The sequence below is a fragment of the Eubalaena glacialis genome, chromosome 18 (assembly GCF_028564815.1).
Source record: "Eubalaena glacialis isolate mEubGla1 chromosome 18, mEubGla1.1.hap2.+ XY, whole genome shotgun sequence".
NCBI classification, from domain to species: Eukaryota; Metazoa; Chordata; class Mammalia; order Artiodactyla; family Balaenidae; genus Eubalaena; species Eubalaena glacialis.
This window is the reverse complement of record NC_083733.1, coordinates 69,590,644-69,721,112: the sequence shown is the minus strand read 5'-3', so window position 1 is coordinate 69,721,112 and position 130,469 is coordinate 69,590,644. Positions and strand designations below refer to the sequence as shown.

Here is a 130,469-nt window from a genome sequence, read left to right as displayed (position 1 = left end):
TTCAGTTTTTTAAGTTTCAGTTTGTTTGGTCAGGAAGAAGAAAAAAGACTCCATACAGGTCCGTGACAGAAAAGCAAGTAGTGCGATGTTCGGCTGCCCTGAAGCAGATGGACAAGCAGGAGCTCTGCCTCTGGTTCCCACAGAAAACGGTTCCCCTGCCTATGTTATCAGTCATTTTGAGGAGTAGAAGCAAAAATCAACAGGATCATCAGAAGTGGAAGAAAAATAGGAACTGCCAAACTAAATGCCCTAAATTGTATAAAAGCTAATTTTTAATTTTGTGGCCTTTTTAGAATTGTTACAATTGTGTCCCCCCTCTCTCTCTCTCTCTATATATATTTTTGTTACACAAATCAACCCATTTATTAAAGGTTAGCAAGGTTTCAAATGGTGGTGCTTCTACTGGTCCTTCAATTCCTTCAGTTGTCTGATGGCAGACTTTACTGTGACAGCAGAAGTGGTGTTGTAGGCCTAACTATATTTCTTGGGTGTTGAGCTCATTTATTTTGTGATGAGAAAATATTAAATGAGAATTGTGTTAGTCTGTTAGGGCTGCCATAACATTTGAATACTATTGAAACCTAGGGTAGTCATAAGTTATAAACTGTAACCTGCTTTCACTGATAAAGCTCACTTTGCTTTTACAAAAACTTGCAGGTACTCCCAAGCGGCAAATAGCCTAAACAATAGGATCTTTGCCCAAGTTGTGTTTTAGGAAATTGGGAGTCAGCTGTGTCCAGTTTGAGCTCGAGCTGGTTAAAACTGGTTAAGACCACCGACCCTCCATCTGGGCATGCGCAAATGTCGGCTCAGTGACCTTTTGATGTCAGAGGGCCAACAGCCCACCCTCAGAACATGCTAACGCTGCCATTTTCTGAACAGGTGTCTCATGAAAATGTCTGTAGCTTACTTTTACCTGTGCAGAACAACAATCACCTTTTCTTATCTTCAATTCCCATCCCCCCCACCCAGCTTTATCCCATAAACATTCCTAGCCCCTCCCCTTTAGGGAGGTGAATCTGAGATTTGTCTTTGCTTCTCCTCGCTTGGCTGCCTTATGAATAAACAGTTTCTCTGCTGCAAACCTCAGCGTCTCAGCGTTTGGCTTGCTGTGCATCGGGCAAATGAAACTGGTTTAGTAAGAGTATAGACTGGGTGGCTTAAATAACAGAAATTTATTTTCTTGCAGTTTTGGATGCTAAAAGTCTAACAGGAAGGTGTCAAAAAGTATAGTTTTTCCTGAGGCTTCTGTTTTGGCTTTTGGGTAGCCAACTTCTTGCTCTGTCCTCACATGGCCTTTTCTCCCCGTGCATACTCCTGGTGTCTATCCCTCATCTTATGAGTGATGCAATGAAATTTATATTTCAAGGCAGGACAAGAAAATTTAAACATAAAATTTTCTGCTTTGGCCTCTCTACTTCCTTAATGTGCAGTGTGCATCTGCATTACACACTAACTAGTCTTCCTCAAAGATGGGAATGCTTTCTTGACTGTAAAGATCAATTTTTTCCCCCTTTCTTCTGATGCTAGCAATGTAACTTCTTAAAAGATTAGCATTCTTTCCCAACTCTATTGGGGGTTATGGTGACTCACTGACTGCTTTGTACATGCTTACTTGGCCTATGAACTTTGTATAAAATGTCAGCATGTCATTTTGTTGTATGATCCTTGTCTCATAAATGTATATCATTGTGCCTTCAACTTCTAACAGGCAGAACAGATCTCAGATATTCTGAGACTCTGTCTCCCGGGTTATAAACCTCAGTTTAATTGAATAAAATTCACTTTTTTCTTCTTGATTGTTAATTGAGTTTTTGTCAACAGAAGGAAACCAGTCTTAATGGAATACAGCCACACTCTTATAACCTCACTTATCCTTATTTACCTCTATAAATGCCCTATGTCCAAATACAGTCCCTTTGTGAGTTAGTGCTTCAACATTTGACAGGTATTATGTTAATAAATGTTAGTGGTAATAAAAGGCAAATAACTTACTACAGTTGGGTAATAAAGAGGAAAAGAGCATTCAACTTTTAAAAGTATCCTTCAATTGCCAATAGATCACAATTTCTAAAATTCACTTTCATAAAAGCATAATTTCCAAAATATGCCTATTAAATACTGTAAATGCATCACTTCTAAGAACTACTTCAAACAAACACAAAGTTTTCAATTAAAACAAATATTAAATGATGCTAAAATGTAGAGTTTAATAAAGTAAATTTATTTGAATTGAATACTTACACTTGTTATCATATACAACACTGATTATTATCCCACCTGACTAATCCCCCACAAACTCATCATCTTCCCTACAGAAAGTCTGGATCATTCTCATCACTGAGATATCCTCTGATACCTGGCAAAAAAAGCGTTCACCTGCTTCCTCTGCTTCTTTTCTCATCACTCTTCCCATCGCACACTATACCACAAACACATCGATCTTCCTTCAGTCTTTGAATTCCATATATGACTTTACAGCTCAAAAGTATTCCCAGGTCTTTTGCTCTCCAAATGAAACATCTATTTTCCCCACTGTGCTTTGTAAATTCAAATAAATCTTTTAAGTGTCAACATAAAGTTTAACGTTTAAATTAAAGTGCTGTTATAACCTACACTCCTAAATCTTGAACATTCTCTATATTATCATAAAATTCCCTGAACCTGTAGTGAATAACATTATATAATTTTGGAAAATTATTTTTGAATAATTATGAGTAGCTTTCGTGTTTTTATACTCTACATGTAATATGAAGCAGAGTTATTATCACTGTTATCAATTTTGAGTCAAAATCTTCTGGAAGATGAAATGACATAAAACGTGAGCCTACAAATATATAAAGTTGATTAAATAAACGGCAGGGTGTTCTAGAGAGAACTTATAGCCCAGGAGCTACACTCAGAATATTTGTTTTCCTTGCCCAACAGGAAAGCTAAACTGAGAGAGCTGAGTGTCACTGCCAAAGAGCACTAAGGGATGAATGTCGGGAAACCTGAAAATACCTTTTCAGAGGCGTTCATTAGACTATGGTGTGGGTTCATAATCAGGGTTATCCAAAAAGATAAAATAAAAAGAGAGGGTAAAAGCAGACAACATATTCACCAGAATGAGAATGGTGAACGTGGCTTTTTTCCTCAGCACGATAAGAATGGTGCTTTGGTCTCATGGGAAAGTCTAGGGGAGAGGCTGCTGCTGTGAACGCATTGGATTCTCTGCTTGTGTCTGTGTGGGAAAAGACCCATGGAGCCGCTGGTAGACCATGAGCCCGTAACACATCAGGTCAATGAAGAACAACATGAATGCATGTAGTGAGGTAATACACCTTTCTGAAATGACTGAAAAACAGTATCTATGAATTTTTTCTGTAGTTGTTTTTCCTCTTTCTTGGTCCAGTTTACTCACAGCAACTAAAGGTATTTATCAGGTGCTACAGTATCCAGCAGAGGAAAGAGCAGAATCCAATGCACTTGGGGGATGTCACTCTGAATTCCACCCACCTTGAAATATTGGGGCAAAGCTTAATGGCTAAGACGACTCCTCCTGCCCACTCTGTGAAGACAAAGGACAAGTTTATATCCAATATCATCTAGAAAATACTTCCTTCCAAAACTGCCACTGTCTTCAAAGACCCTTTACAGAGACACCCTAAGGAGAAGATCTTGGCCAAGACAAGCTGTTTTATCAAATCTCTTGAAAGATAATCCCATCAATGCGCTTCAGTCTCTTTGAATCTCTTAAAAATAACTTGATAAATATTGGATACCTTGAAACAATTACACTTCACTCTTTTATCCAGTACATTTTCTGATTCTACCATTTCTCACACCCTTTGCAACTCCACTGTTTTTTTTAAATTTATTTTTTGGCTGCGTTAGGTCTTCGTTGCCGTGCACAGGCTTTCTCTCTAGTTGTGGCGAGTGGGGTCTGCTCTTCATTGCAGTGCACTGGCTTCTCATTGCTGTGGCTTCTCTTGTTTTGGAGCATGGGCTCTAGGCAGGCAGGCTCAGTAGTTTCGGCACGCGGGCCCTAGTGTGCGGACTTCAGTAGTTGCAGCACGTGGGCTCAGTAGTTGTGGCTCACAGGGTCTAGAGCACAGGCTCAGTAGTTGTGGTGCATGGGCTTAGTTATTCCGCAGCACCTGGGATCTTCCCAGACCAGGGATTGAACCCGTGTCCCCTGCATTGGCAGGCGGATTCTAAACCACTGCACCACTAGGGAAGTCCTTACAACTCCACTTGTTTAGAGCGTTTTCCCTCTCTTATTCTATTATCTCAACTCTTAGGTAATTCTTCACTCATTCTATGTGCAGTTTTATCCTCACAAAACCAATGTCATGAGCAAACTCCTAAACATAACAGTGATACGTAAGATTTTGGTTAAACTTCCTCTCAGTAGCTCTTGACATCATTGATAATTTTTGCATTTTTAACTTAAATTTGCTGATTCTTCATTTTCTCTCATCCACTTAGTAATGGAATTCCTGAGAGTTTAATCAATAGTCATCTCTCCTCACAATCTGCACATATTTTATTAGTGATCTCATTCAATGTCATGGCATAAATACCACTGTAAGCCAAAATTTTCCAAATTCCTATCTTTGCACATATACACAGGGGTCATTTTACCCGGTAGATAAAGGTTTGGGACAATATCACGTCATGTACTTGCTGGGAAGGAATTTTTATTTCACACGTAAATGCAGTGGCAGTGTGAGCATGGGGACTTGAGATGATCTTAGAGAAACATTTTTAAATGATCAAATTATTGAGAACTATTAGTAGTGATTAAGTAATTTATTGAGGAGGGGGAGAAGCCAGGAACCCAGGCCATAACATATCTGAAATGGCTGGAAAAGATGAGGTAAAATTGATAGGCAAGACACAGTCTAAAAAGTGACAGAAGACAGCTAAGACAAAGGATGGGCTTCATGGGCTGTGTTTCTCGCCAACCCAAGTGTTTTACCTAGAAAATATTATTATTTTTCATTTGTGATTTCTGAGCACTATTACAGCCTGGAAGAAGAAGAAAAGAGAGAAGTAGGAAGAACTTACAGAATCTTAAAAAGGAACATGAACGAAATGGGTATACTTTTATTCACTGCTTCAATAGGCATGTGTTAAGCATCTGTTGTTTGTCAAACATTATTCGTGTCTATAAGAGGTATCAGGAAGAAAAATATCTGGTAAAGGACCTGCCTCTATTAAGCCAATACTAGCAACAAAAAAGATACACATCAGACAAAACAAATAATAAATAAAATATGCAATATGTTGTAAGATGACAAGGGTACAGACAAGGATAGAAGGAATTGTGCCTCCACACTGTGTACACACACACAAACACACACACACACACACCCAACTGATTCTGTTTCTCTGAAGAACACCGACTAGTACAGACTTTGGCACCAGGAAGAGGGGTGCTACTATGACAAATACCTACACCTATTCAAGTGGCTTTGGAACTGGGTAATGAGCAGAGCTGAAGGAGTTTTGAAGAACATGTTAGAAAAGGCCTAGACTGCCCTGAAGAGACTGTTGATTGAAATATGAAAGTTAAAGGTGATTCTGAAGAGGGCTCAGAGAGAAAAAAAGGAGAGCTGTAGAAAAAGCTCCTATCATCTTAAAGATATACATACATCATCATAAACAGAAGAGTGCTAGAAATATAAATATTAAAGCTGCTTTTGATGAGGCCTGAAACAGAAATGTGGGAACATGTTATTTGAAACGGAAGGAAATGCAATCATTGTTATAGTGGCAAAGAACTTGGCCAAACTGCATTTTCATGTTTTGTGGAAAGTAGAACCTGTCAGTGATGAACCTGGATACTGACATGAGATTTTTAAGCAAGCTCTTGAAGGCATGGCCTGGTTTCTCCTTGCTGTTCACGGTACATGCAAGAGGGGAGAGAGAAACTGAAGCAGGAATTGTTAAGCAAAAAAGAACAGGAACTTGAAGACTAGGGGAATTCTAAGCCTATCTCTCTTGTAAAAACTGGGGAAGCCTGCTCCTGAGAGAACAGCAAGGCTGTGGCTGGATGATTATTTGTTGAAGATATGATGGGCATGTAATGCATGATCCAAGGGGTTAAGACTTTGCGGGCAAGTGGGTTGGAGTCAATGTATTTTTTATGTGAGAAGGACATGAATTCAGTGATGCCAGAGTATGAAGTATTATGGGCTGAGTTGTGTCCTCCCATGCCCCCCACCAAATTCATATGTTTAAATCCTAACCCCCAGGACCTATGAATAAGCCTGTATTTGGAGACAGGGTCTTTAAAGAGGTAATTCAGTTACTGTGAGTTCATTAGGGTGAGCCCTAACCCAATATGACTGGTGTCCCTATAATAGGAGGAGATTAGAACACAGACACTTACAGACGGAACTCTGCCTATAAGCTGTCTTCAGACTGCAACATCTGCTATTCCCGGGGTCTCCAGCCTGCCAGCCTTCCCTGCAGGTTTTGGACTTGCCATCCACCACAATTTTGTGAGCCAGTTCCTTAAAATGTCTCTCTCTCACCACTGTTATTGCTGAGAAAAGATAAATAGATAAATAAATAATAAATTAAGTCTCTCACTCTCCCTGCCTATACATCGGTTCTGTTACTACAGAGAACTCTGAATAGTCTCTGTAAACTTTCTGTGATTAGTATAGAACTGAACACCTCCATCTTCTTTCTTACTGGTTCTGGGGAACAGGATGCACTTTATCAGTAATTTTATGTCTAAAGCAAATTACTGGGATCAGTACAAAGAAGGTACCTCTCATTCGAAATAATAAACACTTCATTTGATAAAAGAATGAATGAAAGATTGCCAAGCTTAGAGGGAAGGAATAATGAAGGTGCATAATGGTGTTAAGGTCTAAGCGTTTCCCTGAAAGTCACCACTGGCTCCAGATCTGTGAGGATTTCTAACGATTTTGCCCCACTCATTCTTTGAGCAGTGATAACTTGGTCTGATCTGACCTCCAAAATTCAAGCCACAGAGCTGGGTGGGGGTGGGGGTATTTTCCTGTCACACCCCCTGAAAATAAGATGTGTTTGATTCAGTCCCTAAGTGTCCTTCCACAGAAATCACTCTGAAAAAGACAGGACACAGACTAGATTTTTTTCATGAATGACTGCAGTTTTTAATGGGGATGAGACATGTGACCACAACTGGTCCAGGATTCAAAGATATTTTGTGATCTCTTGTAATTACCCAAACTTTGTGGTGCTCATTCCCATTTAAATGATGTATCTGGTTATTATTTAAATTCATTTATGTAATTTCTCTTTATTATAATTCCCAATATCTTTCTATAATTTGCATGTATTGATTAATTTCATACATATCCCCACACACATTTTTTGTTTTGGTTTACCAGTGTTTTCCTGATTATTTTTTCAATGTGTACTACAAAACCTAGACTTTCCGTTTAGAAAATTTTTAGATTTAAGTGCATATACATAAAATGCTATTTCCTCATTCTTCTGTTTACTCCCCCATCCTCTATAATACAGGAGTTAAGTTCTGTTATCAACGACTGTGTATCCTGCCAGAAATATTTTATTTGTTAGCATATAATCATGATAAGTAGTCTGTACTTCATCAAAAGTTATATGTCCCCTCAACTCTAGTTCGAATTAACCATTTGTTATTTAATAATTTATTGACTGGGACTTCCCTGGTGGTCCAGTGGTTAAGAATCAGTCTTGAAATGCAGGCGACGCCAGTTCAATCCCTGGTCAGGGAGCTAAGATCCCACATGCCATGGGGCAACTAAGCCCACATGCCACAACTACTGACCCCATGCTGCAACTACTGAGCCTGCGCACCAAAACTAGAGAGCCTGCATGCTTCAACTACAGACCCTATGCACTCTGGAACCCTCGTGCCACAACTACAGAGGCCGTGCACTCTGGAGCCCATGCACCAAAACTAGAGAAAAGACCATGCACCGCAATGGAAGATCCCATGTGCTGCAACTAAGACCTGATGCAGCCAAAAATTAAAATAAGTAAATATAAAAACAGTTTAATAATTTATTGACCATTAACATAAACAAGTAAAATACGAATCTGAAGGATGTGATGCTATGATGAATCCTAATTTGAATTCTTTGGAAGCATCTAAATTTTAGGTGGTTTAAAAAAATTGCTGTTGGGACTTCCCTGGCGGTCCAGTGCTTAAGACGCCGTGCTTCCACTGCAGAGGAACGGGTTCCATCCCTGGTCGGGGAACTAAGATCCTGCATGCGGTGCAGCACAGCCAAACAATAAGACAAAAAATTGTTGTTCACGTAAATGTGGTTAATAAACTTGTTTTGCTTTTGTTTTTCTTTATATAACAATAAACAGACACTTCACAAAAAGGTATACAGATGGCAAACAGCATATGAAAAGATGCTCAATATCATTTGTTATTAGGAATTTCAAATTAAAACAACGAGGTATCACAACATATCTTTTAGAAATAGCCAAAATCCAGAACTCTGACAATACCAAATGCTGATGAGGACATGGAGCAACAGAAACTCTCATTCAATGCTGGTGGGAATGCAAAATGGTACAGCCACTTTGGAAGAGTTTGGCAGTTTCCTATAAAACTCATCATACTCTTATCATATAGTTTGGCATGGAGCTCCTTGGTATTTACCCAAAGCAGCTGAAAACTTATGTCCACACAAAATCCTCAGATGAATGTTTACAGCAGCTTTTTTTCTCCAAGGTGGGTCTTCATTGCTGCGTGCGGGCTTTCTGTAGTTGTGGCGAGCAGGGGCTACTCGTTGTTGCAGTGCACAGGCTTCTCATTGCGGTGGCTTCTCTTGTTGCAGAGCACGGGCTCTAGACTCACAGGCTTCAGTAGTTGGGATGCGCAGGCTCAGTAGTTGTGGCACACGGGCTTAGCTGCTCCATGGCATGTGGGATCTTCCCAGACCAGGGCTCAAACCCGTGTCCCCTGCACTGGCAGGCAGATTCTTAATCATTGCACCACCAGGGAAGTTCCTATAGCAGCTTTATTCTTAATTGCCCAAAAGTAATCAAGATGTCCTTCAATAGGTGAATGGATAAATAAACTGTGGTCCATACAAAGAAACACTATTCAGCACTAAAAAGAAATGAGTTACCAAGTCATGAAAGGACATGGAGGAAACCTGAATGTGACACTCACAGAAAGATACACAAAATGAAAAGGCAGAGCACTATGTACTAGATGAAAAAACAAGATAAAACCCCAGAAAAACAATTAAATGAAGTGGAGATAGGCAACCTTCCAGAAAAAGAATTCTGAATAATGATAGTGAAAATGATCCAGGACCTTGGAATAAAAATGGAGGCAAAGATTGAGAAGATGCAAGAAATGTTTAACAAAGACCTAGAAGAATTAAAGAACAAACAAACAGAGATTAACAATACAATAACTGAAATGAAAAATAAACGAGAAGGAATCAATAGCAGAATAACTGAGGCAGAAGAACGGATAAAGTGACCTGGAAGACAGAATGGTGGAATTCACGGCCGCGGAACAGAATAAAGAAAAAAGAATGAAGAGAAATGAAGACAGCCTAAGAGACCTCTGGGACAACATTAAACGCAACAACATTTGCATTATAGGGGTCCCAGAAGGGGAAGAGAGAGAGAAAGGAGCCGAGAAAATATATGAAGAGATTATAGTCAAAAACTTCCCTAACGTGGGAAAGGAAGCAGCCACCCAACTCCAGGAAGCGCAGAGTCCCAGGCAGGATAAACCCAAGGAGAAACACGCCAAGACACACAGTAATCAAATTGACAAAAATTAAAGACAAAGAAAAATTATTGAAAGCAACAAGGGAAAAATGATACATAACATACAAGGGAACTCCTATAAGGTTATCAGCTGATTTCTCAGCAGAAACTCTACAAGCCAGAAGGGAGTGGCATGATATATTTAAAGTGATGAAAGGGAAGAACCTACAACCAAGATTGCTCTGCTCGGCAAGGATCTCATTCAGATTCGACGGAGAAATCAAAAATTTTACAGACAAGCAAAAGCTAAGAGAATTCAGCACCATCAAACCAGCTCTACCAAAAATGCTAAAGGAACTTCTGTAAGTGGGAAACACAAGAGAAGAAAAGGATTTACAAAAACAAACCCATAACAATTAAGAAAATGGTAATAGGGGGCTTCCCTGGTGGCACAGAGGTTAAGAATCCGCCTGTCAATGCAGAGGACATGGGTTCAAGCCCTGGCCCGGGAAGATCCCACATGCTGCGGAGCAACTAAGCCTGTGCACCACAACTACTGAGCCTGCGCTCTAGAGCCCACAAGCCACAACTACTGAAGCCCACGTGCCACAACTACTGAAGCCCGTGCACCTAGAGCCCGTGCTCCACAAAAAGAGAAGCCACCGCAATGAAAAGCCCGCGCACCACAATGAAGAGTAGCCCCCGCTCACCACAACTAGAGAAAGCCCGTGGCAGCAACGAAGACCCAACTCAACCAATAAATAAATAATAAAAATTAAAAAAGAAAATGGTAATAGGAACAAACATATGGATAATTGCCTTAAACGTGAATGGATTAAATGCTCCAACCAAAAGACACAGGCTTGCTGAATGGATACAAAAACAATACCTATATATATGCTGTCTACAAAAGACCCACTTCAGACCTAGGGACACATACAGACTGAAAGTGAGGGGATGGAAAAAGATATTCCATGCAAATGGAAATTAAAAGAAAGCTGGAGTAGCAATACTCATATCAGATATAATAGACTTTAAAATGAAGAATGTTACAAGAGACAAGGAAGGACACTACATAATGATCAAGGAATCAATCCAAGAAGAGGATATAACAATTATAAATATATATGCATCCAACATAGGAGCACCTCAATACATAAGGTAACTGCTAACAGCTATAAAAGAGTAAATCAACAGAAACACAGTAATAGTGGGGGACTTTAACACCTCACGTACACCAATGGACAGATCATCCAAACAGAAAATTAATAAGGAAACAGAAGCTTTAAATGACACAATAGACCAGATAGATTTAATTGATATTTATAGGACATTCCATCCAAGAACAGCAGATTACAGTTTCTTCTCAAGTGCACATGGAACATTCTCCAGGATAGAGCACATCTTGGGTCACAAATCAAGCCTCAGTAAATTTAAGAAAATTGAAATCATATCAAGCATCTTTTCCAACCACAACGCTATGAGATTAGAAATGAATTACAGGGAAAAAAACGTAAAAACCACAAACACATGGAGGCTACACAATACGTTACTAAATAACCAAGGGATCACTGAGGAAATCAAAGAGGAAATCAAAAAATACCTAGAGACAAATTAAAACAAAAACACGATGATCCAAAACCTATGGGATGCAGCAAAAGCATTTCTAAGAGGGAAGTTTATAGCAATACAAGCCTACCTCAAGAAACAAGAAAAATCTCAAATAAACAATCTAACCTTACACCTAAAGGAACTAGAGAAAGAAGAACAAACAAAACCCAAAGTTAGTAGAAGGAAAGAAATAAAGATGAGAGCAGAAATAAATGAAATAGAAACAAAGAAAACAATAGCAAAGATCAATAAAACTAAAAGCTGGTTCTTTGAGAAGGTAAACAAAACTGATAAACCTTTAGCCAGACTCATCAAGAAAAAGAGAGAGAGGACTCAAATCAATTAAATTAGAGGGACTTCCCTGGTGGTGCAGTGGTTAGGAATCCGCCTGCCAATGAAAAGGACATGGGGTCGAGCCCTGGTCTGGGAAGATCCCACATGCCGCGGAGCAACTAAGCCCGTGTGCCACAACTACTGAGCCTGCACTCTAGAGCCCACAAGCCACAACTATGGAAGCCTGAGTGCCTAGAGGCCATGCTCCGCATCAAGAGAAGCCACTGCAATGAGAAGCCTGCACACCACAACGAAGAGTAGCCCCCACTCGGCATAACTAGAGAAAGCCCGCAGGCAGCAGTGAAGACCCAATGCAGCCAAAAAGAAATAAATAAAATAAATAAATTTGTTAAATAAATAAATAAAATTAGAAATGAAAAGGGAGAAGTTACAATGGAAACGGCAGAAATACAAAGCATCATAAGGGACAACTTACAAGCAACTCTATGCCAATGAAATGGACAACCTGGAAGAAATGGACAAATTCTTAGAAAGGTATAAAACCTTCCAAGACTGAACCAGGAAGAAATAGAAAATATGAACAGACCAATCACAAGTTATGAAATTGAAACTGTATTAAAAATCTTCCAGCAGTTGGGTTTCCCTGGTGGTGCAGTGGTTGAGAATCTGCCTGCTAATGCAGGGGACACGGGTTCGAGCCCTGGTCTGGGAAGATCTCACATGCCGTGGAGCAACTAGGCCCGTGAGCCACAACTACTGAGCCTGCGCGTCTGGAGCCCGTGCTCCACAACAAGAGAGGCCATGATAGTGAGAGGCCCACGCACCACGATGAAGAGTGGCCCCCGCTTGCCGCAACTAGAGAAAGCCCTTGCACAGAAACGAGGACCCAACACAGCCAAATAAATAAATAAATAATAATTAAAAAAAAAAAAATCTTCCAGCAAACAAAAGTCCAGGACCACATGGCTTCACAGGTGAATTCTATCAAACATTTAGAGAAGAGGTAACACCCATCCTTTTCAAACTCTTCCAAAAAATTGCAGAGGAAGGAACACTCCCAAACTCATTCTGTGAGGCCACCATCACCCTGATACCAAATCCAGACAAAGATACTACAAAAAGAGAAAATTACAGACCAATATCACTGATGAATATAGATGCAAAAATCCTCAACAAAATAGTAGCAAACAGAATCCAACAACACATTGAAAGGATCACACACCATGATCAAGTGGGATTTATCCCAGGGAAGCAAGGATTCTTCAATATACACAAATCAATCAATGTGATACACCATATTAACAAACTGAAGAACAAAAACCATATGATCATCTCAATAGATGCAGAAAAAGCTTTTGACAAAATTCAACACCATTTTATGGTAAAATCTCTCCAGAAAGTGGGCATAGAGGGAATCTACCTCAACATAATAAAGGCCATATACGACAAACCCACAGCAAACATCATTCTCAATGGTGAAAAACTGGAAGCATTTCCTCTAAGATCAGGAACAAGACAAGATTGCCCACTCTCGCCACTATTATTCAACGTCCTAGCCGCGGCAATCAGAGAAGAAAAAGAAATAAAAGGAATACAAATCGGAAAGGAAGAAGTAAAACTGTCACTGTTTGCAGATGACATGATACTGTACATAGAGAATCCTAAAGATGCCACCAGAAAACTACCAGAGCTAATTAATGAATTTGGTAAAGTTGCAGGATACAAAATTAATGCACAGAAATCTCTTGCATTCCTATACACTAACAACAAAAGATCAGAAAGAGAAATTAAGGAAACAATCCCATTCACCACTGCAACAAAAAGAATAAAATACCTAGGAATAAACCTACCTAAAGAGACAAAAGACCTGTACTCAGAAAACTATAAGACACTGATGAGAGAAATCAAAGATGACACAAACAGATGGAGAGATATACCATGTTCTTGGATTGAAAGAATCAATATTGTGAAAATGACTATACTACCCAAAGCAATCTACAGATTCAATGCAATCCCTATGAAATTACCAGTGGCATTTCTTACAGAACTAGAACACAAATTCTTAAAATTTGTATGAAGACACAAAAGACCCCGAATAGCCAAAGCAGTCTTGAGGGAAAAAAACGGATCTGGAGGAATCAGACTCCCTGACTTCAGACTATACTACAAAGCTATAGTAATCAAGACAGTATGGTACTGGCACAAAAACAGAAATAGAGATCAATGGAACAGGATAGAAAGCCCAGAGATAAACCCACGCACCTATGGTCAACTAATCTATGACAAAGGAGGCAAGGATATACAATGGAGAAAAGACAGTCTCTTCAATAAGTGGTGCTGGGAAAACTGGACAGCTACATGTGAAAGAATGAAATTAGAACACTCCCTAACACCATACACAAAAATAAACTCAAAATGGATTAGAGACCTAAATGTTAAGACTGGACACTATAAAACTCTTAGACGAAAACATAGGAAGAACACTCTTTGACATAAATCACAGCAAGATCTTTTTTGATCCACCTCCTAGAGTAATGGACATAAAAACAAAAATAAACAAATGGGACCTAATGAAACTTAAAAGCTTTTGCAAAGCACAGGAGGCTACAAACAAGATGAAAAGACAACCCTCAGAATGGGAGAAAATGTTTGCAAACAAATCAACGGACAAAGGATTTATCTCCAAAATATATAAACAGCTCATGCAGCTCGATATTAAAAAACAAACAACCCAATCAAAAAATGGGCAGAAGACCTAAACAGACATTTCTCCAAAAAAGACATACAGATGGTCAAGAAGCACATGAAAATCTGCTCAACATCACTAATTATTAGAGAAATGCAAGGGCTTCCCTTGTGGTGCAGTGGTGAAGAATCTGCCTGCCAATGCAGGGAACATGGGTTCGATCCCTGGTCGGGGAAGATCCCACATGTCACAAAGCAACTAAGCCCATGTGCCAGAACTACTGAGCCTGCGCACTGGAGCCCGCAAGCCACAACTACTGAGCCCACGTGCCACAACTACTGAAGCCTGCACGCCTAGAGCCCACGCTCCACAACAACAGAAGCCACCACAATGAGAAGCCCACGTGCCACAACGAAGAGTAGCCCCCGCTTGCCACAACTAGAGAAAGCCCTCGTGCAGCAACGAAGACCCAATGCAGCCAAAAATAAATAAATAAAATTAAAAAAAAAAAAGAAATGCAAATCAAAACTACAATGAGGTATCACCTCACACCAGTTAGAATGGGCATCATCAGAAAGTCTACAAACAACAAATGCTGGAGAGGATGTGGAAAAAAGGGAGAGGCCACTGCAATGAGAAGCCCGCGCACAACAACGAAGACCTAATGCAGCCAAAAATAAAATAAATTAATTAAAAACAAAACAAAACAAAAAGACACATGCACACCAATGTTCACTGCAGGACTATTTACAATAGCCAGGTTATGGAAGCAACCTAAATGCCTATCGACACATGAATGGATAAAGAAGATGTGGTACATATATACAATGGAATATTAGCCATAAAAAGGAACAAAATTGGGTCATTTGTAGAGACGTGGATGGATCTAGAGACTGTCATACAGAGTGAAGTAAGTCAGAAAAACAAATATCGTATATTAACACATATATGTGGAATCTAGAAAAATGGTACAGATGAACCGGTTTGCAGGGCAGACATAGAGACACAGATGTAGAGAACAAACCTATGGACACCAAGGGGGGAAAGTGGTGGTGGTGGTGGTGGTGGTGGTGGTGGTGGTGGTATGAATTGGGAGATTGGGGTTGACATATACACACTAATATGCATAAAATAGATAACCAGGGCTTCCCTGGTGGCGCAATGGTTGAGAGTCTGCCTGCCAATGCAGGGGACACGGGTTCGAGCCCTGGTTTGGGAGGATCCCACATGCCGCGGAGCAACTAGGCCCGTGAGCCACAATTACTGAGCCTGCGCGTCTGGAGCCTGTGCTCCGCAACAAGAGAGGCTGCGATAGTGAGAGGCCCGCGCACCGCGATGAAGAGCGGCCCCCACTTGCTGCAACTAGAGAAAGCCCTCGCACAGAAACGAAGACCCAACACAGCAAAAATAAATAAATAAATAAAATAGATGACTAATAAGAACCTGCTGTATAAAAAAATAAATTATATAAAATTCAAACCTTCAAAAATAAAACAGAAGAAAAACCTGAATGCATATGAGAAAGTGAAAGAAGCCAACCTGAAAAGGGTACATACTGTATGACTGCAAATATGACATTCTAGAAAAGACCAAACTGTGGAGAGAGTAAAAAGATCAGGGCTTGCCACAGGTTAAGTGGGAAGGAGACATGAATAGGCAGAGCACAGATTTTTAGGGCAGAAACTACTCTGTATGATACTGTAAAGGTGGATACATGTCATTATACATTTGTCAAAACCCACAGAATTCACAACACCAGGAGTGAACCCTAATGTCAACTGTGGATTTTGGGTGATAATGATGTGTCAGTACAGATTCATTGATTGTAACAAATGTCCCACTCTGGTGTGGGATGCTGACAGTCAGGGAGGCTCTGCTTATGTGGGGGAAGGGGGTACATGGGAACTCTCTTGTACCTTCCACTCGGATTTGCTGGGAACCTAAAACTGTTCTTTTCTTTTTTTTTTAATATTTATTTATTTATGGCTGCGCAGGGTCTTAGTTGCAGCACACGAGCTCCTTAGTTGCGGCCTGCATGCAGGATCTAGTGCCTCGACCAGGGATTGAACCCGGGTCCCCTGCATTGGGAGCGTGGAGTCTTAACCACTGGACCACCAACGAAGTCCCTTGAAACTGTTCTTAAAAATAAAGTCCAATTTAAAAAAAATCTGGATTTGATGACCTGCTTAACAGAGTGAAAAATTAATCAGAGGTGCAAAACAACAGTACACTTAGTTGTATCTTGTCTTCTCCAGTTTGCAACTCTACCCCCATGGTTAACTGTACTCCTTTGACTTACATCTCTTGAAGTTGTTGACCATGGTTTGGGTAAAATGATGAGAAACGGAGTCAAAGAGACTTCAATGTAATACTCTCTGAAATTTGAAGGCTAAGCAGTGCAATATAAGGAAGAGTGGTGCCCTAAAAAATAAAAGGATAAAGTTTTAGCAAATAGAGGGAAAATATTTGTTTTTCAGTATTTGTTCATTATGGAAATAATGACATTTTAAATATTAACTTTAAATTTTCAGACATCTATGAAAGAGAAAGGGTTAATATTGATAAAATAAACCAAGTGAACCCATCACAGTTTCACAGGACCCACCCATAGCCAAATTTACTTCATGTATAAACCCACCCAATTTCCCTCCAAATCATGTTAAAGAAAATTCAAGAAGCTATATGATTGTGCCTCTAAACACTTCAATGAATATTCATAAAAGAGAAGGATGGGAGTTGCCTGGCAGTCCAGGGGTTAGGACTCTACGTTGCCACTGCAGGGGGCACAGGTGCGATCCCGGGTCAAGGAATTAAGATCCTGCAAGTCACATGGTGCGGCTAAAAAAAAAGAAAAAGAGAGAGAAGGATATTTTACTTAACATATAGTATCTTAATCACACGTAAGTTAAATGGTAATTGCTTAAAATCATCAAATGCCACGTCAGTATTCAAATTCTGATGTGCTGATTAAATATTCAGAGTAGTTTGTTGGAATCAGCATTGATTTTTCTGACCATTGTTTCACACTTAATATATTGTCTAGGTTTTATTATATTCCATAGATATCCTGCCTCCTTTATCTTAACATACTTTATTTCATGAAAGTGTTCATTATATCTTACAGAATTTAACATGGACTAATTAAGCTTACTGCCTCATGATGTATTGTAATAAACAGGTACTTAATGGGTGGGTTAGAATTAGATTTGCTATTTGGGTAGAATTATTAATATGGGGTCATTGCTACTTTTTTCTAAATATGGTATTCCAAAAACAAGATATCTCCTTACCTCTATTTTTGTCGTTAATATCAATATATTCAGCAGGTCCTTGTACTATCAGCCAATCCACCCATAATGACACTCAACTGAAACATAAATTAATTTTCCTTCCATTCTTAGAAAAATAAAGCTATCTGCCCAAAATATTGTAACATTTTCTTCTTCCCCTTCTTCCTGTTCTCCATCTTCTTCTTTTTCACCTAACAGTATTTCCTGGAGCTGCAGCAGTCAAGAGAACTTCCTCTTCACCTCCACAGCAGTCTAATGCTCCATCTTGGGATGCACTATGACTTATTCAATCTTCCATGGACAGACATCAGATTAGTTCCAATCTTTGTTATTATAAAAACACTTCACAAAAAATAAATTCATATGTATGAAGGTCCTGATGTTGGAAAAGCAGGTTATGTGAAAAATCACTTATGAGTGTAATGATAATCAGCCAATTTTATTTTAAAGTTTCCTTATTTATGTGATTCAAGAAAAATCAAGCCCCCCAAATCCTCTAAAAGGATAAAAATGGATCTGGGAGTTTTAATACTAGGCTGAATAGGAGTGACAAGGGTGGACATCCTTGTCTTGGTCCTGTCGTAATTAAAGGGGTAGTTTTCAGTGTATCACCATTGAATATGATGTTAACTGTGAGCTTGTCATATATGACCTTTAATATGTTGAGGTATGTTCCCTATAACCCACTTTGTTGTATGTTTTTACCATGAATGTGCGTCGAATAGCGTTGAATGCTTTTTCTGCATCTATTGAGATGATCAGATGGTTATCCTTCATTTTGTTGATGTTGAACCATTCTTCTGTCCTTGGAATAAAACCCACTTAATCATGGTGTATGATCCTTTTGATGAACTGTTGAATTGAGTTTGCTAAAATTTTGTTCAGGATTTTTCCATGTATGTTCATCACAGATATTGGCCTGTAATTTTCTTTTTCGGTGTGTTGTCTTTGGTTTTGGTATCAGGGTGATGTTGGCTTCATAAAATTAGTTCAGAGGTATTTCCTGGAATTCCCTGGCAATCCAGTGGTTAGGACTCCTCACTTTCACTGCCGAGGACTTGGGTTCAATCCCCGGTTGGGGCACTGGGATCCTGCAAGCCGCATGGAGTGGCAAAAAAAAAAAAAAAAAAAAAAAAGTTTATCCTTCTCAATTTTTTGGAGTAGTTTGGGAAGGATAAATATTAAATCTTCTTTGAACATTTGGTAGAATTCACCTGTGAAGCTGTCTGGTCCTGGATTGGCTTTGGGAGCTTTTTGATTACTGTTTCATTCTCTGTACTAAAGACTGCTTTATTTAGATTTTGTTTCCTCCTGATTCAGTCTTGGAAGGTTGTATGATTTCAAGAATTTATCCATTTTTTCTAGGTTGTCCAATTTGTTGGTGTATAGATATTCATAATAGTCTCTTATAATCCTTTGTATTTCTGTAGTATCTGTTATTTTCCCTCTTTTGTTTCTGGTTTTATCAGGGCCTTCCCTCTTTTTTGTGTGTGTGAGTCTAGCTAACAGTTCGTCAATTTTGTTTATCTTTTCAAAGAACCAGCTCTTAGTTTCTTTGATTTTTTCTATTGTCTTTACAGTCTCTATTTTATCTATTTCTGCTATGATCTTTATAACTTCTTCCTTCTACTAACTTCGGGTTTCATTTATTTTTTTATTGTCCCTTTAGGTGTAAGGTTAGATTGTTTATTTGGGATTTTTCTTGTTTCTTGAGGTAGGCTGTACCGCCTCACTAGTTGAGGTCAGGTTTGGCTGTCGTGCCCAGTACAGAGTTGGGGGGGGGGGTGCGGGTGGGAGGGGGCACTTCCTGCTGGCTGCATCTTGCCCTGCAGATCTGTTCCTGAAAACGTCCTTACACGCTTGGGAGCTAACATGTGGGCATCAGCCTCTGGAGGGAGAAGTAGGGGCTCAGCCTATGAAGCACCTATGTGCACCTGACCACTGATGTGAGATGGAGGGTCTCCATCTCTGTGGGGAGTGGGACTGACAAAGCCTGGCCTAAAGCTTCAGATTCCCTCCCACCCACCATTGCCCATCCAAGGAGGGATCTCCCTGAGAGGACTCCGCCACAGGATTTCCTGCTGACTGCCTAGCCCTGAGCTCTGTTGTCTCCACCTTCTGCTCTCTGGGCTCTGCTTCCCTGTGCAGGTCTGGAAAATGTCTTGGTGGGAGGATAGGAGGATGTGATCTGACCTGGAGTGCTATCCTGTTCCTTCAGGGTTATAGCCCCGCACTGTTTCTCCAATGCCTGCAGGGAGCCACTCCTCTTATTTTGTAGTTTTACAGTTGATGACAAGAGGAGGGTAAGTCAGACCCTGTTACTCCATGACAGCTGTAACCCACAACACACTGTAGGAAATAAGAATGATTCTGAGTTTAAAAGCCTGACTTTCTCTACTGGGCTTCTTTTCGGACTTTGCAAATTGGAGCTAAGTTCTGGTTTCCAACAGTAGTGGAAACAAAATAGGAAACTCCATATTAAATTCCCTTCCCCTCAAAGCTAATTTATAGTTTTCCACCATTTTTCAAATTATACCAATTGTCTCTCCTGTCTCTTTGAATGTTGAGCCTCATTATTTATTTGGTAAAGAGAACACATTAATGATGTTTGTGTTAATCTGCTAGAACTGCCATAACAAAGTACCATAGATAGGCTGGCTTAAACCATAGAAACTTATTTTCTCACCCTTCTGGAGGCTGGAAGTCTGAGAGGAAGGTGTCAACAGGTTTGGTATCTCCTGTGGCCTCTCTCCTTGGCTTGGGATGGCCATCTTCTCACCGTGTCTTCAAATGACCTTTTGTCCCTGTGGACATACATCTAGTGTCTACTTCTCCCCCTATGAGGAAACCAGTCCTAATGAATTAGGGCCCCACCCTTATGACCTCATTTAACCTTAATTACCTCTCTAAAGGCCCTGTCTCCAAATACAGTCAGTAAGGCGTTAGGACTTCAACATACGAAAATCATTATCTTAATAAATGTTAGTGGTAATAAAATGCAATGAAGTTATGAAAAGCTGTGGGATAAACAGGCAAAGAGAATTCAACTATTTGAAAGTATCCTGCAGGTGCAAATGGCTCAAAATAATTTCTAAAAGTGACATTTGTAAAAACATAACTTCCAAAAGCTGCCCAGTGAATACTCTAAATTCTGTAAATACGTTACTACTAAGAACTTTTAAAAAAAACAGAAAGCTTCCAATTGAAATAAACATTAAAAGGTGTTAAAGTATAGTTTAATAAATGTATTTCAATTCAATACTTAGTACTTTTTACCATACGCAAGTATGATTATTTGATCTACCTGATTAATCCCTCACAGAGTCATCATCTCCCTGACAAACTGGGATCATTTTGATCCTCGAGATAACCTCAGATACCTACTTTCTCTGCTTCTTTGCTACCTGCTGTCCCCATCACACAATATCCTCAAAAGACAGTGATCTTCCTTCAGTTCTTTGAATTCCACATGTACCCTTCCAACTCAGAGTATTCCCAAGACTTTTTCTCTCCAATGAAACATATTTTTTCGCAGATATGGAACTGTATCTATATATCCTGCTTCTGTTTTTACAGAGAACGCTAACACAGATAATACAAATTCCCAACTATGTAAGTCCCTGCAATCACAAAATAATCACTTCCCAACATTTGAAAGTGGTTCTTTTGCCCCTTTCCTATTTGCCCATTTCTGTCCCCCCTCACCTTGAAAGAACCTAATTATAGGAATGAGATCACTAAACAATTTAAACTAACTCCTGACTTATACTCTCCTGAATGCACACCACACCTTGTCTAACCTGTTCATTCTTTTCCTAGATTAAAATAAGTAAGAATTGAGACTTCCCTGGCGGTCCAGTGGATAAGACTTCGCCTTCCAATGCCGGGGGTGTGGGTTCAATCCCTGGTCAGGTAGCTAATATCCCACATGCCTTGCGGCCAAGAAACCAAAACATAAAACAGAAGCAATACTGTAACAAATTCAATAAGGACTTTCAAAAATGGTCAACATCAAAAAATCTTTAAAAAAACACAAAGAAGAATGAAGAATAACCCCAACAGCTCCCTACGCAATCCTGCAGGCAGACCCCACAGGCAAGACATCCGAAGAGTCAGCCAGTTTGAATGCAATGGAGAATGATGCAGAAACCAACTTCCTGCCTTTACGATTTACTGAGATTCTTCCCCACTTTTTCCCTTTAAAAACTGTCATGGCTGGGAATTCCCTGGTGGTCCCGTGATCGAGACTCCCCACTTCCACTGCAGGGGGCACGGGTTCGATCCCTGGTTAGGGAACTAAAATCCCACATACCGTGTGGCCAAAAAAAAAAAAAAACTGTCATGGCTGAATGGCTGACCAGAATTTTCAGAGTTGGTCTCGGGACATGAGTCCACCTTCTCTCCAGATTGCCGGCTTTTCTGATTAAAACATCTTTCGTTTCTACTGACACTTCCTTCTCCATTATTGGTTTTCAGCTGTGAGCAGCCAAACCTGAGTTTGGTAACCCAATGAGATAGTTCAAGACTCAGAAGACCATTCTCATACATGCTCCATCTTTAAACAATGCAGCGTTTGTACTATACCAAATTAGCATGTTTCCTTGTTCCCTTTTGAGACTGATGGTGTCAAAGATAAACACAGCCAGATGTTAGTTGAAACAATAAAAACAAAAATGGAAAAAAACATATTTTATTCAATAAATATTGACAGCAGGAAAAAGAGTTGAACTCAATCGTAATTTCTGCAGAGGTGATCAGGTGTTTTAAAGGGAGAATGAGGGGAATTCCCTGGCGGCCCAGTGGTTAGTACTCCACACGTCCACTGCAGGGGGCACAGGTTCAGTCCCTGATCGGGGAACTAAGATCCCACAAGCCACGTGGCGCAGCCAAAAAAAAACCACCTTCAAGATTAAAAAAAATATGTTAAGATAGTTTTTTTAAAATAAAGGGAGACTAAGGAAACAGGGAGGATGGGAACTCAGTATTCATAGAACTGAAACACTACAAAGGAATGGGAAATATAAACGAGATTAGTGCAGCCGTGTTTGATAGCTGGTAATTACGAAAACTAGGATTCTATCGTTCCAAAGAGACTGAGAAACAGAGGCCTAATTGATCCTGATGCTTACATTTCAAAGGATTAGCTCTCAGGTCTTTGAGAAACATATATACAATTATAAGCTCTTCTTAATAAATGCTTCAAAAAAGAGGCTGGGGGCGGGGTGTCATTCATCAAGTTTACTTAGAAGTAATAGTAAATTCTCCTGGCATATTAATCTTAGAGTGTATGGTACATGTGTGCATTACATTGTGTGTAACAAAAACACTGAAAAAACTCAAGACATGTTCTTCAAGTACTAAAACCAATTATTCCATAAAGCAGTCACTTAAGAATGAGTAAAATGGGTATCTGTTGTTTCACTGTCCTAGTCGTTAAAGAAAAGGAAAATAGCCAAAACTAATCAAAGTATAGGCTTAAGAGGGAATTCCCTGGCAGTCCAGTGGTTAGGACTCGGAGCTTTCACCGCAAGGGCCCAGGTTCAATCCTTGTTTGATGAACTAAGATCTTGCAAGCTGTGCAGCACAGCCAAAGGAAAAAAAAAAAAGAATAGGCAGAAGATAAAAGGAGACATTTTACCAAAGATAGCAAATATAAATCTGTAAGGACGCTAATCATGAGTTCTGAGGAAAATTCAATTCAAACTGTGAGAAAGCACGGCAACCTCATTAAGAGTTAGAATAAAAAACCACTGACCGGGGCTTCCCTGGTGGCGCAGTGGTTGAGTCTGCCTGCCAATGCAGGGGACGCGGGTTCGAGCCCTGGTCTGGGAGGATCCCACGTGCCGTGGAGCCCGTGAGCCACAACTACTGAGCCTGCGCGTCTGGAGCCTGTGCTCCGCAACGGGAGAGGCCGCGATAATGAGAGGCCCGCGCACCGCGATGAAGAGTGGCCCCCACTTGCCACAACTAGAGAAAGCCCTCGCACAGAAACGAGGACCCAACACAGCCATAATAAATAAATAAATAAATAAATAAATAAATAAATAAATAAAATAAAACACAAAGTTTAAAAAAAAAAAAAAACCACTGACCAACTAAGTATTCACTAGGATGTAGAAGAAATGGAACCTTCATACAAGTACTGTTACAAATACAAAAAAAAAAAAAAAAAAAAGCCAACATGGTAAATCAACTATACTCCAATAAAAATAAAAAAAAAAAGAAAAAGTACAATGTTTAGATAGCAATTTGTTAGTTTGTTCAAAAGCTAAACGTTCACCTACTTTGTGACTCAAACACTGCAATCTAATTTTTGGACCAAAAGATAAAGGAAACAAATATCCATATTAAGAACTGTACATGGGGTCATGAGGATTAAATGAATCCACCACATAAAAAAAAAAAAAAAAAGAACTGTACACAAACGCTTGTACTAGTTTATTTTCAACAGTCAAAACTTGGAATTACCCAAATAGCTATAAACAGGTGAATGGATAAATACTGTTATATCTAATGGTAAGAATATTACTCAAAAAAACAGAAAAAAAAAGAGCTCCTCATTTAACATCATTGATGAATCTCAAAATAATTACAAAACACAAAAACCAGGAGAAAACAAAAGTAAATATTTTAGGATTCCATCATGTAAATTATAGAAATCGTAAAGATATTACAAGGGAAAATAAATCAATGGTTGCTTGGAGGGCTGTGAAGGGCAGGGACAGACAGATTATAAAAGGAAATCAGGCAAATACATGGTGACACATATGGTCATTACCATGACTCTGATGATGTTTTCACAGGTATCATGTGTATCTCAAAACTTATCAAATACTTCACTTTAAAAATGTACAGTTCTCGGGGCTTCCCTGGTGGCGCAGTGGTTGGGAATCTGCCTGCCAATGCAGGGGACACGGGTTCGAGCCCTGGTCTGGGAAGATCCCACATGCCGCGGAGCGATTAAGCCCGTGAGCCACAACTACTGAGCCTGCGTGTCTGGAGCCTGTGCTCCGCAACGGGAGAGGCCGCGATGGTGAGAGGCCCGTGCACCGCGATGAAGAGTGGCCCCCGCTTGCCACAACTAGAGAAGGCCCTCGCACAGAAACAAAGACCCAACACAGTCAAAAATAAATAAATAAATAAATTAATTAAAAAAAAAAAAGAACCTCTGCTTTGCTGCAGCTGTGAGGAAGAGGGAATATTAAAAAAAAAAAAAAAAGTACAGTTCTCTACACGTATATTACACCTAAATAAAGCTTTAAAAAACACTTCAAGCTAAGAAAATCTGTACGTCCCACTTTTTTGGAAAACAGATTTGGCAACCCTATACTTGCTCCACCACCTTTCTAGTCATGCCCTCTGGGGGTCAGTCTTGCCTCGGTGGCAGCAAATACTGGCGAGTAATAAAGGACATTTCCACTTCAGTCAACAGGAATGCTGGCTGGCTCACAACAGCCACATCCCTGGACTACTTTTCTCTACCTTTTCCTGCCTGTGCAACAATGGCTTTGAGGCGAACACTTCAGGGCAGCTACAAAAATCCACAGAACGTTCCAATTATCTCTTCTGACAATGACCTCAGCTACACAACATAAACATGCCTGGAGGTCCTGAGATTTGTGTACACGCTGATCCTGCACATCGGTCATTATCACAAAGACATCTGTGGATGCACTTTTAGAAGAGGCACATTCCAATGAGCTGGCTGCTGTTTCCTCTGCTCCCTACTAACCCAGTTTCTGTAGCAGTTTCAGTTTCCCCTGGCCCCTATAGTCTTACAACCAGTGACTGTCACGCATGGAATTATGGACATCAGGGCACATACTCTTTGCAAAACCAAGGAGGAGGTTCCTCTCAACAGTGCTGACATCTCTTGTGAAACCCCCTGTGAACAGGGGAAAAAATTCATGCTGCTCCAAGAACTTGAGATTGTCACATCTCACTCCTCTTCACGGTGATGTCTGAGTCTCCTAAAACTCATAGCATCCAGGCTTCAAATGAGGACCAAAAAGCCCTGCCCTCGCTCCTACGACTTCACTGGCACCAATGCAAATTTGGCCAAAAACGGCAAGCCACTTTTTGCCCTCGTACTATCCTCCCTGAGGCCCATGCCTGTGGAGCCCAAATCTCCTTATAAAAAACCTCCTGCAGTACACAGAACTCCCAAAACAAAACAGGCCTTAAACAGTAAGGCACCCGTATTATACAAACCAAAACAATGCGTGGCACACAGTTTGGGTTGGTGACTTGCTAGCTGGAAAAACTGATCAAGTGAGAACACGTCCCTGAAAAGTGTTGTCCTTCTCTGCACATGGTCAGCTGAATTCTTATGATATTCTCTGGGCCAACATTCCTTCAGGCTTTTGTACACGTAGTCAGAGAGAGGGGAACACCAACCCCGAAGGGACTGACCTACTCCTAGTTTGCTCCAACACTTGGAAGAACAGAGGTCAGTTTCCCTGAGCACACTGGGCTGGTGACTGATGCACACTGTGTGGACCTGCCAGGCGATACAGGTAAAATAGCCACAGAAACGGACAGTGACATAAATCTGGGAAAAGCCCTGGACAGGTTACAAAGTGCAGTATAGCCACAAATGCTTCCCACATAACTGAAACTTAAGGGGTATCTCCCCCTGTGGACAACTGGATGTATGAGATTGAATTCAGATGGGTGGCTCCTCAGTTTCTTCCAGGGTTGTTACCCTGAACAAGAAAATTACACATTTCCTTGCACATTCAAGGCCTTTCTCCAGTGCAAATTCTACCATGTATAATAAGGTGAATTATTTAGGAAAGAGTTTCTCAAATTCCCTGCACGAATAAGGCTTTGCTTGTGAACTCTTTGATGATAACAAAGGGTGGAACTAGTGGTAAAGGATTTCCCACATTCACCACACATTTAAGGCCTTTCACCTCTGTGAACACGGATGTTGAAGGAGTGCAGAGCTCCGGGGAAAAGATTTCCCACATTCACTACCCTCATATGGCCCCGATCCTGTGTGAACTCTCTGATGATAACGGAAACCAGACCTAGATGAAAAAGATTTCCCACATTCACTGCACTCAGTATGAACTCCCTGATGATAACGAAGGTTCCTCCTACTGGTAAAAGATTTCCCACACTCTCTACACTTATAAGGCCTTTCTCCTGTGTGATCTCTCTAATGATAATAAAGGCCAGGGTGAGAAGTATAAGATTTCCCACATTCACTGCATTCATAAGGCCTTTTTCCACTATGAACCTTCCAGTGTTGAGTGAGGTAAGATTGATGACTAAAGGATTTCCAACACTCACTGCACTCAAAAGGTCTTTCTCCTGTGTGAACTCTCCAGTGTACAATGAGGTAAAATTTTCGTCAAAAAGATATCCCACATTGAGTACACTCATAACGCCTTTCTCCAGTGTGAACTGTCCGTTCTCGAACTATGATGGATCTACAGCTAGGAAACTGCACACACTCACTAGTAAGTGAGCACACACAAGTAAGCACACACAAGTAACAATTTTCTCCAATGTGTCTTCTCCAGGGATAAATAAGGACAAAGTTTTGGTTAAAGGATTTTCCACATTTGCTGCACTTGTACTGCCTTGATCCAGTATGAATTCTTCAATGCAGATAGAGGGTTGAGGTTCGCCTGAAAGATTTGCCAGACTCACCACACACATGAAGCGTTTCTCCAGTATGCACTCTCTGCTGCACAACAAATGAGGATTTGTACCTGAATGTCTTCCCACATTCACTGCACACAAAACAGTGTCTTCCAGGGTGGACACCCTGGTCCTGAACAATTGCATGTTTCGGGCTGAAGGCTTTCTTGCATTCTCCCCGGCTGTAATGACTTTCTCTGCTTTGTAAAGTTGCCTCACACTGGGCAATCTTGTTTGGCTTCCCCTGGTGTGAGGGGTCTGTGGCTGGAGATGTCCCAAGGTGGCCAGAAAGTCTTTCCCAACTTCCTCACAGGTAAAGGGCTTCCTTGACACATGGCATTTGCAGCTCTTCACAAACAAGGCCCTGAATGCAGTGTTACTGAAGGATTTCTCTTCCATGTGCTGCTTCTGGTGTTTTTGGAGGTTTGCACTAAAATGAAATCGTTTCAAACATATTCTACACCCGAACACTTTCTGGCTGTGTTGTGTTTCTTCACACTCAGCCAAGTGAAAAATACTTCTCAAGACTAGACTACACATCTCACTGGAGTGGTTCTTCTGGGAAAACGAAGGTGCCTTAGGAGTCCTGGCCTGTGACATGCTTATAGAAACGCTTCGTTGAAAGGGTGCCTCTGCTCCACATTAGCAACCTGAATGCAAATAAGTGGTGGTGAAATACATGCAAATAAACATGTTGACTTTATAAAGAGGGAACAACATCATCATAAAGGTAATGTGTCATATCTAGGAATGAGTCTACAGGATGCTTTTCCAGAAAGGAGATTTGTAATTCCACTGGGGAAGCAGCTACTGGGCATGACTGTGCCTCTAAGGCAAAAGAATGGTACACTTCACTAGGGGAAGGACATTAGGATAGGGTACAGCACCAAGTAGAGAGGCATATTCTAGAACTTGTTCATATGCCAGAGGATTCCTGCAGGACCTATTCTGCTGGTGATGTGACACTGTGTAGAAGCATATGTCCAAACCCAGGAGAAACCAACTGCAGTAGAATAGCTGCTGTTCAAGGCCAATTTAAGGATGTATGGACACCTCATAGCACATGCGGACCAAAGTTGCAGAGCAAGAGAGGAGGAGGTATGAGAGAATGGCTGAGATTTGAAGTCCAGAAACATGGGGCTTGTCCCTGGGCTGGAAGTCAGAGTAGATATCACAGTGGAGTAAAACTGACTAGTCAGCACAGGCTTAACAGTGGGGAAGGGAGGTACACATAGGCTGTGGTGCGGGCAACAACCAAAAAAATACTGGGTAAATGAGAAACATTCCTGGTATGATCTGAACACAGTACTGATGTCACACCCTCCAGGTTCACCAGGGCAAGGTACCTGTGAGTTCACCTTGCAGCCTTGGCTATTGAGAATCCCTATAATTTTTGGTGTCCCTGACCTCAGCTGACAGCTGCAGAACCATTACATGGCTGGTCCCTTCTGAGAGCCCAAACTGCCACACCCCACCTAGCCAGTGACCTTGTAACCAACCCAACTTAAGGTCTTTCCCTACCAAAACCAGTCTGAAAATCCGGATGATGTGACTGATCCATCAAATGCAGAAACATGAACAAAAGGCTCTAAGAAACATGGAATATCAAGGAAACAAGACATCACCAAAGGAGCATAAGTTTCCAGCAAGTGAACCCAAAGAAATGCATATCTATAAACAACAGGACAAAGATTTCAAAATAAATGTTTTAAGGAAGCTCAGCCAGCTCCAGGAGAACACAAACAGAAACTCAATCAAAGTAGGAAAAAAATACACAAACAAATCAACAGGTTCCAAGAATGGGAGTTCCCTGGCAGTCCAGCGGTTAGGGCTTCACACTCCCACTGCAGGGGGCACAGGTTCCATCCCCAGTCAAGGAACTAAGATGCTGCGTGCCACATGGTGTGGCCAAAAAACAAAAAACAAGAAGTTCCAAGATACAAAAAAAAAAAAAAAAAAAAAAAAAAGGAATTAAATTTTGGAGCTGAAGAACACAATGAATGAAATGAAAAATACAACAGAGACCAGCCAACTTGATCAAGCAGGAGAAAAATCTGTGACCTTGAATCAGGTGATTTCAAATCATCCAGCTAGAGGGATAAAAGACTGAAGAAAGCCTATGTAAATTATGGGATGCCATCAATGGAAATAATATTCACATTGTAGAAGTGCCACAAGGAGAAATAATGGAGAAAGGAGCAAAAAGCTTATTTAAATAAAAAATGGTGGAAACAATCAACCAAATCAGGAGAGAGAGGTGAGGATATGCAGGTACATGATGCGCATAGGTCCCCATCCAGATTCAATCCAACAAGATCTTCACTGAGACAGTGAAATGAAAGTCTGAAAAGTCAAAGACAAAGAATTTTGAAAGCAGCAAAAGAAAAGAAACTCATCACATACAAGAGAACCCCTGTAAGGCTATAAGCACATTTCTCAGCAGAACCCATGCAGACCAGGAGAGAGTGGGACATTAAATTCAAAATGCAGAAGGAAAAAAAACTACCAACTAAGGAATACTTTATCTGGCAAAGCTGTCCTTCAGAAATGAAGGAGTGATAAAAACTCTCCTACATAAACAAAAGCTGGGAGAGTTCATCACCATTCAACCTGCCTTACCAGAAATGGTAAATGGAGCTTTTCAACCTGAAAGGAAAATACACTAATTAGCAACAGGAAAATATATGAAAATGCGAAACACAGTGGTAAAGGTAAGTATATACTCAAATTCAGAATATGCTAACACTGTAATATGGTGGTGTGGTAATCATTTAATTCTAGTATAAGGGATAAAAGACAAAAGTATTAAAAATTACTACACCAACAATTACTTCTTAATGACTACAAGTATAAAAACATATAAACTGTCACATCAAAAATATAAATGCAACAGGGGTGAGATACTAAAATGGGACTTTTTTCCCTTCTTTTTTTAATCTTTATTGAAGTATAGTTGATTTACAATGTTGTGTTAATTATTGTTGTACAGCAAAGTGATTCAGTTATACATATATATACATTCTTTTTTAAAAATATTCTTTATCATTCTGGTTTATCATAGGATACTGAATATAACTCTCTGTGCTATACAGTAAGACCTTGTTTATCCATCCTATATATAAAAGCTTATACCCACTAACCTCCCACTCCATTCCTTCCCCAAACCATCCCTCTTAGCAACCACTAGTCTGTTCTCTATGTCTGTAATTCTGTTGCTGTTTCATAGATAGGCTCATTTGTGTCATATTCTAGATTCCACATATAAGTGATATCATATGGTATTTGTCTTTCTCTTTCTGATGTATTTCACTTAGTATGATAATTTCTAGATGCATCCATGTTGCTGCAAATGGCATTATTTCATTCTTTTTTATGGCTGAATAGTATTCCATTGTATATATGGACCACACATCTTCTCTATCCATTCATCTGTCGATGGACATTTTGGTTGTTCCCATGTCTTGGCTATTGTGAATAGTGCTGCTACGAAGATTTGGGTGCGTGTATCTTTTTGAATTATAGTTTTGTCTGGACATATGCCCAGGAGTGGGATTGCTTGATCAAATGGTAATTCTAGTTTTAGTTTTCTGAGGAACCTCCATACTATTTTCCAGAGTGGCTATACCAACTTACATTCCCACCAACAGTGTAGGAGGATTCTAAAAGGGGACTTTTTGTATAGAACTGACATTGTTATCAGCTTAAAATACTGTTATGTTTTATGCAAACCAGACAGTAAACGCAAAGCAATAACCTACAGTAGATACACAAAGATGAAAAGAAAGGAATCAAAGCATACCACTACCGAAAACCATCAAATCACAAAGGAAGAAAGTGAGAAAGAAAAAAAGGAACAAAGGAACTACAAATCAGCCATACAAAAATTAACAAGATGGCAATTACGAAGTCCTTACAAAATTCTCTCCATTCAAAAGACACACAGTGGCTGAGGATAAAGCCTTCAAGAGACTTGCTTCAGCTTTAAGTACACAAATAGGCTGAAAGAGAAGGAACTGAAAAAAACTCAATACAAATGGAAACGAAAAAACAGTAGCTTATACTTATAAATAGCCTACATTTAGGCCAGAAAAATAAACTTTAACTCAAAACCTATCACAAGAGACAAAGAAAGTCATTAAATAATGATAAAGGTGTTGACTCATCAAGAGGACAGAACATAAACAATATGAATCTAACATCAGAGCACTTAAATGTGTTAAGGCAAATATTAAGAAACTGGAAGGTGGACTTCCCTGGTGCTCCACTGGGTAAGACTCTACACTCCCAATGCAGGAGGCCTTGGTTCCACCCCTGGTTGGGGACCTAGATCCTGCATGCATGCCGCAACTAAGAGCCCGCATGCTGCAACTAGGAAGTCCGCATGCAGCAACTAAAAGATCCCGCGTGCTGCAATGAAGGTCCTGTGTGCCGCAACGAAGACCCGGCACAGCCAAAAGTAAATAAATAAATAAATATTAAGGAAAAAAGAAAAGAAATTGGTAGGTAGAAAAGACAACAATGAAATAATGTTAGCAGACTCCAATACCCATCTTTTGAGAATGGGTAGATTAACCAAATAGAAAATCAATACGGAAATATTTAATGACACTTTAGCTCAAACATTGACCAAATATTGAATGGAACTTTAGACCACCTCAACCTAACAAACATACACAGAACATTCCATTCAACTACAGCACAATACATTCTTCTCAAGTGGACACAGAACACTCTCTAAGAGAGATCACATGTTAGGTCACAAAACAAGTCTTCACACCTTTAGGAAGACTGAAATCATATCAAGACTCTTATTCAGCCATAAGAGTTGGAAACTAAAAATCAATAACATAATAATATATTTGTGAACGCTGGAAAGTTCAAAAATATATGGACATTAAGTAACACATTCCTGAACAACAAATGTGTTCAAGAAAAAAATCAGAAGGAAAAATAAAATTATCTTGAGATGAAGTAAAATGGAATCAAAACATGCCATGAGATGTAGCAAAAGAATTTCTAAAAGTAAAGCTGATAGCAATAAATGCCTACATTAAGGAAAAAGACTCAAATAAACAACCTAACTTTACACCACAAGGAACTAGGAAAAAAACAACTAAGCTCAAATCTAGAAGGAAGGAAATAACAAAGATCAGACCAGAAATAAATAAAATACAGACTAAAAACAACAATAGGAACATCAACAAAGCTAAGAGCTGGTTTTTGAAAAGAACCAAAATTGACAAAACTTTAGCTACACTAAATTAGAAAAGAGAAGATTCAAATAAATGAAATCAAAAATGAAGGAGGAGTTAGTACAACTGATACTACAGATACACAAATATCATAAACAATGAACAATTAAATGCCAACAAACTGGATAAACAAGAAGAAATGGATAAATTCTTTGAAACAGACAAATTATCAACATTAAATCATGAAGAAAAAAAATATGAGTAGGTCAGTAACAATTAAGGAAACTGAATCATTAATTAAAAATCTCCCAAAAAGCTAAGCAACAAGGATATATTTTACAGCACAGGCAAATACAGCCACTGTTTTATAATAACTTAAAATTGAGTATAATTTATAAAAAAGAATTTTTTTTGGTTGTGCTGCACAGCACATGTGATCTTGGTTTGCAGACCAGGGATCGAACCCGTCTCCCTGCAGTGGAAGCACAGAGTTCTAACCACTGGACCATCAGGGAATTCCCCAATTTATAAAAATACTGAATCACTATGTCTTACCATGACACGAATATAATACTGTAAATCAACTATACTTCAATTTTTAAAAATTAATTAATTAATAATAATAATAAACTGTCCCAACAAAGAAAAGCACAGGACCAGACAGATTCACTGGTGATTTCTTCCAGTGATTTTAAGAATTAATGTCAGTCCTTCCTCAACTCTTCCAAAACGCTGAAAGAACATTTCCAAACTCATTTTCTCAGGCTAAGGCTAGAAATATACCTTGATACCAAACCATGTTATGGAAACTATAAGAAAAAAAAAATTACAGGCCAACACCCTTGATGAACATAGAAGGAAAAAATTCCCAACAGAAAACTAGCAAACTAAACTCAACATCATATTCAAGAATCTTACATTATCATCAAGTGTGGCTTATCCACAGGAAACAAGGATAGTTCCTCATATGCAAATCAATAAACATGACACACCATATTAAGAGAATGAAGGATAAAAATCATACGATCATCTCAATAAATGAAGAAAAACCACTTAACAAAATTGAGCATACTTTCCTATTAAAAATTCTGAACAAATTAAGTGTACAAGGAATATAACTCAATATGATAAACCCATAAACAATAAGCCCATGCTAACATCATACTCAGAATTTAAAACCTAAAAGCTTTTCCTCTAAAACCAGGAACAAGACAAAGATGCCCACTGTCCTCATTTCTATTCAATATTATTCTGGAAGGCTTACCCAGAACACTTGGTCAAGAGAAAAAAGTATTAATAATAAAATCATAAAAGAAGTAAAACTGCTGCAGAAGGCATGATCTTATATATAGAGGATCCTAAAGACTCCCCCTGAAAACTGTTACAACTATTAAACAAATTCAGTAAAGTTGCAGGATACAAAATCAATATGCAAAAATCAGTTGCATTTCTGTAAATAATGAAATATCAGAATAAGAAATTAGGAAAGCAATCATATTTACAAAATCAAAAACAATAAAATACATATGAATAAATTTAACCAAGGAAGTAAAAGCTCTGGACTCTGAAAACTATAAGACACTGATAAAACAAACTGACACAAATAAATGAAAAGATATCTCATATCCTTGTATTGGAAGAATTAATAATGTTACAATGTCCACACCACCAAATGCAATATACAGATTCAATGCAATTCCTATCAAAGTTACAATGAGATTTTTCACAGAAATAGAAAATGAATTCTAAAGTTCATATGGAGCCACAAATGACCTCAAAGAGCCAAAGCAATCTTTTTTTTTTTTTAATGTATTTATTTTATTTATTTTTTGGACTGTGTTGGGTCTTTGTTGCTGCGTGCGGGCTTTCTCTAGTTGCAGTGCACGGGGCTTCTCATTGTCATGGCTTCTCTTGTTGCGAAGCACGGGCTCTAGGTGCATGGGATTCAGAGTTGTGGCACGTGGGCTCAGTAGTTGTGGCTTGCGGCCTCTAGAGTGTAGGCTCAGTAGTTGTGGGGCACGGGCTTAGTTGCTTTGCGGCATGTGGGATCTTCCCGGACCAGGGATCGAACCCGTGTCCCTTGCATTGGCAGGCAGATTCTTAACCACTGCGCCACCAGGGAAGACCCCAGGGATGATATTTTAAACACATAACATACTCATAGAAATCAGCAGAAACAGAATAATCTGATTAAAATATGGGCAGAGGATCTGATTAGACATTATTCCAAAGATGATATACAAATGGCTAACAAGTATATGAAAAATTGTTCTTCCTCACTAATCATCACGGAAATGTAAATCCAAACCACAATGAGATATTACTACATAACTGTTAGGATGGCTATCATCAAGAAGACGAGACAAGTGTTGGCAAAGGTACAGAAATAAAGGAACCCTTGTACACTTGTTGGCAAGATAATCTGGTACAGGCATTATGAATAAACAGTATGGAAGTTCCTCAAAAATTCAAAACAGAACTATCATACAATCCAGCAATCCCACTGCTTGGAATATAGCCAAGAAATGAAATCCAATGGGGAAAAGATAACCTGCACTCTCATGTTCGCAGCAGCATTATGAATAATACACAAGACGTGGAAACAACCTAAGTGTCCATCCACGTAGGAATGGATAAACAAGGTGTGATATACTCACACATACACATGCACGCCTTGAATGTTATTTAGCCTTAAAAACAAACGAAGTCCTGCCATATGGGACAACATGGATGAACCAGACGGACATTATGCCAAATAATGTATGATATCACTTACATGTAGAGCTTAAAACAAACAAAAAACGTTGAATTCATAGAAACAGAGAGTAGAAGGCCAGGGGCTGTGGGATGGGAGAAATGGGAAGTTGTTGCTCGAAATGCACAAACCTTCGGTTACAAGATGGTACAGATCATTAAACACACTGCAGGACTACAGACCTCAAATTCTTCCCAGTGAGGATCCGGTACAGCAAATATTGGGGTTGCAGGGGAGAGAAGAATGGAGTGCGAACAACCCAGGCATACCTACCACAGCAACTACCCAGAAAGCTGTGGAAACAAGCAGTGCCTGAGGTCCACATGTCACAAGGACAGAGCACCCCCACAGAAAAGGGGTTGAGCCAGAATACAGAGCTCACTCCAGGTCACTGGGAACGCTGTGAGAGTCTTACCCAGTGAGGATATGAGTGCAAAGTTTTCCAGCATCACATCGTGGTACAAGTGCCCTGAATCTCATCAAGGAGCCTCCATTCCTCCCACGAGAGGTACAGGGCAATGTCCTCAAAGGTCATACTGTCCTGTCAACATGGGGACAGATGAAAAAATGAACACTCTGAGAACCCACAGTCCATCACCACACAATCTACCCCACTATCATCCTCTTCCCAAGCTCCCCACCACAGAGGAGATACCAGGACCTGGTGCCACTCCGCTCACTCTCTCCTCAGGTCCCATTAATCACTGTGTTCAGCCCTCAGCAATAACAGACAGGGGGACATACAGATGCCACGTAAGCTCTGGGCCTGGCGAGCAGAGCCCCATCTCTCCTGCCAATCAATTCCCCTGAGGTCTCCCAGACTGTACGTACAAGACACAGTCAAACCTGGGCTCATGCTTCACCATTAAGTCCCCAATACCAGGGCTGTGGGGCCATAAGCTCACATTACCTATGTATGTGCACATTATTCTGTAGACTCTCACTCTCTAACATCATCATTCTCCAGGTTGACACTCCCACAGTTCTGCCTACCTTCCTGCTCTACAATACAGGTATCTCCCTGGACTTAACCATATACCTGGCCCATAGTTTCCTTCCAGAGACTGCTTGACACTCAAAAACTATTCAGTACAATCCCAGACCTCTGATGAAGCCCAATACCAGGGAAAGCCCCTCATGGTGCTTTGAAGGGCTCTCCACCTGCTTCTGATCTTTGCTTCAATATTAGCCACTCAGAACCACATGTGAATTACAGACACCCATGACATTCTTCTACTTCTGTGATGCACTGTCTGATTGCCTGTCCCCTCAACAGTCACAACCCTCCTCTCTCTACTCAAACTTCCTCACAACCCCAGCCCTTACAATCGCCCTGCCAGGCATAACGACTTTCACAAATGACTCCATTTACCCTGGATCTTATCCACCAGCAAGACTAAAACACTCTAGACCCCAACAAGGCTTACTACACAATTCTGGAGAATCTGGACAGTAGTGAATTAGCAGGAGCCCTGGCCTCAGTGTCAAATTGTCTCAATTATTTCTCTGCCTCCCAAACCGCGTATTTTGCACCCATTCATCCCATGGAAGCCTTGGCCACCTGCCAGATCATCTTCTCTCCCAGACCATCCAGAGCCATTCTCTCTCTCACCTGTGTTTGTTATACTCAGGAACCTCAACCAGGTGCTAAGCAAGAGAACCACTCCTCGGCATGCACCCTAGTCCTTCTGACCCGCTGATAGCATTACCACTCTAACCTGCATTCCACTTTCGAAATGTCATCCACACCCTCACTCTGGTCCTTACAATAGCCACCACTTTTGAAAGTCTCCATCCTGATCCCCTCCCCAAATTTCAGAAATGTGCGTCCAGCTGCCCATTTGATGCCTCCACTCACTGTTCTCTGAAACATCTCAGACCCTTATCAGGACCAAAACAAAACTTCTGATATTCCCAAGAAAAATAAACCTACTGACAACTGTCACATCCGATTTGATGAAGGATCCATCCCTTCAGCTGCTAGGACTAAAACTCTTGGAGTCATCTCTAACCACTACCTTACCTAACAACATCTAAAAATCTACTTGGCTCTTCTTTAAAAATGTACCTAGAGGGGTTTCCCTGGTGGCGCAGTGGTTAAGAATCTGCCTGCCAATGCAGGGGACATGGATTTGACCCCAGGTCGGGGAAGAGCAACTAAGCCCATGTGCCACAAAGACGGAATCTGCACTCTAAAGCCCGCGAGCCACGTCTATTGATCCCGTGCACCAAAACTACTGAGCCCGCGCTTTGCAACTACTGAAGCCCGAGCGCCTAGAGCCCGTTCTCCGCAACAAGAGAAGCCACTGCAATGAGAAGCCCATGCACCTCAAAGAAGAGTAGTCCCCGCTTGCCACAACTAGAGAAAGCCCGCGTGCAACAATGAAGACCCAAACCAGCCAAAAATAAATAAATGAATGTACCTAGAATCCAAACTTGTCTCCCACCTTCATGGCCAAAACTCTGGGGCTTCACCACTGGTCTGGATTACAGCAGTAACCTCTTCCTGGGCTCCCTGCCGCCCTCCTTAACTCCACAGTCTTTTCTCTTCAGCCAGATGGAACCTATTAAAACCTGGTTAATACCACTTACTTCCTCTTATCCAAACCTCTCATTACCTCCATAAATGATGTCGAAGTTCTTAGCCAGATCACAGGCCTGATTATTGATCCCCTGATCTTTGTTCTTTTTTTTTTTTTTAATAAATTTATTTATTTATTTATTTTTGGCTGCGTTGGGTCTTTGTTGCTGGGCTTGGGCTTTCTCTCGTTGCAGCGAGTGGAGGCTACTCTCCGTTGTGGTGACTGGGCTTCTCATTGCAGTGGCTTCCCTTGTTGCAGAGCACGGGCTCTAGGCGCGCAGGCTTCAGTAGTTGTGGCACGCAGGCTGTAGAGTGCAGGCTCAGTAGTTTTGTCACATGGGCTTAGTTGGGCATGTGGGATCTTCCCGGACCAGGGCTCGAACCCACGTCCCCTGCACTGGCAGGCGGATCCTTAACCACTGCGCCACCAGGGAAGCCCCTGCTCTCTGTTCTTAACTAAAAGAATGAAGACCTGCTGTACCCCGTTTCCAGCTCAGTCACATCTCCAAGTACTTGCACATGCTGGTATCTGTTCCTGGGATAACCTTCCATACCATTTTATACTGGTTGTCAGGAATGGGAACTCTTGTATGTTATCCTTGTCCTGCACTCAGGACCCAGGGCTTGGGGATATCCTCTGGGTCCCCATATCCAAGAGCTGAGACTGTATCTAGGGAAGAGTCTCAAGACACAATACCCAGATAACCTATGGGTGGTGTCAATACCAGTGAGGAACTGGGACACCCTCTCCTGCCTTGTGTAGGATCCCTAAGTGCTTTTTTAAAAAAACATCTTTATTGGAGTATAATTGCTTTACAGTGGTGTTAGTTTCTGCTTTATAACAAAGTGAATCACCTATACATATACATATAACCCCGTATCTCCTTCCTCTTGTGTCTCCCTCCCACCGTCCCCCTAAGTGCTTTTTTAACCTTTGGAACCTGTGGGAAGAGGAAAGCAACCATGGCTGGGCTCCATGTGAGCAGGACTCCCCTGTATCCACACCTGGCCCTGGAACCTGGACCTGGGGTTAACTTACTAACGCTTGTGTTTCAATCTTAGAGCTGACTCTTACCAGATCTCTGACCTTGGACAAAGGCTCTACTTCTCTTTGCCTCAGTGTCTTCATCAACCACATTCCAGTCTGTTCCCCCTCTGGGCAGCCTCTTGATAACATTTTTTTTCATTTTATTTATTTATTTTTCCTTTTTTTTGGCCTTGCCCCACAGCATGTGGGATCTTCGTGCCCCGACCAGGAATCAAACCAACGCCCCTGCATTGGAAGCGCAGTCTTAACCACTGGACCACCAGGTAAGTCCGTGATAACTTTTAAAACCCTAACACATAATATGTCCCTCTTCTATCCACTACCCTCCGTGGCCTCCAGGTCCCTCAGAAAAAGGAACAACCTCTCCGCCGAACCAGGCGTCACTCTACCACACGCTCTGTTCCCTGCAAGCGGAAGGCTCATCCTAGGTTTCCCGAATCCTCCCGCCTCAGTCCGACCTCCAAGCCTTTGCACCTGCCGGTCCCTCCGCCTGGCGGCACCCTCTCCAACGCGGCATCACACTGTCGGAAACAGAGCCCCAACCACGACCGCCTCACCGTCCTGGACACCGGGGCCTGGCCTGCAGGCACGTGAGCAAGCGCCCCGCACTCGGGGCTTTAGTGTCTGATGGGGTGAGGGCGGTGAGGGCCCGGAGGACGAGCGTTTACCTGAGGCGGGTCCCTCAGCGCCGGCGCCACCATCGGACTCTGTGGACGGAGCGGGGCGGGGACAGGCGGGAGGCGGGCACGTCGGACCCCCTCCCGGGCCTGCGCGGGGCACCCCGGGCGGCGTCCCCGAACTTCAGACCCGCCTCTGTGCCGCGGGGACAGCGCCTCCTGTCGCGTTTTCTCACCCCGTCACCCTGGTCCCGACCCAGCGCCCCACAGCCAAAACAGACCCGGACAATTAAAATGGCTGTCACTAGGAAGAGGCCGGAAGTCCCGCCCCGAGCCAAGGAATTTTCCCGGAAATGCTATTATCCTGAACTATCACTGGCTCAACCTGCCGCAATTTCTTCTGGGTAATATAGTTACTAGAGCCCTAGAGGCCACAGCGAAGGGTATTCTCATTCCTGACCAACTAGAACCTGTCCCACGCGGATCCAGGAAGGATGCTGTGAGCTGGTCATCCCGCCTCAAGAAAGGCAGGGCTTTGCTCGTTAACTGCAGCAAAAAGACATAATTTTAGACTTCGTGAATCTCAGCTGCCAAAGGATTAAAATATCATTTAATGGAATTCCCTGGTACTCCAGTGGTTAGGACTCAGCGCTAACTGCAGCGGGCGCGGGTTTGAGCCCTGATCGGGATATTAAGATTCCGCAAGGCGCGCAACGTGGCAAAAAAAAAAAAAAATCATTTGAGATGCTCTCAGATCTACTGTTCTAAATGGCCATTTTACTATAGAGTCATTCAGACATAAAATGATTCAGTGCATAGCTGGATATATTATATACTTGTCATTCAAATGCATGTAGCGTGAAGCTATCCATTGGAAGTGTGTGTGTGCATTTAGTTGTATTATGATTGGCTATGAGCAAAACAGTCCGTACAGAACCATGACTGGGAAGAAAGAAGACGGATATTCTGAGGGTAGTCACATTCCACTACCCTCCCCAGCTCTGACAACCACTCAATTTGATCTTTTAGTTTATCTGACAGAGTCAGACATTTTATGCAGCTGCTTTATATTTTATCTCAATAAACCCTCAGATTGATTTCCACTCCTTGAGAATGTACAACATTATAGTCATTTGCATGCCAAAATGATGAGACGTAAAAGCTTATTTAACTCCCAACTCTCATATTATTCTTGGAATATGACTTCATATTTATACAATTTCATACACTCTGTAACTATTTATTGGGAATAAGTTCATGCAATAAGCTGTAATAAGGCTGTGTCCTTCCCATGCCTCCATTTACAGAATCTTTATTATCAGGTCAAGGGTGTGTTTCGGTAAACCACAAAGACTTGAATACTTTCCCATTAGCTAAATGGATCACCAACTAACATTTGCCCCCAGTAGTCTAACTCAGTCACACCTGAATAATTTTATGATGAAACATCAATATAAAATTATACCTTTGCCCAATGACAGCTAATGAATACTGTTAAACAATGAAGCCACAACAGATAAAACAGTTTAGTTTAACCACACTGATGCCACCACCTCACACACACACAACCTTCACAAAGTAAGCACTCCCCAACTTGCTCTAACTTTGTCTTTCTCAGTTATTTCATTTCTTCACATGCCTATCCCTCTATTCAGTTCTTATTGCCCCTGCAACAAATTACTACAAATGTAGAACCTGAAAACAGTACAGATATATTATTGCAGTTTCTGTAGACAACATATAGTTTGGGCTTGCTTTTTGATCCACCCTGAAAATCTTTTAATTAGTGCATTTAGACCATTCCCATCAAAGTGATTATTGATGCAGTTGGATTAATATTTACCATATTTGTTATTTCTTTAAAAAAATTCTTATTTATTTATTTATTTTTAGCTGCGTTGGGTCTTCGTTGCTGTGCACGGGCTTAGTTGCTCCACAGCATGTGGGATCTTACTGGACCAGGAATCAAACCCATGTCCCCTGTATTAGCAGGCGGATTCTTAACCACTGTGCCACCAGGGAAGTCCCTTGTTATAAACTTCTATTTGTTACCCTCGTTCTTTGTTCCAAATTTTGTACTCCACTCTCTTCCTGCTTTTTGTGGTTTAAATTGAGCTTTTTATAAGATTATATTTTCTCTTGTTTCTTACCGTATCAGTTACACTTCTTTTTCAACATTTTTTAGTGCTTGCTCTAGTTTCCAATCAACATTGACAACTAATCCAAGTCTACTTACAAGTAACACTGCATCACTTCACAGATAGTACTTTACAATAATAAAATATTCCGAATTCTTCCAATACTTCGTATAATTGATGTCATTCATTTCACATATAAATACACACACACACACACACACACACACACACACACAGGATGTGCATCAATTAAGATGGGGATCAATTAAGAAAAGTAACATTTGGGGTTTCCCTGGTGGCGCAGTGGTTAGGAATCCGCGTGCCAATGCAGGGGACACGGGTTAGATCCGTGGTCTGGAAAGATCCCACTTGCCACGGAGCAACTAAGCCCATGCACCACAACTACTGAGCCTGCGCTCTGGAGCCTGCAGGCCACAACTACTGAAGCCCGCGCACCCTGGAGCCCGTGCTCCGCAACGAGAAAAGCCACCACAATGAGATGCCTGTGCACCGCAACAAAAAGTAGCCCCCGCTCACCACAACTAGAGAAAGCCCACGCGCAGCAATGAAGACCCAATGCAGGCAAAAATAAATAAATAAATTAATTATTTAAAAATTCCTTCTGCTTAAAAAAAAAAGTAAACTTTTATTTTACCTTATTACTTCTTTGATGTTCTTCTTTTATGTAGGTCTAATTTTCTGACCTCTACAATTCTCCTTGTCTCTAAAGTTCTTTTAACATTTCCTACAAGGCAAGTGATATGGTCTAAATATTTATGTCTCCTAAACTTCCTATGTTGAAATTCTAACCACCAAAGATGATAGTATTAGCAGTTAGAGACTTTGAGGGACTTCCCTGGTGGTCCAGTGGTAAAGAATCTGCCTTCCAATGCAGCGGATGCGGGTTCCATCCCTGGTCGGGGAACTAAGATCCCACATGCCGCGAGGCAACTAAGCCCACGCGTCACAACTACTGAGCTCGGGTGCCTCAACGAGAGAGCCCGCGTGCCACAAACTACAGAGCCCATGAGCTCTGGAGCATGCTGTGCCACAACTAGAGAGACGCCCACTGCAATGAAGAGCCTCTGCGCCGCAACGAAAGATCCTGCTTGTCTCAACGAGGATCCCACGTGCCGCAAATAAGACCCGACGCAGCCAAATAAATAAATAAATAAGGAGTTAGGGACTTTAAGAGGCGTTTCCATCCTCATGAATGGTGCCTTTATAAAAGAGGCTACAGAGAGATCCCTAGCTCCTGCTACCATGTGCGCACACAGCAAGGAAGTGCCAGCTATGAACCAGGAAGCAGGACCTCAGCACAGAATCGCCCATGCTGTCACCTTGATCTTGGACTTCCCAAGCCTCCAAAAGTGTGAGAAATAAATGTTTATTTATTTATTTATTTAATAAACTACCCAGTTTGTGGTATTTCATTATAACAACCAGCAACAAATTCTGGCATAATACTGGCAACAAATTCCCTATTTTTGTTTGAGAAAGGCTTTGTTTACCCTGCACTATCAAAGGATAATTTTGCCAGGAACAAAACTCTAGCTTGATGTTTTTTTTCTTTTTCAATACTTCAATTATTTCACTTCAACCTCTTCTTGCCTGCACAGTTTTCTAAGAAGATGAATCTAATTCTTATCTTTGTTCTGCTATAGGTAAGGGATCTCCCTCCTCCCCCTGCCCTGACTTCTTTCAGGATTTATCTTTGATTTTCTATAATTTGAAAACGATATCACACGTAGAATTTTGGCATTTATCCTCCTTAGTGTTCTCTGAACTTCCTGGTTCTGTGGTTCCTTGTCTGACATTAATTTCTCCCCTAACAATATATCTTGGATAATCCAATCAAGTGTGAGTGTGAGTCCCTAGTTGGCTCCAGAGACCAAATATGAGATTTTTAAATAAATAAATTTATTTATTTATTTACGGCTGCGTTGAGTCTTCATTGCTGCATACAGGCTTTCTCTAGTTGCGGCGAGCGGGGGCTACTCTTCGTTGTGGTGCCCAGGCTTCTCATTGCGGTGGCTTCTCACGGAGCATGGGCTCTAGGCGTGCAGGCTTCAGTAGTTGTGGCACGCAGGCTCAGTAGTTGTGGCTTGCAGGCTCTAGAGCGCAGGCTCCATAGGGCTTAGTTTCTCAACGGGCTTAATTGCTCCGTGGCTGTGGTATTTTCCCAGACTAGGGCTCAAACCCGTGTCCCCTGCGTTGGCAGGTGGATTCTTAACCAGTGCACCATCAGGGAAGTCCCCAAATATGAGATTTTTTGACTCCAAGACTGAGTCCTGCTTTTCCACCCCAGAGTCAGAATCCTAACTTTTGCGTGCTGTCACCAGGGTGCGCCCAAGCTGTGGACATGGACGGCTGAGTGTCCCTACCAGATGCACGAGCAGTGGACGGTGGGGTGCTCCTGGGCAGGGTGGGGAGCCTGTGGATCCCCATGAACTGTGCTGCATCCCTCAGGGGACTCCAGGGGCAGATCTACCAGAACTCTGGGCAGGACACAGCCTTAGGCGATTAGCTTCTAGAGGGAGAAGCAGGGATTCAGCCCAGTGGGTCCTTCCTGAGTCTCCACATGGGGCAGACAAATGCTAGGTGCCTCCTTCGGTCCCTGCACTGTCCCAGCCTTCCCACCCAGCATTGTGGGTCTGGCTCTCCCTGCTGTGGTACTCCATCACCACCACACCTGTACTCCTCCTCCCTGTTAGAGATGCAACCTCAGATCATAGGTGTCTCCGCTGAATTGACACATGTGCATCTTGGAGGAAAAGATGTAACCAGGTCCTTCTTAAGGTGTAGAGCAGAGAAAGTGTGCCCCAGACCCCTGCCCTGCACACTCCCAGCCCCAGTACTTATGATACACTGCCTCAACCATGAACGTAGGCAGTGGCCCTGCATCTAGAATGCGGTCCTGGGGTGCAGGTGTCTGAAATAGTATCCAAGTAGGTGGTGAGACCCATAGAAGGTAAACACAGTTGGAAATAAACAGTCAACAATTACAGAAAGGTAGAGATGAAAAGAACTTTGGAGAGTTCAGAGGGTGAGAATCCCTTGCAAGGTAACCGGTGGGGTCAGAGGAGGCAACTCAGGATAGTGTGACTGCTCTGATACCTTGTCACTAACAAGGTGAGGCCAACTAGGGTTTCCACTGACCCCCCAGGGTGTTCAGGGACATACCTCCCCACTGGCCAGTCAGAATTATGTCTCTGAGGCGTCTGAGCCTCCAACCAGCCCGCAGCCCCTGCAGCTGTTGTCTGCCTGGCCTTGTAAAGTCTCCTCCTGCACATGCTAAGTTTAGTTTTCCATCAAAAAACCCGGGGGACCTCGAGTAGAATTTTTCAGTTCCTTCTCTGATCACATTCCAAATGAGTGGTGGGAGAATTTACGCTTCAGAAATTGGGAAACACTACAAAGCAGGACTACATTTAATGTATTACTGAATGCCTGGACTTAAGTGATGGAGATTATGTTAATAATACATACTGATCTTAAACATGTGTGGGATTTGTGGTCATGACATTTTGCACGACATAGAAAATTTGAGGAAAAATCCTACCTTAATACAGGTATATCCTACCTGTATTAAAAACAATTATTCTGTATGGCAAATGTTGCTCACTTCATTTAAGAATGAGTAAAATTCCACATATGTCTTTGTTGTTTTGATGTCTTATTTGTAAATGAAACGGGAAACAGCCATAATGCATATTAAAAAAAAAAAGCAAATAACAAGAACAGCACACAACACACACACACACACACACACAAATATATACATACATATATATTTGTAAATATATATATACACATACATACATACAGGTGGCAAACAAAGACCTGCAAAATGCTCAAAATCATGAATCATTAGAAAAATGAAATTAAAACCACACTGAGATAGCACTATACACTTATGAAAAGGGCTGACATAAAAGATTAACCATATCAAGCACTGGCAGGGATGTGAAAGAAATGGAACTCTCTAACATACTGCTGGTTAATATGCAAAAAAAAGTACAGTCATTTTAGATCTACCCTGTGACTCAGACACTCCACTTTAAGTTACTCACACAAGATCAAAGAAACATACATCCATATAAACTGACACAAATGTTTGTAACAGGTTTATTTCCAATAGTCACAACCTAGAAATAACCTAAAGACCCATAAAGAGATGGATAAGTAAATCAACAGTGGTATATCCAAGGATAAGAATATTGCTCAGAAAAAAAAAAGAGAGAGATGAGCTATCCATATCTCAAAGTAATTACAAAACATGAAGGAAATCAGAAAAAAATAAACAGCTTATTATTCCAAGCACATAAATACAAAAAGATGCAAAGGTTATCTATTGCAAGGGAAAGTAAACCAATGGTTACCTGGAGAAGCGGGAAAGGTAAGAAGAGATTATAAAAAGACATGAAGTTAATGACAGATATGGTCATTATCAGGACTAGGATGATGTTTTCAGAGGTTCATACCTATGTCAAAACTTATCAAACTGTACATTTTAAACATAAGCTGTTGAGTACATGTAAATTATATCTTTATAAAGCTTTAAAAATTAGCTCAAGATAAAAAAGAAGAAAAAAAACTATGTCCCACTCTTTATGGAAAATAGGTTGGGCAACCCTGTATTGACTCCAGCATCTCTCTCCTCACGCCCTCTGGAAGGTCAGTCTTGTCTCAGTAGCAGCAAATATAGGGAGCAATGAACGTCTCCACCCAAGTCAAGAGGAGTGCTGCACGGGTCAAGAGAGCCACATCCTCAGAATATGAATCCCCTTTTCTCTTTTTTCCTCCCTGCACAGTAAGGGCCTTCAGGCGAACATCACTGAGAGGCTACAGCAATCCACAAAACCTGATGAATTTCTCTGACAATGTCCTCAGCTACACAAGATAAGCATGCCTAGAGGTCCTGAGATTTGTGTACACACAGACCCTGCAGAGTCACAGAAACATTTCTGGCTACACTTTTAGAAGAGGAACATTTCATCTAGCTGGCTGCAGTCTCCTCCACTACCTACTAGAGTTTCCGTACCTATTACAGTTTCCCTTGGAACCAACAGTCTTATAACCAGTGAGACTAGCCCAGTGACTTGTGGCCATCAGGGAATGTGGATCTTTGTAGACCTGGGGAAAATATCCCCTCAACAGTGCTGGGATACCCTGTGATATCTACCTTGAGTAAGAGAAAAAAATCATGCGGCTCTCAGAAGCACTCTTAAGATTCTCACACGTCCCCCCCCTTAGAGTCATCCAAGACTCATAAAAAACATAGGATACAGGTCTCAAATGAGGAAGAGAAAGCCCTGCAGTCTTTCCTAGGAGGCTCTATGCAGCAATTCAAATTTGGTCAAAATTGTCAAGTTGTTTTCTGCCATCATGCTGTCCCTCCTCGGGCACAGCGTGTGAGACCCATAAAAACTTCTTCTCCCCTTCATGCCTGTAGAGCACAAATTTGTACTAGTTTATAAACTACCCTACACAGGAATAGAACTCCCCAAATTAATGAGGACTTAAAAGGCCTTAGTTATTATTCAAGCCAAGGCAATGTGTGGCCGAGAGTTCTAGAGTCTGTGACGTGCAAGCTGGAAAGACACAAGTATCACGTGACACCAACATGTCCCTGAAAATTGTAGTCTTTGTTGGAATGCTGCCAGAAAACTCAAATGATGTTCTATGGAACAACATTGGGTCAGGTCCATGCCCAAGGTAATCAAAGAGGAGGGAAATATCCCCTAGCGCTTAGGCGACTCCTAATTGGGCCAACACAGGGGGGGACAGAGTCAGCTTCCCTGAGCACACTGGGTTGGTGACTGATGCACACTGTGTGGGCCTGCCGGCCGGTGGCCTTCCCACATAACTGGGGATTCTCCCCGCTGTGCATGCTCAGATGTATGGGAGTCAATTCAGACACATGGCTCCTCAGATAGTTTCCTCAAGTGCCCTTATACTGAACACCAAAACTGCACATTTCCTGCACATCTATGCCATTGTGTAGTGTGAACTCTCTGATGTTGAAAGAGGTTACATTTTCCTATACAGTAAGTCCCCTACATACGAACCTTCAAGTTGTGAGCTTTCAAAATGCGAACATGCGTTCGCATGTCCAATCACGAGTTAGTTCATGTGTCTGGCGTGCATTTTAACATGTGTGTATCCTCTACAAGTGCTTGTGCTTTTGTGTACTTACTGTACAGTACTGTATATAGTAGTACAGTATCTTTATTTCAAGCCCAGGATGTCCAGAAACAAGCATAAAAGCAGGGGTGATGTGAAAGATTTTGGACGATGTGGACCAGCAACAAACTATGAACACTGTAGAAGAGTCCCTGGATCTCATCAGGCTCAGCCTGGATGAGTGAAAATGAGAAACAACACAGAGCTTCGAGGCAGGTTACATTTAAATATGATATTGGGAGATGTGGAAGAAACTGTGACAACTATAGAAATTGATGAAGAAACATATGAAGAAATATATAAATCAACAAAATGGAATATTCCAATGCTCTTTTTCCGGGGAGATGTTGTCGTCCTAGTTGCCCCGCCATTGAGAGTTGGCTGAAACAAAGAATTTATCCTGTGTGGAAAATGAGATTTTGTATGATTGCCTCTTTAAATGTAGAAGATATTCAAAAGAGAAACTGGCGTACAATTTGATATTAAGAAATAACCAAGAATTCTTCCACTCCTGAAATAAGTTGATTTGCAGATAACTCACAAATTCTTAGGCTAAATGGCAGTTTAATTTTCTCCAACCCTTCCAATAAATGTGATCACGAAGATGCAGAACTTTTTCAGGAGTTCATTTGCCCCAATGTTTTTTCAGACAATTTCTGGGTTTCTTTCTTTAAATTGAATTGTTTCCTTTTTTGATTAAAAAAAAAAAAAGCAATGGTGATGTAGCTGGTACTATTGTACTTCTCAAGGTAAAGTATAATTAAAAATGTTTTATTTTTTGTTTGTTTTTAATGTATTATTTGTGTGAAAAGTATTATAAACCTATTACAGTACAGTACTATAAAGCCCATTGTGTTAGTTGGGTACCTAGGCTAACTCTGTTGGACTTAAGAACAAATTGGACTTACAAACTCACTCTCAGAACGGAACTTGTTAGTTTGTATAAGACTTACTGTAAAAGGTTTCCCACATTCACTGAACTCTTAAGGCCTTTCTCCACTGTGACCTCTCTGATGACAACGCAGTTTGGACGTGGTAATAAAAGATTTCCCGCATGCACTGCACACATAAGGCCTTTCTCCAGTGTGAACCCTCTGATGATAATGGAGAGTGGAACTACAGGTAAAAGATTTACCACATTCACTGCACTCATAAGGCCTTTCTCCTGTGTGAATTCTCTGGTGTATTATGAGGTTATTTCTTTGGATAAAGGATTTCCCACATTCCCTACACTCATAAGGTCTTTCTCCAGAATGAACTCTCTGATGATAATGGAGGTCAGACCTAGAGATAAAAGATTTCCCACATTCACTGCACTCATAAGGTCTTTCTCCAGTGTGAGCTCTCTGATGGTAACGAAGGCTGGAGCTGAAGGTAAAAGATTTCCCACATTCATTGCACACATAAGGCCTTTCTCCTGTATGAATTCTCTGGTGTAAAATGAGGTTATTTCTCCGATTAAACGATTTCCCACATTCACTGCACTCGAAAGGCCTTTCTCCTGTGTGAACTCTCCAGTGTTGAATGAGTGTCCACCTATTGTTAAAAGATTTCCCACATTCAGTGCACTTAAAAGGCTTTTCACCAGTGTGAGCTTTCTGGTGTTGATTCAATTGGGATCCATATTTAAACAATTTCCCACACTCACTACATTCATAAGGCCTTTCTCCTGTGTGAACTCTCTGGTGTTGAATGAGAACCCACCTATTGTTAAAAGATTTCCCACATTCACTGCACTCATAAGGCCTTTCTCCAGTGTGAACTCTTTGATGATAATGAAGGTTAGAGCTAGTGGTAAAAGACTTCCCACATTCACTGCACTCATAAGGCCTTTCTCCTGTGTGAGATCTCTGATGGTATCTGAGAGCAGGCCTAGAGATAAAAGATTTCCCACAGTCACTACACTCATAAGGCCTTTCTCCTGTGTGAGATCTCTGATGATAAGTGAGGGCTGAGCTAGAGGTAAAAGATTTCGAACATTCACTGCACACGTAACTGTTTTCTCCATTGTGCCACGTGTGGGGAGAAATGAGGACAGATTTGTAGAGTAAGGATTTCCCACACTTGCTGCACTTGTACTGCCTTGCCCCAGTATGAATGCTTTGATGTTGACTGAGGGTTGAGCTTTGCCTAAAGGATTTTCCAGATTCACCACACACATGAAGCTTTTCTCCAGCATGGACTCTCTGGTGTACAACAAATGAGGATTTGTACCTGAATGTTTTCCCACACTCACTGCACACAAAACAAGGTCTTCCAGTGTGGTCCCCCTGGTCCTGAACAAGTGTGTGTTTGGGGCTGAGGGCTTTCTTGCATTCTCCCCAGGTGTGATGACTTCTCCTGCCTTGTGAAGTTGACCCGCACTGGGTGATTTTGTTTGGCTTCTCGACAGTACAAGTGGCCTGTTGCTGCAGATGTCCCACAATGGTCAGGAAGTCCTTTTCAAACTCCCTACAGGTAAATGGCTTCTGTGACACATGGAAACTGCAGCTCTTCACAAACAAGGCCTCATCCACACTGCTTCTGAGAGTTTTCTCTCCCATGTGCTGCTCCTGGTGCTGTTTAAAGTTTGCACTAAAATAAAATAGTTTCACACATGCCCCACACCTCAACAGTTTCTGGCTGTGTTGCGTTTCCTGATCCTCAGCCAAGTGGAAAACATTTCTTAAGACTGGACCACACATCTCACAGGGGTGCGTCTTCTGGGAACACAAAGCTGCCTTGGGAGGCCTAGCCTGTGACACTCCTAGAGAAGCGATCTGTTCAAAAGGTGCCTCTGCATCCTCTGCTCCACAGCAGCAACCTGAACAGAAAGAAATGCTGGTCAAGTACATGTCGACTATAGGGAAGGGTCAAGCTCATCACAGATGTGCATCTGTCTCAACTACAAAACAGCCAGAAAACAATTAACAAGATGGCAACAGTAAGTCCTTACAAAATTCTACAATTCAAAAACAGCAGCAAGGGGGGGGACTTCCCTGGTGGTGCAGTGGTTAAGAATCCACCTGCCAATGCAGGGGACATGGGTTCAAGCCCTGGTCCAGGAAGATCGCACATGCGGGAGAGCAACTAAGCCCGTGTGCCACAACTACCGAGGCCGCGCTCTAGAGCCCGTGAGCCACAACCACTGAGCCCGTGTGCCACAACTACTGAGCCCGCATGCCACAACTACTGAGCCCACATGCCACAACTACTGAGCCCACATGCCACAACTACTGAAGCCCATGCACCTAGAGCCCATGCTCCACAATGAGAAGCCACCGCAATGAGAAGAGTACACCGTGCACCGCAATGAAGAGTAGCACCCACTCGCCACAACTAGAGAAAGCCCATGCACAGCAACGAAGACCCAATGCAGCCATATATAAATAAATAAATTTATTTAAAAATAAAACAGCAGCAAGGACTTCCCTAGCGGTCCAGTGGTTAAGACTCCACACTTCCACTGCAAGGGGCATGGGTTTGATCCCTGGTCAGGGAACTAAGATTCCACATGCCATGTGGCATGGCCAAAAACAAAAAACAAAAAGACCCCAGCAGCCAAATCCATAAAAGAACAAAATCTATTAATGTGATACATCACATTAACAAAATGAAGGATTAAAACCATATGATCATCTCAATAGATACAGAAAATGTATCTGACAAGATTCATCACCTATTTATGATAAAAACTCTGAAAGAAGTGGGTAAGGAAGGAACATACCTCAACATAATAAAGGCCATATATGAAAAACCCCTCAGCTGACATCAAACTCAATGGTGAAAAGTCAAAAGCTATCCCTCTAAAATCAGGAACAAAAAAAGGATGTCCACTATCTCCACTCTTCTTCAACATAGCATTGGAAGTCCTAGCCAGAGCAGTAAGGCAAGAAAAACAAAAGGCATCTAAAGTAGAAAGGAAGAGGTAAAATTTTCACTATTTGCAGATAACATGATTTTACACATAGAAAACTCTAAAGACTCCACCAAAAAACTATTAGAAATAATCAACAAATAAAGTTGCAGAGTACAAAATCAACTTACAAAACTCAGTTGAATGTCTAAACTCGAGCAATGAGCTAGCAAAAAAAAGGAATTAAGAAAACAATCTTATTTAAATGGCAACAAAAAGAATAAAATACATAGGTATAAACTTAACTACGGATAAAGACCTGTGCAATGAAAACTGTAAGACATTATTGAAAGACTAAAAAAGAAATCTTTTCAAACAAATGGAAAGATATTCCACGCTCATTGATTGGATGAATTAACACTGTTAAAATGTCCATATTAGGGACTTCCCTGGGGGTCCGGTGGGTAAGACTCTGAGTTCCCAATGCAGGGGGCCTGGGTTCGATCCCTGGTCAGGGAACTAGATCCCACATGCATGCCTCAACTAAGAGTCCGCATGCCACAACTAAGACCCAGCGCAGCCTAAATAAATAAATAAATAAATCTACTCTTAAAAAAAAAAAAAGTCCATATTGGGACTTCCCTGGTGGCGCAGTAGTTAAGACTCCGCCTGCCAATGCAGGGGACATGGGTTCGAGCCCTGGTCTGGGAAGATCCCACATGCCGCGGAGCAACTAAGCCAGTGTGTCAAAACTACTGAGCCTGTGCTCTAGAGCCTGCGAGCCACAACTACTGAGCCCACGCACCACAACTACTGAAGCCCACACGCCACAACTACTGAAGCCCACACGCCTAGAGCCTGTGCTCCGCAACGAGAAGCCACCACAATAAGAAGCCTGTGCACCGCAATGAAGAGTAGCCCCAATCGCCGCAAGTAGAGAAAGCCTGCACGCAGCAAGAAGACCCAACGCAGCCAAAAAAAAAAAAATAATAATAAATAAAAAATAAATTCATAAAAACTAAATACGGGCTTCCCTGGTGGTGCAGTGGTTGAGGATCCGCCTGCCAGTGCAGGGAACACAGGTTCGATCTCTGGTCCAGGAAGATCCCACGTTCTGCAGAGCAACTAAGCCCGTGCGCCACAACTACTGAGCCTGTGCGCTAGAGCCCGTGAGCCACAACTACTGAGCCACATGCCGCAACTACTGAAGCCCACACGCCTGAGCCCGTGGTCTGCAGCAAGAGAAACCACTGCAATGAGAAGCCTGTGCACTGAAATGAAGAGTAGCCCCCGCTTGCCGCAACTAGAGAAAGCCCGCGTGCAACGAAGACGCAACACAGCTAAAATAAAAAAAAACAAAAAAACCACTAAATAAAATAAAATGTCCATATTACCTAAAGCAATTTACAGATTGAATGCAATCCCTATTGAAATCCCATAAAAAATAAATTTATAAAAATAAATAAAATGTCCATATTACCTAAAGAAATCTACAGATTGAATGCAATCCCTACTGAAATCCCAATGACATTTTTCACAGAAATAAAACAAAAATTCTACTATTTATATAAAACCACAAAAGATCACAAATAGCCAAAACAATCTGAGATTAAAAAAAAAAAACAAAGCTGGGGAATTCCCTGGCAATCCAGTGGTTAGGACAGCGCTTTCACTGCAGTGGCCCGGGTTCAATCCCTGGTCCAGGAACCAAGATCCAACAAGCCACACTACATGGCCCAAACAAAGAAATAAACAAACACCAAAAAACAAACAAAAAAACCCCCAAACAACAAAAACAAAGCTATAGGTATCACACCCCCTGATTTCAAACTATATTACAAAGCCATAGTAATCAAAACAGCACAGTATTGGCAGAAAAACATATACATAGATCAAAAGAAACAGAATTGGGAACCCAAAAATAAACCCACACATATGTGGACAACTAAGATTGATAAAGGAGCAAAAACCATACAATGGAGAAAGGTCTTCAATAAATGGTGTTGGGAAAACTGGATAGTCACATGCAAAAAAATTAAACTAGATCTCTATCTCACATCATACACAAAAGTCAACTCAAAAAGAATTAAAGACTTGAATGTAATATGTGAAACCATAAAAATCCCAGAAGAAAACACAGGCAGCACACTCTTTGACATCAGTCTTACCAATCAATAACTTTCTAGATATGTCTCTTCAGGGAAGGGAAACAAAGGAAAAAAATAAACAAATGGGATTACATCAAACCAAAAAGCTTCTGCACGGCAAAGGAAACCATCAATAAAAAGACATCCTGAGACTTCCCTGGCGGTCCAGTGGTTAAGACTGCCTTTCCACTGCAAGGGGCACGGGTTCGATCCTTGGTTGGGGAACTAAGATCCTGCATGCCATGCAGCAAACCACCCCCCCCACCCCCCGCCCAAAAAAAGACACCCTATTGAATGGGAGAAGATATCTGCAAGTGATATATCTAATAATGGGTTACTATCCAAAATATATAAAGAACTCACACAACTCAACAACAATAACAAAACCAAAACAACCCAATTAAAAAATGGGCAGAGGAGCTGAATAGACATCTTTCCAAAAGACATACAGATGGCCAACAGGAACAAAACCAGTATCTCCATGAAATACATGCAGGTGCATATATATATATATACACACACACACATATACATATATAATAATGCAGCATTATTCAGAAGAGCCAAGATATGGAAACATTATAAGGTGTTCATCAGGGGATGAAATGATACAGAAAATATGATATACACATAGACACACGCACCAACTTTCCCATGCACATGTGTGCAGAAATACTCAGCCATGAAAAAGGAAAAACTGCCACTTGCAACAACGATGAACCTAGAGGACGTTATGCTAAGTGAAATAAGCCACAGAGAGAAAGACAAATACTGTATATTACTTATATACAAGAGAATCTTAAAAAAAGTAAAACTTAGAGAAACATAAAGCAGAATACCAGATATTGAGGATTAAAGAAATGGGGAGATATTGGTCAAAAACATTTTCAGTTCATGAGTAAGTTCTAAGGATCGAATGTGTAGCATAGTGACTACAGTTATTTATTTTAAATTTTTTTCTAAATTTATTTATTTAGGCTGCATTGCGTCTTCTTGCTGCGCGTGGGATTTAGTTGCGGCAAGCAAGGGCTACTCTTCATCGCAGTGCGCGGGCTTCTCATTGCAGTGGCTTCTCTTGTTGCGAAGCACAGGCTTCAGTAGTTGCAGCACGTGGACTCAGTAGTTGTGGCTTGCGGGCTCTAGAGCGCAGGCTCAGTAGTTGTGGCACACAGGATTAGTTCTCCACAGCATGTGGGATCTTCCTGGACCAGGGCTCGAACCCAGGTCCCCTGCATTGTCAGGCGGTTTCTTAACCACTGTGCCACCAGGGAAGTCCACTATAGGTATTTGTTAACACTGTATTGTACACTTGAAATTTGCTAAAAGAGTAGATCCTAGGTGTTTTCACACACGCACACATAGAAAAGTAATTATGTCAGGTAACAGGTATGTTAATTAACTTCACAATGGTAATTATTTCATAATATATATGTATATCAAATCATCACATTATATATATTAAATACAGAAATTTTGTCAATTATACCTCAATAAAGTTAGGGCAGGATGAAATGGATAGAAGAGGTCTAAATATCACAAAATGAACTATATAGGATAGAGTTCAATAGTAGTCCATGTACGTAGTCACCATGACAATGGCTGCAATTCCATAAACAGGCAGGCACAAGAAATTGTCCGATAAAGGAGTGGCCACAGAAACTGCATGGATCTGGACACACTGACCCATCCACGGAAAGGGCAAGCAAGCTGCATACATTAGCCTTACTGCAAGACTACTGACCTCAAATCCTTCCCTATGAGGGTTTGGTACAGCAGGTATTAGGGCTGTAGGGGAGAAAAGAGGGTAGTGCAAACACCCCAGCCCTAACTACCACAACTACCCAGAACACTGGGGAAGCAAGCAGTGCCTACACCACATGCAGGACAGAGCACCTTCTGGGGGCGGTGAGGCAGAATACAGACCCTAGCCCAGGTCACTGGGGAGGGTGAGGGTCTTACCCAGTGATGATATAAGTGTGTAGTTCTCCAGCATCACATCAAGGTACAGGCGTATCTGAGCCTCATCAAGGAGCCTCCATTCCTCCCAGGAGAAGTACACGGCAATGTCTTCAAAGGTCACACCAACCTGTCACAAAGGGGACAGATGAAAGCTTGAACATTCTCTGAGAAATCACAACACATCTTCCCCCACACCTATGCCATTCCCATCCTCCACTGGAGCTCCCCACCTCAGAGGAGATACCAGGCCCTGGTGCCACTGATGCCTGCTCTCTCTTCATCATCCTGTTTTATCACTGTGTTCAGCCCTCAGCAGTAACTGGCGGGGGGGGGGGGAGGGGGGGGCGGTGCACCCAGATGCCATCTAAGCTCTGAGCTTGGCCGGTAATATCCCGTCCCTCCAGCCAAGCAATTCCCCTGGAGTCTCTCAAATTGTGGGAATCCAGACACAGCCAAATGTAAGCTCATGCTTCATGTATAAATCCTCAACACCAGGGCCTGGGGGCCATCAGCTCACACTTCCTCTCCATGTGCACATCATTCTGTAGATGACACTTCTCTCACAATTTCAGACCCTACAGTTGCGCTTCCACAGCACTGCCACATCCCTGCACCACACCATAGAATTCTCCCTGAACATACCCACACATTTGGCACTTGGCATCCAGAGAGGGCTTAAGAAATTCAAACAAGATTTGGTACAACCCCAGTCCTCTAATGGATCCAACACCAGAGTAAGCCACAAATGCTGCTTAGAAGATCTCCCCAACTGCCTCTAATCTTTGCTTCAGTATTAGCCACCCAGAACCACATGTGAATTTCGTATTCCCTCAACTCTCTTGAACTTTTTTACTGCCAGTTCTGCCCCTTCAGCAGCCACAACACTCCTCTCTCTCTCCACTCAACCTCTGTAAAAAAAAAAAAAACAAAAAACAAAAACCCAGTCCTAAAAACCTCCCTGCCAGGCATAGTGACCCACAAATGATGACATTTGCCACGGACCATATCCACTAGCAAGCCTCAAACGTCCCAGACCCCATCAAAGCTCACCACAAAATTCTGGAGAAGCCACATAGTAGTAATACTAAATAAGCAACAGCCCCAGTCTCACTGCCTTCTTGTCTCAATTACTCCTAAGTCTCCTCAGCCGTCACATGTCCACTCATCCCATGGAAGCCTCGGCCTCCCGCCAGATCAACCTCTCTCCCATACCGTTCCCACTGCCACTTCTCTACCTCACTTGGGTTTTCAATGCCCAGCAAACCCAACCAGGCCCTGAGCCAGAGAACCACTCCTCAGCACACACCAATCTTTCTGACCTACTAATACCATGGCCCCTATAACCTGTACTCCCCTCCTAAATGTGATCCACAGCTCCACCCTGGTCCACACAATAGACATCACTTTTGAAAGTTTCCATTCCTGAACGCCTTCCCCAGTTTTCCAGACCTGCCTGTCCAGCTGCCCACTTGTTGCCTACACTCACTCTTCTCTGAAACATCTCAGACTCTTAACAGAGCCAAAATAAACTTATAACATTCCCAAGAAAAATTAACCTGCTGCTAATGTCCCCATCCAGTTGATGGGCCTTCCATCCCTTCGTCTACTAGGACCAAAACCCCTAGGGTCATCCCTCACTACTTCCTTTCTCTTGGCACCAGCAACACCCACAATTTGGTTTGTCCCTTCTCAAAAAACTGATCCAGAATTCAACCACTTCTCGCATATCCAAGACAGTCACTCTGGTCCATCAACACTCACCTAGGCTATTGCTATTAATCCGTCTGTACTTCCTGTCTCCTCCCTTACTCCCCTAATTTGTTCTATTCTTTGCAGCCAGAGGAAGCCTATTTTAGTCTGGGTGAGATCACTTCCCACCTGAGATTCAACCTTATATCACCTGTGTAATAAACGGCTTTTTTTTTTTTTTTTTGGCCACACCATGCGGCTTGTGGGATCTTAGTTTCCCGACCGGGGATTGAAACCCGCCCTTGGCAGTGAGAGCGCGGAGTCCTAACCACTGGAACTCCAGGAAAGTCCCATAAACGGCCAACTTTTCATGCAGCAACGCTTAACTCTGGGCAGCTGCATCTTGTTCCTAGCAGAAACAATCGAGAATTGCTCCAGTCCCTGATCAGTCAGACCGCCAAACCTCTGCACGTGACGGTGCTAGTCCCTCCACCTGTGACCCTCTGCCACGCGCCAGCACACTGTCAGAAGAAACAGGGCCCCACCCACGGCCGCCTCACCGACCTGGACACCGGGGCCTGGGCTGCGGGCACGTGAGCAGGCGCCCCGCACTCGGGGCTTTAGTGTCCGGTGGGGTGAGGGCGGTGAGGGGCCGGAGGACGAGCGTTTACCTGACGCGGGTCCCTCGGCGCTGCCGCCGCCATCGGACTCTGTGGGCGGAGCGGGGCCGGGAGCTGCGGGAGAGGAAACGAGACGAGGGCACGGTGGTCACTCTACCGGGCCTGGTGCGGGGCCCCCGGGGCGTCGCCGAGCCTCAGACCCGCCTCTGTGCAGCGGGTACCTTCTCAGTATCGTCACCTCTTCCCAGCACCGGTAACGAAGCTTTCGAATTGTGAAAACGCTCATGCACAGTCAAAATGACGTCCACAACGAGGCGGCCGGAAGTCCCGCCCTGACGTTATTGCGTCCCAGGAAAACCCGGCTTCTCTTGCCTTAATTGGCTGATCTTCGCAGCCACCCATCGCACAGCCGTCTGGGTAATGTATTTCCCACAGATCCACAAGCGTAGGTCCAGTATGTTACAACTCTGACATCTTGGAGAAAAGGCGAAGCTACACCGCGAGGACTTACCGCTAGGAAAACCAACCAAAGTCCAGAGACGGCGACGGGCATTGCCTCTTCTTAAAGAGAGTGCACTCAGATGTTTGAGGAATACTATCTGTAGCTGATCACCCAAATGTTTGGAGACGTTATTTCAGGCTATGTGAAGCTCAGCGTGTTCCCAGAGTCGAAGAGTATCTTTCGAGATGCTCTCAAATCCATAAAGCCAAATGTACATACCATTGCAGAGTCATTTAGACAAATAATGGAGCCACTGGAAACTGAAGCTAATAAACAATAGTGTACTCTCCGTCTGTTTGGTAAAGACAAAATAAACACTCCAGAAAGTGTAGCGATAAGAAAGATAGAAGAAGGATGTTGAGCCATCTTGAGGAAGGAGTACAAAGATGGGTCTTTGACAGTGATTCCCACAGAGAACATGTCTCCTGCCTGTACAGTTAAATACTGTGTCCACTTCACTGAGCAACACTTTCATCTACTTAATATATCTTACTTCATATCCTCACATGTATTCAATTCCTTTCTGAATCTGACATCAGTCTCAAAAAGAGAAAAACAAAACAAATGCCATTTTGGCATGGGACAATGGCTGCAGTGTTTTGCCATATTCCATCGTTATTTATCATTTCATGGTTGGTCTTGTTTCATCTACCCCATGCACCTTAGTATATTATTTCACCTGTAATCCTAGACAGCTTGTATTTTAATGTATAAACTCTACACAGTGTGTTTTTAAAATGTAAGGGTTCTTTCATAAATCCAATAACTTTAGCACATAAAATCATAATGTTTAAAATTATAGGGACTTCCCTGGTCGTCCAGTGGTTAACTCTGCGCTCCCAATGCAGAGGGCCCCGGATTCATCCCTGGTCAGGGAACTAGATCCCACATGCATGCCGCAACTAAGTGTTCGCATGCCGCAACTAAGAGTCAGCACGACACAACAAAGATCCCGTGTGCAGCAACTAAGAACGAGCACAGCCAAATAAATAAATAAATATTTAAAAATAAATAAATAAAATTATAAATATGTTAGTGCTGAATTTTCTTGTTGTAGTATTCGTTATTTAGGGAGGATTTATTGCAATCTGGAAACAAAATATATACTTAGCCAATTACTGTGCCTTGTTAGCCTATTAACCTATATGTACCCACTCAGTGTGGGCACACTAGAGCCAAGTAGGTGGAAGGCACTGCAGCCTGTAGACTGTGATGGGCCCACTGCATCTACCAGTCAGTGGAAATTTGTTGTAACCTCCCTAGGGACCCAGGAGGATATGGAGCCCTGAGGCCTGTAGTCCATTTATCCTTCTGCCCCAACCCACTCTTTGCCACTACTGGGGAAGGAAAGGTTTGCATCAGGTAAGAGTCAGCTCTGCTTTCCAACTGCTGAAGCTTATCATATGGGTTTGTCCCCACCAGCTCTGGACCCTGGAAGAGTTGTATAATGTCTTTGTACCTCAAGATAAAAGTTAGCCTAAGTTCAATATAACTGATTTCACAGATGTACAAAACTCATCTTGGCTTAGTACAGGATGAGTTTTTCTCATTTATAGATACGTTCCTATGTATAGGCAGTGAACTCAGCACCACACAGTGATTCAGGGACCAAGATGCCTTCCATTGTAAACATGTGGCTTTAAGGCTTTCCTGGCACCATCCAGCTGACCAAGAGGAAACAAGAGGAAAGGGAGAAGTCACACCCACTATCACATACCTGACTTCCAATCACATTCTGTTGACAAGAACTAGTCTTTTTGGCCACCCCTGTGTGCATGGGCAGGAAAATGAGGTTGAGCTGTGTGCCCAAGAGAAGACCAAATGAGTCTGGTGAACATATATGCAGTTGGCTGCACTCCGCATACTCTTGAAAAATAACAGCCGTGATAGATTCTATGCCGTGTAAGCAGATAACGCAGGAAATGATCCACATAGGACCTTGGTCACAGTGTGTGGCTCAACAAAAGTTACTTATTAATATTAGTTATGTAACAATGATAGTCATAATGAATAATATTAATATCTCAAATTTATTTGCAGACTCACTTGAAAAGTCACACTTCTTAGTTAAATATACCCATAAGGGACTTCCCTGGTGGTCCAGTGGTTAAGACTCTGCACTCCCAATGCAGGGAGCCCAGATTCGATCCCTGGTCAGGGAACTAGATCCCACATGCCACAGCTAAAAATCCCGCATGCCTCAACTAAAGATCCCACATGCCGCAACTAAGACCTGGAGCAGCCAAAAAAAAAAAAAAAAATATATATATATGTGTGTGTGTGTGTGTGTGTGTGTATATATATATATGTATATATATATATATATATATATATATACCCATGAATACTCTTCATCGCGCACCTTATACCTTCACTATATATGTTGATCCTTCTGTTTATTAGTGAGACACTGAAAAAGTCTTTTCCCCCATGTCTTCCTGTTCTCACTGTCCTGTAAAACATCAAGAGGTAACTTGCTCTTCTTTCATATCTGGGCTGATGCAGGCAGCTGGAGCCATGAGGCATATTGATAGCTATCATGCAGAGTCATGGTCTCTTCCCTCTGGTAGCTTCTCCAGCTGGCCAGATTCTCCACTGTTCCTCAAAGGCTGTTCCCAATCTTCACCCCTCTACTCAGTACCATGTCTCCATTTTAATATGACAAGCTAACAGACTCTTTATTCCTAAAAAGGGCCCATAATCTTTCCCAGTCCTCCAAATCCCCCAATTTTAGTGGATGGCCCTGACTTCCAAGAGGTTGAGAAGGCTGGAAACAAACTCAGATCCCTCAGTCCCTCTTCTATGAAACTCAACATGCAGCCATAGCCATCCACATGTCTTGTCCATCTGACATTATTTTCATCCCCTGGATTCACCATGCCAACCAACTCAATGAGCTCCGACACTACTATCCTATTCCAAGGTATCGTATCTTGCCTGAGTGTGATTTCCCCACATTTGCGCTGTACACTGTTCAGCTCGGACTCCTGCACCAGCTCCCAAATCCACACAGACCTTGCTCCAGACTGCCACCACCTCCCACACAGCTGCTCACTCCTCATATAGCCTACTTCATGTTCAAAATGAGGAGTCTGTACTTTTGTCTTTGCTCCTTAACCCTTACACACTCATGTAGAGCTGTATCCTCCTTGCTTCTTCCTTTCTCACCTCTGCAGAAGTGGTCCTGACTCTGGCTGAAGCCATTATCTGCATCTGAACCTAAATGTCACCTTCATTTTTTCTCAGGGAACTCACTGCTTCACTTATTTCCTGCCTCTGGTAACTTCATTCTCTCTATGATCAACATTTTAAAATGCTCATGTTGTTGAGAATGGGAAGAATATAACAAACATAAAATATTCTCAAATATATAATGAATGGCCTCTAAATGGTGTTGACTGTATTTCAGCTGCCCAAACACACTTCCTGGAGAAGTTGGCTCATCCTAGGAATGGATCAGGATGGTCAAATATTTTCACACATTCATAAATCAATTTTAAAGAGAAGCTGCTTACAAACATACTGTATAAATAAACTCTTTCCCCAGTGGGGCTTTCTGCAAAGGTGAGGGTCACTGGTCAGAAGTGTTCTACCTGTTTTCCATACTGCCCATCCAACTGCACCAGATACTCACAGTCCTTGTCACACTTGGAGCATTTGAGATACTACTTTATGATTTTTATTCTGTTACTAAACTTTGGGATGAATTGTTTGGATAAATACCCTCCTGTGCTGATATTCATTGATTTTCCATCTTGAACTCCAACCTGAAATATATCAATAAAGCAAATCATTGCCCTTTCCCTTATATTTCTTGAAAATAAACTTCTATGCTGGAAGTTAGAGAATGGGACAAAAATAAAGCCCCCATCCACTCAGATATTTCAATGATATCTAAACACACCAGAGAGAATAGAGTCCAAACACAGAGGCATAAACAGAGAGTGATAAGGGAGTATGTTAAATGTGAAAAATGGTAGACTCAGAAAGAGAGAAAGGCATTCTAGATTCAGAGCCATCATTTTGAGCCTATATTCATGTGAAAAGGTCACACTTTGTCTAACTGCCTTGGTTCTCCAAACTACAACTACCATGAATTTACTGCCATTTTAATCGGCTTAAGATGGGCAATTTATAGTGCTGCATTAAGGAAAAACAATAGGAATGCCAACAAAATAATGTAAATGCCCCTAGGGCAAACAAAGATTTAGACATCGGCTTTTATGCAGGGTCTGTGAATACATTCAGTCATTTATGGGGCACTGGAAGTGCTGTCCCTGGAAACCACTGAGTGTGCTCTTCATTTCCTCTAACACAGATGGTCATATCTGGTCTCTGAAGCTCAGCTTTAGAGGAAAAGTGCTTTTCAACCTAACTGACAGCTTTTCTTAGCCAAAACTCAGTAGTATATTTACCTTCAGTGAACTTAAGAAGAATAATTTGCCATTAAAAAAATAAAGTACCGGGCTTCCCTGGTGGTGCATTGGTTGAGAGTCTGCCTGCCAATGCAGGGGACACGGGTTCGAGCCCTGGTCTGGGAAGATCCCACATGCCGCGGAGCAACTGGGCCCGTGAGCCACAACTACTGAGCCTGCGCGTCTGGAGCCTGTGCTCCGCAACAAGAGAGGCCGCGATAGTGAAAGGCCCGCGCACCGCGATGAAGAGTGGCCCCCGCTTGCCGCAACTAGAGAAAGCCCTCGCACAGAAACGAAGATCCAACACAGCCAAAAAAAAAAAAAAAAAAAAAATCAATCAATAAATAAATAATGTAAAAGGGGTGTATTTATTAAAAAAATAAATAAATAAAGTACCTATGTAAATTGTTATGATGGTAAACACCTCCACCTTAGAGAAGATGCCATTGTTAGGGAACCGTTGACCGAAACTGCCCGCCTTGGCCAGGCATGATAGATAATAACCGCTTGCAGGAGTCATCTCGCTTGCAGGAGTTGTCTCACGGCAGGAGGTCCTGATAAGGAACATGGTGCTGCTGCCAAAAATCAGGAGAATTCAGGAGAGGTCAGAAGGAGGAAGGAGGGGACTTCCCTGGCGGTCCAGTGATTGAGACTCTGCACTTCCAATGCAGGGGGAGCGGGTGGGGAAGTAAGATCCCATATGCCTCTGGGCGTGACCAAAAAAAAAAAAAAAAAGAAAGAGGGAGAGAGAGGAGACGCCAGCCCAGAATATGTCTTGTAAAACTAACCAGAAAGTTCGGTGCTTTGACCACCTAGAGGGGTGGGATAGGGAGGGTGGGAGGGAGATGCAAGAGGGAGGAGATATGGGGATATACGTATACGTATAGCTGATTCACTTTGTTATACAGCAGAAACTAACACACCATTGTAAAGCAATTATACTCCAATAAAGATGTTAAAAAAAAAACAAAACTAAACAGAAGAATTCAGAAGAGGCCTAAAGGAGGGAGGAGATGCCAGTCCATATGTCCTGCCAATTTCCCAGAAACCCTCACGCAGGAATCCATCTTGGCTGAGAGATGTACGTGCCACCAGGAAGGACCCTGAGCCAGACCAAATATGGGCACGAGCAAGATGAATGGCCAGAGACAACCTGGAAAGCTAACCCCATCACCATAAAACCTGAGACTGGGAGCCACATGGCAGAGCGGTTCTCCTGGGATCCCTTACCCTGCTGCTCTCCTCTCGGGCGCCCCTTCCCAATAAAGTCTTTTGCTTTGTCAGTACGTGTGTCTCCTCGGACAATTCATTTCTGGGTGTTAGATAAGACCCCACTCTCAGACCCTGAAAGGGGTCCCCTTCCGGTGACACCATAACAGATATAGACAGATAATAAATGGAGATAGAGGAATGGTCCTTTTGGAGCCTATGCTGAAGATCCCTCAACTTCCTTTTCATCTGGGATCCTAGAATAGAGTATCCCTACAATATCCTAAAACGTCTTCACGCTTCCTACAAGGATCTTTTCTACAAAGACTTACTTGGGCTAATTCACCACAACTTACCCAGAAATATACCTTTTGACAGGTTTTTCTACCAGCAACTAAGCCTCTTTCCCTTCCTCCAGTAAGATGGTCACATCTGCCTTAGTGCTATGAAAAAGCTATAGTCCTCAGGGAGGAGAGGCCATCACAAGAAGGATTAGAAGGAAAATTGAAAGATATTGTTGAAATGGGAAGATAAGCTTCAGAAATAGCAAAGTGGAGCTGCCTGTTTCCTTGGGAACATGGACCAGAAATTCGGGCATTTACCTAGGAGGTTCCCTGGCAATTCAGAGTGGCAGAAAATTAGAAACAACAGGTTCTCATATTACTGCAAGTCACATCCATGTATAAATCTCTGTGAGCAGAATCTGGCCTTTGACATTCTTTATGAAAGAAGTCTATGACCACATCAGTCCAGAGACTGCAGCTCACTTCAGATGCCAATCTCAAGTAGTAGGTCCCCAAGTTACCCACAACTTCTCTCCAACTTGGCTACAAATTGGAGGTTCCCATGACCTCTTCCCCTTTGGATCAAATTATTTGCTACAGCGGCTCACAGAACACAGGGAAACATTACTTATGTTTACCACTTTACTGAAGGATAGGATAAAGGATACCAATGAACAGCCAAATGGAAGAAATGCATAGGGCAAGGTACTGAAACCAAGCAGGACCCTTTGTGTCCCCTGTTTCTTATTTGTAGGAGATAGGCTTCCTTCAGCCTCCTAGACATTCCCTGAGTTCCAAAGAACAGATTCAAACAGTTGCTAACCAGGGAAGTGAGGGGATGCAGAAACAAAGGAAGAGCAGTCAAGAAACGAGAGTGCGGCAATGCAGCAAGATCCTGGTTCCTGCTCAAGGGATATACATAATCCTGCATAATGCTGCAGAACTCAGTATCTTTGAGTTCTTCTGCAGCAACTAAGGCCCTCACCCAGGTGGAAGATGGCAACTTCAGGTTGAGCACAGATTCCCACCCTGTTACCTCACTACCAACCAGTCAGAAGAAAGTCACACACCCTGCAGCTCTCACCCCCAATTTTGCCTATAAAAACTTCTCCCCTGAGAGTTTGGGATCGACATGTACGCACTGCTATATTTAAAATGGATAACCAACAAGGACCTACTGTATAGCACAGGGAACTCTGCTCAATGTTATGTGGCAGGCTGCATGGGAGGGGAGTTTGGGGGAGAATGGATGCGTGTATATGTATGGCTCAGTCCCTTTGCAGTGCACCTGAATTTATCACAACATTGTTAATCGGCTATACTCCAATATAAAATTAAAAGTTTAAAAGAAAAAAAAAAAAGAAAAAACTTCTCCTCCAAAAACATCAGGGATTTGGGGGTTTTTGAGCACAAGCCACCCATTCTCTTTGCTTGGCCCTGCAATAAACCTTTCTCTGCTCCAAACTCCAATGTTTTGGTTTGCTTGGCCTCACTGTGCGTTGGGCACAGGAACTTGCATTCAGCAACAAGAGAAAAAGAGTGGGAAATAGAAGGAGTCAGGGGCTTATAAAGACAAAAAGCCATGAGGTTGTTAAAAGTTGCCTGGTGAGAATGGTGTCGGACTCTGACCCGAGTCGGGAGATACCTGTCCTGAAAGAATCATGAGTTGTTTTGGGGTAAGGGTCCGGTAAGTAACTTGAGTTTCTGGCAAATGTTCTGGATGCCTTCATTAGGGCAATGAGTGGTCAAAAGGTCAGATTCCATCCAGGCTGAGACATGCATAAATCATAATTCCTTAATGGCCTCCTGGCTCCATTTTAGAGAGGTCTCTTAGCAACAGAAACTCCATTTTGATTTTCCTTTCACAAACCGTAGTCTCTATGAGGACTTCATCCAGATTTTGTTTTTACAATTCTAGGTAAGGGAAGTATTTCCCAGCCAGACATAATATCCATTTCCATTAAACACTGAGGTAAAGTCGACAAAACTTTATATCCTGGAAACTTCTCTTTGAAACTGCACAACCCAGATGGGACTTGAACCCACTGTCTTTTAATTGAATTCGCACACTTTGTTTCAGGACTTAATGAAGCTCAGGTTCTTTATGTCTCATCGCATAAAGAATTTAGTGAGAGACAAAGTGATATGCAAGAAGCGGATTTATTTAGAGATAACATATTCCATAGACAGAATATGGTCCGTCTCAAAAGTCTTGAGAGTGGCCCCAAAATATGGGGTGGTTAGTTTTCATGGGCTTGGTAATTTCATAGGCTAATGAGTGGGAGGATTATTCGAACTATTTTGAGGAAGGGGAGGATTCCCAGGAATTGGGCCACCACCCACCTTTTGGACTTTTATGGTCTGCCTCAGAACTGTCATGGTGTCTGTGGGTATGTCATTTAGCATGTCATTGTATTACAACGAGTGTATAATGAGGTTCAAGGTCTACTGGAAGTGGAGTCTTCCACCATCTTGGACCTAGTTGGTCCAATATGACAAGTTTTTGTCATATCCTCAATGGTTATGTTATTCGTTTAAAATTGTGCCCTACCCCCTTCCCTCCTGTTTCATCTTTTCCACTCTGACCATTTTACCCACTCTTGTGCAAAAGGCTTTGGGTCCACAGTAAAGGGTGAAGCCAAGGGACCCTGCCCTTTACCTTGACTAATTTGCCTAACCACTGCCCCAAGTGACTGCTGGTCAGGTTACTTATAGAAATCTTGGCTTTCAGGTTTTTTAATGTCTCCAAACTGGGGTAAATAGAGCAGACTTGTTTGGGGCCATTTAATGTTGAGTCTCAGCAGGGGGTCCATTTGGCCCATTCAATCTTTGGTAGTGCTGGATTAAAACTTTTGTCTCAACCCCATCAATATCTGCTAGATTCAACCCATTTCTTTTTGGTCGCTTGGCTTGGCTTGTGGGATCTTAGTTCCCTGACCAGGGTTTGAACCAGGGCCCTTGGCAGTGAGAGCACGGAGTCCTAACCACTGGACTGCCAGGGAATTCCCTAGATTCATCCCATTTCTGAATAGCCATCTGAAGATTTCCAAACTGCTAAGACAAGTCATATTACTCGTTCCTTTATGTTTCCTCTTTGTTTCGCTCATATTAGTATTTCCTTTATTCACCTCATTTCTTAAAAACTTAAAAAAAATTTTCACTTTCTTGGGAAGAGTCCCTTGACACTGATAAAAACATTGTTAATTAATAAGAGACTGGGAAGAGTCCTAGGGGAGAGTCAAGGGACTCTTCTCACTCTCTTATTAATTAATATGTTTGTATCAGCATTTCTTTTTTTTTTAATATTAATGTATTTTATATCATTTAGGGTTTTATTGGAGAAGAAAAATCAGGTTGGGTGACATGGACTAAGAGGATTTTAAGGATTTTTTTTTTTTAAATAAATTTATTTATTTATTTTTGGCTGTGTTGGGTCTTCGTTTCTCTGCTAGGGCCTTCTCCAGTTGCGGCAAGCGGGGGCCACTCTTCATCGCGGTGCGCGGGCCTCTCACCGTCGCGGCCTCTCTTGCTGCGGAGCACAGGCTCCAGACGCGCAGGCTCAGTAGTTGTGGCTCACGGGCCCAGTTGCTCTCCGGCATGTGGGATCTTCCCAGACCAGGGCTCGAACCCGTGTCCCCTGCATTGGCAGGCAGACTCTCAACCACTGTGCCACCAGGGAAGCCCTGTATCAGCATTTGTAATACCCATGAAGGGAAACTGAGACAGCAAGCATTTCCATAAGGTTTCCCTGAACTGTTTTTGGTTTTTGCAACAAGGTCATATGGGGTGCCCATGTGAAAGGAGCTCCTTGAACTACGGCATTTACCATGACCTGGGTAATGGGCATATTCAGCTGGTGAGTATCCCCGTCATCATAAAGCCAGTCCCACACGGCTTGCATACAAAGCATAGCATCTGCTTCGCCTGGGATGCTCCACCTGGCATTCACTGGGGGAGATGGACCTTCCCCCTTCTCAGGCTAAACAAACTTTACAGTGGCTTTTATCCAGTCCACCAGGCTGGCTGTTCCCTCAGCAACAACCTCCTGTGTGTCTGGATCACATATAGACATCTGTGATTATTTCACAGTGACCTGTGGGTCCTGCTGTAACCCAAACACGCTCTTCCACTCTGCAGCACTTGAAACCAAACACATAGCCCCCAAATTATTTACTCTCATAATCCATTTTAGCAAAGGTTCCTCAGGAAGCTGATGATGCTGATCCACAAAATGTAACAACTCCTTCACACTGTCAACTGGGGGGGGGGGGGGGAAGGATTTCATACAACTTTCTCCATCTAATAGATATTAATATGTTTTAATTATGATCTGTATGTTTTTACACTGGATTGAATCCTTCCCTTGCAGACAGGCTACTGCCTCTTCTGTGGCTAATGTCTTTTTGGAAAAGATTATCCCTACCTGGGGAACTCCTCTCGAACTTCATAGTGATCGAGGAACAATTTTACTGGTCAGGTGCTTCAACATGTCTGTGCTGTTTGGTCAGTTTTACAATATTTTCACTGTGCTTACTGCTCTCAATCCTCTGATTTAGTCAAATGCACTAACAGCTTTATTAAAACTCAGTTGGCAAGATTTGTAGAGGCCCTGCAAACACCGTGGCCAAAAGCATTGCCATTGGTCCTTCTAAATCTCAGATCCCCCACTTTGGGACTCGTAAACTCTCACCCTCTGAGATAGTCACAGGATGCACAATTCACTTGGTTCCTGCTTCTTTTGACCCACAACTGATAAGAGATACTCCAATTTAGCAAAGGCCTGATTGCTTCTATTAAAAATAACCATGTTTTGGTAGAGCAATCTTTTCATAGTGTGCCCTCAGGAGACAAATATCTTAAGCATCACATTTTGCAACCTGGAAATTTCATCTATTGGAAAAGACACTTCCAGAAGAACGCTCTTCAACCTGGCTGGGAAGGCCCCTATCAAGTACTGCTACCCAGCCCTTGTGCCACCAAACTCCAAGGAACAGACTCTTGGATTCACATGACACCTAAAGAAAGTGCTGATTCCTGACTGGATCTGCACATCATTGGTGACCTGAGAGGAAAGATTTCCCAGAATTGAAGCAGAGGACATCTGATGAGACAGCTTTCCCAAGATATCTGAACCAGGCCTGTCAGAAGTTTGTCACCAACCATTTGGTGGTAGGATAATGCTTCATAAGATCTCCAATGTTTATGATCTTGATAACATGGACTTCAGCTAAAAAGTGCCTAAGACTTGAATGTGACCTTAATAGGTTTCTAATCTGTGTACTTTTCCTCGGACCTGAGACACTGCACCCAGGAAATGTCTTTCCTGACAGAGAGGAACAAAAAGTCACTGAATTTTGGGAATTTCCTGGCGGTCCAGTGGTTAGGACTCTGCGCTTTCACAGCCAAGGGCCCGGTTCGGTTTCTGGTCTGGGAACTAGGATCCCACAACCCTCCTGCCTCAGCAACGGGGGTGGGGAGGAAGGGCGGAGAATGTGAAAAATTAATAAACAGAATCTTTGGACTTCCCTGGTGGCGCAGGGGTTAAGAATCCGCCTGCCAATGCAGGGGACACGGGTTCGAGCCCTGGTCCGGGAAGATCCCACATGCCGCGGAGCAACTAAGCCCGTGCACCACAACTACTGAGCCTGTGCTCTAAAGCCCAAGAACCACAACTACTGAGCCCACGTGCTGCAACTACTGAACCCTGCGCGCCTAGAGCCCGTGCTCCGCAACAAGAGAAGCCACCGCAATGCGAAACCCGCCCACCGCAACCAAGAGTAGACCCCGCTCGCCGCAACTAGAGAAAGCCTGCACACAGCAACGAAGACCCAATGCAGCCAAAAATTTTAAAAAATAAGATAAAAACAGAAACTTCAATTAAATAGAGTTGGGAGACCAGAAGGGGGAGCTCTCATGACCTGCACTGATAGCAGAACCCAAGGGGAAGAAGAAAGACTGCTCTTCTTTCCTGTCAAGGACTCAGCCAATGAAAAGCCTCAGACGCTGTTTACTACAGCCCTCCCAACTTCCTTTTCTTTACTGTAAAAGCATTCTCCTTCCCTTGCTGGGTAGGGACTTGCAAGTGGCTCAACATGGTTGCAGATTCTCTGCAATTCTCAGCTAATCCCAAATAAACTCATCTTTGCTGGAGAAATATCTGGCAGTCTATTCGTTTCAGGTCAACACTTCACCTGAATAATAAATGAAGTACAAACCTAGCTTTAGCTCATCTTTTTACCAATGAACACATCATCCGATCAACTACCTCAACTATTTTTAAAATAAATAAATAAATATAAAATAAATAAATGTATTTGGCTGCGCCAGGTCTTAGTTACGGCACGCGGGCTCTTCATTGCCGCATGCAGGATCTTTCTTTTCTTTTTTAGTTGCAGCATGCGGGATCTAGTTCCCTGACCAGGGATCAAACCCATGCCCCCTGCATTGGGAGCGCAGAGTCTTAATCATTGGACCACCAGGGAAGTCCCTCAATTACCTCATCTTGCACAACTTACCTCATCTTCCTCTTTTTGCCATAAAAACCCCTCTCCTGTAATTGAGACAATAATTGGGTTTCTACCTAAACCTGTGTGCCCCAAACTGCAATTCTTTGATCTCAAATAAGCTCTTTGCCTCTTGAAGTGGACTCCTGTTTCCTAGTTTGGCGTAAGAAATAATTTAGGGTTTGGGGTTTTTTTTGCGGGGGGGAGCTCAAAGCTATACAGAGGCTCCTAGTCGAAAACTAAGAAAACTTTTAAAATCTGTGATAGAAAGAGGAGCATTGAGGTATTATAATTTTGTGATAAAAATTTCAAGGAGAAAGAGGAGCATTGAGAGAGAACAATACTTTTAAGTCTTTTAGTAGCCTCCACACTTTGCTATACTGAAAGGAATTGCAGATTCGGACCCTAAAGGAATGTAAGGTGGGAACTGTCACAAGCAAGGCAGACACTTGAATCTAGTAAGAAAGTGTTTCAGGAAGATTTGGAAAACACTAGCTCAACTGGGAGGCAACTTGATAATTTCCAACAGCCAACACGGTCCTGTTTCCAGGCTCCTTCTTTGAGAAGGTCCATGTCCTGAAAAGGCAGATCTCTGGCATATAATAGCAGTAATGAGAAACCAGGATTCCCCTCCACCTGTGTGACAAACCAGAATGAAAAAGCATCCTGGGAATTGCTCTCTGGGGCTCTCATCTTTCCTAGACCTAACAAGGGCCTCCTGGGCACAAGTGAGCACTTCCCTGGTGCTCCCTGCATGAAAACCATCAATCCTATACAGAAGAGACAGACTCATAAGACACTAGTATTAAGCATGTTAAACATTAGCTCTTTCAATCTTCACCATTCTGCAGGGTAAGCATTCCTCTATTGTCAAATTCGTGTTTTTCTTTTTTAATGGTGAGAAAACTGGAGGTCTGGGTTACTGAAGGCACTCATCCAAAGTTAATACCTTGTAAAGAGTCCGCGCCAAAACTACCTAACAAAACCAACAGCAGATGCCATTCATGTGAGCACAAACTGGGTGCAAAACATCTGATGTGCTCTGGCCCATTGCGTGTCTTAACAGCTCCAGAGGATGAGCATTATCCTTGTTCCCCTTGCATACAGCTCGAGACACGGAGACACGGAAAAGTCAGGCCCTGCCTGATGTCATATCACCACCCCAGTGCACTTGACCGAGTCTAAAAGCTCTGGGAAAATCCTCTGAAGATATATTTTTTTAATTCTTTGGTGACTTACTAACTGTAGAGCGCTGAGAAGAATATTCCAAAGACAGGGAAAAGTACATGTGAAGGACAAGTAGTGGGAAGGGGTGTGAGCATTCAGGAAACTGAGGTAGAGGGTGGAGAGAGAATGAAGGACACTTTGTGTCAAGATGCTGAACTGAGCAGATACAATTATTTGTGGAGATATTAACTTAGCTGACCCATAAACCCAATGTAGTATATTTGTAAATTTCAAATCTTTAGAAATTAAACTTTAGTCTTCTATAAACTACAATACTGTGATAATTTTTTTCCATGGTAGTAGAAGATGTACTTTCTGTTTTAAAATTGAAATTATGAAATCACTGTTGTTTGTTCAAAAAGTCATCCTGGTAGGGATACTGTAGAAACTTTCAAAAATATAATTTATAAATATCTATATACATAAACCAAATGTTTAAAGACACTTGAAAGTATGCAAAAGCTCTGAGAGTTTCCTGTTTTTTCTTACCTGGTAACCTAGAAGTCAAGGCCATTATTAAAAATTATACTTTTTCAATTTTTCCTTGAGAAAACAGCTTTGAGCAAGATTGTGTTTAGCAATGTAAAGAGCTGACTACATCAAAACCATTAGAAGTCTAATGTTTCTTTCCTTTACTAGGTTAGTATAATTTCTTACATTTTCCAGTGTCTTTTTCAAAAACTTTTTTTTTTTGGTTGTATTGTTTTTAACCCTTAAACTCTATAAAGTTTCATTAATCTTCAAATCCTTTTCAGGAAACATCTAAGAGATTTTTCAACCGGTATTCCTGTTTTTCTCATCTCAGTCTAAAGAAGTGACTGATCCCTGGACTGTGTGTGCACAGAAGAGAAATGAATGTTCTAATAAACTTTCTTTTCCAACCCGGGATTTAGGAAGTCTTTGACAATGCCAGAGATTAGAACACAACCAAGTTGAATGTCCATGGAGGAGGGCTTCCTCCATGTGGAAATTGCAAATTCAAGGGACACTGAGCAGGAATTCCCTGGCAGTCCAGTGGTTAGGACTCCGCACTTCCACTGCAGGGGGCTCGGGTTCGATCCCTGGTTAGGGAACTAAGATCCTGCATGCCGTGCTGCGTGGCCAAAAAAAAAAAAAAAGGACACTGAGCTACTTCAGCCAGCTTAGGAGAATACTGAAGAGGAAAAGAAAAGAAAGGAAAGGTGGTGGGATATAAGAAGAAAAGGGGCAAGGTTTAGGCAGATTCACCAGTGAGGAAGTTTTAACTTATTCATAAATTACCTAAAGCAAGTCCCCCTAAGTGTTACTAGGAGGGGAGGGGAGGGGAGGGGAGGGGAGGGGAGGGGAGGGGAGGGGAGGGGAGGAAATTCTGATTAACCAATGGCCCACTTTCTATACACGGTGTGATGAGGCTTCCAAATGCAATTTAGAATAGCAATGCCTCCTTGAAAGATGTTAGTCAAGGGTATCTTCTTAAGTGGATCCATTAGTTGCTAAAATGTCAATAACCTAAAATAGAAAATGAAATACAACAAACTAAATGCTGTATGAAATAAAAACTTGTGTAATCACAGTCAAAAACTATTTCAAATCAATTTATAACACAGAATTTTGACTACACGTATTTTGTGGAATGTGTCCTAAGACCTGTGGAAATAAAGGCCAACCACATGAGAACACTCAAAGCCTATTTATTCAGAGCTACAAATCATGGCTTGACAGTGCTGAATATCTAGACCTAAGAAGTGATCAAGAATGTTAACGATTAAACTTTAAAAGTAGATGCTGTATGTGGCCACTACGTTGTGTACAGTACACAAAATATTTATGAAATACTCCCGTATTCAAAAACAATAATTTTTATAGCAAAGAAGTCACATTACTGAAGAATGAATAAAGTTCCAACATAAGTTTTTGTTGTTTCACTATCTTCTTAATTGCTAGAAAAAAAGAGAAACTGCTGGGACTTCCCTGGTGGTGCAGTAAATAAGACTACGTGCTCGCAATGTGGGGAGCCCAGGTTCGATCCCTGATCAGGGAACTAGATCCCACATGCATGCTGCAACTAAGAGTTCACATGCCACAACTAAGGAGCCCACCTGCTGCAACTAAGGAGCCCACCTGCTACAACTAAGACTGGGTGCAACCAAATAAAAATGAATAATAAGCCTGTCTCCTTAAAAAAAAAAAGAGAGAGAGAGAGAGGGAGAAACTGCCAAAATTCTTTTTTTGTTTTTAATTCTTTTTATTTATATATTTATTTTTGGCTGCAGATTGCGGGATCTTAGTTCCCTGACCAGAGAACTAACCTGGGCCCTCAGCAGTGAAAGTGCAGAGTCTTAACCACTGGACCACCAGGAAATTCCCCAAAATTCATTTTAAAAAACAAGCAATAGATATGCACAGATATTTTACCAAAACCAACATACAACTGGCAAATACAGGCATACTTTGTTTTATTGCACTCCGCTTTACTGCACTTTGCAGATGTTTGTTTGTTTGTTTGTTTTTAATTGAAGGTTTCTGGCAACTCTATATTGAGCAAGTCTACTGGTGCCATATTTCCAACAGCATTTGCTTGCTTCACGTCTGTGTCACATCTTGGTAATTCTTGCAATACTGCAAATATTATCATCATTATTATATTTCTTATGGTGATCTGTGATCTCTGATGTTACTACTGCAAAAACCTTACAACTAGCTGAAGGCTCAGATGATAGTCAACATTCTAAGCAATAAAGTATTTTTAAATTAAGGTATGTATTTTTTTTAGACATAATGCTATTGCACACCTAACAGACTACAGTATAGCATAAACATTACTTTTACATGCACTAGAAAACCAAAAACTTCATGTGACTTGCTTTATTGTGATACTGGCTTTATTGCAGTGGTCTAAAACCCAACTCATCATATTTCTGAGGTATGCCTGTAAACAAATGAAAAAATGCTCAACATCATGCAACATCAGGGAAAGGCAACTAAACCATAGTGGGATACAGTTACATACTTATTAAAAAGGTCAACATTTTAAAAGACTAACTATACCCACTACTGGCAAGGATATGGAAAAACTGTATGTCTCATACACTGCTGGCAGGAATACAAAAGATCACAATTTGCAATTTCTTAAAAAGTTATCTACCCACTTATCCTGTAACTCAGGCATTGCACCCACCCCCACCCCCCACCCCACCCCACCAAATTAACACAAGATAAATGAAACATATGTATGCGAAGAACTAGATTCAAATATCTTAGCAGGTTTATTTGCAACAATCAGAAACTGGAAAGAACTCAAATATGCATAAAAAGACAAAAGAATAAACAAATAGTGGTGCACCCACAAACTGTCATACTTCTAAGCAATACAAAAAACAAAAACAAAACTACTCATTTAAGCACCATTGATGACTATCAAAATGAGTAAGCCACATGAGGCTACTCAAAGGAAAAAAAGTGTAAACACTTTATGAGTAGAATCATATACAATTCTAAAATGGAAGCTAACCTATTATAATGGAAAGTAAACCAATGCTTGCCTGGAGAGCAGAGATAGTACAGAAAGAGACATTATTAAAGGGCATGAAGTAAACCAGAGGATGATGGAGAGGCTCATTATTATGATTGTGGTGGTGGTTTTATGGATTTACATGAATGTCAAAACTTGTCAAAATGTTAAGTTTAAATATAATCAGTTTGTTGTATGTCACTTATACCTTACTAAAGCTCTGAAAATATGATTCAAAACAGAAAGCTAGATTTCCTACAATTCTGGAAAATTAGTTTGGCAAACCTCTACTGACTCCACCAACTCTTTCCTCATGTCTGGGAGGGATACCTTGCCTTAGTGGTGGCAAATATCAGAAGCAAAAAGGCAATTTCCACCAAATTCAATGGGAATGCAGGCTGGGTTACAAAGGGCACAACTCGTCTTCACTATCCTCATTTTCCTACACAGCAAGAGATTTGAGGTGAACACGCACATGTGCTACAGGAATCCACAGAACATTTATAATTTTTTCCTCTCACAACAGCCTCCCTACACAAGATACACAGTTCTGGAGGCCATGAGAATTTCTGCACCTGCTCATCCTTCATAGCTATAGGGACTGGAACATTGTGGAGGTCCCTTCAAAACAGTCACATTCCAACAAGCTTGTGGCAGTCTCTTCCCCTCCCTACAATACCAGTGTTCCTGTAACAAATGATTCCCCTGCCCGTACAATCATATAACCTATGCTGCCACTATCTGGAATTCTGGACATGAGGGTACATGGCTCCAATGCAAGACCTGGGAAAGATTTCCCTTACCACCTGGACACAATGCAATACTCCCCGTGAACAAGACAATTTCTTCTTGCTTTAAGAAGCACCAAAGGTTATCACAACAGCCCCTCTACAGATTGACCACTGAACCAACAAAATACCAACACATCCAGGTTACAAATAAGGATCACATCCCTGCAGTCTTTTCTTGGAGGCCTTGGGCAGCAATGCCAACTAGGACAAAACTAGAGAGAAGTATACTCTACATCATATTGTTCCCTCTGAGGCGCACAGAATTTGGGATCCCACAAGAAAGCTCTTTAGCCCTGTTGTCACAACTCAGTTGTTTTCAAATCACCACAGTGTACAGAATCCCAAGATTAAAGGAGCTTAAAGAGTAAGGCCTCCATTTTCACACAAACCAGTACAGTGGGAAGCAGGCTGTTCCTGGGCTGGAGACATGAAGCACAGGAAAATCCCAACACAGCAGTCACATGAGACCAACAACATCCCTGAAAAAAGTAGTCCCGGTCGTAAGTTACCAGCAGACTCCTCTAGGCCAAAAATTGGTCAGATCAGTGATGTAACCCATCAAACGAATTAGAAAGGAATGAGTGCTCAGGATTATAAAGGCTCCCACAAACAGGACAATATCAAGGTCTCCTTCCCTGGACTCGCTGGGGTGGTTCAATGATGCACATCATGAACACCTGCCACATGGTAGTGGTGAAATGGCTTTTGCTATGGAACTGGCAATGACGTAAATCTGGTAAGGGCCCTGGGCAGGTTAAGAAATGCACTGAAGCTCCCATAAACCTGGAATTTAAGTGGTTTATTGGGTGTATTGGCAGATAGCACCCTCATAAGGGATCTCCCCAGTGTTATACTGAACAATCCATCCCTGGACAACTACTCTTTTTCTGAAGTGAACTTTGCCGTATCCAATGAAATAAGACTGAAGGCTGTGAACTCTCCAGTATGAAATGAGGCTACAGTTTTGGCTAAAGGTTTCCCACACTTATCACATCCATAAGCCCATTAACCAATGTGAACATTATGGTGTTCTATGAGACTGGAGTTTTAGGTAAAGGATTTCCAACATTTCCTACAACGTAAGGACTTTCTGCAGTGTGAACACTCCTGTGTTTAATGAACCTGGAGTTTTTAGCAAAGGATTTCCCACATTCACAGCACTCATATGGCTTTGATCCAGTGTGAGTTCTCTGATGTTGAAAAACAGAGCTTGGGCTAACCAACTTCCCAAATTTTCTTTACTTATAAGACTTTTCTCCAGTGAACTCTCTGATGTCGAAGGACTGAAGAACTTTGGGCAAATGCTTTCCCACACTCACTGCACTCATAAGGCCTTTCTCCAGTGTGAATTCTCCTGTGTTTAATGAAGGTTGAATTATCAGCAAAGGATTTCCCACATTCAGTGCACTCATAAGGCCAGTGTGAAGTCTCTGATGTTGATGAAGAGCAGAGCTTTGATTAAAAGTTTTCCCACATTCGCTGCACTCATAAGGCCTTTCTCCAGTGTGAATTCTCCTGTGTTTAATGAAGGTTGAATTATCAGCAAAGGATTTCCCACATTCAGTGCACTCATAAGGCCAGTGTGAAGTCTCTGATGTTGATGAAGAGCAGAGCTTTGATTAAAAGTTTTCCCACATTCGCTGCACTCATAAGGCCTTTCTCCAGTGTGAATTCTCTGATGTTGAAGAAGTGCAGAGTTTTGGCTAAATGATTTCCCGCATTCGTTGCATTTATATGGCCTTTCCCTGGTGTGAACTCTCTGATGTATAATGAGGTGGGATTTCTTGCTAAAGAATTTCCTACATTCCCCACACTCATATGGCCTTTCTCCAGTGTGAACTCTCTGATGTCGGAAGAGTGAAGAGCTTTGGCAAAATGCTTTTCCACATTCACTGCATTTATAAGGCCTTTCTCCAGTATGAACTCTCCTATGTTTAATGAGTCTGGAGTTTACAGCAAAGGATTTTCCACATTCAGTGCACTCATAAGGCTTTGATCCAGTGTGAAGTCTCTGATGCTGACGGAGCAGAGAGTTTTGCATAAAAGTTCTACCACATTCATTGCACTCATAAGGCCTTTCCCTAGTGTGAATTCTCCAATGTTGAAGGAGGGTAGAGCTTTGGCTAAACGATTTTGCATATTCATCACATTCATATGGCTTTTGTTTCATGTGAACTCTCTTGTGTGTAAAGAGGTTGGAGCACTGAGTAAATGATTTCCCACATTCTGTACATTCATAAGGCCTATCTCTAGTGTTACTTCTCTGGTGTTCAATGAGGTTGGACTTTCTGTTAAATAATATCCCATGTTCCCCAGGTTCAAAAGTTCTTTCTCCACTGTAAACTTTCTGATGTTGACTGAGGTTACAGCTTCTCTCACACTGATTACACATAAAACATCTTTCTCTAGTGAGGAGTCTCTGGTGCTGAACAAGTGTGTGTTTGGGGCTGAAAGCTTTTGTGCATTCTTCCCAGTTATGATAAGTTTTTCCCCTCTGAAAGGCCACCCCACACTCGGTTCTGCTGTTTGACCTCTCCCAGGTGTGAGTGGCCCATTGCTGGAGAAATTGAGAACTGGCCAAGAAGTCCTTCCCAACCACCCTGAAGACTAATGGCTTCCCTGACACATGGCACTTGCAGTTCTTCACAAATGAGGCTCTGTCCACATCTCTTCTGAAGGGTTTCTCCCTGATGCACTGCTTCTGATGCTGATGAAGGTTTGTGCTTACATACAATTGTTTCCCACATGTCCCACACCTATGTAATTTCTGCTTTGAATGTGTTCCTTGATATTCATCCAAGTACAAAAAGTCTCTCAATATCTGGACACATATTTCACAAGGGTGGGCCTTTTTGAAGGACGGATTTGCCTTGGGACTCCTGATCTGTGACACTCTTTGAACAGAAATATGCTGCTCAAAAGAAGCCTTCTCATTCTCCACTTCATGGCAACAACCTAAAAGCAAGAAATGTTGGTGAAGTACATGTTGACTTCAGTGGGAGGGGGGAGCCCACACACCAGTGTGTGTCTGACAAACTCATGAATGAGTTTGTGTGATTGTTTACATGAACACGGAGTTGGGTTCAAGTTGATGACATGGTTGTTAGCAATACTGGGCTATAAAGGCCACAGGATGGGGGAAGACCACATGAGAGAAAAGACACAACCATGTGATGTGTCATAGGGAGGAGAGGCAGGATGAAAAATTAGTTAAAGTCGACTGTTAAAAAATTAGTTACAAACAACTGTCAGCAGGACCTTGTCTGCTGCTAACACATGACTGCAATGTAGATGGGTATTTCCAGGCCCAAGAAAACAGGACTGCAACAGAACAGCTGTTGGTCAGGAACATTTTAAGAATGGGTACATGTTTGATTATAGAAAATATATGGGCCAACGTTAGAGAATGCACAGATAAAGCAGTGAGAAAAGTGGGTGATACAGGGAATTTAGAGATGTGAGGATTAGCCACAGGCTGGAATAAAAGTGGAAGAATCACAGTGCAGAATTGACAAGTCAGCACTGTTAAGAATGGGGCAGAAAAAGCAAAAATAAGGTGTGGCCACTGGAAGTAGCATCAAAACACTAGTCAAACAGAACAAATTTCTGGTATCACTTGAACACAGGACTATCGTACACTCCCATAGTGCTACTGTACAGCAGCCCTTTGAGCCCATTTGGCTGAGTCTGAATTCATATCCATCCTGTGGACAAATAAGGGCTCTCCACCCCACTTCCAAAATGAACAAGTGTATGGGACCTGGATGATGAAAATACCAGGGGAAAGACACCACCTGTGAGCAGCTGACCCATACTCATCACATCATAGACCACAGAAAAACATCTAAATACTATTAAGAGAACTTTGGAAAGAGGTCCTGCAAGAAGTCCATGGTCTACATCAGAGAATTAATTCCCAGCACAGGCAGTCATGAGGAAATGTCAGTGAAAACAAGGAAGTAGAATCTGAGGTGCAAGGATGACGTGCATCTGGACAACATCACCCAGAAGGAAGAGGGCAAGTATGGTGGGATACATTAGGCTGAATGGAAGACTCCTGACCCTGGATCCTTCCAGGGGAGGCCGTAGAGAAGCAGATATGGGGCCTCTTCAGGGAGAACAGATGGCAGTGCAAACACCTCAGCCCAACCAACCATAGCAACAACTCAGCGAACTGGGGGAAAAAAGCAGTGACCATGGTCCTGACATGAAAAGGACAGACTTGTCTCTGGGGAAAAGGAAAGGGCAGAGACTAGTTCAGGGCATGGGGAAAGGTTTGAGGTTCTTACCCAGGGAGGTTATAAGTGCCAAGTTCTCCAGCATCACATCACGGTACAGGTATCTTTGAGCCTCATCAAGGAGACCCCATTCCTCCCAGGAAAAGGTCACAGCTACATCTTCAAAGTTCACACTGACCTGCCATGATGGTGACAGATAAAACCACAAACAGTCCACTTCTGAGAAGTCACAATCTATTTCCCCACACATCTACCCTATGACCATCCATCACCCAAGCTTCCCAACTCAGAGGATCAATCAGGCCCTGACACCATGGTGTGGCTGTCTCCCCAGGGGCCCACTGACCACTAGGTACAACCACCAGGAACAAGAGGCAGGTGGATGAACATATATCTCAGCTATAGGCCTGGCATAAAGGGATCCACCCCCTCCTGACAAGCAATTCCCCTGGTGTGGCCATCGTCCTGAAATTATCAATGCAGTGCCCTGGAACCATCAGACATGTTCCCTCTTCAAGCACACATCACTTCTTAAACTGCACATCCCTCAGTCTCAGTATCCCACAGCCACGCATGACCATGGCCACCAACACCTCACTCTCCCACACCACAGCCATCTCCCTCCCCTCCCCACGTTACTTGTATTTAAATCAGTTCCTCCTAACCACACCACAGGGCTATGATGGTGGCCGAACACATGACACCTGCGACTGGACCGATGAGACTGACAGCAGTTTCTTAATCACATAAATTCACACCTCTGAGAACAGGACACCACTCACCACAAAGGCATACATGGGAAAAAACAACACACACAGGGGCTGTGGGATGGAACCTTTGTAGGATGAAGGGGTTGGGATGTTCCAAGGAGGATGTGATTGTCTTATCTGAATAATTCTGAGGGCTGGTAGGGAACTGATACCTGCTACAAAGAAGCTCCTGGTTTGCTTTGTAAAAATCGTTGTTAGGCTAGGAGACGTTATCCGAAGGAACACTGTGGGGAGAGGAACTTGCACTCAGGCCATTTGAGGGCACCCAGGTTTCACCAAGCGCGAAGGAAGCACATCATATTGGGTTTAGGCCTTACCCCACAACTCGGCAGACAGCATCCACAGTACAACTGGTAAAGTCAAACAGGACCCAGTATGACCACAGACCTCCCACAATTCCCAATGGCAGCATCAGAAATCATCTATAAAGGCCTTACTGCATGACTCTGATCCTTGCCTCAAATTTAAGGAATAGAACCACGTGTGGATCTCAGATACCCATAGTCCCATGCTACTTCTGTGCTGCCCTTGTTGTCCCTCGGCAATGACAACCTTTCTCTGCTCCCTTACCTTCATTCAAACTCCAGCCCCATTACTCGCCCTCCCCAAGCCTAGTGATTCTCACAGATGACCTTATTTGCTCATGGCCATATACACCAGGTTGAATGAAACACCCCAGGTCCTACCAAAGTCCTCACAAATCTTGGTGAGCCTATATAGTGGTGAATAAGCACCAGCTCTGGCTTGAGTGTCATATGCATGAATTACCCCTTGCTTCTACATCCATCTCATGTCCACTCTTCTCTTGGAAGCCCTGGCCACCTGCCAGACTATCTTGTCTCATACACCAAACCTTCATGGCCATTTACCTACATTTATGAAGGCTGACACCATCACCCAGGTACACAAGCAAGAGACCCAATCCTCTGCCCCCATCCTCCACACCTCTCCCCTTAAAAGCTTTGCCACCACAACCCGAAGCTTGCCTCTCCTAAATGTGAGCCACAGGTCATTCACCTTGGTCCACACTCTAGTTACATTTTGGATGTCTCTAACCTGAATCACTCCCAAGAATTCCAAACCTGTATGTTAGATGTTCATTTGATGCCTCTACTCAGTGGTGTCTGAAATATCTCAGACTCTTAACATGGTCAAAAAAAAACTCCTGCTAAACCCAGTGAATATTACACCTACTACCAACTTGCTCATCTCAACTGATGCAGCTTCCAACCCTACAGCTGCAAAGCCAGGGGTCATCACTGATCCCTGAGTTTCACTCCCTCACCACCCATGTTAGAAATCTAGCTGTCCCCTTTAAAAACATGCAGCCAGAATACAACCACATTTCCTAAGGCACACCCCTGCTCCATTAACCCTCACCTGGACTATGATAGTAGCCTCCACAATGATGGTCCTTCTTCCTCTCTCAAGCCCACAGTCTGTTTTCCAATCTAAACCCAAATGAAGCCTGTAAAGGCCTTGGTCACATCACCTCCCTACCGTGAGCCAAACCTCTAGAACACACACCTGACATCTCAGGCAGTTGTTCCCCTCCTGACTCCAAACCACCTACTATTTATTCCTACCTGAAAGAGAGGATCCCTGTGGTTCCTGAATATTCCTGAGCTCAATTTTACCTCTAGGCATTTGCACATCCTGGTACCATGTCTTGGGTTAACCATACACACCTGTTTACAATGGTTGCCAGAAATGGGAACACCTCCATATAATTCTAGCATGGACTTAGGACACTGGGCTTGGAGTTTTTCTGCATCCCCAGACTCAAGGAGGGGGAAAAATGGCATCAAGCATCTCAGGACACCACAATTCCAGGGAACATAGGGGTGAGAACAGGGCCGGTGAGGCAATGGGACACTCTACTTCCCTGTGCAGGTTCCATAGGCACTTCTCTAACCGTGAGAACCTGAGTGAAGAGGCAGGCCCTAAAGGAATGCGTCCATGGTGGGATTTGAGGGGCTCACTATACGTACTCCTGCCTGGCCTTCGAGCCAGGTGACCTCAGGCTGGCTGACTAACTTCTGGGCCTCAATGCTCAGTGTTGCCTCTTACCAGCTGTGGGACCCTGAACAAAGATTCAACCTCCTAGGACCTCAATGTCCTCATCAACCCTCTCCACCCTGTTCTTCCTTTAAACGGCTCTTGGGAATGCTCTAACCTCTGACGGAGATACTATCTTCCTTTATTCGAAACTCCCCATGGCCTTCAGAATCCTCGCAATAAAGTACAATCCTGAGTCGGTTACACCAGGCCTAATTCCGCTAACACTGTTCCCTATAAGCAAAAGGCTGACCCTAGGTTTCCCGAATCCTCCCGCCTCAGGCCAACTTCCGAGCCTTCGCATCTGCGGGTCCCTCCGCCAGTGACCCTCTGCCACGCGCCATCACACTGTCATAAACAGGGCCCCACCCACGACCGCTTCACTGTCCTGGGCACCGTGGCCTGGGCTGCGGGCACGTGAGCAGGCGCCCCGCACTCGGGGCTTTAGTGTCTGGTGGAGTGAGGTGGGTGAGGGGGCCCGGGGAACGAGCGTTTACCTGAGGCGGGTCCCTCAACGCCGCCGCCGCCATCGGACTCTGGGCGGAGCGGGGCCGGGAGCGGCGGGAGAGTCTGGGGGACGCGGGCATGGCGGTCCGTCTCCCGGGCCTGGCGCCGGGCACCCCGGGCGCCGTCACCGAACTTCAGATCCGCCTCTGTGCCTCGGGGACAGCGCCTCCTCCGGGACCTCCGGTTCCAGTCACTCCGGTCCTGACGCAGCGATCCGGAGCTGAACAGAACCAGAGCAGTTAAAATGGCCCCCTTGGGGAGGAGGCCAGAAGTCCCGTCCCCTACGCGTTGTGCCCAAACGGAAATCCCTTTTTTCTGCGCCTTCATTGGCTCAGCGACGCAGCCTTCAACGCAGGGCACTCTGGATCCTGTAGTTCCCAGTTTCCAGGAAAAAAGGCCAGGGTCCATCTCAAAGGGCGCCAGGAAATGACTCCTCCCTGTCCACGGCCAGAGCAGTGACTCGACCCTCTTAAAAGGGGCCAAACGTAAGGATGGTAGGGATGCGTTCTGCAGCTGATCGCCATAGGCATCCAGGCCATGAATTAGGATGACAAATCTTTCCCAGGATGCCAGGGGCAGCAATGCAAATTCTGTAACGAAACATTTTGTTCATTTTATCCTGAGTATTTGTAAATTTTTCTTGGTTATAAGGCAAATATTTTTAAAAATTTCCTTCATGCCGTTATGATTCTCATTTGTAGAATTGTAATTTATTTCTGGATACTAATCTTAAATATGGCAAACTTGAGGAAGTGTCGTAAATATGCCAGATATTCATGACGTTAGTTTTTGAAATTCTTCTATGTAGATAATCGTACATTTTGATATAAATTAAAGGTCTGTAAATCGTTTTCCAGTTATTTTAATTCTTTATTGTCTGTGTCATAGCACCAGCTAGACTGTCCAGTATACTTAATATAAGCACTAATAATGAGAGCCTTGTTTGCTTGCTAATTTTAAACCAAAATTTCTGATTTTATTACTAAAATGCTGGTTTATTGTAGTGTTTTCTTCGATACATTTTGACTAATTAATGATATATATTTTTTTCTGCATAGTTGTGGTGTTGTTTTCTAATGTGAATGGATCTATTTTTTTCTGCATTTGTTAAGATAAACGTTTTATAATTCATTAGTATATTCAATGCTATTAATGTATTTTCTAATACTAAACCATTCTTGAATTACTGAGATGCTTTTAACTTGTTCTACATTCTGGAAGTGCAGCTGAATTTAATAAGTTTTATGAGAATGCTATTCTAGTACCATAAAATGAGTTGGGGAATACAAATCTCTGAAAGATTTGGAATAAGTTTAGATTCCTCATTTCAGTGAATAATTCATATAACTCCCTTTCTACAAATCAGGGTCTTCCTACAAATCTGTCAGATAACTTAAAAGTAGGAAGTATCAAATAGATTTGATATTTGTTAGTTTGATCAGGAAAGACATGTCTGGGGACTTCCCTGGCGGTCTAGTGGTTAAGACTCCGCACTTCCAATGCAGGGGGTGCAGGTTCAATCCCTGGTCTGGCAACTGAGATCCTCCCACATGCTGCACGGCCAAAAGATTAAAAAGAAAGAAAAAAAAAGACATGTCTGGCGGGTTGACTTATTTATGGTTTCATTTTGTTATTTTATTTTTTAATCAGATTTACTGAGTTGTAATATAAAACTATAAGATACCAATGTTGTACATCGTGCTGATTTGACATATGTATACATTGTGAAACCATTCCCCCCATCTATTTAATTAACACATCATCACCTCATATATTCATCTTGTGTGTGTGTGAGAGAGAAAACATTTAAGTAATACTCTCTCAGCATATATCAATTATAAAATACAGTGTTATCCACTATACTCATCGTGTTTTACATTAGATGCTCAGACGTTATTCATTTTATACCTGAAAGTTTGTTCCCTTTCACCAACCTCTCCCTATTTCTTCCACCGCCCCCCTTAACCCCAGTAATATTTATACTCCCTATTTCTATGAGTTTGACTTTTTAAGGTTCTGCATAAAAGTGATACTATACAGTATTCTGCATAAAAGTGATACTATACTTTCTCTGTTTCACTTATTTCATGTAACACAATGCATTAAAGGTCCATTGATGTTGTCACAAATGGCAAGAGTTAGTCCTTTCTCATGGCTAGGTAGTATTCATATATATATATATATGGGCTCCCTATATATATCACATCTTCTTTATCCATTCGTCCACTGATGGACACTTAGGTTGTCTCCATATCTTGGGTATTGTGAAAAATGCTGTAATGAACATGGGAGAGCACATATCATTTCAATATCCTGTTTTCATTTCCTTTAGAATTATACCCATATGTGGAATTGCTGGATAGTAGGGTAGTTCTATTTTTAATTTTTTGAGGAAACTCTCTACTCTTTTCCACAGTAGTTGCACTAATTTACATTCCCAGAATCGGTGGACAAGGGTTCACATTTCTCGACATCCTAACACTGTTATCCCTTGTTTTTTGATGACTGCCATTCTAACATGTGTGAGGTGATATCTCATTATGGCCTTGCTTTGCATATTTAGTAATTTTGAACACGTTTCCATGTACTTGTTGCCCATTTTTATGTATTCTTTGGAAAATATGTCTATACAGTTCCATTGCTCATTTTTTAATTATTTACTTTGCTATTAAGTTGTATGAGTTCTTTATATATTTTAGATATTAACCCCTTATCAGATGTATGATTTGCAAATATTTCCTGCCATTCTGTATATTCCCATTTCATTTTGTTGATGGTTTCCTTTGCTATGCAGAAGCTTTTTCGATTGATGTGCTCCCACTTGTTTATTTTTGCTTTTATTATCTTTGCTTTTGGTGTCAAACCCAAAAAAATCAATGCCAAGGCAAATGGCAAGGAGCTTTCACCCTATGTTTTCTTCTAGAAGTTTTATAGTTCCAGGTGATGTGTTCAAATCTTTCGTCCATTTTGAGTTGATTTTTGTGTATGGTGTAAGATAGGGTTACAGTTTCGTTCTTTTGCGTCTCTCTCTGTTCCCCAACGCCATTTATTGAATAGACAATCCAGTCCTCATTGTGTATTCTTGACACCTTTGGTGTAAGCAAATTCACCATATGTGCACATGTTTATTTCTGGGCTCTATATTCTGTTCCATTGATCTATAGCTGTCTCTATGCCAATGGTGGGATTTAAAAGCTTAATTCCAATCCCTCATACTATACTGGGAGTATGATTGCATATTTCTAAAGTTAAATACACTCTGTAAATATTTATTGCGATTAAGTTCATGCAATAATCTGTAATGAGACTGTGTCCTTCCCATACCTCCATTCACAGAATCTTTACAATAGCGTCAAGGGTATGTTTCAGTAAATGACAGAGACTTGAATGATTTCCAGTTATCTAAGTAGCTCACCAACTAACTTTTGCTCCCAGTAGTCATAAGGTCATTTCTAACCCAGTCATAAATGAATAATTTTATGATGAAACATTAATATGTCATTATTCTTTTGTCTGATGACAAATAGCTAATGGACACTGTTAAGCAATGAAGCCACAGTAAATAAAGCATTTTATTTACGACACTGACATGACCCCACCATGTCACACAGTCAGAACCTTCAAAGTGAGCACTCTCTGACTTGGTTCGCTAACTTTGACTTTCTCAATTACCTCATTTCTTTGCATTTCTGCCCCCTATTCATTTTCCTTTTTTTTTTTTTTTTTTGGCCATGCCATGGGCTTGCGGATCTTAGTTCCCTGACCAGGAACTGAACCCAGGCCCCCAGCCGTGGAAGTGCAGAGTCCTAACCACTGGACCAGTCCTAACCCTGACCAGGAATTCCCCCTCTATTCATTTTCTATTGCCCCTGCAACAAATTAAGAAGCTTAAGACAGTTTCTATAGACAACATATAGTAGGATCTTGGTTTTCTACCTACTCTGAAAATCTCTTGTAATTGGTCTTTTGCTGTTCAAAGTGATTACTGATAGAGTTGGATTAATATATACCACATCTGTTACTAATTTGTGTTTGTTGCCCTTGCTCTTTGTTTGAATTTTTGTCTCACACTCTTTACCTGCTTTATGTGGTTTTCACTGAGGGTTTTATGATTCCATTTTATCTTGTTAGCATATCAGTTATATTTTTAGCTGTTGCTATAGAGTTTGTAGTAAACATCAACAACTAATCCAAGTCCACTTTCAAGTAACGCTTTTTCCACTTCACGTAGTGTACCTCATAATAATAAAATAATCCCAATTCTTCCCTCTAATCCCTTGTATTATTGATGTCATTCATTTCACTTATATAAAAGCATAAGCATACACACAGACACACACAAGACATGCATATAGATAAGCATACATAATAGAATATGTTGTTGGTATTACTACTTCAAACAAATTGTTATCTGTTAGATCAATTAAGAACAAGAAAAATAATACTTTTTTAATTTTTCCTTCATTTATTCCTTCTTCAATGCTCTTCTTTATGTAGATTGGACTTTTTGACCTATATCATTTTTCTCATCTCTAAAGTTTTTTAAACATTTCTTGCAAGGCAGGTGCTATGGTCTGAATGTTTGTGTTGTCCCTCCAAAATCTGTGTTGAAAGAATAACCCCCAAAGATGCTAGTATTAGGAGGTGGGGACTTTGAGAGATGCTTCAGTCATAAGGTGATAGAGCCCTCATGAGTGGAATTAGTCCCTTTATAAAAGACGCTCCAGAGAGACCCCTAGCTCCTTCTATCACATGAGGACACAGCAAGAAAGCACCTGCTATGAACCAGGAAGAGGGTTCTCACCAGAGAACTCGACCATGCTGGAACCTTGATTTAGTACTGTATTACACAGCCACCAAACCTATGAGAAAAAAATGTTTATTTTTAAACTAACAAGTCTGTGGTTTTTTGTTATATATCCCAAATGGACTAAGACAGTAGGTTTACTGGGAACAAATTCCCTCAGTTTTTGTCTTTGAAAGGCTTTGTTTTCCCTGCATTATTGAAGGATAATTTTGATGGTACAGAATTCAAGGTTGACTTATTTTTCATCTCAGCACTTTAAATATTTCACACCTCTCCTTGCTTGCATGGTTTCTGAGGAGATATTGGATATAATTCTTAACTTCATTCCTCAATGAGTATTTTCCCCCTCTGGCTTCTTTCAGGATTTTTAAAATATTTGATTTTCTGTAATTTCAAAATGATGTCTACATGTAGTTTTTTGGCATTTATCCTTCTTAGTACTAAGGTTCCTGGATCTGTGCTTCCTTGTCTGACATTAATTTCTCCCTTAACAAAGTACCTTGGACAACCTAATTGCTACTGAGATTGAGTCTCTACTTTGCTCCAAAGACTTAATCTCTGGGCTTCCCTGGTGGTGCAGTGGTTAAGAACCTGCCTGCCAACGCAGGGGACGGGTTCGAGCCCTTGTCCGGGAAGATCCCACATGCCGTGGAGCAACTAAGCCCCTGCGCCACAACTACTGAGCCTACACTCTAGAGCCCGCGTGTCACAACTACTGAAGCCTGCGCACCTAGAGCCCGTGCTCCACAAGAGAAGCCACCGCAATGAGAAGGCCGCGCACCGCAACCAAGAGTAGCCCCCACTCGCCACAACTAGAGAAAGCCCGCACGCAGCAACGAAGACCCAATGCAGCCAAAATAAATTAAGTAAATAAATTTATTTTTTAAAAAAAGACTTAATCTCTGATTCTTGCCTCAGAGGTTGAGCCTTGATTTTTCCACTTCATTGAGGAAATCCCTGGCCTTTACACCAGGCAGGTGGGGCAGAAGGTGGGGAGTTGCCAGCAGGTCAACAAGCCTGCATCCTGCCTGCACTGTCCTGCATTGCTCAGGGACCTCCAATGGCAAGAGAGATCCAGAACTCTGGGCAGGGCATCGCCTTAGGGATGAGCAACGGAAACTTTAGGGTCCTTCCTAAATCTCCTTGCCAGACGCCAACACCTTTAGGTGCCTCCTGGGTCCCCAGGCCACCACTGCCCTCCTGCCACCCCCACTCTGTGCCGTACTTGGCTCACCCCTTCCCCGCTGTCCTGAAATGCCACCTCAGATCAAACATGGCCAGTGGTATGGAGCATGTGGGCCTGAGGAAAAGGCCTCACCAGGTTCCCTTGGGAACCTTCCCCCATGGTCACTGGGAGGACCTTCCCCCTGGTGTTCCTGGGCACCAGTCCTTCTGAGAAGCCTCACCAGGGATGGAGAGACCCACAGTGACCCCACCAACCAATTGGGATGTCTGGAAAAGCAGCCCCAAGTGATGATGAACTCCATGGAGGGTAAATACCTATTGGAGACCATCAGTCAATAATTACAGAAAGGGAAAGATGAAAAGAACTTTGAAGAGAGTGTTCAGAGAGTGAAAACCCCTTATAATGAACCAGATGCGAAGTTTAGTTTTCCACCAAACACCCAGGGGACCCAAGTAGAATTTTTCAGCTCCTTCTCTGAGCACATCCCACTTTCATAGTGGGAGAATTTATACCTTGGAAATTGGCAAAAGCTACAAAGCAGGGCTAGATTTATTGTTTTACACAATGCCTGGACTTAAGTGATGGAAACAGGGATAATTCATATTAAAAAAATTAGGCAAATGATATGATCAGGAATTGTACAAAAGAAGATATACAGGGACCCCCCTGGTGGCACAGTGGTTAAGAATCCGCCTGCCAATGCAGGGGACACCAGTTCGACCCCTGGTCTGGGAAGATCCCACATGCCATGGAGCAGCTAAGCCCGTGTGCCACAACTACTGAGCCTGTGCTCTAGAGCCTGCGCTCTAGAGCCTGCGAGCCACAACTACTGAAGCCCGCGTGCCTAGAGCCCGAGCTCCACAACGAGAAGCCACCTCAATGAGAAGCCCATACACCACAACGAAGAGTAGCCCCTGCTCGCCACAACTAGAGAAAGCCTGCGCACAGCAACAAAGACCCATGCAGCCAAAAATCAATCAATAAATAAGATATACAGCATTAAAAAATGCTCAAAATCACAAATCTCTAGGGAAATGCAATTAAAACCAATTAAAACCTCACTGAGATAGCACTACTTACTTATTAAAAGGGCTGACATTAACGATTGGCATGGATGTTGAGAAACTGGAACTCTCCTACAGTTTTGATGGGAATGAAAATGGGAAGTCATTTTAGACCAGTTTCTTAGTTTCATCAGGAGTTACACGTTCATCTACCCAGTGATTCAGACACTGCACTCAGTTATCAATAAAAGATAAAAGAAACATAATCCACATAAAGAACTGATGCAAATGTTTGTAGCAGCTTTATTTTCAAGAGTGAAAACCTAGAAATAACCTAAATGCCCATAAAAAGATGAATGGGTAAACTAACAGTGGTACATCCAGATAAGAATGCTACTCATCAAAAAATAAAGAGATGAGCTATTCGTTTATATCACTGATGAATCTCAAATAATTATGAAACAAAGGAACACAGAAGAAAAACCCAGTAAACAGTTGATTCCAATCAGATAAATTCAAAAAAATGCAAAGGTATCTATTCCAAGGGAAAGTACATCAATGATTACCTGGAGAGGTGGGAAGGGCAAGGAGAGATAATAATAGGACATGAGGCAAATATGGGCATTATCAGAACTCTGGTGATGGTTTCGAGGTTCATACCTAGGTGAAAACTTATTAACTTGTAATACTTCAAACATATTAAGTTTAGTACATGTAAATTATACTTTAATATAGCTTTAAAAATTGTCTCAAGATGAAAAAATCTGTATGTCTCACTCTTTTTGGAAAATAGGTTTGGCAACCGTATACTGAATCCACCAACTCTCTCCTTGTGCCCTCTGGGGATCAGTCTTCCCTCAGTGGTAGCAAATATGGAGAGCAATGAAGTACATTTCTACCTGAGTCAACAGGCATGCTGCCTAGATCACAAGAGCCACATCCCCTTTTCTCTTTCTTTCCTGCCTCTGCAGTAAAGACCTTGAAGTAAAATTCACTAGAATCAGTGTATAAACTGATCCTGCACAGTCAATGTCACAGAATCTGGATACACTTTTAGAAGAGGCACATTCCATCTAGTTGGCTGCAATGTCCTCCACTCCCTATTAAACCGGAGTTTCTGTACCAATTATGGTTTCTCCCAGACCCAATGGTCTTACAAATAGCAACATTAGCTCAAAGAATTGTGGACATTCGGAAATATAGTTCTCTGTAGACTTGGGAAATACACGCCCTTCAACAGCGCCTCAATACCCTATAATCTCTAATTTGAGTAAGGGAAAAAAATTCATGCCCTCAGAAGCACTTGAGGTGAGATTCAATTCAGACCAATGGCCCCTCAGTTTTCTCCACTGCCCCTATACTGAACAAGGAAATTGCACATTCCCTGTACTTCTATGCCTTTCTCTCGTGTAAACTCTCCAATCATCAGAAGGATTTGCTCATAAAAGATTTCCCACATTTAGTGCACTCTTAAGGCCTTTCTCCAGTGTGACCTCTCTCATGACAACGCAGTTTGGAGGCGTTAATAAAAGATTTCCCACATTCACTGCACTTAAAAGGCCTTTCTCCACTGTGAACTCTCTGATGATAATAGAGGGTGGAGCTACGAGTAAAAGATTTACCACATTCAGTGCACTTATAAGGCCTTTCTCCAGTGTGAGCTCTCTGGTGTAAAATGAGGATATTTCTTTGGACAAATGATTTCCCACAATCACTGCACTCATAAGGCCTTTCTCCACTGTGAGCACTCTGATGATAACGAAGGCTAGAGTTGCTGGTAAAGGATTTCCAACATTCACTGCACTGATAAGGTTTCTCTCCAGTGTGACTTCTCAGATGTGCACGGAGGAGGTAATTAGTGGTATAAGATTTCCCACATTTGGTGCATTTGTAAGGCCTTTCTCCAGTATGAATTCTACGATGATAAAGGAGGGTGGAGCTAGTGGTATAAGATTTCCCACATTCACTGCACTCATAAGGCTTCTCTCCAGTGTGATTTCTCTGATGAACACGCAAGAGGTAATTAGTGGTATAAGATTTCCCACATTTGGTGCATTTGTAAGGCCTTTCTCCAGTATGAATTCTACGATGATAACGGAGGGTGGAGCTAGCGGTATAAGATTTCCCACATTCACTGCACTCATAAGGCTTCTCTCCAGTGTGACTTCTCAGATGTGCACGGAGGCGGTAATTAGTGGTATAAGATTTCCCACATTTGGTGCATTTGTAAGGCCTTTCTCCAGTATGAATTCTACGATGATAACGGAGGGTGGAGCTAGCGGTATAAGATTTCCCACATTCACTGCACTCATAAGGCTTCTCTCCAGTGTGACTTCTCAGATGTGCACAGAGGAGGTAATTAGTAATAAAAGATTTCCCACATTCAGTGCATTTGTAAGGCCTTTCTCCTGTGTGAATACTCTGGTGTTCAATAAGCCTACACTTACTCTGAAAAGATTTCCCACACTCACTACATCCATAAAGACTTTCTCCTGTGTGAATTCTCTGGTGTTGAATGAAGCTATTCCTAAGGATAAAGGATTTCCCACATTTGCTACACTTATAAGGCTTTCCTCCAGAATGAAATCTATAATGATTACACAGATCATTGATAGAGGTAAAGGATTTCCCACATTCACTGCACTCATAAGGCCTTTCTCCTGTGTGAACTCTCTGATGATAACGGAGGTTGGAGCTAGTTTTAAAAGCCTTCCCACATTCACTGCACTTATAAGGCCTTTCTCCTGTGTGTGATCTCTGATGACATCTGAGGGCAGACCTAGACATAAAAGATTTCCCACAGTCACTGCACTCATGAGGCCTCTCTCCAGAATGAACTCTCTGATGATAACGGAGGGCACTGATACTGGTAAAGGATTTCACGCATTTGCTGCACCTTATATAAGGCCTTTCTCCAGAATGAACCCCCTGATGATAACAAAAGTTGGATTTAGAGGTAAAAGATTTCCCACATTCACTGCACGTATAAGGCCATTCACTAGAATGAATTCTCTGATGGTAACGAAGAATAGCAGGAGTAATAAAAGATTTCCCACATTCACTGCACTCATAAGGCCTTTCTCCAGTGTGAGTGCTTTGATGATAATGGAGGTTAGAGCTACTGGTAAAAGATTTCCCACATTCACTGCACTCATAAGGCCTTTCTCCAGTGTGAACTCTTTGATGATAATGGAAGTTAGAGTTAGTGGTAAAAGATCTCCCACATTCGTTGCACTCATAAGGTCTTTCTCCTGTGTGAGATTTCTGATGATATCTGAGGGCAGGCCTAGAGACAAAAGATTTCTCACATTCACTGCACTCATAAGGCCTTTCTCCTGTGTGATATCTATGATGAGAAATGAATGCAGACCTAGACATAAAAGATTTCCCACATTCACTGCACTCATAAAGCCTTTCTCCAGAATGAACTCTCTGATGATATTGGAAAGCACCGGTAGATGTAAAAGACTTCCCACATTCACTGCATTTATAAGGCTTTTCTCCTGTGTGAGATCTCTGATGAGAACGGAGGGTGCCATTAGTGGTAAAGGACTTCCCACATTCACTGCACTCATAAGGCCTTTCTCCTGTGTGAGATCTCTGATGATAAATGAGGGCAGACCTACAGGTAAAAGATTTCACACAGTCACTACACTTATAAAACCTTTCTCCAGAAAAAACTCTCTTATGTCGAACGAACACAGAGCTATGGGAAAAAGACTTTGCACAGTCACTGCACACAGAACTGTTTTCTCCACTGTGCAATCTCTGGGGATAAATGACGACACACTTGTGAGTTAAGGATTTCCCACATTTGCTGCACTTGTCCTGTCCTGAGCCAGTATAAATTTTTTGATGTTGACTGATGGTTGAGCTTTGTCTAAAGGACTTGTCACTTCTGCTAAACACATGAAGCCTTTCTCTAGTGTGGACTCTCAGGTGCATAACAAATGTGGATTTGTACCTGAATGTTTTCCCACATTCACTGCACACAAAACACTGTCTTTCAGTGTAGACACACCGGTCCTGAACAAGTGTGTGTTTGGGGCTGAGGGCTTTCTTGCATTCTCCCCAGGTGTGATGATTTTTCCTGCCTTGTGAAGTTGACCCACACTGGGTGATTTTGCTTGGATTCTCCACAGTATGAGTGGCCTGTTGCTGCAGATGTCCCACGCTGGCCAGGATTTTCCTAGAGGTAAGAGGCTTCTGTGACACTTGGAATCTGTGGCTCCTGAAAAATGAAGCCCTGTGTACAATGTTATTCAAAGGCATATAAAATTTTGTTGCACATGCCCCACATCTCAACAGTTTATGGCTGTGTTGTGTTCCCTGATGCTCGGCCAACTGGAAAATGTCTCTCAAGACTGGACCACACATCTCACAGGGGTGTGTCTTCTGGGAAAATGAAGCTGCCTTAGGAGACCCAGCCTGTGACACTCCTACAGGAACAGTTTCTTCACAGGGTGTCTCCTCACCTTCTGCTCCACAGCAGCAACCTGAATGCAAAGAAACACTTGTGAAGTACACATTGACTCCATAGAGAGGGGGTTAACTCACCACAAATGTGCAGCTGTCTCATCTAAGAATGAATCTTTTCAAGCAAATGGGATACTTTTCAAGACAGGGAGTTGGAAATCAGTTTAAGCAGCAGCTGCTGTGCATTCCTGGGTCCTTACAATATGAAAATGGTAGAGACCTCAACAGGGGAAGGATACAAAAATAGGGTGTGACGTAAGGAAGAGAAGCAGGGTCTAGTGCTTGTTTCTCTGACCACAGCTTCCTGCAGGACCTTTTCTACTGCTGATGTGAAGCACAGTAGAAGGGTGTGATCAAGGCCGTGAAACCACAATCACAACAGATTATGTGCTTTTCGAGGTCAATTTAAGCATATGTTCACACCTCACAGCAGAACATATGAAAGGCAAGGTTACAGAGTAATAGAGAAAGAGTGGTGAGAGAAATGGGTGAGATGTGGAGTCCAGAGAGGTAGAGATTATCACTGGGCTGGAAATCACAGTAGAAATGACAAAGTAGTTGAACTGACAGGTTGGCAAAGGGTCAAAAGTGGAGGAATAAAGGTAGAAATGTGGTGTGGCCACTGGCAATGGCACCAAAATTCTCATTGAACAAGGACAGGTTCCTGGTATAGTCTTTTTTTTTTTTTTAAAGAGTATATATATATATATATATATATATAGGCTGCGTTAGGTCTTCATTGCTGCACACAGGCTTTTTCTCTAGTTGCGGTGAGTGGAGGCTGCTCTTCATTGCGGTGCGCAGGCTTCTCATTGTGGTGGCTTCTCTTGTTGCGGAGCACAGGCTCTAGGCACATGTGCTTCAGTAGTTGTGGCGCACAGGCTCAGTAATTGTGGCTCATGGGCTCTAGACTGCAGACTTAGTAGTTGTGACACACGGGCTTAGCTGCTCCGTGGCATGTGGGATCTTCCTGGACCAGGGCTGAAACCTGTGTCCCCTGCATTGACAGGCGGATTTTTAACCACTGCACCACCAGGGAAGTCCCTGGGTTCCTGGTATATTCTTAACACGGCCCTTATGTCACACTCTCCCCAGCTGTAATTCACCAGAATCAGGCCCACTCTGAGCCCACCTTGCCATGGCTAGAGCCATGTCCATCCCATGATTCACAAAGGACTCTTCTAAGAGTCCTTTACCTTACCTTGCCCTAAGCCCTAACTGTGCAACTACCTGGGACCAAGCACTGAAGGAAAAAGGACAAGTGAATGGCCAGCACTGTCCCAGAGCAACTCAGCACACAGCAGACCCAGGAAAGAGTACAAGGTGAGTGACGTCAACAAAACAGTAGAATAAGAGACACTGCCCTTCACCACTAATGAGAAATAATTAATCAGCTATCCATGAAGGAATTAATTAGCCCTGGAAGGCTCAAGAGTCCAATTAAGAACCCACTACAACAGAGTGGAGCATTAAAAAAAGGAGTATGCACACAGAAAGGATCGCTGGAGAGACTGTCTTAGCAGACACATCTGGAGATGACTAGGAAATGGAGGCCGGGCTATCACTGGGCTACCTCTATCAGCCACAGGTTGGGTGCCACTGCAGTCCCAAGTGGCCTGCGCTGCAGAATACCCCAGTTGCCTGCTCTACAGCGGACACTGGAGCTTTCACCACTGAGTTATCCAACAACCATGGCCATAGTGGATGCTCTGGTGAGTATGAAGCTACTGGGCCACCCCTCAGTTGGACCTGCTGTGCCGATCCAGGATCAGGGCTGCCACACTCCCCAACCCTGTACACGTCCTGGAACCAGAGGTGCTGCGCCTGCTGTGTGTGTCGGCATTCCAGACCCTGACTCCACAGCTACACCATGTACTCTGGTGTCTCAGGCACTGGAGACAACTTCACTATAGACAAGCCAGCTCCACAGACCCACAGCCACTGTCTACATGTGCAGCCAGACACAGACTCCATGGCTGCTCCCTGCATAGCCACACATCACAAACCAAAGCCAAGGGCTTCCCTGGTGGCACAGTGGTTAAGAATCTGCCTACCAATGCAGGAGACACGGGTTCGAGCCCTGATCCAGGAAGATCCCACATGCCATGGAGCAACTAAGCCCATGTGCCACAACTACTGAGCTTGCGCTCTAGAGCCCACAAGCCACAACTATGGAGCCCGTGTACCACAACTACTGAAGCCTGTGCACCTAGAGCCCGTGCTCCACAACAAGAGAAGCCACCACAATGAGAAGCCTGCTCACTGCAACGAAGAGTAGCCCCTGCTCACTGTAACTAGAGAAAGCCCGCCCACAGCAACGAAGACCCAAGGCAGCCAAAAATAATAAATAAAATAAAATAATAATAATTTAAAAAACCCAAAGCCAAGGCTGCTGAAGGCTATCCAATGACCCAGACCCCAGTACCACTGTCACTCCACAAGTGCCTGTACACAACACCCCGGTTCTGTGGATGCTCAACAGGTACCCACATATTAGACACCAGTGCCACTACAACCAATAGGGTGCCCAAGAGCCGACTGGGCACCAAGAGGGATCCCCTTGTCCACAAAGTACTCCATAGGAGAAAAAGAGATCAGGAATTCCTCAGCAGCCTTCTCCACCACTTTGGACACCCTCAGCCTGGTTGATTGAGGACTCCTGGTATCTTTGCTGACACTGACTTCAGGTGAAGAAGCTGCACAGAGACCAACACAGCTGGGCCTTCCCCAGAGCCAGAATGACCACAGCCCAACCTTGCACCCACCACCAGTGGAGACCTTTCCCCCCCAACACTGTAATGCGAAGGGAAAAAATTACTACACCATCAAATCAGCAGACATAAATGCAAGCCTACAGGAAACACAAAAAAATCAAGGAAACATGAAACCAATACAGAAATACCATAATTTATCAGAAACCACACCCAAGGAAATGGAGATCTACAAATGGTCAAAGAATTCAAAATTATTGTTTGAACAAAGTTCAGTGAAGCAACAACAAAACACAGATAGACAATTCGACAAAGTAAGGTAAACAATACACAAACAAAACAATTTGCTCAACAAAGAGACAGAAATGAAAAAGAACAAAACTGGCTGGCTGAGGATGCACTGAGGGACAGTCCCTGGCTGCCAAACCTAAGAGCTGCAGGGGACAGGTGCACCTTCATCCAGTTGCCTATAGGTACCAGCACCCACTGGGCTCATGAACGTTGGCTGAGAGGAACAACAGGATGGAGAAATCACCCCACACTTTCAACTAATGATACTGGAGTTTCTAGCATGCCCACTCTCCGAAAAGGCACTCAGATGTGAAGAATCAACAGATGAATTGATAAATGAATATGTGGGAAATGCCTATCAAATCACTGATGGGATTTTTTTTACTTTTTTTATTGGAGTATAATTGCTTTACAATGTTGTATTAGTTTCTGCTGTACAATAAAGTGAATCAGCTATATGTATACCTATATACCCTCCCTTTTGGACCTCCCACCCACCCCCTCCATCCCACCCATCTAGGTCGTCATAGAGCACTGAGCTGAGCTTCCTGTGTTTTATACCATGTTCCCACTAGCTATCTATTTTATGCATGTAGTCTATATATGTCAATCCTAATCTCCCAATTCGTCCCACCCTCCCCTTCCCCCCAGTGTCCACATGTCCATTCTCTACGTCTACCTCTCTATTCCTGCCCTGCAAATAGGTTCATCTGTACCCATTGATGGGATTCTTAATGTGATACGACAAGCAGCTAAGAAGACACATCAAAATAAGAAGAAATGGAGCAATACCAGATCATTATATATGTGATCACATATACATACAGACACACAACAAATAAATCCTCTTAATACCAGTAGGGTGTCAACTAACATGTGGGAAAGAAGACTGTCTCTACACTGACTGTCCTTACTGCACTGGTTTTTCAGCAGTCGGTCTCTGAAAGAAAACTTCCTACAGGAATGAAATAGCACAACCACCTTGTGCTTTAACAGTCTGCTCTTACCCATTACCAGAATAATTTATGTGTTCTTACACCTTTAGACTTGTATGGGTATTAAAATCTTCAAGAATAATGAAAGCGACCAGAACCAAAATGGTATATATATGAAGTATATGCCTTAGGCATCTATTTTTCGACTAGATGGAAACTAGATGGAAATACTGAAGACACTTTTTAAAAAAATTTTTATACAGCAGATTCTTGTTAATCTATTTTATACATATTAGTGTATATATGTCAATCCCAATCTCCTAATTCATCCCACCACCACCCCCCCACTTTCCTCCCTTTGTGACCATACAAATATCATATATTAACTCATATATGTGGAATCTAGAAAAATGGTACAGATGAACAGGTCTGCAAGGCAGAAATAGAGATACAGATGAAGAGAACAAAAGTATGAAGACCCACTTAAATTGCAGGAAAGAAGCTTTGCTTCTGTCGAAGAATTATGACTATAGGCTTAAGGTGCAGAAGTTTCTTTTATTGTACTTTTGTTCTACCTTTGTGTTCTGAATGTTCAAACATAAAATTGTTGTATTAGAAGAGGCATTTCAACAAATACCTGTTGAAAAAGAGTAGTCCCAATAATCTGATGACTTTATTTCTTGTTTACCTAAAAGTTAGTCATTTGAAAGTTTGTTTACATTCAAGATCCTTGGTACACTCACATGTTAGGACTGATGAAAATCATTCCAAAAGAGCTATACTGGAATACATGTAGGAAATGCTTTGACTAGTTTAATATAAAACCGTACAATAAAATGGAAATATCATGTACTTGCAAAAATTCCGAGTTGGGGGCTTCCCTGGTGGCGCAGTGGTTGAGAGTCTGCCTGCCGGTGCAGGGCACACGGGTTCGGGCCCTGGTCTGGGAGGATCCCACATGCCGCGGAGCAACTAAGCCCGTGAGCCACAATTGCTGAGCCTGCGCGTCTGGAGCCTGTGCTCCGCAGCAAGAGAGGCCGCGATAGTGAGAAGCCCGCGCACCGCGATGAAGAGTGGCCCCCACTTGCCACAACTAGAGAAGGCCCTTGCACAGAAACGGAGACCCAACACAGCCAAAAATAAATAAATAAATAAATTAATTAAAAAAATAAAATAAAATAAAGCTACTTATTTAAAAAAAAAAAAAAAAAATTCCGAGTTGGTAAAATTACTTTCATCTATTGGGCATGAAGCCTGTTGGTAAAATTACTTCATTTGTTGGGCATGAAGTGTAATAAAATGATGACACTCTCCCATTTAAAACAAACAAACAAACAAATGAGCCCACAGAAATTTTGGTGCTGAAAAATACAATGAAACAAACAACAAAGCACAATGGAGAGAGTATCAACAGCCAATTTTATCAAGCAAAAGTAAAAATCTAGGAACATGAAAACAGGTGTTTCAATTACCCAGTGAGGGGGAGAAAAAAGAAAAAGAATGAAAAAGAATGAAGTAAAGAAAGCCTATGCGGATTATGAAATATAAAGCAAAACATTATTTGTATTTTCAGAGCCCTTGAAAGATAAGACAGAAAGTGGTAGTAAGCACATTTAAAGAACCAATGGTTGAAAACTTTCTAAATCCACAGAGAAGAGTAGATGTCCTGATGCTCACAGGTTCGATCAAAGAGAACTTCACTGAAGCACATAAAAAAACTGTCAAAAAGCAACTACAGGGACTTCTCTTGTGGCACAGTGGTTAACACTCCACGCTCCCAATGCAGGGGGCCCAGATTGAATTTCTGGTCAGGGAACTAGATCCCACATGCATGCTCCAGCCAAGAGTTCACATGCCACAACTAAGGAGCCCACGTGCCGCAACTCAGAATGCAGTGAGCCACAACTAAGGAGCCCACCTGCTGCAACTAAGACCCAGCACAACCAAATAAATAAATAAATGTTAAAAAAAAAAAAAGCAATTACAGAGAATTCCCTGGTGGTCCAGTGGTTAGGACTCAGCACTTTCACTGCTTGGGCCTGGGTTCAATCCCTGGTCAGGGAACTAAGATCCCACAAGCCTTGCAGTGCAGGGGAAAAAAAAAAAAAAAAAAAAAAGGCAATTACATATTATTCAGTCATTAAAAAGAAAGAAATAATGCCATTTGCAGCAACATGGATGAACCTAGAGATTATCATACTAAGTCAGGTAAATCAGAGAAAAAAACAAATATTATGTGATATCACTTACATGTGGAATCTAAAAAAATAGTACAAATGAACTTTACATACAAAACAGACACAGACTTACAGATAAAACTTATGGTTACCAAAGGGGGAAGTGGGGGAGGGATAAATCAGGAGTATGGGATTAACAGATGGACACTACCATATATAAAATAAACAACAAGGATTTACTGTATAGTACAGGGAACCATATTCAATATCTTGTAATCAACTATAGTGGAAAAGAATCGAAAAAATATATATAGATATATACATATATATCTATAACCGAATCACTTTGCTATACACCTAAAAAAAAAGCAATCACAAATGGAAAATTTTGAAAGCAAGCCATGCGGCACAGCCAAAAAAATAAATAAACAAATAAAATAGGTCTCAAGATATATATATTTTTTTTAAGTGAAAAATTTAGAGCAATAAATGCTCACATTTAGAAAAAGAAAGACCTCAAACAACTTTATGTCTCAAGGAACTAAAGAAAGAACAAATTACACCTAACATTACCTGAAGAAAGGAAATAAGAAATATCAGAGCAGCAATAAATGAAACCAGAAACTAGAAAAAAGAGAAGATAAAGAATACAAGGAGTTCATTTTTGAAAAGACAAATAATTGACAAGCCATTAGGTACACAAAGAAAAAAGAGAAAAGACTAAAAAATACCAACACCCATTTATGATAAAAACTCTCCAGAAAGTGGGCATAGAGGGAACCTACCTCAACATAATAAAGGCCATATACAACAAACCCATAGCAAACATCATTCTCAATGGTGAAAAACTGAAAGCATTTCCTCTAAGATCAGGAACAAGACAAGGATGTCCACTCTCGCCACTGTTATTCAACATAGTTTTGGAAGTCCTAGCCACAGCAGTCAGAGAAGAAAAAGAAATAAAAGGAATCCACATTGGAAAAGAAGAAGTAAAGCTGTCATTGTTTGCAGATGACATGATACTATACAAAGAGAATCCTAAAGATGCTACCAGAAAACTACTAGAGCTAATCCATGAATTTGGTAGAGTAGCAGGATACAAAATTAATGCACAGAAATCTCTTGCATTCCTATACACTAATGATGAAAAATCTGAAAGAGAAATTAAGGAAACACTTCCAGTTACCATTGCAACAAAAAGAATAAAATACCTAGGAATAAACCTACCTAAGGAGACAAAAGACCTGTATGCAGAAAACTATAAGACACTGATGAAAGAAATTAAAGATGATACAAACAGATGGAGAGATATACCATGTTCTTGGATTGGAAGAATCAACATTGTGAAAATGACTATACTACCCAAAGCAATCTACAGATTCAATGCAATCCCTGTCAAACTACCAATGGCATTTTTCACAGAACTAGAACAAAAAATTTCACAATTTGTATGGAAACACAAAAGACCCCGAATAGCCAAAGCAATCTTGAGAAAGAAAAATGGAACTGGAGGAATCAGGCTCTGGGATTTCAGACTATACTACAAAGCTACAGTAATCAAGACTGTATGGTACTGGCAGAAAAACAGAAATATAGATCAATGGAACAGGAAAGAAAGCCCAGAGATAAATGCACGCCCATATGGTCACCTTATTTTTGATAAAGGAGGCAAGAATATACAATGTAGAACAGACAGCCTCTTCAATAAGTGGTGCTGGGAAAACAGGACAGCTACATGTAAAAGAATGAAATTAGAACACTCCCTAACACCATACACAAAAATAAACTCAAAATGGATTAAAGTCCTAAATGTAAGGCCAGATACAACTCTTAGAGGAAAACATAGGCAGAACACTCTATGACATAAATCATAGCAAGATCCTTTTTGACCCACCTCCTAGAGAAATGGAAATAAAAACAAAAATAAACAAATGGGACCTAATGAAACTTAAAAGCTTTTGAACAGCAAAGGAAAACATAAACAAGACAAAAAGACAACCCTCAGAATGGGAGAAAATATTTGCAAATGAAGCAACTGACAAAGGATTAATCTCCAAAATTTACAAGCAGCTCATGCAGCTCAATATCAAAAAAACAAACAACCCAATCCAAAAGTGGGCAGAAGATCTAAACAGACATTTCTCCAAAGAAGATATACAGATTGCCAACAAACATAAGAAAGGATGCTCAACATCACTAATCATGAGAGAAATGCAAATCAAAACTACAATGAGGGGACTTCCCTGGTGGTGCAGTGGTTAAGAATCCGCCTGCCAATGCAGGGGACACAGGTTCGAGCCCTGGTGTGGGAAGATCCCACATGTTGCTGAGCAACTAAGCCTGTGCGCCACAACTACTGAGCCTGCGCTCTAGAGCCCGCGAGCCACAACTACTGAAGCCCGTGCACCTAGAGACTGTGCTCCACAACAAGAGAAACCACCGCAATGAGAAGCCCGTGCACCGCAACGAAGAGTAGCCCCCACTCGCCGCAACTAGAGAAAGCCCACGTGCAGCAACGAAGACCCAATGCAGTCATAAATAAATAAATAATTAATTAATAATTTAAAAAAAAAAGCTACAATGAGGTATCACCTTACACCAGTCAGAATGGCCATCATCAAAAAATCTACAAACAATAAATGCTGGAGAGGGTGTGGAGAAAAGGGAACACTCTTGCACTGTTGGTGGGAATGTAAATTGATACAGCCATTATGGAGAACAGTATGGAGCCTCCTTAAAAAACTAAAAATAGAACTACCATACGAACCAGCAATCCCACTTTTGGGCATATACTTTGAGAAAACCATAATTCAAAAAAAGTCATGTATCACAATGTTCATTGCAGCTCTATTTACAATAGCCAGGACGTGGAAGCAACCTCAGTATCCATCGACAGATGAATGGATAAAGAAGATGTGGCACATATATACAATGGAATATTACTCAGCCATAGAAAGAAACGAAATTGAGTTATTTGTAGTGAGGCGGATGGACCTAGAGTCTCTCATACAGAGTAAAGTAAGTCAGAAAGAGAAAAACAAATACTGTATGCTAACACATATATATGGAGTCTTAAAAAAAAAAAAAAAAGATTCTGAAGAACCCAGGGGCAGGACAGGAAATAAAGACACAGATGTAGGGGCTTCCCTGGTGGCGCAGTGGTTGAGAATCTGCCTGCTAATGCAGGAGACACGGGTTCGAGCCCTGGTCTGGGAGGATCCCACATGCCGCAGAGCAACTAGGCCCGTCAGCCACAGCTACTGAGCCTGCGCGTCTGGAGCCTGTGCTCCACAACAAGAGAGGCCGCGATAGTGAGAGGCCCGCGCACCGCGATGAAGAGTGGCCCCTGCTTGCCACAACTAGAGAAGGCCCTCACACAGAAACAAAGACCCAACACAGCCAAAAATAAAAAAAAAAAAAAAAAAAAAAGACACAGATGTAGAGAATGGACTTGAGGACACGGGGAGTGGGAAGGGTAAGCTGGGACGAAGTGAGAGAATGGCATGGACATATATACACTACCAAATGTAAAATAGATAGCTAGTGGGAAGCAGCCACATAGCACAGGGAGATCAGCTCGGTACTTTGCGACCAGCTAGAGGGGTGGGATAGGGATGGTGGGCGGGAGATGCAAGAGGGAGGAAATATGGGGATATATGTATTTGTATAGCTGACTCACTTTGTTATAAAGCAGAAACTAACACACCATTATAAAGCAATTATACTCCAATAAAGATGTAAAAAAATAATAAAATTAATTTTGCAAAAAAAATCAGAAATTAAAGACACATTACAACTGATGACAGAAATGTAAACAATCATTAGAGACTACTATGATGAGTTAAATGCCAACAAACTGCATAACCTAGAATAAATGAATACAGTCCTATGAACAAACGACCAAGACTGAATCATGAGGGAATTCCCTGTTGGTCCAGTGATGGCACGAAAAAAAAAAAAAAAAAAAAAAGAAATGAATGGGATGAAAATCCCAGGACCAGATACATTCACTGGTGAATTCTAGAAAACATTTAAAAAGAATTAGCATCAATCCTCCACAAACTTCCAAAAATTGAATAGGATCAACAACCTCTGAACTCATTTTATGAGGCCAGCATTACCCTGCTACCCAAGGACACTACATGAAAAATGCAGACCAACATTCATGATGAACACATAAGCAGAAATCCTCAATAAAATACTACCAAACCAAATTCAACAGCACAAGAAAAAGATAATATACCCTGATTAAGTCTGACTTACCCTTGGGATGCAAGGATGCCTCAAGGTACACAAATCAACGTATGCAATACCCCACCACCCTAGCAAGTGGAGTATAAAAATCATATGATCTTTTCATGATATAAACTCTCAACAAATTTGGTACAGAAGGAACGGACTTCACCATGATACACTCCATATAATATGACAACTCACAGCCTACTTCATATTCATGGTAGAAGCTAAAAGCTTGTTCTCTGTAATCAGGAACAAGACAAGGACGGTTACTTTCTCATCACTTTTATTCCACAGGGTACTAAAGTCTACACAGAACAATTAGGCAAAAAAAAGAAATAACAGACATTTAAATCTGAAAAGAAGCAGCAAAGTCTTCTCTGCAGATGACATGACGTTATGTATAGAAGACCTTAAAGACTCTCCCACCAAACTGTTAGAATGAATAAGCAAAATCAGAAAGCTGCAGGATACAAAATCAACATACAAAAATCACTCGCATTTCAGCACAATAACAATGGACTATCTCGAAAGAAACGAAGAAAGCAATCACAGTAATAGCATCAAGACCAATAAATACTTAGGAAGAAAGTTAACCTAGGAGTAGAAAAATGTGTACAATGAAAATTATAAAACACTAATAAAGGAAATTAGAGATGGAAACAAATGAAAATACATCCAATATTCATGGATTGGAAGAATTAGTATTGTTAAAATGGCCATAAGGGAATTCCCTGGCAGTCCAGTGGTTAGGACTCCGTGCACTCACTCACTTCCGAGGGCCCAGGTTCAATCCCAGGTCGGGGAACTAAGATCCCAAAAGCCTGACTTTACTGGTGGCGCAGTGGTTAAGAATCCGCCTGCCAATGCAGGGGACACGAGTTCGAGCCCTGGTCCAGGAAGATCCCACATCCTGTGGAGCAACTAAGCCCGTGTGCCACAGCTACTGAAGCCCACGTGCCTAGAGCCCATGCTCCGCCACAGGAGAAGCCACCGCAATGAGAAACCCGAGCACCACAACGAAGAGTAGCTCCCGCTCGCCGCAACTAGAGAAAGACCGCATGAAGCAACGAAGACCCAACGCAGCCAAAAATAAATAAATAAACCAATAAATTTACACAATAGCAAGGACTGGGGCTGCAGGAGAGAAAAGATGACAGTGCAAATACCCCAGCCTTCTACCTACCACAACAACTACACAGAATACTGGGGAAGCAAGCTGTCCCTACACCACATGGGTGGACAGAACACGTCCTTCGGAAAGGGGGGGTGAGGGTGAGGCAGGATACAGAGCCTAGCCCAGGTCACTGGGGAGGGTGAGGGTCTTACCCAGCGAGGATATAAGTGCGTAGCTCTCCAGCATCACACTGAGGTACAGGCGTCTCTGAGCCTCATCAAGAAGCCTCCACTCCCCCCAGGAGAAGCGCACAGCAACATCCGGAAAGGTCACACCACCCTGTCATGAAGGGGAGAGATGAAAGCTTGAACATTCTCCCTCTGAGAACCCACAATCCATCTCCTCATATATCTATTCCAGTCATCCTCCACCAGAGATCCCCACCTGAGAGAGGATGCCAGGCCCTGGTGCAAGTGATGCCCTCTGTCTCCTCACAGCCCATTAATCACTTTGTTCAGTCCTCAGCAATAACAGGTAGGGAGGCACATAGATGCCATCTAAGCTCTGGGCTAGACCTGCAATGTCCCGTCCCTCCAGCCAAGCAATTCCCCTGGGGTCTCCCAAATTGTGGGAATCCAGGCACAGCCAAATGTAAGCTCATGCTTCACCGGTAAAGCCTCAACACCAGGGCGTGGGGGCCATCAGCTCACACTTCCTCTCCATGTGCACATCATTCTGTAGATGACACTTCTCTCACAATTTCAGACCCTACAGTTGCGCTTCCACAGCACTGCCACATCCCTGCACCACACCATAGAATTCTCCCTGAACATACCCACACATTTGGCACTTGCCATCCAGAGAGGGCTTGAGAAATTCAAACAAGATTCGGTACAACCCCAGTCCTCTGATGGATCCAACACCAGAGTAAGCCACAAACGCTGCTTAGAAGATCTCCCCAACTGCCTCTAATCCTTGCTTCAGTATTAGCCACCCAGAACCACGTGTGAATTTCATATTCCCTCAACTCTCTTCAACTTTTTTACTGCCAGTTTTGCCCCTTCAGCAGCCACAACACTCCTCTCTGTCTCCACTCAACCTTTGTAAAAAAAAACAAAAAACAAAAAAAACCCCAGTCCTAAATATCTCCCTGCCAGGCACAGTGACCCACAAATGACGACATTTGCCACAGGCTGTATCCACTAGCAAGCCTCAAACGTCCCAGACCCCGTCAAAGCTCACCACAAAATTCTGGAGAAGCCACATAGTAGTAATACTAAATAAGCAACAGCCCCAGTCTCACTGCCTTCTTGTCTCAATTACTCCTAAGTCTCCTCAGCCGTCACTTGTCCACTCATCCCATGGAAACCTCGGCCTCCCGCCAGATCAACCTCTCTCCCATACCGTTCCCACTGCCACTTCTCTACCTCACTTGGGTTTTCAATGCCCAGCAAACCCAACCAGGCCCTGAGCCAGAGAACCACTCCTTAGCACACACCAGTCTTTCTGACCTACTAATACCGTGGCCACTATAACCTGCATCCCCCCTAAATGTGAGACAGCTCCACCCTGGTCCACACAGTAGACATCACTTTTGAAAGTTTCCATTCCTGAATGCCTTCCCCCGTTTCCCAGACCTGCCTGTCCAGCTGCCCACTTGTTGCCTACACTCACTCTTCTCTGAAACATCTCAGACTCTTTAACAGAGCCAAAACAATCTTGTGATATTTCCAAGGAAAATTAACCTGCTGCTAACGTCCCCATCCAGTTGATGAAGCTTTCATCCCTTCGTCTAATAGGGCCAAAAACCGTCCGGTCATCCATCACTACTTCCTTTCTGTCATCAGCAACACCCACAATTTGGCTTGGCCCTTCTCCAAAACTGGATCCAGAACTTATCACACTCCAGGACAGTCACTCTGGTCCGTCAACACTCACCTAGGCTATTGCAATTAATCTTCCTGTGTTTCCTGCCTACCCCCTTACTCCCATAGTCTTATCTCTTGTCTGCAACTAGTTGTAGCCTCTTTTGATCTGAGGAAGACCACCTCCCACCTGCGATTCAAACCTCATATTGCTTGTATAACAGATGGCCAACTTCTCAAGCAGCAACACTGCAGGCTTGACTCTGGCCTCGCTGCAGCTTGCTTCTAACAGAAAGGACAGAGTTGCTGTACCCCGGTCCCGACCTCCAACCTTTCCGTGTATCCTCCTCTCCGCCTGTAACCCTCTTCTACACGCGACCACACACTGTCTGTCGGAAACAGAACTCCACCCACGACCGCCTCACCGTCCTGGACACCGCGGCCGGGGCTGAGGGCAAGTGAGCAGGCGCCCCGCACTGGGGGCTTCAGTGTCTGGTGGGGTGAGGGCGGTGAGGACCCGGAGAACAAGCGTTTACCTGAGGCGGGTCCCTCAGCGCCGCCGCCATCGGATTCTGTGGTCTCAGAGGACCGGGAGCGGCGGTCTTTATCACGGGTCTGGCGCGCGGCTGCACCCCGGGCTGCATTGCCGAACCTGACACGCCTCTGTGCAGCTGGGACACAGCCTCCTCTCGGACCTTCCCGTTTCCGACCAGCGAGCCAACGGGAGAGACGCGAAAATGAGCGCGACTTGGCTGGCTAGGCGGTGTCCCCTTCCTCCCTCACTACTCCGTGAGGACAACCACCCCCGACAGAGGACAACGGTATCCGAGCACAGTTCCCTGCTCCGCCGGGCCCCCCACCAAGCAAAATGATCGCCAGGACAGGATGCCGGAAGTCCCGCCCGTGACGCATGCTCACTCGGGGAAAGCCCTCATCCTGATCCCTCATTGGTTCATGCCTGGTGTCTCTGTGCCTAGGCTCTTCCGGGTGATATTGTTCTCAGAGCTCTGGAGACCTCAGGGAAGGGTGTTCTCCATCCTTACCGCCAGAACGTTGGCTGGGAGCTACCCCTAGGAATGCGGGAGAAATGATGCTCCTACCCAGAGGGAGGGGCTTTGCTCCTTGTGAAAGGCGTGAAGAGACGTTGTTTTAGACTCCTTGAAGTTCAGCCTGCTCTCAGAGGACAAGTCTATTATTTTAGACGTTTCCAAATTCTATTACTGTGTGGGCAGAGAATGTTGCCCCCCCCATTCCACTTCTAAAAGGATCAAGCCAGCCCCCACTGCAGCCGTTCCCCAAAGGTGTGCCCTGAGGGGAAATCAGGATGGAGAAAGGCAGGAAGCATTCTGTGATTTGGACAATGACCCTTAATAGTTAAGATGCATATCTAAGGACCAATTTCAAGGAACCCAGATTCTTGCATCTTCTCATACACAGAAAAGCACTGAAATCATTAACTTGAGTTGTCTGTTCTTTGTGATTACCAGCAATCCCTTAATGTTCCACTACCTGTTTTTTCCAGAAAAAAAAAAAAACTCCTCTATATCCTGGATTCTCCCTTATGGAGCAGTTCCTCAGAGCGATCTGAAAGGTTGTCTCCAGAGCTATAGTCCTGAGTAAGATCCCTGAATAAAACTAGAAACTTTTAGGTTGTGTGTTCCTCTTCAGTCCACAACTGAGGTAAGCGGCACATCATTCGACAGAGCCATTCAGACATAAATGAATACATACATAGCTGGAAGATTGATGTTACTGCTCTCAGATACTTGTAGCCTGAAGCATTAGAGTCACTTTTGTGAGTTTCAGTGTGATTGGTTAAGAACAATAGAAAAGATCCCATTCAGGTCCTGACTGGCAAGAAAGAAAAGGGACATGTTAAAAAAACAAAAAACAAAAAAAACTTCAACCCCGGGTTTCAGAACCAAAAAAAAAAAAAAAATCAACTGAGTAAATTTTTAAAATATAATTGGCTTTAGTGATTGGTTCACGAATCAAGCGTCATCCCATCTAACGAGTAGAGGGGAGCTCCAAAGGGCTATAGAATGGGGAAGGTTTTTTTAAGGGACAACAAGGAAGTAATCAATAAAAAAGATGATTTCAGGCTTAGGTAACCTACCTATGGGGAATGGAAAGGGTCTATGTGCCAGGTTACCTCATCTTCCCTTGGGGGGATGGAGACGGCCCCATGTGACAGATTACCTCATTGGTGCCAACCAGAAAATTCTTAACTAACTGGCTAAGGCTACATTCCCAGGGAAAGTTGAAGCTTCAATTAGGTTAGGTATCAAGGCCCAGTTTTGTGTCATGGCCTATCATAAGTAACTCCATTTTGAGCCTGTGGTTTTCTTTTGAACAAATGGTGGGCCACCCTGAAAAAGATGGACAACCAGGTCTGCTTCTGGTTCCACACAAAACCTCTCTCTTGCCTGCATAGTTAGGGATTGTCTCACTCATTGAGGAACACTTTTATCCATGTAATACCTTTTATCCATATCCCCAGATACATGCAATTCCTCTTAGGAATCAAACAAAAAGCAACTTAATTGATGCTATTTTGGGTACCACACAGAAGCTGTGATTTTTCAGTTGGAGTACATATGCAAAAGGCAGCACCTGAACCCTGAAATAAAAGAGTATCTGAACCCCATGATCTCATCTTTCTGCTAGGAAGTGATGATTATTTTTGCAGGCCCTGGTATGACATTTTGTATGTGGAGTTGAGATTATCACAGAAAAACAATTTCAAAGTGTGCATTTCAGAAAGAAGTTAATAATGTTTATGTAGTTCTTTAAAGACAGTAGCAGAAATAGCTCTAAGGACACATCAGTAAAGGGTGAAAAAATTTGAGACATGTTTAGAAGAAAGCTCTGTGAAGTCAAAAATGATAGAATCAAGCTGAGCATGTGATTGTCCTAAACATTAATAATTGTGTGAATTTTGTCTCCAAAATGTGATTCTTTCATTCCTGAAAACATGGAGCAATACTACTTTGCAGTGATAGTTAAAGAGGACATTAAGAGTACCTGGAATAGGGACTTCCCTGGCAGTCCATGGGTTCAATCCCTGGTCAGGAAGGAACTCAGATCCTGCATGCTGCACGGTGCACAAAAAAAAAAAAAAAAAGTGCCTGGAATAGTAAAAATAAGAGAGAAATTGAGGTGTCATGTTTATTCACTGCTCTAACAAATGATCATTGGGCACACACTGGATTTTCAGGAACTTTTTCTAGGTGCATGGGAGAAATTCAGGCACAAGAGAAACAAAGATCCTGCCTTTGTGCAGCTTCTATTATGTTTAAGGAAAACACAAGAAACATGAAATAAGAAATACTAAATTATATAGTATGTTAGAATATGGCAGTTGCAATGGAAACAAGGAGAGGAGGCGATTTTGCTGAGCAGAGGAGATCGGATGTAATATTACACGGAGCAGTAAGGAAGGACTCCTTAATAAGAGCACCACTGAGCAAGGATGAGCCCTGTGAGGTTTTATGTTGCTGTTATTCTATTAAAAGATAAGTGAGGTACATTAAAATTTTGAGGAGATCATTTGAGCAAACATCAGTTCAAACTGGACAGCCCCAAACCAAACTAGGGGAAAGACTTTTGCAGAGCAGGAAGGGAAACAAAGCAAGGAAATTATTTGATTGGCTCTAGCTTAAGGCATAGCCTTATTTGGGAAAGCCTAGTGGGCTGTTTGTGATCAGTTGTTCTTAAGTTTCTATTTCTTCCCTTGGAGGCATTTACAAGAATTTACTCTGGTTCAGGTTTCCCTTTGCTTACAAGGCTGTTAAAACATTGGAGCCACCTCAGTCTAATGGCTTCCTTGTTTAATTACAGTTCCAAGCAAAAGAAGCAGGTGGCTACGTGGTTTCAGTGTGTGGGGCTCCCACAGGTGTCCTCAGGAGGTCCAGTGCTTTTAGCCATTAGCCTGCTTGGCTCACTGCAGAGACTCTCAGTGGGTGTCCATTAGAAAACTTAACTCTGCTTCTCTCTTAGAGTCTGCAGCCCCCCGGACTGGGGCTGAGAGGTAGGCAGCCTGGCCTTCCTGAGACAACTTCTCACAGTTTCATCTCTGCACTGACCCTATCCATCAGCATCACCTAGGGACCCATTAGAAATGCTAATTCTCAGTTCAGAACTCAGACCTATTGACAGACACCTTGGGAGAAAGGCCCAAGTACCAGTGTTTTAAGAAGCCTCCAGGGGCAACACACCATTGTAAAGCAATTATACTCGAATAAAGATGTTAAAAAAAAAAAAAAGACGAAGCCTCCAGGGGCTTCCCTGGTGGCACAGTGGTTAAGAATCCACCTGCCAATGCAGGGGACACGGGTTCAAGCCCTGGTCTGGGAAGATCCCACATGCCGCGTAGCAACTAAGCCCGTGCGCCACAACTACTGAGTCTGCACTCTAGAGCCTGGGAGCCACAACTACTGAGCCCACGTGCCATAACTACTGAAGCCTGTGCGCCTAGAGCCCGTGCTCCGTAACAAGAGAAGCTACCACAATGAGAAGCCCGTGCACCGCAACAAAGAGTAGCCCCGCTCGCCGCAACTAGAGAAAGCCTGCGTGCAGCAACAAAGACCCGATGCAGCCAAAAATAAATAAATAAATAAATTTTTAAAAAACTTAAAAAAAAAAAGAAATCTGGACTTGGTTCATCATTGGTTCCTTCTGAGGCCTTTCTCCTTGGCTTGTAGATAGTGATCTTCCTTTCTTCACATGGTCTTAATTCTGTGCGCATCTGTATCCTCATCTCCTGTTTTTATAAGGGCACCAGTCATATTGCATAAGGGTCCACACTAATTACCTCATTTTAACTTAATTATCTCTTTTTAAATTTTATTTATTTGGCTGCGTTGGGTCTTCATTGCTGCGCGCACGGGCTCTCTCTAGTTGTGGTGAGTGGGGGCTACTTTTTGTTGCGGTGAGCGGACTTCTCAGGGCTTCTCACTGCGGTGGCTTCTCTTGTTGCGGAGCACGGGCTCTAGGAATGGGGGCTTCAGTAGTTGTGGCATGCGGGCTCAGTAGTTGTGGCTCACAGGCTCTAGAGCGCAGGCTCAGTAGTTGTGGCGCACGGGCTTAGTTGCTCTGCGGCATGCGGTATCTTCCCGGACCAGGGCTCAAACCCGTGTCTCCTGCATTGGCAGGCATATTCTTAACCACTGTGCCACCAGGGAAGCCCAACATATGAATTTTTTTTTTTTTATTTTTGGCTGCACCGTGTCTTAGTTGCGGCACGTGGGATCTTCATTGCTGGTGCGGAATATTCGTTGCAGCATGCGGGATCTTTAGTTGTGGCATGCGGGATTTTTAGTTGTGGCATGTGAACTCTTAGTTGCATGTTAGTTGCGGCATGTGGGATCTAGTTCCCTGACCAGGGATCGAACCCGTGCCCCCTGCATTGGGAGCACAGAGTCTTAGCCACTGGACCACCAGGGAAGTCCCCAATATAAGTATCAATAAGTATCAATCTTTGTTGATACTTATTGAATTCTAGTGTTGTTTAATTGTCTGAGACTCACTTCCTGGATGGCTCCTCATTACTGTTACATTATTGTAAATTTTAACTGAATTATTAAAAGGATATTCTAAGTTTGTTTCTGAAGCTTATTACAGTCAAGCCATTCAAGATGGCTGCTCTCTTGTTCTCTGTACATCCCCTGATTGACCAGTCCCTGCTTCACTCACACGGTTATCCAATCCTCTTAATTATAGGACTTAATCAGTAACTGCTTATGTGCTTGCCCCCGGCCTCAGCTGCTGGTTTCCCTGGTAACTGTTGAGGCAGCCTGACGTCAATTCCTCCTATAACTGGTAGCCTCCTTCTCCCCCAAGTAGCGAAGTTTGCTGCCATGTCCTGCTTGCTGTCACAGTGGGGTGTTGCTCCAGGACCTTTTGCTTCAGTCTTGTAAGATCCCCTATCCAATAAACCATTGATATCTCTGTCACTGACTCTGGGCTGTCTCTTCAGTCTTGAGGCTGGGAAAGTACAGAGCTTGCAGACCTGCGGGGTGCAGCCCAACACACAGTAATCTATCTTTGGATGAAGGTCGAATGCCCTATGACCTGCAACCAGGAGATTATGCATATTGAAAAAGACATCAGATAAAGGACTCTTCACAGCCACGTTGGAAGGGGCCATATCAGGCCACCTCTCCTGAATGCAAGTCTTTGTTTCTAACACTTGGCTTCAACTAACTGAGACCAGCACTACCAGACCAGGATGAGAAGACTACATTGGAAGTAGACAGCTGACCCAAAATGCCAGACCAGGCCTGTACACTAATTACTTTGTTAATTGCTCAGACTTCTGCTTATGAACCAAACTTATTTTTCTTGGGCTCAATAATATGCAAGTTTCAAAAATTCAATTCAATTGCTGGGTTTGTAACAAATTACCTATGTCCAGCACTTCTGGACTACCCCAGTGGATTTCACCTCTCCAGGGTTCAGACTGGCTAGCCCTTACGGATTTATCTTAGAAGAAATTCTAGTGCTAGTGCTAGAATTCTAGTGCTGTGTAAGCCACTCCCAATATCACTAAGTGGGACCCTGTAACATGGCCTATTAATGATAGCTGTTCTGGGACTTCCCTGGTGGCACACTGCTTAAGAATCCGCCTGCCAATGTAGGGGACACGGGTTCGAGTCCTGGTCCAGGAAGATCCCACATGTCACGGAGCAACTAAGCCCGTGTGCCACAACTACTGAAGCCCATGCGCCTAGAGCCTGTGCTCTGCAACTAAGAGAAGCCATTGCAATGAGAAGCCTGTGCACCACAAAGAAGAGTGGCCCCCGCTCGCCGCAACCTGAGAAAGCCTGCAAGCAGCAACAAAGATGCAATGCAGCCAAAAATAAATATATAAATTTATTTTTAAAAGGGGTATTATCTAATTTTAAAAAAATGATACCTGTTCTGAACCTGGACCCTAAATATTCCTTTTTGCGGGATGTTAAATATATTGGGTCATTCCTAATGGGATCCAGTGGATTTATGGAACAAGTTTATGGCCTTGGCTCCTCCCGAGTTGGTTAGAAAGATGCACATTTGGTTTCCCTTGGGCTTAAAGTCATCTATGGGTAGCCTCAGAAACAGCCCCTGCCAACTTGCCTTTAATGTGGGCTCACTGGGTTCTATCAGTTTTCCAACATTATGATTATTTGGCCACAGTATTTATTCCTTCACTTAGAGTAGAAGATTTCATTATTCACATAGAGGCTTTAACAAAATTCGCCCAGCAAGACTTAAACGATAGTAATCAAGCCATTAGCTTGCTCAATCAAGCCATTAGCTTGCTCCATGATAAAAGTGATCCTACAGAATCGCATGGCCCTCTATATATCAACTGCTTCCCAAGGGGGAACTTGTGCTATGATCCATGATGAATGTTGTGTTTTTATAAAGTCTGATGAGTCTTTTTTTTTTTTTGATGTGGACCATTTTTTTAAAAGTCTTGATTGAATTTGTCACAATATTGCTTCTGTTTTATATTTTGGTTTTTTGGCTGCAAGGCATGTTGGATCTTAGCTTCCTGACGAGGGATCGAACCCACACCCCCTGCATTGGAAGGTGAAGTCTTAACCACTGGACCGCCAGGGAAGTCCCTGATGAGTCTTCTAAGATAACCCATCTTATAATATATGAAGAATCAAATTTCCACTCTGATTGATCCCAGTTTAGGGGAAATACTAGGAAAATGGTTTGGTTCAGGAGGATCTTGGCTTAAATCTTTACTAATGATATTATTACTCCTATTGGCAATTTTAATTCCAATAATGCATTACAGTCAGGGTGAGGCAACAACCATACATAATGTCTGCCCATAAATTCCTTCATAAACCATGCTTTCACCTGCAAGCCTTCTATAGTATTACCATATTTCTGTAATTATATTGCCCTCTAAGTTTTTTGTTAGCTATTTAAGTTATAACAATACACTGATCATCAGGGCCTAGCAACTGTAAATTTTTTACTGCCCTCAGGTCTTTGTATTATTAATATCAATAAAAGTGAACTTGGGGTCCCAGCTGGAGTTCATGAGACCCTGGCCTGCCTATTGCTCAGTCATAATCCTCCACATTTCCCTGGCTGGTTATAATCAGAACAGGTTTTGAAAAGATTAGAGTCCTCCTTTTTATAATCTTAATACTTAAAAAATTAGTTAAGACTAGGATGAATTGAATTTTTCCCAGTTATTTGAACAGATTACTTTTTTTAACAGTGATCCATCACAATTTTAGTAGCCACTCCATCTATCTTCTTGTTAATGTCACTTTCAACAAACCACCTGAACATTTTTTTCTGATTAAATTCTGAGGTTTCTTTCATCTTATTTATATTGTTACCTTTCTTCTGAATAATCCTTACCTTTCTCCCCAGCATTAAGCCCCACTCAACAGAGCTGAACAAGGAGATCCACAACATCATGCCTCACATCACACTGCCTCCCGTTTTGTTTTTGTTTTTGGCCATGCCACGCAGCTTGTAGGAATTGACCCCGAGTCATCGGCAGTGAAAGCGCAGAGTCTTAAGCACTGGACCGCCAGGGAATTCCCTGGTCTCCGGTTTTATCGTGGCGTCAATCATCAGCTGGCTCAGAGGGATGGAGATAAAAGGTACAGTATCATTCTGAATCATGGGGTGCCATCTACAGCTCTAATGGCCTCTAGCTGCTTCCTTGATGGCTATATTTTTGCTAGAATAGGGGGTGGGAAGCAGCCAAGGAACCATATTCTTGGCTGACATCCCCTCAGTGTATTTTTTTAAAAATTTATTTATTTGGCTGTGCGGGGTCTTCGTTGCAGCCTGCAGGATCTTTTTGTTTTTGTTTTTAGCTGCAGCATGCATACAGGATCTAGTTCCCTGACCAGGGATTGAACCTGCGCCCCCTGCACTGGGAGCCTGGCGTCTTTAACCACAGGACCCCCAGGGAAGTTCCCTTCAGTGTATTTCATTTGCAATCCATTTAGCAGGACCTACAGACTCCACGTCTCACGTATGTTTTTCCTCCTAGTCTTGAGTGCACCACTTGTGCAAACTCAACCCAGGGATGCCCTGGAAACCAGCCTGTTAACAAAAATCCTTCCTCACCACCTTCTGTCTTTCTTTCTGCACAATAACCCCTTAGTCATTATTTGAATTAAAATAAGGGGTCATATCAAATATTCTATTCTTATCACCAAGTGCAAACCTTTCACAAATATTTTTTAAAATTAATTTATTAATTAATTTATTTTTGGCTGCGTTGGGTCTTCGTTGCTGCGCACAGGCTTTCTCTACTTGCAGCGAGCGGGGGCTACTCTTCGTTGCGGTGCGCAGGCTTCTCATTGTGGTGACTTCTGTTGCGGGGCAGGGGCTCAGGTGCATAGGCTTCAGTAGTTGTGGCTCCCAGGCTCTAGGGCGCAGACTCAGTAGTTGTGGCGCATGGGCTCAGTTGCTCTGCGACATGTGGGATCTTCCTGGACCAGGACTCGAACCCGTGTCCCCTGCGCTGGCAGGCAGATTCTTGACCATTGCGCCACCAGGGAAGTCCCCACAAGTATTATAATTGAAGATATTTGCAAGACTCCACAGAGCGGACTCCTATGAGGTTTTCTTAAAAGCAAAGCATGGGAGGGACTTCCCTGGTGACACCCCGCTTCCACTGCAGGGGGCGCAGGTTCAATCCCTGGTTCGGGAACTAACATCCCACGTGCTGCACAGCGCGGACAAAAAAAAAAAAGCAAAGCATGTGACATAGAAAGACAAAGAAAATGCAAGACTATAGTGGGGGTCAGAGACCTCCAGGCAGTTTCCCAGACTCTTATTCACATAGTGCTGTGATTCACTTCCAAATTAAGCCACAGACATCTGAGTGGTGAACTGTGGCTTGAGGAGAGCTCAAGTCAGAAGATACCAGCAGGGATTTTTTTTTTTATAATTTATTTATTTATGGCTGTGTTGGGTCTTCATTTCTGTGCGAGGGCTTTCTCTAGTTGTGGCAAGTGGGGGCCACTCTTCATCGCGGTGCGCGAGCCTTTCACTGTCGTGGCCTCTCTTGTTGCGGAGCACAGGCTCCAGACGCGCAGGCTCAGTAGTTGTGGCGCACGGGCCTAGTTGCTCCGCGGCATGTGGGATCTTCCCAGACCAGGGCTCGAACCCGTGTCTCCTGCATTAGCAGGCAGATTCTCAACCACTGCGCCACCAGGGAAGCCCAGCAGGGATTTTTATGCCCTTCTGGTAACAGTCGAGCCAGACTGCATAAACATTACCATTAGCAATCAAAGTGACCCTAGTGTTGTCACAGGATTTTTGGATATTAAACAACACAAAATAAATCCCGCTGTCCTTATCTTAGCAAAGGGTCAAATCCAGATATTCAGAAGTCCCTAGAGATAAAGCTAGAACTTTTCCAGTCCAGTTTTAAACAAATTCTACCTTACATGAAACAAATGGACAATATATCAAAATTTGTGGGATGCTGCTGATATAGTACTACTTACAGGGAAACTTACAGAATAAATGACTACATTAGAAGGGGGTTCTCAAATAAATGACACAGTCCACCTTAAGAAAATAGAAAGGACAAGTTAAATCCTACAGGCAGCCCTATAATAAAGCTCTTTCAACGAGAGTCACCAAGAACACTGGATAAGTCACAAAACCCACATCTCTGGAATCCTAGATCTCCATTCTCTCAACCATTCTCCTGCCTGCACAGCAATAGCCTTGACTTGATTCACTGAATCTAAGGGAATCCACAAAATGTTTATAGATTGTCCTGCAAGTGATCTTGACCAGAGGAGAGATAATAGCTCTGGAGGTCCTGACAATTTCTGTACCATCTCATCCTACACAGCCATAGCATAGGAATATCTTAGCAGGTACCTTTAGCAGGTACATCCCTCTAGGGTGTTATAATCTCTCCAACTACTTATTATTCACACCCAATGTTTCTGAACCATATGGTTTCCACCTGGCTCCTGTAGGTCTTCCAGCCAGTGACACCTGTCTATCGAATTCTGAACTCAGGCTCCTTGGCAGGTACCAGAGGCCAGCTGCCTCTTAATAATGCTTGGGAATATGAAACATTCTATAGGAACAAGGGACCAACTGCTCCTCTTCATACTTATTTATGGACCCACAAATAAAACTAGCCTCCAGGCCACATGGTATGTCTCACAGAGCCCTGAAATCATTCCTAGAAGGTCTTGGGTAGCAATGCAAATTGGGCCAAAAGTGGACAGCTATTCTTTGCCATCATGCTGTCCTCTCTGAAGCACAGAAAACCAAGGATTCCCACAAAATCTGTTTATCATTTCATGCTGGTAGAACACAGTTGTGTCCTCAACACACTCCACACAATGAACAGAACCCTCAAGATTAAAGGCAGCTCAGAGTAAGGACTTTATTATTGTACAAACACGAGCAAATGTGGGGCACAGAGTTCCAGGGCTGCAGGACTTGGAGACTGTATACATCCACAATGAGACAAAGAAATCCACGAAGGTAAATCTCTGCAAGCTCCCTGGAGAGCCCATCTTAGGAGCTGATTCTTTCCAAACCTAAACCAGTCAAAGGGTGAAAATGAGGCCCCCTGTAGGCCACTGAGGCCAGTCATGACTCCTTCCAGGGACTGGGGAGACGGCAGAGGTCTGCCTGACTAAGCTTGTAACTGACACACCCTGTGGGACTTTGCCAGATGGGAACAGCAGGATGCCTTCTACCACCGGGAAAGGCACTAGACAGTTTAGAATGTGCGGCTCCTGAAAGCACCTCACGTGCGTGGCACTCATCAGGAATCTTCCTGTTGTGGACGTTCATATGTATGAGGTTTCACTTCTGACTGACGGCTCTCTCACAAAACCCACGTTCAGGGCTTCACTCTGGGGATAGTTGTTAGGTTGAACAAGGAGACAGCACATTCTCTGTACTCTAAAGCCTTTGTCCAGCATGGACTTCCTGTGCCGAATAAGGTTTGGCCTTTGGGTGAAGGCTTTCCCATGTCTGCTGCACTCACAAGCACTGCTAGGTATTCTCAAGTGTACAGTAAGTTGGGAGCACTGGCTAAAAGGCTTTCCACACTCACTGTACTCTCATGGCCTTTCTCCAGCATGAGTCCTCTGGTGGAGAACAAGTGTGTGTCTGCGGTTGAACTCCTTCCCATGCTCCCTGCACTCAGAAGGCCTTTCTCCAGTGTGAACCTTCCAGTGCCGAATAAGGTTTGGCCTTTGGGTGAAGGCTTTCCCACATCTGCTGCACTCGTAAGGCTTTTCTCCAGAGTGAACTTTCTGGTGCTGAACCAGTTTGGAGATGCAGCTAAAGGCTTTCCCACATCTGCTGCATTCGTAATCACTGCTATGAATTCGCCAGTGTACGTTAAGGTGGGAGCTTTGGCTGAAGGACTTCCCGCACTCCCTGCACTCATAAGGCCTTTCTCCAGTGTGAGTCCTCCGGTGCAGAACCAGTGTGTGTCTGCGGTTGAACTCTTTCCCACACTCGCTGCACACGTAAGGCTTTGCTCCTGTGTGAACCTCCTGGTGTCGAATGAGGTTAGACTTGCTGCTAAAGAATTTTCCACAGTTACTGCACTGATAAAGCCTTTCACCTGTGTGAACTCGCCTGTGTTCAACAAGGCCGGAGACTTGTCTAAAGAACTTCCCACACTCACTGCACTCATAAGGCCTTTCTCCAGTGTGTACTGTCTGATGTTTAAAAAGGTCACAACTTTGGCTAAAGAATTTCCCACATTGGCTGCACTCATAAGGCCTTTCTCCAGTGTGGATTCTCTGGTGCCTTGCAAGTGTGTCTTTCCGAGTGAACACTTTCCCACATTCACTGCATTTATGAAGCTTCTGTCCAGTGCTAAGGGCTCCCCCAAGCTCAGTGCTCTTATGGGGCTTCATTCTGTCATGAGAAACCTGGTGCTGAAGGCCAGAGGTGGCTGGCAAGTCCACTCTGCCCTCATCGTGTATGTAGGTCTTCTCTGGCACATAGATTCTGCAGCTTTTCACAGTGTCCCTGCCCTCATCCCTCCTGAAGAATTTCTCTCCACTGTGCTGCTTGTGGTGCTGGTGAAGGTCTGTGCTGAAACAGAACTGCTTCCCATGTGCCTCACATGTGCGTGGTTCCTGCCTGGCTTTCCCCCGCGGGTATTCAGTCAGGTGTAAGAGGTCTTTCAATATTGGGCCAGACATGTCACATGGGTGTGTCTTCAGACCTGCCACAGGAGTCCTGAACTGTGACACTCCTTCTAAATAAACACTCTGCTCAGAGGAAGCAGCCTCAGCCTCCACTCCACACCAACAACCTGAAAGCAGAGAAGTGCCCAATGAGATGTATGTTGACTTTGAAGGAGGGGACAACCCCATCATAAATGTGTCTGACACACCGAGGATAAGTCCATGGGACTGTTTACAGGACAGAGAGGCAGGGACAGGTTGAGGAAGGGATTGCTATGCAGTGCGGGGCCTCTGAAGGTCACAGAATGGGGGAGGCCTCCTGAAGGCAAAGACATGAGGACAGAATACAGCAAACAGCTTCCAGTAGGACGTTGGCTGTTGAGACAGGCGAGTGCTAGGCAGAAGGGCATGTCCAGGCCCAGGAAACTCCAATCACAAGCGAGCAGCTGGTGTTCAAAGATTACTGAAGGATATGTGCACATCTCGTGACACATTAAGTGCAGGCCAATGTTGCAGACGAATGCAGAGTGAGCAGTAAGGAGGAATGGGTGCAAGGTGGATGCCAGGGGCTAGAAGTCAGACTAGAAATAAGTCACAGTGTCCAGAATGGGGAAGGACAGGTAGAAACGCTGTGTGGCCACAGGCCTTGAAATCAAACACAGGTGGAAACAGTCGATATCTCTGGATTTGAACCCAACCTTGACATCATGCCCTTCCTTGGTGTCCACTCACCAGGTCCAGGTCCCTTCTGAGCCTCTTTCTCTGTGGCTGGAGTCATATCCACCTGGGCAGGCATCCAGGGCTCTTCCCCTTGCTCCAGCTGTGTGACTAAATGTGATCTGGAGGATGCAATTCCTAAGGGAAACCCAGCACTGGTGAGTACTGGCTCAGAGCAACCCACCCTATGACAGACCACAAGTTAAAAAATAATAATTATTACTGGGACTTCCCTGGCGGTCCAGTGGTTAAGACTCTGTGCTTCCACTGCAGGGGGCGCGGGTTCAATCCCTGGTTGGGGAACTAAGATCCTGCATGCCACACTGCTCAGCCAAAATAATAATAATAATTATTACAAAAAGAACCATGAAGGAAGCATCCAAGGGTCTCCATAAGTAGTGACTATGTGAGTGCCTGTAACTCCTGGTATAATGGGGCCCCAGACAATGTCACCTGGAGGAAGGGGGCAGAACCTTGGGCACGGAGGTGTCATAATTCTAGACAGATTCACCAGCCCAGAAAGTGACCAAGACTAATGGGTTCCATTGGGAAAGCCATGTCTTGTGACCCCCAAACCTTTGGCTGCGTGGCTTCGGGGATGCTCAGTAAGAAGTGAGGACATGCCATAGAGCATAGCCCTGGCAGCCATGGCACCTACTCCAGGAAACATAGCAAGAAAGCAGTGTGGGAAGGACAGAGCGGTCCCTGCGGGAAAGGAGAAAGGAGATGGAGTTGGTGTGAGGGTCTTACCCAAGGAGGCTAAAAGTGCAAAGTTCTCCAGCATCACATCCCGGTACAGGAGTCTCTGATCCTCATCAAGTAGCACCCATTCTTCCCAGGAGAAGTACACAAACACATCCTCAGAGATGGCACAGCCCTGCAAAGATGGGGACAGCAAGGTCCATGAAAAGTGTCTCAAGTGAATATCCCCACTCTACCTACCCACAACAATGTCCTGCTCACCCATGTCCCGAGATCCCCAAGTCAAATGAAGTACCAGGCATTGATACCATCAGTCCTTGCTCTCTCCTGACTACTCCCAGTGATCACTGTGTCAGCCCACAGCAACAACAAGCAGGTTGGGAGATAGATGCCATTTAAGCTCTGAGCCTGGCCCAGTTCCCCTGGGGAACCCCATAGCATACTTCCTGGACATACTTCCTAAACCTGGGTTCACTCGTTTCACTTAAGCCCCCAACAACAGGGTCCTAGGACAATCAGTTTACACTCCCTCCTCTCCTGCACATCACTATTTGGACCATGCCTCCTTCACATCTTCAGCTACCTACAACCAACTTTCTGGCCCACACCACAGACATCACCCTGGACTCCCCAGATGTCACTCTGCACACAGCATGGAGAGAACACTTGGCAATACAATCAGGATGCTATCTTGTCCCAAACCTCCAGTGGCCCCCACTGCCAAAGCTCCCATTCCTGCTTTAAAGCCCTCCCAATCTGGCCCTTTTCCTTTCTTCAAATCACAGGCACCCAGAACCACATGCACACCTCAGTTACTCTGAGCCCTCTTCCATTTCTCAGTTGTACACTGTATTAAGTTTCCTATTACTGCTGTAACAAATCACTAGTAGCTCGGTGGCTTAAATCAACTCAAATTTATCATCTTACATCTGGAGGTTGTAAGTCCAAAATGGGCTTCACTAGGCTGAAAATCAAAATGTCAGCAGGATTGGGACTTCCCTGGTGGCACAGTGGTTAAGAATCCACCTTCCAATGCAGGGGGCCTGGGTTCGACCCCTGGTCAGGGAACTAGATCCCACATGCATGCCACAACTAATGAGCCAGTGAGCCACAACTAAGGAGCCCGCCTGCCGAAACTAAGACCAAAAAAAAAAAAAAAAAAAAAAAAGATGTCAGCAGGATTATATTCCTTCTGGCAGCTCCACAGAAGAATCTGTTTCCTTAGCTTTTCTAGCTTCTTAAAAACCTCCTGCATCCTTGAGTCCTTGCCCCTTCCTCCATTTGCAAAGTCAGTAACTATCATTCTGACATCTATTTCATTCCTCTAATCTCCTTCTTTGACTCTGATCCTCCTGTGATTACATGGGTCCACAGGATAACTCAGGATAAACTGTCCATCTCAAGATCATTAGCTTAATCACACATATAAAGTCCCTGTTGTGGGACATCCCTGGTGGCGCAGTGGTTAAGACTTCACGCTCCCAATTCAGGGGGCCTGGGTTCGATCCCTGGTCAGGGAACTAGATCCCACATGCATTCCGCAACCAAGAGTTTGCATGCCACAACTAATGAGCCAGTAAGCCTCAACTAAGGAGCCTGCCTGCTGCAACTAAGACCCAGCACAACCAAATAAATAAATAAACATTAAAAAAAAAAAAGTCCCTGTTGCCATGTGAGATAACACGTCCAAAGCTTCCAGAGATTAGAAAATGCACATCTTTGGGAGGTCATTAAGCTGCTTATCACATACATGTTGTCCCCACACCAGTCACAACTTTCCTACACCTAATTATCTGAAAATTAACTTTACAACAGACTTCCCCATTTCAGTGGCTGGCATTTCCATCTTTCCAGCAGCTAACCCAAAGCTTTGGGTCATCTCTCCCTTACTTCCTTCTCTCACAATCCACTTCAGAAAATAAAATCAGCTCTAGTAAAGTAACAGCATGAGAACACAACCTCTTGTGCCACCTTCACAGCAATCACTCTGGTACAGCCCATCAATGCTCATTTAGACTACTGCAGTAGTCTCCTCCCTGATTTCCCTGTGGTGTGACCATATATAAAAATAAAATTCTCACCTATAACCTCTGCAGCAACTGAACCAAAATGGTCAGAACTCTCATAAAAACTGCCTTCTTGGGACTTCCCTGGTGGCGCAGTGGTTAAGAATCCTCCTGCCAATGCAGGGGACACAGGTTTGAGCCCTGGTCCGGGAAGGTCCCACATGCCGCAGAGCAGCTAAGCCTGTGCGCCACAACTACTGAGCCTGTGCTCTAGAGCCCGCATGCCACAACTACTGAAGCCCGTGCCCCTAGAGCCCATGTCCCGCAACAAGAGAAGCCACCGCCATGAGAAGCCCGCGCACTGCAACGAAGAGCGGCCCCCGCTCGCCGCAACTAGAGAAAGCCCATGCACAGCAACAAAGACCCAACGGAGCCAAAAAATAAGTAAGTATATAAATTTATTTTTAAAAAAAACCAAAAAACTGCCCTCTTCCCTTTTACACCCACTTCCAACTTAGGAGCCAATCAGCTTTCCCCCTCCCCTGCCCTCGAGCCTCAGCTAAAGGCAAGTGATGGTGCCCAACTCCCTTGCTATTAGCAAGCTCTGAATAAATGTGAATAATTTCCACTCCTACCATCACTCCGTCTCCACCATCACTCTAGCCCTTCACTGTCTGTTCTCTCTGCTGCCAGAGGAAGCCTGCTGAGGCTCTGCTCCACATTGCCCATGGCTCCCATCACCCTCAGAATAGAGGCCAAGACCCTCAGCTGGCCATTTCAGGCCTGAAACCTGTCCCCATGTTGTCTCCCCCAGAAAGGAAAGAGACTAATGGTTTGTTGGACACTCACAGCTCAGCTTCAACTCCAAGCATCTGAACATGACTGGGATGCCTTTCATCCCTCATCTCTCTGGCTTCTACAGGAACCTCTCCATGTAACGATGGCTTAGACTGAGCCTGCCTCCTCAGAGCCTGCAGACACAATTGCTGGGACAGGGGAAAGCAAAGACACGTAATCCCACATATTGGGAAGGTGAGGGCTCAGCTATCAGCTTGGCCACTGTCACTGGAGCCTGTGGGCAAAAGGGATGGGAACAGCCCATATCACACCAGGGGATGGAGGTGCTATTCCCGTCTCCAGGATTCTACACTCCCAGAAACGAGATGGGGCGCCGGAAGCTCTGCCCCAAAGTGAAGTGCTCACAGAAAAAGGCCCCTCTCTTGGGCCATGATTGGCAGAGAGCTGACACCTTGTGGCACTGAGAATTCTGGGTACTGCAGTCCCCACCTTGACACCAGGTGCTGAGGGGAAGCCCGTGGTCAGAAGGTGGAAGGCAAAGGAATCATTTATTGAGCGCCTACTGTCTTAGCTTGCCAGTTGCTCCCAAGCCTCAGGCTGCATCTCACACCTCAGAGTCTCTGTAACTGGATGAGGTTGGTACCAAACCCGAGTTCGGCTGCTCGCCGCTCGAAAAGCCAATACTCGACAAACAAGTGTTTGTGGAAAAGGAAAAGTTGCTTTATTCAGGAGGCCAGCAATCTGGGAAGCTGGTGGACTAATGTCCTAAGACCATCTCCAAATTGCTGGTTAGGAGACAAAGGTTTTAAAGGCCATGTGAGGGAGAGGCTGCAGGGTGCATGATCCGATTGTGCTCAATTCTCAGATTGGTTGGCATCAAGGTGAAGTTTCGAGCATCATCAATCTTCTGGTTTCAACCGGTCTGGGGTCTACGTGCTTGCGGTCAGCAGTTTTCCTCCGGTGGGGGTCGGCTTCGTATAAAATCTCCAGTGGGCGCTTCATATCCTGAGCGTGATACGACGCTGGCTGTTTTGGAGGTTCACAGCCTGCAAATCCCAGCCTCATCCCTCCGAATTTGGGACCCAAGGCCAGCAGTTTCACCTCCATGTTGTGAAATGTAAAATGAAGATAAAACCTCCTTTGCAGGCCTCTGTGAAATTGTTTAAATATTCCTCAAACATAAACGTCCATTCACCAAAACAGCAGAAAAAAATAGTGCCCATACCTTGGTGAGGTTAAGTATCAAGTGCTTAAACCATTGCAAGGTGCACGATTAATGCTGAATACATGGTCCTCATCATCACAAACCTGGGCTCTCAGGTACCCATGTGGTAGGAGGTGAGTCAAGGCTGCCTACTTGCAGAGTTATGGGCAGCGTCTGTCAAAATTCACGTACACATACCCTGAACCTACGAGTAGCCTTAACAGGAATGATTTAAAATTTTACAGGATGGCAGTGTACAATCTGTGCCATTTAAAATTATTTCAAGAAAAAAATAATCACACATACAGAATGACGTTACCAATTTCAGGTAGCCAGTTGCACTAGGGATATGTTCTAGACAAGATGATTCAAGATTTACAGTTTAAGAAATATTTTCCCGGGACTTCCCTGGTGGTCCAGTGGTAAAGAATCCGCCTTACAATGCAGGGGATGAGGCTTCGATCCCTGGTCAGGGAACTAAGATCCCACATGCTGCAGGGCAACTAAGCCCATGCGCCACAACTACTGAGCTCGTGTACCTCAACTAGAGAGCCTGCGTGCCACAAACTACAGAGCCCACACGCTCTGTAACCCGCGTGCCACAACTACAGAGCCTGCGCACCACAACTAGAGAGAAGCCCGTGCGCCGCAATGAAAGATCCCGCATACCACAACTAAGACCCGACGCAGCCAAAAATAAATAAATCAATAATCTGAAAAAAAACAAATTTTTCCCTCAGGAGTAAGTACAGCATAGGGTTGTAGCATAATTCTTCTATATCTTACTTTCAAATTCACAATCTTTGAACTTGCATTAGAACCAATCATGTCGTGTTTGGCTTCAAATTCAATGCAATCTAGCACATGGTGTCCAGTGTCTGACTTCATGGGCTGAGCTCTAGGGGGAGGCTTACCTGGGTTTGCAGCTGGTAACCCCACTACTGATTATAGTACCTTAGGCAGAAAGCCTCACTTCTCCAAGCTTCAGTCCCCTCATTTCTGAAATGGGGAAATAACACTATTCACAGCACATGGTTTTTGGGATTATTACCTGGGGAATTACATGACATCCTCTGGTCATTCTTCCAACAGTGCTTCAAACCCTTCACAATGGAGGACAGAAAATGACTCCTGACCATCCACATTCTCTTGACTTGATTCAGAGGATTTCAGGTGCTCAATTCCTCCAGGAACCAGAACCTCACCCCACCAGACCCCCCCTCCCCCAACTATCCTCAGGTAAACTGGCTCCAGGTGCATCTGTGTAGTAAGTGGAAGTTCAGCCTGAATTCCCATGACTCAAGCTTACCAGATTCAGTCTCCAACAAGATTCCACCACTTGATACTGGGGTCCAAAGTGAGCACTAAACCCTGGGAAGAGGGAAAAAGTGCAGTCACTGAATTCTATGGAAAAGATTGCTCCATTCATTTAGGTCATCTTTAATTTCCCTCAGCAGAAGTGTTTTTGTAGATTTCAACTAAACTTTGAAGTTTTCAGTAATACTGAAAAAATAACTTTGTAGTTTTCAATAAAATACTTAGGAATGAATATAATGAAAGAACATGTACATGTTTCATTATATTCATTCCTAAGTATTTTTTTTATGCTATAGGTTTGTAAATTTTAATCAATTTTTGCTTTCTGTGTATTGTCAACACATAGAACACAGTTCATTTACATCTATATCCCTGTCTACCACACACACGTGTATTTATACATATATATAAAGAGAAAAAGAACTGTACACAGCACTTTGCTACATTCAGTTATGCTAGTGAGTCTTCTGCATCAATTGATATGATGTGATTTTTCTTCTTTTTTTTTCTTTAGCCTGTTAATATGTTGGATAACATTCTTTGCTCTTCTAATATTAAACAAACCTGGCACCACTGAAAGAAATCTCTCTTGGTCATGGTATATAATTCTTTTTACACACTGCTGAATTTTATTTGCTAATACTATCTTAATGATATTTATGTCTATTTTCATGAGGATAGTTCTACTAAAATTTTCAGATGTCTTACAATTTTCTTTACATTCTATTTTTTTTAATTAATTGATTTTATTTATTTATTTTTGGCTGTGTTGGGTCTTCGTTGCCATGCGCAGGCTTTCTCTAGTTGTGGCGAGAGGGGGCTACTCTTCGTTGCGATGTGCAGGCGTCTCACTGCAGTGGCTTCGCTTGTTGTGGAGCACGGGCTCTAGGTGCGCGGGCTTCTGTAGTTGCAGTACGCGGGCACAGTAATTGTGGCTCACGCACTCTAGAGCACAGGCTCAGTAGTTGTGGCGCACAGGCTTACCTGCTCTGCGGCATGTGGCAGGCGGATTCTTAACCACTGCACCAGCAGGAAAGCCCATCTTTACATTCTATTATGTGTTCTGTAAAGACAGTTGTATTTGGTATGCAGTTCTAAAATATCAGTGTGTTTGTATATCTTGTCATATGCCTGATAATCACCTTGATTCCTTCTTCCATTGATTGCTCCTATTTTGGTCATTTAGGTTGGAGTTGTATTTGTTGTTCTAACTAATGCGATTTCCTTCTATGCCCTGTGTGTTCCTCCCTTGGCAGTTTTAGACATTGGAGATATAGTCTTTCACTCTTTAAATTTTGGCTGTCATGGGCTTTACAGAATAGAAGCCTGAAATTCTAAAAGAAATATATTCATTAATTTTCGACACAATATATTTTGCTTGTTACTGATACATTTAAATTGTTCTTGTGACTTCCCTGGCAGTCCAGTGGTTAAGACTTCGTGCTTCCAACACAGGGGACACAGGTTCAATCCCACATGCTGCATGGTGCGGCCAAAAAAAAGTTTAAAAAAATTATTCTTGCCTGTTTCACTAAAATATGCTCCTAATTTATCTTCTATTGGTTTCCTTATTTCTTTTACTGTTTGATACTTAACAGTTCTTTAAAATTTAAATGTCTGTGGATTTTCTAGGATATTTTAAAATTTCTAATTTAGTTTTGCTTTATTTAGAGAATATATTCTACACTGCTTCAATTTTAAAGCTTACTGAAAATTATTTTATGTCCCTAGCATTTGGTTTATCTTG

The 130,469-nt window shown here is 42.8% G+C and overlaps 3 protein-coding genes across 9 annotated transcripts in view; all 3 read right to left on the bottom strand.

Moving 5' to 3' along the window:
- Positions 1-16,998: 16,998 nt before the first annotated feature.
- On the bottom strand, positions 16,999-84,170 carry LOC133077929 (zinc finger protein 256-like). Of its 7 annotated transcripts, none has more exons than XM_061172739.1 (5): positions 83,998-84,170; positions 58,065-58,127; positions 55,705-55,831; positions 20,282-20,399; positions 16,999-17,143 (listed from the first exon to the last, which is right to left on the bottom strand). In XM_061172739.1, the coding sequence occupies exons 1-4, from the start codon at positions 84,085-84,087 to the stop codon at positions 20,371-20,373; spliced, it is 309 nt and encodes a 102-aa protein (XP_061028722.1). In that variant the 5' UTR covers positions 84,088-84,170; the 3' UTR covers positions 16,999-17,143; positions 20,282-20,370. The 7 variants fall into 7 exon arrangements, 4 of the variants coding, with proteins under 4 accessions (XP_061028722.1, XP_061028723.1, XP_061028720.1 ...); XM_061172740.1 differs by lacking the exon at positions 16,999-17,143 and adding an exon at positions 18,456-18,686; XM_061172737.1 differs by lacking the exons at positions 16,999-17,143; positions 20,282-20,399 and adding an exon at positions 48,554-50,566.
- Positions 84,171-91,934: 7,764 nt separating this feature from the next.
- LOC133077811 (zinc finger protein 850-like) lies at positions 91,935-95,276 on the bottom strand. The gene has a single exon (XM_061172550.1). It carries the CDS (start codon positions 95,274-95,276, stop codon positions 92,475-92,477), a length of 2,802 nt encoding a protein of 933 aa, XP_061028533.1. The 3' UTR covers positions 91,935-92,474.
- Positions 95,277-120,205: 24,929 nt separating this feature from the next.
- Positions 120,206-130,469, bottom strand: part of ZNF671 (zinc finger protein 671) — a 16,215-nt gene continuing 5,951 nt past the window's right edge. The window contains exons 2-4 of the mRNA XM_061172628.1: positions 123,446-123,572; positions 122,711-122,833; positions 120,206-122,106 (exon numbers count right to left, since the gene is read on the bottom strand). Coding sequence (XP_061028611.1) covers positions 120,893-122,106; positions 122,711-122,833; positions 123,446-123,572 — 1,464 coding nt within the window. The 3' untranslated portion in view covers positions 120,206-120,892. The remainder of the gene's footprint in view (positions 122,107-122,710; positions 122,834-123,445; positions 123,573-130,469) is intronic.

Coding starts and splice junctions, on each gene's coding strand:
- LOC133077811 (XM_061172550.1), bottom strand. CDS start 95,276: ATGCCTTTGAATAACATTGTACACAGGGCTTCATTTTTCAGGAGCCAC.
- LOC133077929 (XM_061172737.1), bottom strand. CDS start 84,087: ATGCCCGCGTCCCCCAGACTCTCCCGCCGCTCCCGGCCCCGCTCCGCC. Junction 58,128..83,997: donor CGTTGAGGGACCCGCCTCAG/GTAAACGCTCGT, acceptor CCTCTCCCGCAG/CTCCCGGCCCCGCTCCGCCC. Junction 55,832..58,064: donor CGCCGAGGGACCCGCGTCAG/GTAAACGCTCGT, acceptor CCTTTGTGACAG/GTTGGTGTGACCTTTGAAGA.